This window comes from Amia ocellicauda, chromosome 7 (genome assembly GCF_036373705.1).
Source record: "Amia ocellicauda isolate fAmiCal2 chromosome 7, fAmiCal2.hap1, whole genome shotgun sequence".
In the NCBI taxonomy this organism is placed as follows: Eukaryota; Metazoa; Chordata; class Actinopteri; order Amiiformes; family Amiidae; genus Amia; species Amia ocellicauda.
In genome coordinates this window covers 32,328,483-32,457,562 of record NC_089856.1, presented here as the reverse complement: position 1 = coordinate 32,457,562, position 129,080 = coordinate 32,328,483, and the positions used below count along the sequence as shown (strand labels likewise).

Here is a 129,080-nt window from a genome sequence, read left to right as displayed (position 1 = left end):
AAAAAAAATGGCAGCCAGTAGTCATTTTTAAATGTGATTTTAAATCTCCCCATTTTATAAATGACTACATTGCCATTTCATGTATGGTATCTGCAGAGGACCACTAGTCATGTGAGGTGAATCCCTGGGTAAACCAAATCTTCTGAAAAAGGAAACTGAATATGTGTTGTGGTTAAGGGCTCACATGATGTGACCGCACCACACATACCAACAGAGAGACTGGGGGAAAAGGCTTTTAAAACGTGTCGATATGCTGTGTTTGGTGTTTTCTGAGGTTTGGTACTCAAAAGCAGATAGCAGATACATTGCAAGCCTTAATGGACCTTAATAACTCTTGATTGACTCTTACATTTTAAAAAAATATTTAAAAATTCACTCCTTTTGGACAATCTTCAGAGAATGGAACAAATGTAACATTTATTTTGTGCTATAGAAGCTAACTGTACTGTTTATGTCATGGCTTTTATTCTATTAATTTGATTCATTTGACATCTCCACCAAAAACACATTACAAATTAAACTATTAATAGATGCTACTTCGGACACCATTTGAGCTGTTTCACCATATATGATAGATTCCTCTAATCTGGGAAACCTTTAATTATAATGTTTTAACTTCTTTCTCCATTAAGTCAACCATTACTTCAATATTGTGCACCTTAACATCTGTCTGTTCAACAAGCCGTGTGGCAATTTTTAAAGCCTTGCTCACGGATGTCTCAACGACAACACCAGCATATTTTTCATATGCACCTTTTCCACTATGGCTTAAACTTCAGTTTCATCACGATATGATTCATAATGTGCATATCTCCCATGTTGAATAAATCGGTCATCTGTAGACAGAATGTGAGGTTTGCACAACATCAGAGATCTTCCTTACAAAAGGCATCTCTATCACATTTAATACACCCTGTAGTGGTTGACATTTCCAGTAAAAGGGTCAATTTAAAAATAATCTTAGTCATCTTAGTTATAATTGATCACAACCACAAACTATTTCAGTATAACACTGAGTTGTCATCAGCAGCATCATAGTTTCAGTTTACTAATTCATCATAATTCCCAGTGTGAATTCATGTGGGGCTGTCAAAATTCCAAAGCAAAGTGCTTATTTCTTCTAACTTATAAATATCTGAGACCATTCTAATAATATAGTAGATATTATAGCAGCTCCTTTGACAATATAGTTAAGTTAGGTTAGTAATGGCAGTTACATATTTTTTACCAGTAAACCATCATAACCATACATTTGTGATTATTTTTATAATATCAATAGGAGCAATTCCCAATATAATTTTTAATATATATATATATATATATATTTTTTTTTTTTTGTATTATTATTTTTTATTATTTTTTTCCAAATCATATTGGGAATTTGTCCTCATGAAAACATGATGATATATATATATATATATATATATATATATATATATATATATATATATATCATATTTTTTTAATTGCATCTAATATTTTCCTTGCAGCATTGTCATCTACATTAATGGACATTCACTGCTTTTTCAAATAAACATTCATCCTTAATTATAGATGATATAATTCCATCCTTATTCTGCAAAACCAAAACCTTGTGATGACTGCTGTGCAATCCACTCAATATAAGCATTATCATCTATAGTTTCACAGAAATGTAAACCAAATTTGAACTTTCTGAAGGCCATCTCTAAATCCAAAGAGGCTCCCTTTGTAGCATTATATACAGCTTTAACTTGAGCAGATATGCAAAGCATTGGCTTTGTTACCTCATGAGATTGTAGTACCAAGTTTTGCACAATATTCCAAGATACAATACTTCAAAAGTTACCATAGTAATATTACTCCACTTGATTTTGTGTTGCCTGTCTAAAATTAGCTTTTTGGTGATCTTATTTTCCAGTATACAACAAGTTTTCACATACCCACATATAATTACAATGAGACATTGCCTTTCGTTTCCCACATTGCTTTCTATTAACCATTTCAATCATACATCCAAACAGCACAGTTCTTTAAGTCCAGTAGTCCATGGGAAAACATTTCACACTGTCCATCCAGAGTCAGTGATGAAAAGGACAGATAATTAAATGCCCATTCTGACACCAGACTCAGTTGTGCTTGGGTTTAAAGGAGGTTGGAGGTACATGATTATTTGTGCTTTATTTTCCTGTATTTTGACTTGCTGTATTATCCAATTTCAATGTAATGAGTTTTCCTTTTACAGATTTATTCTGGTCTTTCTCCAATTTTCCTGAATACAGGAAATGATGTTATTTTCAGCACCCATGAGAACTTAATCATTAATGCTCTATCCATCTTATTCCTGTGAATGGAGAAGAGAAGACAACATTAATTTTTAAAGTTCATTCACATTCTCATTATTTCAGAATTATTTTTAATGTATTTTATTTGTATGTTTTAGGATCAATATTCTTGTATCCATAGACACTAAACAGGGCCGTGTCCATTTAGGTGGCAGTGACCTTATTTCACCTTCTAATATACTTGCTCTACATGTCTTCTTTCTATCCATTTAACTGTTTTACTCAGCTCTTTTAGCCATTATCTTAATTTGTTTGTGTTTTTCACTTATCGTAGCATTTCTGTTCTATTATTCATTTTTCTGTAATCTCATTCACATGTCCCAAATACACTCACCTAAAGGATTATTAGGAACACCTGTTCAATTTCTCATTAATGCAATTATCTAACCAACCAATCACATGGCAGTTGCTTCAATGCATTTAGGGGTGTGGTCCTGGTCAAGACAATCTCCTGAACTCCAAACTGAATGTCTGAATGGGAAAGAAAGGTGATTTAAGCAATTTTGAGCGTGGCATGGTTGTTGGTGCCAGACGGGCCGGTCTGAGTATTTCACAATCTGCTCAGTTACTGGGATTTTCACGCACAACCATTTCTAGGGTTTACAAAGAATGGTGTGAAAAGGGAAAAACATCCAGTATGCGGCAGTCCTGTGGGCGAAAATGCCTTGTTGATGCTAGAGGTCAGAGGAGAATGGGCCGACTGATTCAAGCTGATAGAAGAGCAACTTTGACTGAAATAACCACTCGTTACAACCGAGGTATGCAGCAAAGCATTTGTGAAGCCACAGCACGTACAACCTTGAGGCGGATGGGCTACAACAGCAGAAGACCCCACCGGGTACCACTCATCTCCACTACAAATAGGAAAAAGAGGCTACAATTTGCACAAGCTCACCAAAATTGGACAGTTGAAGACTGGAAAAATGTTGCCTGGTCTGATGAGTCTTGATTTCTGTTGAGACATTCAGATGGTAGAGTCAGAATTTGGCGTAAACAGAATGAGAACATGGATCCATCATGCCTTGTTACCACTGTGCAGGCTGGTGGTGGTGGTGTAATGGTGTGGGGGATGTTTTCTTGGCACACTTTAGGCCCCTTAGTGCCAATTGGGCATCGTTTAAATGCCACGGCCTACCTGAGCATTGTTTCTGACCATGTCCATCCCTTTATGACCACCATGTACCCATCCTCTGATGGCTACTTCCAGCAGGATAATGCACCATGTCACAAAGGTCGAATCATTTCAAATTGGTTTCTTGAACATGACAATGAGTTCACTGTACTAAACTGGCCCCCACAGTCACCAGATCTCAACCCAATAGAGCATCTTTGGGATGTGGTGGAACGGGAGCTTCGTGCCCTGGATGTGCATCCCGCAAATCTCCATCAACTGCAAGATGCTATCCTATCAATATGGGCCAACATTTCTAAAGAATGCTTTCAGCACCTTGTTGAATCAATGCCACGTAGAATTAAGGCAGTTCTGAAGGCGAAAGGGGGTCAAACACAGTATTAGTATGGTGTTCCTAATAATCCTTTAGGTGAGTGTATATGTGGTTGCCGTATAAAATGTGATTAATTTCCACAATTATATAGGAGACAAATCATCCATACTACTCCATAGCTTATGGCCAAAACTGTTTTACTACTTCAGTTGGATTTATCAAACTATAGTTTGGCGGATATTACACACAATATAATTTTAATTCTGCCTTAATACAATTGTTTATTTTTACACTTAATTAATTAACTATTTATCTGGCTGAATTCACAAATCTATACGTTAAATGTAATATAATATGTTACATAGTCTAACTGTACTAATCATTATATTTCTTTCTCTGTGGAATCTATACTGTATTATTTTACCATCATGTATAGTTTTTCCTTCCATTATAATTTAACATTCCTACAGACATGTTTTAATTGCTTCAAGATATCATGGTGCTTTTCACATGGTCTACGTCATCTATCTTGCTTCTCCTCTAATCTAATTTAATATTAATATACCATATTTAGTTCAGATTGCATCCACATGGATTAGTCAATTACTTGGATTGAACCAGGGATTATACTTTAATACAGTTACATAAGAAAACCTAAAAAAACTGTTTTTATATTGAATCAGTTTTAAATGAATCGAGGATTAAATATTTCTTAAACCAAGATTCATATATAATCATATTGCACCACTGGTTTTAACCCAGGCTTAAATGTGAAATGTGAATTAATTTTAAATTGCTTTGAAGTTTTTTACCAGTAACAAGTGCTTCTCAAAGGTTGAAAAAGGTGTGGATCTGGTTAGTTATCAATTTTATTTAATTTGATTGTTCCAGTGTTTTTGTTTATAATTTTATTTACTCTGACATCAGAAATAACAATTGCTGCTATAAGAGAATAGATTTATCATGAAGAGTTCTACTAAGTTTACTGGTAACTTTATCAGAATATACAACTATTACAATAATCATTAAACTATTCATTAAAATAACTTTTGTAAACCATAAATAGAATCAGCATTAATTTAGGGAGCAAAGTGTTAGCAATGCTATCTCAATGTAGTGCCATAAAATACAATACAAATAACACCATTGACAGCTATATTGTTTAAATAATGAATGTACTTTATGTAACATTATAGTGCAATATTAACATTTATTATCATGTTTAAATAAGTAATATGGAAGTCCAAAAATGGTTGGTTAATCATAAATCTAGGATTAGTATCTTAATCCAAGATTTAGTAATCCTGGTTTAGCTTTTTGTGGAGTAATGCAACTGTGATTAAAAACAATCTTGGGTTAACTAATTCTAGGTTAGCCCTAAACCAAGATTGCATTAATCCATGTTGGTGTAATCGGCCCTTATTCTACGTTTCTAAGGCATCCTTTAAAGGATGTTTCTTCATTACTTACAATTCTTTAAAAATATATTTTTATTTATTTTATCTATTATTATTACTATTACTTATTTCAAGAGTTTTTAATATTATGGTGTAGATTTATATTCAGTGCCAGCCTGGCATATAGGTGGTCTAGGCGGTGGCCTAGGGCCCCAGAATATCAAAAAGTTAAAATAATTTTTAACAAAAAATATGCCGACACCAAGTGACTGAGATGTAATACATCTAACAGCTTTGAATTCCACGCTGTGGAACTCACCTCTCCCTCTCACCTCTTCCTTCTAGTTCTCAACCGTCCTCCTGGTGCACTCACCTCCTTCTTGGACGAACTTGACTTTCTTCTCTCCTCCCTCCCCTCGCTATCCTCACCTACCATGCTCCTGGGAGACTTCAACATCCACCTCTCTAACCCCTCCCACTCTTCCGGATTTCTTCCCCTCCTTCACTCCCTTAACTTCTCTCTCTCCGTGTCTCCCACCACTCACAGGGCAGGTCACCAGCTAGACCTCACCTTCTCTAGAGGCTGATCCCCTTCAACACTCTCCGTGTCACCCACGGACATCTCAGACCACCACTTAATCTTGTTCTCCCTTTCCCTCCCCTCCCCTCTCTCCCCACTTCACCCACTCCCTCTGTTACCTTCCGCTGTAATCTCTGCTCCGTCTCCCCCTCCACCCTGCCCTCCACTGCTCTCAATCTCTTACCTTCCATTGATTGCTTTTCCCATCTGTCTGTTAACTGTGCTACCTCCTCTTTGTTCTCCTCCCTCACCTCCTCCCTTGACTCTCTCTGTCCTCTCACGTCTTGTCCAGCCCATCCCTCCCCTCCTCCTCCTTCCATTCTCCGCTCAACGTGTGCGCCGCTACAGAAGTGGAAGAGGTCCAAACTCCCAGCTGCCCTTGAACTCTACCGCTCTCTACTGTCCACATTGTCCTCCTCACTCACCTCGCCAAGAAGTCTTACTTCTAATAACTTTTTTAATCCACTGTCAACAACCCCCGCAAACTCTACTCCACCTTCTCCTCCCTCTTCGCCCCTCCTCCCCCTCCTCCTCCTTCCTCTCTCTGTTGATGTTTTTGCCTCCCTCTTCTCCTCCAAGACATACGCAAGCTCTTCAACAGTCCCGTCTCTTTTCCAATGCCGCCCAAGTCTCCCACCCATCAAACTTCCTTTTCTTCTCACCTCTCTCGGACTCTGAACTCTCAGGTCACAAACCTAAAATGTGTGCGCTGGACCCTCTCCCTACTTGCATCCTCCAAGTAACTACTTGATCTACTCCCCTTCATCTCCTCCCTCTTCTCTGGCTGTTTCCCCTCCGCATTTAAACAAGCTGCTGTCATCCCACTCCTCAAGAAACCTACCCTTGACCCACCTCTCCTCAGAAGTACCAACCCGTCTCCATATTCCCCTTCCTTTCAAAGACCCTCAAGTCCACCACCAGCTCTCTAAATTTCTCTCCCATCACTCCCTTCACGATCCTCTGCAATTCGGCTTCTGCACAGTTCACTCCACTGAGACGGTTCTCCTGGGAGTCACTGACTCCCTCAGCTGTGCTCGGGCACCTCCCTCTCCTCGGTCCTCATCCTCCTTAATCTCTCTGCAGCATTTGACACAGTCGATCACTCCATCCTCCTCTCCTGCCTCGCTGACCTTGGAATCTCTGGGACTGCTCTCACTTGGTTCTCCTCCTACCTCAACGACAGGACCTATTAAGTGACATGGCAAGGTTCCTCATCCACCCCCCAACCTCTCCTCACAGGCGTACCCCAAGGCTCCGTCCTGGGCCCGCTCCTGTTCTCTCTCTACACTCGCTCCCTGGGCCCCCTCATCGCATCCCATGGTTTTCTCTTACAATTTTTACACAGATGATGCCCAGATCTTCCTGTCTTTCCCTCATCTGACTCTCTCATCCCCTCTCACATCTCTTCCTGCTTGTCTGCTATCTCTGCCTGGATGCACTCGTACCACCTCAAGCTCAACCTCTCCAAATCGGATCTCCTCTTTTTCCCCCACTCTTCCTCACCTTCTGCCGATCTCTCCATCTCAATCCCCTTGGAAACTACGACACTATCTCCCTCTTCTGCAGCTAAAAACCTAGGAGTCACCCTTGATCTTGTGCTGGGTGTAGGAGAGCACATCACCACGCTGACACGCACCTTCTTAAGCAACATACGCTGAATCTGACCCTTCCTCACCAACTACTGCTAGTGCAGTCAATGGTCCTCTCCCTCCTGGACGGCCTGCCTGCAAGTACTACCCACCCACTCCAGCTCATCCAGAACTCTGCGGCTCGTCTGGTATTCTCCCTGCCCCAATTCGCACACGCTACCCCACTGCTCCGCTCTCTCCACTGGCTCCCGATACCGGCACGCATTCAGTTCAAGACATTGACCTTCACCTACCGCTGTCTCAACCACACTGCACCAAGATACCTTCAGACACTCGTCTCTCCATACATCCCCTCCAGACCACTGCGCTCCTCCAGTGCCAGAAGACTAACACTACCTCCTCTCCAGAGCCACTCCTTTTCATCCCTGACCCCTAAGTGGTGGAATGATTTTCCCACTGAAGTCAAAACAGCAGAGTCTCTGACCTCCTTCTGGTGATTACTCTTTTCAGACTATACTTGTAATTTAGTCTTTCCATTCTCCTGCAAGATTGCACTGATACAATGTTTTGTCATACTCTTGTCTTTGCATTATTAGCACTTGTATTGTTTATTTTGATTTCCCGTATGCTCCCTCTCCCTTAGTTCTTAATTTTGACTTAACATCTTGTCTGCACTTATCAGCTTTTACAATCTAGGATGTAAGACCTTATATATTGCTTACTGTATCTCCTATACACTTGTGTAAATTCTAAATTTGTAAAATGTATTATGCCTGAACTGCACTGTATTATTGTATTGTACTGTATTACTGCACTTTGTATCACTCTGATATTTTGTAAGTCACCCTGGACAAGGGAGTCTACTAAGAAAGAAATAATTATAATAATAATAATAATAATAATAATATATAATAATAATAATAATATATAATAATAATAGTAATAATAATATATAATAATATATAATAATAATAATAATAATAGCACAAGCTGCCTAAAAACAGAGGTGAACTTGAACTTCAGGTGATGGATATTGCCTCAATCAAGGTGTGTCCAGTTTTGAGACCATAACATTTCACTTTTGGCATTTACCCATTACAACATTCACAATTATTCACAAGTTTTTATGAGGATGTTTTTTTTCTTCAACATATTCAATTTGGTGCAATATTGAAACTGTTACTGTTACTATTATTGTTATTGTTAATTTCAATTTGTATTTACTATTTAATGTAATGTTATAATTCTGTAATTTTGTGTTACTTTCTTTCTTAGTCTTTTTGTGGGCTATGCGAAAAACAAAAACAGAAAACCATACAAAATCCAAAGTAAACTCAGATACCAGATTTTTTGGGGGGCGTGTTTTGTTGACCCTGCAGTGTCTCAAAATATCCAGATTGATTAATACTTATGTATTTATTTCTTATTTCTTCTTTACTTATTATTTATTAAGTTTCAATTGCCATGAGGGACTTAGGACTTCTTGTGTCTCCTTCAACTGTCCGATTGCACTTTTGTCACTTAATCTGGCCTCAGTGTAGAGTCGTTTGCCCATTTAACAGCTCAACAGACAACAATGATCAGTTGAATTTGTGATTTACTCCTTACTCCTTTATCTTCATGACTTGTGGGGTTTTATTTATTTATTATTCTTTCCCTGCAGTGCTTCAAGGCCTTGGCTTTAGTCACAGTGTTTCATGACCCCTGTATCCTTTTCCTCTCAGTGCTTCAAGGGCTTGCATAGGCTTGCACGAGAGGGACTGTGCTTATTAACTTATTAGGGACTGTGGTTATTCTCTTATTTATTACACACTTTTCCTTTCACTGTGGTTAGTGAACTTTTGTCCAGTTGCACTGTGGTTAGCAGACTGTTAGCTGGGTTTTAATCAATTCCACAAACACACACTACTAATCGGCCCCCAGAAAGCCCCACATACTCTTAACCTTCTGTAATAGGGTGGTCAAATAAACACTTACCCCTTTGGTCTGTGGGATTTCCAGGGGTTTCCAATGGTGCCAAGGAGATCCTATTAATGATGTCAACTGACGAGTCAATTCAGAAATCAGGACAGGTTGTCTGTGTTGAGGATTAATTCTTTAATTCAAGTTCAGATCTTGCAAAGGGTATTATAGTGAATACCACATCATGTAACAGAGGCTGGGGAGTCACTTCTACTCATAAATGGAGTTTTAGCTTTTTATGTACATCAGAAACACACACATGGCCATTTTTAAGGTTACAGTCTGAAAACAGGAACCGTTGGATTAGTCTGCAAACTAGAGTTGAAAACAGGAAACATTGCGGTCGACTCCAGATAGGCAACACACCGATACTCTGGACATCAGATATACACATTGGACAATGCTAAATATCAGCTACACAAACTGCAAAGCCTTATTAATTATTCATGGGGTTCTTCAGTCACGCATGTTGCACGTGTCAGTTTGTTGGCCATGCAAATGCTTTGGCTCACATCATTTGGTTTTCACCGAAGCATCTTGGGTTTATCTAAATGAAGGTGTGTATTTTCGATGACAATGCATTTGAGTTTTCAGCACAGGTGTTTGAGGATTGGTGTCAGAAACAAATTAGCTTATTAGATGGTCTGATGAGTTTTAACAGTGGTAAGGTTAAACTCCCTCTTGGCACCTCTCCCACAGAGGCCCAAGCTTTATATATACATATTAATGGATAACAGATATGTATGTTGGGGTGTACAATTAGCTCTGGAAGAGATGTTGATCATTTTCTAGCTCAGTAGTTTAAAATGCACAGTATATAACAAGTACTGTAAGAGAAGACAGAATTCTCACATAATCGAAGATACTAACAAACCATGTGCAGTAAAGATGTCAGCTGGTGCTCCCAAACAACTAGGTCAGTGTGGGGTTTATTTACTCAGAAATAAATCAACCAGGAAGGCCCATCCAGACTTATCCGCTTCCTGAAGGGAAAAGGGAACTACCCTGTAGGTCTGTGGGATGCTGGGTCACACATTCTGTCTAGGATATATAGTGAGTTAATGTAGACTACTGAACTACACTTCTCCTATGCCTTTTCATTTCTTCCTTAAACCAGATTTATATATTTTTATACAATTCACTTTTTTTATTTACAGTACTCAAATCGTATGTAAATCAGCATCACTTTACTTTGATGAGGAAGGCAGCCAGTCTGGGTTGGTTGTATCAACATTTTAATGTTAAATTCATTTCAAAGATGCCGTGCGTGATGAGGAACAGTCTGTTACCTCCATTACGCTGAAAGAAAGACAGCACTACAGTAATTCAGATTAATAAAAGGGGTTTATTGTTTTCTATGTATCAGCTAAAAGATCAATGATGTTCACAATTTTACATGTACATTGGTACTTTAACACCATTAATATACCACTTGGAGAGAACAAGAGCAGTTCCCTCTTTCCATTTGCACTTACGATACACAGTCTATGGTTTATGAGGCAAGAGTTAAGAGTTAAAGCCTAGAGTCCAGCTGGAATTTGGTGAAGACTCTGAACCTCTCTGGACAGGGAACAGAAACCAGATGACCCAAGCAATCTCTACTGCAATTGACGGTTACCATGGTGAAAAGAACAAATGGGAGATCCCATGAGAGTGACGAGGTGGAAGTTTTGGTATCTTGTCAAAACACATCGACACGAAACTTACTGAAACTCAGCAAAATCTTGGAAGGAAACACAGCTGGCAGACTATACTTCGTCTCCACAGGATGTCCCATCGTGACCACAAGTCAAATCTGCCCCACAAACTGTGCTTCAAAACAAAGTTGTGTTAGGTAGCACTGTCTAGTTCTGCTACACCAAATTAGTATTGGATGACTTTTTTGTAATAAATACATTATACACTGTTTATACAATCTGCCCATAAAACACAAAAAAGTATATGTAATGACTGCAATTTCATACATTGTGAAGGTGCCGTAGAAGCTTATTAGCATGAGAGTTCCTGCTGTATCTTACTATAAGGACATGTGCTCAGTTATTGCTTACAGTGCTATTAGTGAAAGCAATTACATACTATAAATGATGTATGCAAAATACATTCCTGTGAGAGTTAATGACATACTGTAACACTCAAGGTGCTTTTATGAGTATCTGTCTAAGGCTGAGCTCTTATTGGTTAATCTGTGCTTTCCAGTTTGTTTTGTACATATTTTTTAATACAGCAACCTGAACCATCAGAATAGAAAATAAGGAAATGGGAAAATAATAGGTGATCTCTACATGCATGTAAGGCACGTGTACATATTGGATGGGTGGAAAAAATTATTCAACAATTCTGGTCATCACTTGCTTTAAACAAATTATTTAATGTAAACTGCGTTCTTCTAATGCGCCGATAGAGATGAAATGCATTGATTTTTAAAAATCCCTAAATAAAAGGTTTCACAAAATGTCAATTTCTACACCTTCAAATAAAAGCCTAATGGCTCGAATGAAGTGAAGGTGTGCATCTCTGAGCCTTAAAAACCATATTAGACTGTGGTGTCCTTAGGAGGAGAAGTTTCCATAATGGTTTCTTTCAGTGGCTTCAATCTTGGTACAGCAGCTCACTATAACTGACATTAAGGAACGTGGTCAGATGACCAGACTCATGTGAAAATAAATATCTTTGCCCTCACACTGTAAATAAAAATCCTGAGAACACAAGCGCACCTCCAGCATTTGTGTTCTTCAGCTAAAAACAACATGGATGATTGAATGATCCAATGGGAACACTTCATCCAAAGTTTAGCTAGCTAAAGGATAAGCATTATCATCAATGTTATTTTTTTCTAAGACATAGGTACCAAATAAGGAAAGGTATAGCATTAATGCATTGTTTTCAGTTAGTGTAATACCCCCTTTACAACCCTCTCATCAGCAGAACTAAAATCCAAAAGGCTCCTCGTAAATCCAAGCTAGCTACGACATATTTAGAAAAAGCATTTTAAAAGCAATAACTAACAGTAGTTTGTGGAATCCACATTTTAAATGAAAACAAAAGTATTGCATAAAGAGTCATAAAGAGCCCTAGCAAATAAAGAGAAAGCAAGCTTCTTCTGTCAGTTTAAATTTTCTGTCAGTTTATATTCTGCATGGTAGAAGCAAGATAATCTGTACCCGTGTCTTGGTTTCTATTTCTTTCATTTTTTTTTTTAACATAGCCACAGAAAAGGACTCTAAACAAAACTAAGCATATTAATAATTGAAAGAAACTGTAAAAACAAGAGCTTTTCACTGGCATTGTAAAATAAAATATACCAAAAGCAACGTATGGCAGTTTCTCAAGATGGTACTTCCAACATTTTTGTTTCTATATATTACACAAAATTCATGATAGCAGCTTAAAAAAAGGCACCACTTAAAAACAACAAATGACACAAATACTCCAAATGATGTATACAATTATTTTGATACTGCATGTAACACTCTCTCTCAGAATTAAAGCTGTAACGCTGAGCAGAGTTATATCTAGTGCAATTCACATATTCAATGCCTCAGGCACTGGTAAACTCCCTAACTTTTAGCACAGGGTGTACATTTCTTATCTGAGCCGTATTGTGTATTTAGTCATGGAATACAGAGATTTAAAGATAGCTGCTAAGACAAGGACAGACAAATTGTGTTGAGACCATTTTCAATAAAGTAAAGGTTTTATATATAAAGGTTAAGGAAATTAAAATCAATGCTTCCTTGTCATTCCCAATCAACCCTCATGGGGAAAAAGAAAAAAAGAAAAGAAAACAAGAACATACATCCTTCCTGACACCTTTCCCAGAATCTGTAAATTTGATGCATGCAATGGTGAACTAATATAGAGTACATCAATTCAGAATTAAAATCTGTGGTAGGTGACTTTTAGGAAAACACAAATCAGTTGAATTTAACAATATGAAGAAAACCACCATCTACAATAAGAGAAACTTTGATGTGACACTTGAAGCCTCTGGTGAGGCTGTCGGTGAGATGAAACAGTAGAGAACGTAAACATTTGGAATGTCTTCACTTTGGTTTGCCTGGTTTAATGATGTAACCGGTAATACGGTGACTACCGAATACATAAATGTATCATGAGGTAAACTTAATTCAATCTAATATTGTTTTCTGAATAAATTCTCTACACATGGCTTCCAAAATGCCTTGGGTTGAATGTACCCTGTTCAACATAAGTCTCTTTTTCCAGTTCATAAAAGCACTAAACTGTATAGGGGTATCAAACTATGGAGGAAAAAAAAAAAAAAAGATAAAACGTACAATTCCTTGACCATTTCACTGATGCTACAACACAGTCAAATGTGGCAAGGTCCTATAGTTTCTTGAAAAACAGTCTGCATTAGTACAACACGAACCAGAGTTTTAAAATGAAATTCAATTATATTAAAAATCGAATTGAGAAAAATAAATTATTAAGAGTAAACAACACAGTTACCCGTCTGTGTATTTAAAACAAACAAAAAAAAACACTTTAAAATATAAGGGTGTAGCGTCCATTGCTGGCTGCTTTTACATGTGGTTTGCTTTGTTGCCGTGACCAACACAGCCTTAACACAATCATGACTGTCTTATGAAGTGGCCTGTGGGGGTCGCTTTATCACTGCGCTGTACTTCATTGGAGCTCCATCGGACTTCAGGACCACCTCCACCAAAGTGAAAATGGATATCTCCTGAATGGGAGGAGACAACAGTTACAGATGGGATCAATACTGCACTATACTTTCTGGCGAGGTGTAAGCTACGAGTGTTTGAGTAAGACTTCTGTGAAGGGTATGAAGTGGACACTGAAAAATGTTGTTGTTGCTTGGATCACAAGAGAGAGACTCTTATAGTCACAAAACAGAGCAAGGAAACAGAAGGGCAAAGGGAGTTCATTTAATTACATTCATTTAAAGAACTGCCTGATAGGCTCCAACTGATCCTTCAACAGAGCAGTGACACAGATGTGGAAATGTGAAACGCTCCAAATAACAATGAGGGACTTCAATAATCCGAAACTAGTCATCAAAACCATGTGGTTGTAAAATGAATTTCTAGAGACGGAAGGCCTGTGGAGGCGGAGACTGTGACGTTTCCATACCTGTTGACATGGAGATTCCCCTGGGCACTCCGGTCCCCAGACCAGCGTCAGCTCTGGCTTCTTGCCCACCTTGCGGTACTGGAAGTCCTGGAGTCCTTCCAGAGCCTGAGGAGGAAACAATCGATTCGACAGGTCAGTATGCAGGCATCCCTTGAGCTTCAGTTTCCAATCCCTAATTAACAAAAAGGGCAACTGTTTGCTTTCGCTCGTGTGACCCTGTAATGTTTTGTATGTGTGTGTAGATATGTACGCATGTGAAGATGCACCGAAAGCATAAGTGACAACTGTTTCTCATAAGTGTCTCCCAGTCAGGTTTTTTTTTTTTTTTTCCATCTTTTATGACACTTGATAGCACAGGAGCATCAGGGTCAGCTGGGTGTGAAACACAAGTCCAACTTGCACGGTGAACAAAGTCCCCCTGCTCTGTTGGCTATTATGGAACTACAAATATGATTCATGAGATATTAAGACATCATTAACCTCCAAGATCTGAAAGTATATACATACTGCATTAAAACTTTAAAGCTCTCATGATGAACAACTGAAGAACAGTTCTTGTAAAAACAAACCGTTTAAGTCTCATTAAACTCAAATTATGATGAGCATTATATAATGGCAGAAGAAGTGTGCGTATCTCAGCCACTTTAATAATTCTATAGACAAATATATCAGACATTGTTCCAGAACGTGAATATATATTTATACATTTAATTTTCCAACTGGGGACAAAAAAAAAAAAAAACAATCTTTAATTCAGTGTTTAATGAGGGACTTGATCTGAACACTATAACAATTCTGTACATATGTGTGAGAATTTCAAGGCATGGATTACTATTAAAAAGTAAACTAAGAATGAAAAATGAAAAATAGAGTTGATTTGAATTGTTTGCAAAGACTGAATGATTTAAAGAGAAGGACATTTCTTTAGTGAAACAGCATCGACATTACTTGATAAAAAACAAAACCTAAAAACATTCTGAAGTGGTAATTAAGCAAGGACAGAAAAGTATAGATTTTATTTGAAGGATCTGCATACTGTACTGTATACAGAATGGCAAAACTGCTCTGTTTCTTAACCTTTAATGAACCTTAGTTAAAGTTCTTAGTGGAAATGTAATTTAAAATACACAATTAAACAATAATAAATAAAATGTTGAGCTTTAAATAATTTGAACTCAATTATCGAGCTATTTCGCAGTTACACAGTGATACTCACATTGCAGTAGATGCGTTTCTGTACTCCATATCTCAACACAAGCACATCGAACGCACGGTCAAGAACGCCCATCACCATTGCCTCAGACTCCAGAGGCCCAGACTCCTAAAGGTATTGAAGAGGTGCAACACAGTTTCACTGAACACACGTTCCATCAAGCCTTAGGAGCTACACTTGACTTCAATGTGCCAGTACTTGGAAGAAAAATATTCAAAGATTTCCTGTGTTTGGTGTCCCAGTATAATACATGGAAAACTTTACAGACAACAAATCTGAGGACATTGCTTTGTAAAGGCAAAAATTCAAAACTTCAGACAAATTTATGTTGTAAGTCACCCTGGATAAGGGTGTCTGCCAAGAAATAAAATAATTATTATTATTTCCATCCATAAGTGACAGTGAAATAAGGATTCCCAAGGACAACTGCACAAAAAAGGAGTTATGTTATCTAACTGCACTGTACTGTATTTTTGCACTTTGTATTGCACTTATATTTTGTAAGTCGCCCTGGATAAGGACATCTGATAATAGATAAATAAATAAATAAATAATAAATGTAATTATCCAATGTGAAATGCGAACTTTATGCATGGAGACACAAAAGACACGTAATTAAAACTATCCTCATAAAACACCGGTCACATGAAATTAAAGGTTTAAATCAAATTGATATTTATAAATGCTTTCGTAATTATTAATCATTGTAATAAAAAGCTCAAGAAAGAGGGTATCATAGGATTTAGAAATAACCTATGTGATGTCTACAGTCTTTGGAGACTTTGACCGAAGGCAGATAAAAAGGCTAATGGGTAGAACACCTTTCTTGTCCATTTCTACTTATTAAAATGATGAGCAGCTGAAAACAATGACAGGACAAAAATAATGGCTTAACTTCTATTGCTAAGCAGAAGTGGTCAAAACCCTGTCCTGCATCTCTGCTTCACTTTCCATCCTTTGAATCATTACGTCATCTTGTTTCCTGTCTGCCTTTTCTTCCGTCTCTCCTGCTGCCATGTTGAGTTCTGTTGTGAGCCTCTTCCCTGGTCTGTGGTCTGACCCATCAACTTTTCCAGCCCCAGAGTCCTCCAATAACTAAAACTTGTCTTCATACCTCTCCCAAATGCAGCAGGACATATTAACAAGCATAAATGTTCTCCTTTGTGGGTCACATTAGTGAAATTTCAGTTGACAACAGACTGTTGTCAAAACAGGAATGGAAAGATTTATTTTTGGCAGCTCAAAATCTAATTTAGGATTTGTACAGAAAATCTTAAATGTACTGAATTCAACATACATAATGGCTAGCTTATATATACAGACCTGGGCGAAAGTATTGGTACCCTTGCATTTTATTCAAATAACGCACCATTCGCTCTGAAAAGTGTTGAAATTAAAAGATCTTTTGACATCCATACATGGATGTGTTTGGTTTGCAGTGGAACAAAATAAAACTATGAAAATAACTGAATTCTTGCTTATTCTATAAAGAAATTCTAAAATGGCCTGGACAATATTATTGATACTCTTTAGAAGTGATATGAAATAATTGTATTGTAGTGATACCTCAAGCAGACCTCTCTCTTTTAATTAGTATCACAAGTGTCTTCAACCGCATTATCACACATTCAGCCAGTTTAAATGGAGAGAAGTACCCCCTCTGCTGTTTTGTGTCACTGTGTGTATCACACTGAACATGGAAAAGAGAAGGAAAACCAGAGAGTTGTCTGAGGAGGTTAGAAGGTAATAGCCAAGCATGGTCCTACAAGACCATCTCTGAAGAGCCTGATGTTCCTGTGAGCACTGTTGCCAATATTATTTAAGAATAAGACATTTAAGGCCCATGAGAGTGTAGCCAACATCCCTGGACGTGGCCGCAAGAGGAAAATTGACCCAAGAATGAAGAGAAGGATTATTCGAATGGTGGAGAGAGAACCAAGGAAAACCTCAAAACAGATCCAAGCCAATGTTCAAGCTCAAGGTGCAACAGTTTCAAGTCGCACCATCCGTCTCTGTCTGAATGAAAATGGGCTCCATGGTAGAAGACCACTCTCTAAGAGAAACACAAAATAGCCTGACTGGAGTTTGCCAAAATGCATGTAGACAAGCCACAGTCCTTCTGGGAGAATGTCCTTTGAACAGACGAAACAAAAGTAGAGCATTTTGGTAAATCACTACAACTCCATGTTTACAGGAAAAAATCTATTCTATGAGTCCATGATCTAAATCCCATTGAACATCTGTGGAAAGAGTTGTAACTCGTTGGGAAAAGGCACCCATCAAACCTGAGAGAACTGGAGTGGTTTGCTCAAGAAGAGTGGGCCAAACTACCAGTCGAGAAGTATAGAAATCTCATTCAGAGCTACAGACAGCGCTTGATTGGAGTTATTGTCTCTAAAGGCTGTTAAACTAATTAGGTTAAGGGTCCCAGTATTTTTGTCTGTGCCATTTTAATTTGTTTTACTATTTAAAGTAATATGTTACATCATAAATCAAAAGCAAAGTTTCTGTTCTACTGACTGTGAAATAAAGAATGGTGGATACCAAATACATTTGTCAATTTCTACTTCAGAGAAAATTGTGAGTTTTTTTTTTGTGGAAGGGTACCAATACTTTCAGCCACATCTGTAGCTGATTTGACAATATTGTTAACAATTGTGAAGGAAAAAAAACAAAACTTGTTAGTCTAGACATTGAATAAAGGATTGGAAGATATATGTGTTCATTGCAGCATGTTGCTGTGGTAACAGAGTGAATACAGTCCTTTTATATGTGCACTATGATAACTCATTACCTTCACAAAGGCAGCGAAGAAGAGATCTGAACTCAGCTCCTGAACGCGTTTGGAGGCCATCTTCTTGTCGTTGCAATGTGAAGCCTGTTTCTGAACATCGTCCTCGGTCAGACGCAAGCGAGAGCCACAGCCTGCAACAAGATTACAGCAGTTCAGAAAGTATGAAAGGAAAACCCCCATTGAAACCCCATTGGGTACTACTGAAGGAGCAGGACAGAAGCTCTTTATTTTTTTATCACTTTATAAACTGAATCCTCACAAAAACTCAAACCTGCAATTATTCAAGTAACTAGTTAATAATATCAACAATGCTTGACACATGTACTTAATGTGCATGCTTATCTAAACAGTGTTACTTCATTAACAATGTAAGATTAATGTGGGAGTCCAGTTATGGGGTTTGAAAACAATATGTGTCTCACATACGCTGAGATGTTGACCCTGCTGTTCTTTTCTCTTCTAAATTTTTGAAATGATTAGAAACCGATGAAGGACATTTTGGTTATGTTGCTAAATGCTGCCCCCTTGTGGTGTTCAGCGTGCAGCATGACTTCACAATGACTTGTATCAAGTTTCATGCTAACAAAAGCAGGGAAATAGGCCTGGAAATTGAATCAAGCGGTTTAAATCGATAAGTGGAAGCCTTTGTAGTGTAAATATAAGGATAATGGCACTTGCTTTCCTATCTGAAAGCAGGTCTCTGTTATAAAATGTGGTTTTTACAAGGTGTCCTTAAAATCTAAACTCTGATGGATAAATTAACCAAAAATAAAAGTATTGAATGACTTATTCCTTGACAATGACAGACATTTGCACACCCTCTATCAGAGCTTTTCCCTGGAGGCAGGAGAGAGTATCCTCATTTCACCTACCTAGAGAAGCAGCCAGCAGCCGGTGCACAATGATGTCAGCGTAGCGCCTGATGGGGGAAGTGAAGTGGGTGTAAAATGGCACATTCAGGGCATAGTGTCGGAACAGGGGCTCCTCTTGCAGAACTCCAGTGCAGAAATACACCGCCATCTGCAAAACCATTGACACCACTCCGTCATTTAAGGCTTGATCTGAGCAGAATTTACGTGAGTAAATGCAAGATTTTGATAATGAACTTCAAATAAATAGCCTTTTATTTTAAGAGTACTGTATGAGGACAAAATTACCGCCATGCCCCGTAAAAAATGAATGCAGTAAAATTGTTAAAACTACAAATATACAAATGCAGTACGTGTACTACTCTTCACTAGGGATGGGGATCGTTCATTTTTATTGATATTGATACCATTTTCGAGATTGCTTAACGATCCGAGTCTTTATCGATACCACTATCGATACTTTTCTATTATTTGGTGGAAAGACGAGACAACGATAAATTCTTAACAGAACTGTTATTCCTATTATTGCAAAAACTTTGATTCTTTAATTTCTGATTTCAACATAACGTATAACTATGAGAACAGTAAAATAATATATCAGCAGCAAAATGTCCAACACGTTTTTTCCAACAACAAATAAAATAAATATACATCAATAAAATAAATATTACACAACAAAAAGAAAAACGAATCGACAGCTCTTCTTGAGAGCTCTTCACACACTGTGCTCTTACATTATTTTTCCCGTTCGCGCACGTATCTAATTTTAGGGGCATATGCGAGTGAAATAGTTGCACTGTAGAGCCCTGAATCGGCTTATTATTGTCAACGATGGAGACTTGCTACGAAGGTGAGGTGCACTCACCATGCATACCTGCGGTGGAGGAGGATGACTGTCCTGCAATGACAGCCGGAGTTGGCACCGTTGCGACTCGAAGACAGTCGAAGGTTCTGCATTTTCCCTTTAACTGATGCACAACGTTCAGGTGCTTAATCATTGCTGTAGTGTCCCCCCCTTGCAAGAAATTACCTGCGACCATAAATTACATGTTGCTTCCTCCTTATCTTTGGCTTTATTAAAATGTAGCCAAGCCTTTGACCGCTTAGTATGTTCAGCCATCCTAGCAAGCAACGAAATCAGAAATGAAGGGAATTGGGGCGTGACACAATTAAATTCTTCTTCATTTAGTTTAAAGGCGGTTGGCAGGCAATTCAATTGAATTTAGTAATTTTATTAGACAATCGATGCATGTTTGTGCACCAGTGATTTGATTTAAATGACACGACTCTTGTCTCTCTAGACATAAGTTAACGTTACATTATATTACCCACTAGTCTCGATAGCAGTATCGATAAGCTCGGACCTTATTGATATTCGGGTTTTGAGAAATTTGGAACCGGGTCCGTAGTAGAACCGGGTCTCGATCCCCATCCCTACTCTTCACCCTGTAAAACATACAATTCTGGAAAAAATTAAGAGACCACTGCAAAAATATCAGTTTCTCTGGTTTTACTATTTATAGGTATGTGTTTGGGTAAAATGATAATTCTTGTTTTATTCTATAAACTACTGACAACATTTCTCCAAATTCCAAATAAAAATATGAATGGAATGGAATGACTGCCATACATGTAGAGATGCTGATTTATGAAAAATTTGCAGTGGTCGCTTAAGTTTTTCCAGAGCTATATCTTTGCCTATAAATGCACATTGTATAGGAAGTGGTGATAATTCACAAGATTCAGGTATATGACAGATCCCTCGTTCCAATATATCAGATTATCCTCAAGAAAGCAAAGATATATCGGCACTAAGTCTATCAGCTTCACTTCAGAGCCTCTCCTAAAGCAGAATGGCCCCCGGGATTGTGCAGGCAGGAACAGGCAACTCTGCAGTAGTAGGCAAGTGCCCTAAGAAAATTCTCAAGAAATCTGAAGATAATCACCCTTCAAAAACCTTAACCATGTTGCTGATGGCATCAATAAACCTGTGTTTCAGGTCCAAAGCCAAACTCTTTTCCTGCGAAATAGGCAGTGAAAATGCATTTCAAACACAGGAATTACCTTGGATAACGTTGGAAACTCATTTGATTAATTTAAGTCCAGGTGCATGTTTAAATCATTCATTTGACATAACAGTATGTATTCACACAGGAGGGAGAAAACTTGGTACATCTTGACAGGTACATCATTTTTCTGTATTCTCATGAAATATAGACAGAAACGTGTAGTTTGCTTCAGGTTTTGTTGTTTTGTTCAGCCCATTGGTTTTGATTTCCCATATGGGCTGTCGCAAAATCCTAGACAAATTAGCCACTTTACTGAGACAACGAGACCATCAACAATATGACTGGTATTGGAACCAAGCCAAATCTGATTTATCATTCACATTCGAAAGCCATGAACCATATGTAGAAATCTAGCAGGTACCTTATTACTGACAACAAAATGTTAAAACAAGTGGGAGGGGTTGGGTCTTCAATTAATTGTTATTAATTCTGCGTTTATTTTAAATTAACTTTTATGTTGGGTGTAGGAAAAAAACAGAGTTGCAGAGTAAAAAAGCATATACTTCAAGCAGTTTGACAGTATATTTTTTATATTTAATTGTATGCATTTGTATTAAGTTATTCACTGTTATTAACTAGTGAATAACCACATTTATTTAATTATTCTTGATATCATGTATGAAAAGCATGTTTTTTTCTTTAATTACTATTTGAGAAGCATAAAGTCTGCTCAAAATTTGTAAAATGGAAGCAATCCATTTTTAAAAAGCTGGCTCTGTGTTCTTTACCTGAAAATGAATTTACAATTAAAAACATTCTACATGCCAAAGCATTAAAGGCTTCTCTCTTCATCTTGCAACTAATTATGAAGTGTGCAACTTTCGATCTGCGATACAATGCTGTTTAAGTATCTGACCTCCTTCATTCTAAAAATAATTACATTTTCTGGACCAGCCAATGTCGAGCACTTGAACTACTGGTACTTTCGTAGTGTTTTATTTGAATAGAGATCCTTAAATACATCAGTTTTACATTCTTAACTGCTAAGCACATTGTCTTCCAAGAAGAAAAACCCAAACTGGTTTGCAATTTCTAGGAAGTGGAAAAAGATGAGGACAAAGCCTTTTATGCCCATAACCACAAATAAAACAGTTTAAAGAAGCATGAGAAGCTCAGAATACACTATTAATTTCAAATACACAACAGTAATAGCACACCAAATTCTATCCATTTGTTACCAATTCAGACGTGCTGTCTGGGATTTCAGTTCTTCCTTCTGCTTCCCAAAAATAGTCCACAAATGAGTGACTGATCTCCAGGATAAATATTACATTAGAGCAGTTTAATCTTGACATTGAAGATTGAGGAAGATTGATTTTCAGGTAAAATAATAAATACAATTTAAAAAACTCACATTGGTATCTGCATGAAAGTATGGTAGGCTCTTCTTTGAACTTGCTGCATCACCCTGATGTATGTTTTGTGCAACCTATTATTATGATGATGATTTTTGAATGCCTAGGATAATATAACTTGTTTTGATAAACTTTTGAGGTTTGAGGGTTTGTTAGACAAACTGGGTGGCTTTTGAAAGAAAATAGGAAACGGATATACACAAGAAAAAAACGAAAAACCAAGCAGCCCCTTTCTAACCTGCATTGGCCGAGAGCACATGTTTGTGAGGACCTCTTTCCTAGCAGTGGAGTATTGGTCAGTACCCAGAGTTTCATTCAAGCTCCTCTGTAAAGAGAATAAAGAAATATTATACATACATACACACACACACACACACACTATATATATATATATATATATATATATATATATATATATATATATATATATATATAACATATCAATTATCATAGTCTAAGTATCACAATGCATAGGATATTACACTTTAAGCTTTAACTGCCAGTTAACTAGTTATTATCCAGTATTAACTAGTTATTAACTACTGAACACATCTAGCAATACCATATGTTGTTATGACTGTTGACTATGACTAAGAAACATAGAGTAATGTATAGTTTTGTAAATGTGTAGCATTTAAATCCACCATGTTCACTGGCATTCGGAGCAAGTATCTGTGCACAAGACCCAGTCCTGATACCCACGTTCAACGTGCCGGCAGAGGAAAAGTCCAGCTTCAGTCCCATTTGGTCACAGAACTCCAGAAGGTCGTCCACCATCTTGGTCTGAGGTGGGGGGTGGCGGCGCAGCAGGGCCTGCTCTGGGAAGGCACGGTAGATCTGGTGAGCGGTGGCCATGTTGGCCAGCAGCATGAACTCCTCCACAAGCCTGAGGAAAAGCACGCACGCTTAATTAATGAATCTGTCAGTTTTGTCTGTCTCCTTGAATAAGGAGATCATTGTTGAAAAGAACTCTAAATCTTATATGAAGGAGAAATTAACCAAATGTTGATGTCAAACTGCAGGTAAACCCAAAGGTTTGCTTCATCTGTGACTTAATCTCTGATAGAGGAGAAACTCTGTGCTGGCCTGGATTTTCACTCAAGCTCCAGCAGGTGGCAGAGTAGCATTTCCTGAGTGGTTTGTGAAAGAAAAAATATACATACAGCAAGAGCTGTATAAGATCTATTGAATGCTAAACTTACTTAATGTGCTGACCAAAATCTGTAGAAAACCACCAATTAAACATGCAACATTACTGACAACAAAACTAATGGGAGATATTGTTAGATTAATATTTTTCACAGAATTAAAAAAGCATATACTTCAAGCAGATTGACAATGGTTTTTTTTTTATTATTACATTTTATGTTCAGAGGGAAATTATTTTATTGTTGATTCAATGAAATAGTGAATGGCAAGTCAGTCACCTAAAGTAACAAAATATGAAACCTTTTGAAATGTAGTGCAAATTGTTGGCTTAGTAACAGCCCCCTTCATGATCACAAGCTCCTGCAAGTTAAGGAGAGATTTGATTCAAATTGTAATTTAATCTTTTAAATAAATGTTGCAGTATATGATACTTTATTTTAATTTGGTTAAGAATCTTTCTTCAGAAGAACTTCCTGCAGATGCCTCATACTGTTTTATCTGTATACCTGTTTTGTTTTCAAGCTTGCATGAATTGGTCAATGTGGTATTTTTCAACATTAAAATCAGTCAGTCAAGTATCAGAAAATAGTCTGATGTTTTCAGGGACCAGATATTTCCTACTTCATATGCTGTCCTGAGAAATCACACGAAGTCAGAGAAAAGCCCGTTTGCAACCAGTTAGTTGGCCTCAAACACAGCTCACTCAAATCCCCTACACAATTGTTGTTTTCTTCTTTTTCTTTTCCCATTACCCACTAAAAGGGCACACAACTACTTCTAATGAACCTCAGTTCAATTACAGTGGTTGTAAGCGAGATATCAGACTCAATTACAAGACAAACATCTTGGTTTTCAATTGGGTAATTTAGCCAAGCAAGCCCTTTGTGCTGACAAATTGAATTGAGCCCTTCAGACCTATTTGCCTTGATGAATACAGCTGAAGACGCAGATCTGGATATACTCCATTAATGAACATTGCAGAACGCAAGGTGAAGTTCTTATTTTTATGATCTCTCGGCTGGAGGCAGGAATACGGAGCTGCTGCTTAACCCAATCCAATTTTACTTTTCACCTCCTCTCTGGGTGTAATGACCAGAGGCTCACCAGGAGCTCTCCTCTAGCAACACTGCTAATGTCTGAGAGCTGCAATGTTTCGTTAGTGGAAAGAGGCAAAACAGGGCATTAGTAGTCTCATTCTTTTTCTACTCAGAACTATTATGTACGCTCCGTGGCTTTTATGGGGCTGGGAAACACAGGCTATTATTTTATTACCATGCAGGTAAGTGAGAAGTGCAATTCCTGAGACTGTCAGTGATATTACACTCAGTTTCTTAGGCAGGATAATGGGGAAAACCTAAAAGATTACTCTAGGCAAACCTGTTTTTATGGATAGGAAAACATACGGAAAAATAAATAGTTATTTTTAAATGGCCTGTCTCCAACTTTGCAAATATTAAATAGGCAAAAAGTTGTTGTTGATCTTTCCACAACTTCCAAGTTCAGCAACCACATAAAGGTCTGTAATCTTACAGGTGCTTCTGAGTAGTTTTCTCGGGCAATAAATGTGCAACAGGTGCCAACGGACAACTTTTGTATGGGTGTTAATTTACACCTCCAATTTCCTCTTGCCATTCTATGCTCAGAGTAATGTTTGTTGATAAACTACAAAAGCCTAGAAGAGCTTACCAAAAATAATTATTACCACTTGCAACAATACAATAATGCTCAAAAAAGAGAGCAGTAATTTGTTAATTGTTTGGAGTTTTTCTTTTTTATTATACACAATGCCATATTTTCTATTGTACTGGATGATTTTCTAATCACATCCAAAGGGGATTTAAATGACTCTGTGGAGCACTGTTTTATCTCAGTCTGACAGAAGCTTGAGTAAACTCTGGTTTCATACAGAATGGATTTCTGCAAATTAATTCTGAATACAAAACAATGGCAACACACATGTTTAAGTGAGGAAAAGGCTGGTTAAATCTGTATTAATTCTGCATAATTATTGGCCTTGCATATTCCCAGTATAAAAAAAATGACAATCCCTGTTAATAGAGTGAAAAAGAGAACCATGTTAGATTTTACCACAGCAACACTGAAAATAGTGGAATATTTCCTCAATTATAGTCCCATAGGGAAGTGCACACATTTTTTCCTGTTTTCTTATTTCTTTGTGGTTGGTAATTGCAAGTAAATGCTTTTACTACCCTTTTGGGTCATGTACAGTGTATTGTCATTTTTCATTCATAACTTCAAACACTATATATTGACCACATAAAGGACATACAGTCACACATTGCCTTTTGTTTAAAAAAAAGTGTAAAATGTAAAATTGACCATTGTTTGCTTCAAGTTTATTTTTTTTTAACCTTACTAGATCCCTTAGGTTCTGTATGAATATGAAATGACATATATACAGATACCAATCTATACTTTTACTGCTGATATTAACACAATGAAACTGCAGTAAAAACACACACATATGTATAGGCAATAGCTCACAGTATGACATTACAACTTCAAACAATTAAACACATGCATAATTGTGTTCCTTGTGAAGCAATGACTATAACAAAATGTCACGGAGAAAATGAAGAGAGAAGGGTTATGTGCAAAGATCCACAGCACTATCAAGAGGTCAAAACTGTCTATGGTCCACAGTGGCAATAGAAGAGCAGTACTTGGAACTTCAGGGCAGTTTCTGAGGAGTTGCTTGGTACTTCATAACAGAAACACTGGTCACTGGAAAACTGAATCAGAAATTGGTTACATGAGCCTAGATTCTAAGCCAGATGGGTGTTCATTTCCCCATTAAAGCCACAGAAGGGACGAGAGCGGTGTGCTGTCCATGCAGCTGGGACATTACGCAGTGGAGCCATGTTTTCTTCATTGATGAGTCACAGTGCGGTGACTCATAACCCATACATGCAAGGAAACCCCTGAAAAAATTATTGGTTTTGAGCGGTCTCTGAAAGACGCACTTAAGGTGGCAAGTGGACAGAATAATAATGGATTATTACACTAATGTCCAAGCTTTGAGCAATGGCATTGTAAGGGTCCTGACACACATGAACTCTATACTTCTATCTGTCATCCCCACCAGTGAATCTGCTGTCCAAGCTGTGTTTTACTGCGCGATTGGATGACACTATTTGCCCTCAGCCATTACAGGCTGATTGAGGCCTTCCTGGGAGATGAAGGAATCTCCCGGCTCAGACTCTTCTATTCTCTATATATGTGTGAGCTATACTTGCAAAAAAACATACTAATCCAAGCAGCTTAGTCTTGGAACAAGTCTGCAGCTGGTGAGCACCCTGATAAGAGATCACAAAAATCCACATAAGACCATATCAACTCATTGTAAGGTGGATCTGTACCACGAAGTAGGGTTATAATATATTGGGAATTATCCCTTTACACCCTGTTGTTCAGAAAGTAGAAGTTACATTGTCTCTTAATTTCCTTGATTGTTTTAATGTTGGAAACTCAAGCATTATTCAAAGGTTTTTTTTTTTTGTTTTTCCCCCTTCCACACAGATCGCCCTTTGATTTTTCTGATGTGTGCATTTGATGTTCAAATACATATGCAAATTATACAAATGCCCTCACGAAGCTTAAATGGTATATAATGCTTGTATAATGTAAAAAGCATCACTGGAGCTACGTGCGGTTTGTCATGGAAATCTGTATTTTTATTCATGCTGCATTGCCTACATACTTAAGTCTGCAATTACTAGTTTTACCAAACAAAACCAGCCAGTTTATTTTAATTACTCTGCTGCGATTAAGCATTGTTCTTTTGAATTCATTAGTTGCAGTTTGAATTCTATTACATATGTAGGTTGAGAAGATGATAATGGAAGAGTTTGGTCAGGTTGCCTTGATAGACATTTACCTCTAACCCACTGAGTAACAAAGGGTTAGTTTTTTTTTTTTTTCTCTAGTGAGGTGCAGTTCAGGGGATGCAAAGCAATAAGTGGTATAGGATTAAACATGCCATTAATTTACACTCATTCTGTTATTCACAGGGCTCTTTCAAGGGAGTGCTCAATGGAGAAGTCTATGCGTCTCAATTCCAAGAACATTTTACCCGATTGAGGAATCCATGACTGTGATTCGCCCTACATCAGTTTCAGAGGTTGCAGATTTGGAGTCTCTGAATGTAAATATCACATTTCTTTAAGTTGTTACAATACATTGGGCATTAAGCGAGATGCTAAAAATAAACTACATAGAACATGCTCCGGTTTAAAAGTGTAATACATATTAAACATGCTGAGGTGACAAATGCATAATGCAAATTACGACATTCAGGCAGAAGTTGTTTGAAAGACATCAAAGTAGGTAAAAGCTTTTGACATTTGGAAAGGATACTTGTCCTGCTGTTCAAGCCCTTTTCAGTAAATATTTGCCAGGGGATGGATCAAAACATCACCATAAATTGGAAAATGCTTGCATTAAATCAAACTAGCATTATTCCCCTTCGAATCCCCTAGTTAACCATCTCATGTGAGATTTTCAGCTTCAGAATTAAAAAAAGATAAAAGATAAAAGGCATTAAGCACTATATCCTGCAAGCAAAAGGCTTTGAAAATGAGATAACTAAATAGTTTCAACATGGAACACCTGGTAATCACATCATTTAAGACAAACATCTTGCACTGGATGTGAGATAGGTTGCCAGTGAAGAGACCAAATTAGAGTCGCCGCTTATGAGAAGAGGAACACACAAGGAAAGCAGCAGACATTTTTACAAAGTTGGACAAAGGCAGGTTGCTGCAGTGGTGAGGCCAGCCAGAAGAGACTGGCCTATAAACAATTAAAAAAGGAGGTTCCTAGCTCAGAAGGCATTGTCAGGTAACAATTTCTAATTAGATTGGTAGTTATGTATTTACTGATAAAAAAATAAAATAAAAAAAAATGCCAGCAAATTAATACAGATTTGGAAGCTGTAGAAATGTATATAGTTACATTGTACCAGAATCAATGGAAAAGTGCTACACCACCAGTTGGGAGCTCAAAAACATATTGTTTATATCTTACATTCATTAAATGAAATGCATATTTTTATTGCTACCTTTTCTGCATTGTTGGTGCTAGCAGTAAGATTGGTTGTATAACACAGAAGTATGAGAGCCAGACTGAATTAACTGGTGGGCCACATAAAGATGAACAGAATAGACAGTTACATAATTGGGGAAAAAAATGGAAACTTTCTCCATCTCATAATGTGATATCTTTGTTCCAATCTGTCAAGCTGTTTGAAGTAATATAATTTGGAGTAGACTGAACACAAAGGCAAACCTCTGTAGACAGCTATGTTGTATCTCTATATTTTAAGCAATACCTGTCAAAAAATAAATAAATAAACAAAAGGCAATCTCGCTTTCTAGGCTAATAGAAAAATTAATACTTTTTAAACCTAAGGCTAATTTATCCAAACCTTTGTTTAAACAATCATACAAGGATACAGCATGCTGAGAGCTGAATTTCAAGATTTATTAAAGAACAGCTCTTCGGAAAAAAGCAAATGTAAAGGGTGCACAGAATTGGTGTCCTGCATGCGTGCACATTGAAAACACAAAACGCACTGCTCCATCGGATAAAGGAAAGCAGGGTTTCTGCGGTGCGTATGGGAATGCCTCTGTCTGGTGCAGCAGGTCACTCCGCAGGCCCGTTTATCTGGGCTGTGTTGGTCTGCTGTTGCCAGTGTTTTGTTAACACGTGATTGATCTGTGTTCGAAATTTGTCATGGCCCGGTGGTGGAGCCTGGGGTCCGTGGACAGGCCCTCCCAATTAGATGGGACTTGGGGACAAAAATACAGCGTCTTTCTTTCCCTGGGAAAGTTCGAAGAGGCCAACAAAGCCACACTATTCAATATTGACTTGTCACTTCATTGGTTAAACACTGCCTGCATTGAACTGCACACAGTGTAGACCCGGAGACAAGGAGGCAAAAGTTTTTGTGTGGCTGCCAACTGCCTGCTTCATTCAGCATGCTTGAGGAGGACAACTCAGTACAAGCAGAAGTCTTGTTTGTGACACCTTTTTCTGTCCTGTACATTATTTTTATTTCATTCTAATTTAGTTTTTAAAGAATTTGTATTCTATATCTATTTACCATAATGCATTTCACAACTTCAGGCGTACAAACCATTCAATTGGACTTGGGCTGCCAAACCTCTGCCAGAAAGATAAATACCCAGCAGTCTATGGCACTGTTGCTACCTTAAATCAAATTTGGTTGTTTTCCAGCATTTACAGGTTATTTTGGAAAGCTGTCTAAAGAAATACATGTGGTGTAATTCATCAAATGACACATCCACCAATAGGAATATTAAAAAGAATGTCATTTTGGATTGCAACCCAACTACAAAGCAAGCAATCATATTATTTGTTCATGTGTGAAAAGGAGTGATTGGTTTACCTTATTTACATGAACAACTCATTTTACCATCTCAAAACTAGCACACACTATGCCCAAAACCCAGGAGTAGCATCACATCACACATTATAATCATCCTTGTTCTTCCAGTGCCCTGGCAGGCACTGTCCACATACCTGCGGTTTCTGTCCTGTCAAAGACACTATCTATGTTTGAATGGGGAACTCGCTCTCTTCTTTCTCCAAATTGTAAACTGTGCCCACTTCCTTTGAACTTCATACCATGTAGCTAACTACTCTCTGAAGTACGTAAAAACCAGGGTTGCAAAATATCAGAAAGAATAGCTGGTGGTATTTGAAATTGTGTTTGATTGTTTTCTCTATTGTGTCCTGTCGTTCATTGCAGTCCACTAGCCTTTTCCCTGCTGGGCCAGCATTATGAAAGCAGCCAACACCTCACGTCTGTCGGGCCAACGTGGAGAGTCACCACTATATCACACCAGCCTGTAACTCAAAGCTACATACCTGCCCAGCCTGAGGTTTGCACTTTAGGTTTCCAAGAGACTTTTATAACTGTGATAAACTGAAGTATCTCCTCCCCACAGGAATTAAAATACACTCAATACTTCTTCATTTCTGTCAAACAAAAACTTGACCTGAGATTCCAGTATAACTGCAAAGACTCACTGTTTCAAACCACTAATATCATAAGTGTTTAATTTAGGCACTAAACTATACAGAGAGCATGGCATAAATTACTGAAAACAATATCCATATTTGCCATATGATCACATTTGTGAAATAGGGGTTATTGTGTCAGCTAATAATTGCGATTCTCCGTACTATACATCTCCATTTAACTGCACAATGATTTTGCAGACACACTCAGATGGATGTGAAGCTGTTGCTCCAGCACTGCACTGCGTCTGGTCAGAATGGAAGTGAAAGTTTACATAAAACATGTTCACGTGGACCAAGAATTGGCACACCCAGAACCTTTGCGGTCAAGGTCAAGAGAAAGCTCCCAGCTCGCAATGCAGGCGTGTATTCAGTTTAAGACACACCCGCCAGCAGGGATGAGAACACTGCGTGTGACTTCCCCCAAACAGGATATTACATCACAAAGCTGGTGTAGAATTAAAAGCCAGGCTTGGCTTAACTTGGGAGAGGACCACTTTGTTTTACCTTTCAGCTGGGATGGGCTTGCAAAGTAGAAAAATAAACCACAACAAACTGATACAAATGATTAACATTGAGATTCAAGGTGTTGCTCTAGCTTGGTCTTCCATTGTTGAATCCAACACCTTTGACCTCGAGGATGGCTTGGAAACACATGGACTGATTCAGTAAAATGTGCGTTGCCAGGTGCTTCCGGAAAGTCACTTAACGTGCAGTTAACTAGGTCAAAGTTTGTTTCTATATATTTTATTGACTTATTACTAGGCTCTTCAGTATTGTCTTGAAATTCAGAGCAGTACAAAATATGTATTTCCATTTGTATAAAATTACTATTCTTTTTTATACAAAGTCAGGTCAAACATTAGGTATGAATATTTATTATTTTCTAGTATGAAGTAAGAAAGGTCTTTTCAAAAGAAAACAGAAGGGAACACTGTTTTTTACAGTTGTAGAAGTTTAACAAATGTGATGTGGAGCTTAGACTGCAAGGTCTAGTTAAGTTTTTAGATCATTTATAAAAAAATATATTTTATTTTTTTATTAACTGGTGTGAACACACAACCCTAAATGATGTGGTTTGTTTTTCCTCATATATATCTGGGCAAATGCAGGCAAGTCATTAAGTTTCTCATTAAGAATGTTTTGTGAGACTGAAATAAATGCGTCAGAGGCATCAACCTGATTGGAAGCCGTGTAGCCAGCAATAGGGCTTTACAGGAGAAAAATTAATTAAAAGAACTTTGAAGTCAAACTAAATACTAAAAGTGCAAACTTTCCAATATTATAAACAATTGTAAAAATAACTACGAATGATGGGAAACGTGGCCAACTATTGTGCACAAATCTTGTGCAAAACAGTCTGTGAGGTACCCTAGGGAGTAGTGAATCCTTGTGCATCAGAGGATTTCACAAAAACACACTCCTTGAGACTCCTTGAGTCAGACATTGCGGAGGTCTATTTGAAAGTAATAATGCAGGTATTAGCCAATACCCAAAGGGAGAACTATCACCCTAAAGAATTCAAAACTAACCTGGCATTGCATTTGCACTTTTTAGTGCCAGGTGTTTTTGGTCTAGAAATACACACCAAAGTGAATGAAAATCCCCCCCTCCCATAAAAACCCCAAAGTTGTCTACAATGTCATTCCTCTAACCTTGAAGACTTAAGAGTTGAAATGGGCTCTGGCTTCCATTCTCTGGGAGAGTGCTGGTGCTGAAGAACAGCACCTGTGAACATTAGGAGTTTATTGCCAAAAGCAAGACATGTCATCAAGACACTACAGGAGCTCCCTAGGTTTATAAATTAAGGCTTGAGCGCCCACCATGGCCAGCAGTTCTCACAGTACAACTCGGCACTGTCCATTTACTGTGCTCTACTGCAGCATTCTTGACAGAAATGGAAATAAAACTGTCATCGAGATAAAACAGGAGGAAAAGGTCTTTCATTTTTCAATTTTGTTCCATTAAAGCAAGTGTTCTGCAGTATCCTCTTTTCTACAGTACGGCAAATGAAGAGATAATCTTTCACAACAGTGAACTTAAACCTGCAGCTATCTATACACTTTACAATGAGCCATCCACTGCCTTGACATTCTGAGGCCCTGACCTCAGATTTTATCATTTTACATTAAACAACAAATACATAAACATTTGCCAGTTAAATCTACAACTGCTCTCCCCCCCTGAACTGCTGACATTTGATTTACATAGTCATAAAACTAAATTACTTACAGGCTAGAACTATTCAAGGGATAAATAGAACAGGGATAGGTAACTTAAAAACATTACACTAATATCAATCAAAACATTAACCATGATGCAACGTATCAGTGCTGAACTGTAATACTGGGAGGTAATGAAAAATGGGATAAAGGTATTAAAACACTTGCAATTCCACACTTCATTTCAGCATAGCATAGAACTGGAAACTTGAGGATATTTGTTCCATTGTTAAAAGAGCCCCCTGCTAATTTCCTTTTAAAATGATATAGCCATGAGTTTTAAGAACTATTTAGTAAGAAAATGTACATAGCTTTTAAAACTGCATTTTTTTTTCTCCTGGAAGCACATTTATTGGTGTGAAACTGTGGTCAGATTTGAATTAATACAACCAAGAGATTGTTAATTAATGTTTTAAATAATATTAATTTTAAAACTAAAACATATTCATGACTGAGTGTACAATTAACTTTCAGGGGCTGCAGCACCTTTTGTCCTATTGATCTGATTAGCATTTTTTCACTAAAAGATTTTGCTTTGCCAGCAGGTAAAAAAACAACAACAAACAAAAAAAAAAAAAAAAAACTTTTATTTTTTCCAAGAGCCCATACTGTTCATGAAAACAACTGCAGATTTCACATTTCCAAGTTTACTGCCAACAACAAAGGGTTTCCACTGCTGCCCTGGGAAACTAAATCATTATTTCTGCATTAGTGATATGAGCACACGAACAATTTTCTAAATGTTTGTGGTTTTGGAAAGGCCTTTTTCATTCATTTATGTTTTTATTCTTCTCTGAAATATCTGGAGTAAAGCATGCTTGTTTGCTTTTGTGTTGAATACTAAACTGTCTCAAAGATAAACCTGGAACGTTTTGCAGTGAATGGAAAAGTGAAATGGAGAGTTCTCTCTTCTGGAGGGAATAAGAACAAGAGAACTTGAAGCCAGTGGTCTTACATTAGCCTTGAGGTGAAAAAAGTAAAAATCACCAGGCTCCACATAATTTGGAGCAATTGGTATCCTTTGCCGGCAGCCTTGAGGTTAGGCGCATTGGTTTGGAAGAGTAAAGAAAGTAAGCTACCTCTTCAACCTCAATTTGAGGACTCCCAACTAGGCAGAGAAGAAGCAAGATAGTTTTAGGTAGGTGGCAGTACTTCTCTGATTTCTGTGATGGTTGATCTCTGTGGCTACATAGAGAATTTTGTGCTGCAGCACATAATATCAAGGTGACATTGTCCTGCCTGTATAAAACATGCCACCTACAATATAACTTTCTTGGAAGAAAAGACAGACACACACACACTTTCTCTTAATGGCATAAGTCTTACATCAGCATTTTCTAGTATAATTCAGAGACGGTGACAAGGACAGTGTCCCTGCTATCTGACAGATAACATTGCTAAACTGAACTCATTAGGATTTCACTTTGTAATTATAGCTCTCCATTACAAAATTGCCTGTCATGACTGAGGACTGGGCAAATCTGCTCATTAACAGCTGGAAGATCTAACTGCAAGCCATAAATTTCATCATGCAGAGCAAAACTCAACATCGTCTGACCTTTTTTTAAATTTTCCTAGACACGAGTGCTCCTACTTCATACTTCTGTATATTAAGACTAATATCGCCACATCTTGTCGACATTCCACGATTTACAAATATTATAATGAAAGTAATAATGTACTTAAGAATCCAACTGGTAGATAATTTGCTCAGGTAACCGTTTCTCATCTGATGGCAATATCATCGGCACTGTCAGATTCTTAAAATAGCATCTATTCTACTTGTTTAGTTGAAAATTGTTAATGGAGCTGCTCCAGACTTCTTTTGTGTCTTTTTATGGGATAATTTTAGATTTCCAAAACAATCCAAGTTATAAAATCTGCAGATTCTCCTCTAATGCACTCGCTCTGCATTCCTTGATGTTTACAAGGTTATAGCTTCGGTGTTGGAAAGGCTACCGCAACGCGGCTAGGCTTAATAAATCGCACAAACCTCAAACAACACAAGTCCTCTCGATTTACAATGTTCCTATACCAAAATACGAACTTACATGTGCAGATGTTGGCGTCTATGAAAAGGGAGAGGGGGAGGAGTTTTGGGAATTGGAGTGTAAAGGGTTAAAAGAACATAACATGTAAATTTAGAAACCCACTTCAACCATAGTTCAACAACACAGAATCCAAATACAAATTAAATTATTAAAAGTGTACAAATTGTGGGTAGTTCTTGACATTGTGTTGGGAATATCTTCTGCCATGCACACATTAACATCAAGAGCTTGCAGCCTTGTGGCCATCATGTCCCCCACAGGGGAAACCCTGGAAAGTAAAGGGAATTCTGAATTCTCATTTCCTGAACTCTGGGAATCCCAACATAGTGGAATATAATCAAGAAGCTGCCTGTAACACATAACACCCAGAGTACCTGGTGTGCTTATATCATAAGAGCAAATGTTAAGCAACTACATTGCCTCTATTTTTAGGGCCAAATTGGGCTCTGCATCAAGACCTGCAACAAAAATAACTCCATAAAGTTTTACTAGGAAAGTTTAATACCTATGGGGCTCTCGTGTGGTCTTAGTTTCATTAAAGGCCTCATTTTCCACTTGAACACTGGAAATTATTTCCATGGCAACGGCTTTGAAGCTCCCGATGCTTTTCTGAAGGCCAGTCCTCAGCTCAGTCATGCCCCAGCTGGCTGCTCTACCTTATGGATTATTGAGCCAAGATGGATAACTGCACCTTCAAAACATTGAGGTTGTATGCAGTATTGACTGCCATACCATCGAAGAGTCACGAGATTGAAAAGTAAACTTTTGCTGAGTTGCAATGTTCTCTCGGTCATGTTTATCTTGCAAAAAAAAAAAAAAAAAAAGTCATGTGTGTTCTTTTGATAGTTTGTGGGTTCAATATTCTAAAGAATAAATTAGAACAGCCACTAGCTTAGATACATTCTCCATTTTTACAATATACGATGAACACATAAGCTTAAAAAGGTAAAGGAATATCAGGTTTGGGGCACCTAGCCACTTGTTCATCACTTGCTGCTTATGACATTGTGGTCAATAGTATACAGAAGAACTGAAAACAATATTCTGTACACTGCTTTACCTATAAACTGTAATCAATGTCTGGAGTAATTAAAACGAGTGTCATAAATGTTCCTGTGAGTTATTTCTCCACAGGGGATCAAATGACTGAAGCAGAAGCAGACTGAAACACACATAACCCTCGAGTTTTCAAAGGACCCCAAAAAAATAATACAGATAAATAAATTAAAACATTGCCTTGCCTATCGCATCAAGTGACAATACCCACATCATTTTCTAATCTGGGAAGTGAAGTGGCAGACGTGACAAGACAAAAATGCTATTTCTGGAGTGATGAAACGAGAACATCATTGCTCCTGTGATCACTTTATTAATAACACGTTCCTGCAGTTGTGTCACCAGATTTTAGCTGTGATACAACCGAGGGAAAAGAAAAGACCACAGAAAATGTGTTTCAGCGCTTGCATCCTGAACAGTAAGGAAGCAACTTGAGCAAGGATGAAGAATGTTTTGATTTTGTTTCCTAGTGATATTCAATTTTCCTTTCTTGTTTAGTTTCATTCATCATCTCACTGATCAAGAACCAGACTATCTTAAGCCTGAAATGTATCTGCCAGTTCTCTTCGAACAATATTCCTGTGCAGGTAATAAAAAAAAAAAAAAATCCATGCTCAAAATAAAATCCAATAGAATAAATAATTGTGTGTGTGTGAATTATATAAATAAATCTCAAAAGTAACCATGTGCTTTACTTGGCAAAGACAAGAGGATTAAGATTAATAGTTTTGGAATAAAATCTGTTGATATGAATTTAAGTGTGGGGAGCAAACATCAAAAGATACCGTTGTGTGTGCTAGGAAAAATAATGTATTGAACTATTAAATGAAGACAAAGTAGAGATGGGACAAAATTCAACCTCTCTTCAAGGCAATTGTCAGATTAAAAATAACTGAAAGGATTAATTCGCAATGAACCTTTTCCACCAGATTCTGCACTACTCAGAAAACTGCTTGCCCGTGGGAGTGATCCAGTGTGCAGATAGCCAACAAACACAATGAAGAAGAAAAACATTTTATATATATATTATTACCCAAGGATGAACCAGATGCTATTTTGACCAAAAGAGAATTACCACAACTGAAACGCTGGCCATGAGCCGATGTAAGGCGCTTAATGGGAAGAAACCAAACCAAATTTCAATTTCAGTTATTATTGGATATACTCGAGCAGTTTTCAAAGATAGCTATACTGATTGCCAAAACAATACACTTTCAACATGTCTTAAGATTTATAATCAGAAATCACTTAAAACTAAAAGAATCATAATGATTCAATGTGTTAGATGAAGAAAAAAATTCTTACATTAATTGTTTGTCAGAATGTTTTCCTCCTTACTAATCAATACTGATTAAGCAACAGTCTGAATTAGATAACTGCTCTGCTCATTTTTAAGTAAGTTAATATCTTTGCTGATCAAGGCTGCAGTTGGACTTAATAGTATAGGCTGAGACATGAATCAGCTAAGTGCTTATAATGAGGATCATTAAATCTTGTTCACTTGTTGATCAAACTAAATGCTGACAACACACAATCAGGAAAAGTGAACTTGCACAATCTTTACTGGTATGATGAAACACATCTCAAATCACAGCACAGAAAATGCCAGGGGCTGATGGGAGGGGGGGGGGCGGCTGTTGTGTACTACAACTCCCCTTCCAACTCATTACAACTCAATTGGCAATTTACCTGTTAATTTTAACAATGTTGTGCTGGTGACAAAAGAAAAGAAAAATAAATACATAAATACATAAATAAATACATAAATAAATAAATAAATAAATGCATTTCTGGGAGAAGTAGCTTGAAACATTTTTCAGTATCACCTGAGACATCCTACTTTTAGTACTCTGGCTCATGTCCACCCCTGATTAACCCAGATCATCATGACGAGGCGAGCCCTTTTCTGAAAAGACACTAATCATCTGCGCCATGAGCGTGATGTAACAGTCTGTACAATTGCATGGGTTTGAGAGCTTGGCTCAAAGGGGACATTTACTGCAAATCTCCTTTTAACAGCTCTATCAGAGATTGGTGGAAAAAGGTAATTATAAAAAAAAAAAAAAAAAAAAAATTACAGCAAACTATTTTATTTGGTTCCAGGCCAGGTGTTTCTAATGAGCCTAGTTTACTTAATGGTGACAGCCCAACCTGGTGGTAACAGCATTTTAAATTAAAAGCCTGACAACAGGCAGTGAGCCCACTTGCAAATTCTCCTTCAGTATAAGAGACACAGAATAAATAGAGAGACTATCCTCAGATATGTACAGGAGAGTAGGAATTCCATTGTGAAAGTAGTGTTGGGGCCAGAGAATGCATGACAGAAAATAACTGAAATAATAGTTACAATTAGCAGATTTTCATAATCTACGTCTAGAAGTCCTTTATTAATAGAAGATTTGTATTGGATTACATTTAAATTCCATTAAAATACATAGTCTTCAAAATAATTAAGGAAAATGTTTTTCAATATTTATGACTTTAGCCTTATGCTTTTAGGTATACGTTCATATTCAAATTAGAGCCATCTCCTTGTGGTATTTGGGTGAAGCAGGAGAAAAATAAATATCCTCAGTTATTCATAGAGAAGAAAAGGGTGCCATGGGAATACACTCTTATTGCCCTTATACATTGGTTTAATTGACTTTGACTAAAATTCTGAAGTTCAAATACCAGTAAATCCATAACAGTCTGTGTCGAACTGAAAGCTCGCATAAAACTAAGCGATTCTCTCAATTTCACTGTAAGCTTAAACTCTGGCCCCAGTAGTGAAAATATCTGTTGCAGTATCAAATCCCCGCAAAATACTCTTATATAAAGGCAAATCTATGTTTCAGACATTCCAAGCTTCACAATATATTTATTCGAATACCTATGATCTGTGGATTGCTAAAGCACCCTTCATTATGTAAAAAGATTAAAATAGACACTCAATGCATTTCAGGTTTAGCAGAGCAATTTGGCTGCTGATTTAACAAAGTGATATTTAGGTTTAAGTACTTACTTGTTGCTGTCCCTGTACTGATAGATATAACAGCCTTGAGGCATTCCGCTCTCTTTATCCAATGTAAAAGACAGTTTCAACTGGAAAACAGATGGGAGAGAGGGTTAATAATATCAATTCATCAAAGCAATACATATAACAGGAAATAAGCTAGTATACATCGACATCATTCCAAGCTGTCTACAACACATACAGGAAAATATACACCAATCAGCCATAACATTATGACCACTGAAGTGAATAACACTGATAATCTCGTTATCATGGCACCTGTCAGTGGGTGGGATCTATTAGGCAGCAAGTGAACATTTTGCCCTCAAAGTTGATGTGTTAGAAGCAGGAAAAATGGGCAAGAATAAGGATCTGAGCGACTTTGACAAGGGCCAAATTGTGATGGCTAGACGACTGGGTCAGTGCATCTCCAAAACTGCAGCTCTTGTGGGGTGTTCCCAGTCTGCAGTGGTCAGTACCTATCAAAAGTGGTTCAAGGAAGGAAAAGCAGTGAACCGGTGACGGGGTCATGGGCGGCCAAGGCTCATTGATGCACGTGGGGAGCGAAAGCTGGCCCGTGTGGTGCGATCCAACAGACGAGCTACTGTAGCTGAAATTGCTGAGCCCATGCTGACCCCTGTCCACTGCCGAAAGCGCCTACAATGGGCACGTGAGCATCAGAACTGGACCACGGAGCAATGGAAGAAGGTGGCCTGGTCTGATGAATCACGAGTTCAAGGTGTTAATTTCCCCAGATCTCAATCCAATCGAGCATCTGTGGGATGTGCTGGCCAAACAAGTCCGATCCATGGAGGCCCCACCTCGCAACTTACAGAACTTGAAAGATCTGCTAACGTCTTGGTGCCAGATACCACAGCACACCTTCAGAGGTCTAGTGGAGTCCATGCCTCGACGGGTCAGGGCTGTTTGGCGGCAAAAGGGGGACCTACATAATATTAGGCATGTGGTCATAATGTTATGGCTGATCGGTGTATATTGGTATCGAGCAGTTTTCCATTAATGCTGTTAAAAAAATAATAATAATAATCATAAGATAAATAGCGGTAAAAAAAATGCTTTACTTTACAATGATCTCTAAACATTTAGAGTCTAAATCAGAATACAGTACATTGAACTGCCTAAAGCACAATTCAATTCTATGTTCCTCAAGCCATGCTTTTCCTATAGAAACAAGTGATTGTTGACATTGTAGTCAGGATGCAAAAATGGTCCACCAGTGCTCTGTCAGAAGAAAATACATTTGTAGAAGAAAATGAAATAAAAACAAATGCCGGAGTACATATTTTCCAAATTCCTTTAAATAAGGAATGTGCGTTATGACAGATGCAAGTTTTCGGATAAAATCGTATTTATTAATTTGTAAGCTAGCGATTACTTTGAACATACTGAAAATTGATATGTATCTGTTGATCCTGGCAGTCAAAAACTAGGAGACTATTGAAAACTGCTTCCTTGCCAACTATTTACATAACATTCCATACATAATTGTTTAGTTATAACACATAACTGTACAACATGGGGATAGGTGTTGTTAATTGTTATTCAAAATAATACATTTAGCAGGGTAAGAGCACAACAATATTAAACCCCATTCACACTGAAACCATTGCCAGCATTTTGTTGCAACGTGACTGTTTGAATGTAGCAGGAAAATGATTGCCGGCAAATTCAGCGACAAGTCCTTGGTGGAGGTTGAAAATAATATAGTAGGAGCAATTCTGTTATGTACCAATAGATAATACAAAATATATTATCTTATGTGTTACCCCCCACACTGGGTTCGTTTCAAACTAAATCTTTTCGGTTCGCTTGCTTTGAAACAGTGTGCTCGCTGTTCACTTGCCTTTGCTCAGTTCGTAACTCGAGGGTCATTTTCGTGATTAACTTCCGTGTTTTCTCAAGTGAGCTTGGTTCCTTTTGTATTAATAAAACACCGGATATTTACATTTTGCATGATTAATGCATATAAGAATTGTAGCGTACAATAACAAATACATATGACTACCTTGTATTGTTTACTGTATATTTCCTATACGTGTGTGTATTGCATTATGCTTTGAACTGTACTGTAGTTTTGCACTCTGTATTGCTCTTATTTGTAAGTCGCCCTGGATAAGGGCGTCTGCCAATAAATACATTATAATCATAACGAAGGCAATAAAGTTACTACATGTATGCCTCGGTTCCACTGGCTTAAGCGTCCATGCCATGCCCATGCCTCTTGCTGATTGAAATCAAATACTTATTTCCCTCATTAACATGCAAATCAATTTATAACTTTTTTGAAATTTGTTTTTCTGGATTTTTTTTGTTATTCTGTCTCTCACTGTTAAAATACACCTACCATTAAAATGATAGACTGATCATTTCTTTGTCAGTGGGCAAACGTAGAAAATCAGCAGGGGATCAAATACTTTTTTCCCCTCACTGTAAAGACACTGTATGCAGTTATACAGAACACAACAATAGGCTACTATATTTGTGAATATTATAATCAGCGTTGTGCTGCCGAATGGGGATTGTTTTGCCTATATAGAAATACACAATAACAGTAGTGTGACGTCTCCTAAATATCCATCTTGGAGTATTTTACTGCTACTGCCATATCTTTAAACGGGGAAATGATCGCACTTGTACAAACACGTCCAGAGTGTGGGTCCGTGTCTGCTCTTCAGGTCCTCAGGCTTCTGTAGCATCTTGTCCCAATGGCCAAAGCGCTCTTGCCTGGCCCAACCCCACCTCCTCCACCACCAGAGCCCCGTCCAAGACACTTGGGTGCTCCAAATTATATCAGTTGGCTACTCCCTACAATTTCAAACACGTCCACACCCCTACGAGGTGCGGTGTGGACACGAGTGAGGGACCCGTTGCAGTGTGTGGCGCTTCAAGTCGATATCGCCGCTCTCCTGGAGAAGCGAGCAATCTGCAAAGTGCCCCCGCCGGGGCAGCACAAAGGATTCTATTCTCCTTACTTCCTTGTGCCCAAGAAAGATGGCGGTTTGCGCCCCATCTTGGAACTCAAGGTGTTGCGCTTCAAGATGCTCAACCTGCGCACCATGTCCCAGGCCATCAAGCCTGGCAAGTCGTTCACCATGGTGGATCTGAAAGATGTGTACTTTCACATCCCCATTGTGCAGATGCACGGTAAGTTTCTCCGCTTCGCCTTCGAGGGCCGAGCATTCAAGTTTGCTGTTCTCACCTTTGACCTGTTGGTAACGCCAAGCACTTTTTCCTAGAGTTCCGTTGCCATGCTCGCCACACTGGTGCCAGAGTTGCCTCAATACACCCATGTTTCTGCCTCTTCCAACTGAGAGTTCATGTCAGGGTATCCCTTTGCCAGAGGCTGCTGGGCCTCCTAGCGGCTACATCACAGACCCTCCCCCTCGGCCTCCTCCAGTTGAGGCCGCTGCAGTGGTGGTTCAAGATGCACCCTCACTGCAATCGAGCACGCCGAGTCACAGTCACTCCGGCAAGCTGGAAGGCACTCCAATGGTGGCGGAGCCCTCACAATTGGACCCTTGGTGTGCCCCTGGGGCCAGTCTACCACCGAGCAGTCATGACGACAGACGCCTCCAAACAAGGTTGGGAAGCAGTCTGCGACGGACGTGGAGTCCGAGGCAGGTGGTCGGAGCCTGCATGGGCCCTCCATATCAACGTCCTAAAGTTACAAGCAATACTCCTTGGACTGTCTCATTTCCTGCCAGTCCTGTGGGACAGATATGTGCTGGTTCGGACGGACAACACAGCGGTGGTTGCCTATATCAACAGGCAAGGGGGTCTCCGGTCTAACAGACTGTACTGTACGGTTCCGCTCCATTAGAGCAGTTCACCTCCCAGGCCTGTCCAACATGGCGGTGGACCTCCTCTCTTGGGAATGGCGGAATGGCGCCTTCACCTGCTTGTGATACAGCAACTGTGGAGCCGGTTTGACAGGGCGGACGTTGATCTCTTCGCCTCTATGGTTCTCCGTCCGAGACTGCTCAGGAACCCTAGGGATCAACTCCCTAGCCCTTTACGCGTTGCCCTCTTTCCCCCTTCTCCCAGTGGTGCTGGAGAGGGTCAAGAGAGAATGAGCAACAGTTCTGCTGATAGCCCCACAGACCTGAACACCCTCCACGGAGATCCTAGGCAGCTACCAGTGAGAGGGGATTTGTTGTCCCAGTTGCAGGGCACGCTTTGGCACCCCAATCTGGGCCTCCTCCAGCTCTGGGCCTGGCCCCTGAAATGGAGCAATTGATTGCCTGGGGTCTGTCAGATGCAGTAATAGCCACTATTCAGTCAGCGAGAGCTCCCTGAATAGTGGCTAGGTCGCAGTATTCCTTCTGCTGGCGGACGTTTAGCACCTGGTGCCAAGACGGCAGTCAAGAACCAATGAATTGCCCCATTGGTGTCATATTACAATTTCTACAGGAGCTGTTGGACCAGGGTGTATCTAATGGCCATCTCCGCATGTCATGTCCAGATTGATGGCGAGCCCCCCGGGTCTCATTTCCTGGCTGTGCAGTTTCTAAAGGGAGCTCAACAGCTGCATCCTCCTTGCACCCCTTCACTACCCACATGGCGTGCTGGATGCACTTTTCCAAGCCCAATTTGAGCTACTGAACTCAGCTGAGCTGAAGCTAGTGTCATTTAAGACTGTGTTTTTGCTGACAATCACCTACGCAAAATGCGTGAGTGAGATACACGCCCTGTCCGTACACCCATCGTGTGTCCATTTTGTGGGAGATGGCTCCAGGGTCATGCTACGGCCTACCCATGCGTTCCTCCTGAAAGTGCTGTCTCCATTCCATGTCAACAGGCCTATCGAGTTGATTGTTTTTCATCCTCCTCCCTTAGCTTCAGAGCATGAGAGTTGGCTTCACATGCTCTGCCCTGTGCGGGCCCTCAGATGCTATTTGGAACGCACTAAGGACATTCGGCGCTCGGACCAATTGTTTGTGTCTTATGGAGCACGGACACAGGGTCAGGCGCTTTCAAAGCAGCGCCTCTTGCATTGGATTGTAGACACCATTACCATGGCCTACGAGTCCACTGGGACCCCAGGACCTGAACACCTGGTGGCCCACTTGACTCAAGGCATTGCCACATTGTGGGCCCTTTTTCAAGATGCCGCCTTGGCAGACATTTGTGTGGCTGCAGCTTGGGCCTTGCCGCTTACATTTGACGGTTCTACAGGTTGGACATGACAGGACCGGTCCCTTCCATTGGGAACCCGGTGTTGGCTGCAGTCGAGCCCCAGTAGCCTACGGGCTCTGGCTCCTGTCTTTCCTCTTCCAGTCTGCCCCTGTTAAGTGCATCCTGATGGAACTATTTGAACCGCGTCTTCCCTTCCACTATGCCTTCCAGTCGAGCACCCACGCAGGCTGCTCCTGGACTTGCTGACAGCCCTGTCGATCTGTTCCCAGGGTCTGTCATATGGCCTCCAGGTATGTTGCCTTACGAGGCCGTTCTGTATATAGTTCGTTCATTATGCATTGTGTTGCGGTGGTGCATGCGTCTGGCCTGTACCCCGCTTTGTATATATAATATGTGTTGGACAGCAGGTCTGTGGCCCGCTCTGGCTGTGTGCCATAGAGCACGAGTCCATTGCTGCTCCCTTATCAGCTCGTTGACTCCTCCCTTACAATGGTTTTGTTATACTGTAACTCCTTCCATTTGGGCAGTGCTTCTGATTTGAAAGATAAGGTTATCTGAAAAAGGAAGCACTGCCCAAGGGTTCCAAGGTCACACGGGAGTCCTGCTCCCTACAAAAGAGGACGAAACTGCACTGACGTTACATTTTATAGAACAGGAAGTGGGAAGGGACCTTTTCTGAGTGACGGGCGCAGAGGCTAATGGCAGCTTTGATAGTGACGTTTTGATCGGGTTCCTTCGGAATTGCGCAGAAACCCCTCCCCCTTGGGCAGTGCTTCAATTTTCAGATAACTGGGGTTGCATTCGCAACCTATCGTTTACTTGCCATCCAAATGATTGCTGTTATGTAGATGCATATGTCGTTCTCCAATCCTTACTGCATTGTTTATAGTGGTCGTCTACTGTGTTTTTCAGGAAATGGTTGTGGTACTATAGAACATGGATCGAATCGTAGAGATGTTAACGTCAGGAATTATTTAATGGATCGATAGCGTTCTTCCGTTTGTAAATGAGACAATCTGAATATGTACCTGTTGGTATGTTTAATTATCTAATTAAAACTACCCCATTTTACCTGTCCTTAAATGTAACCGTTAAGAGGCGGTTGAGTTATTCATCTCTATTTAACACACATACAAGTTTTCAGAGAAATTGACATTTCAGTTAAATGGAGGCCTGAGTGCCACCTCCCACATTGCCCTCACCGACTGCACTTACAGTTCCCTTTTGCCTTCCAGATGTCTATAATGGTGGCTTTCTACAGAGCTGATACTGATATAGCCTCCATAAAGACCACAATGTGTTTTCACTTTCAGTATCGGCAGGTTATTATCCACAATTTCTCTCTCTTTGGAGGGAATGTCAGCCTTCATAAAAAAGCCCTTCTGAGGAAAGGATCAGAAAAGCATGGATTTATTTTTTATTTTTTATTATCATTATTCTTTTCCCTCCTAAAGGCTACTTGTGACATGCCAAAAATATGGTCCAAATGCTTGAAGGTGAAACATCTTGGCTCAGGACACAGAATTAGGCTTAGATCTTTCTAATTCCTCTGTATAAATCTATATAAGTATATGTCTTTGTTTTTTGCGAGAGTGTAAGCAGTGACTCACTGTGCTTGCTGGATAGATCTCTGCTCAGTCCTACATTTCGCCTCAAGACTCAAGCTGCCAGGGCAATTAGCAAACCACTCCTTGCAAGAAAATACACAAGGAATCATATTCTGTTTACATTTATCAAATAAACTTCATTGTATTGCTCGTTACACACCTTGTAAAGGTAACATTTTTCAAAAGAGTGCATTTCTATTTTTGGCAGTTTTTTTTTGGAAAAGGGGCAGTCACTTTGAACCCGACAATGCATATAAAACATCTCTATGAAAATACAATGCTCTATAAAACTATTAAAATAGTAAATACATTTACCAGTTTTCATTGACATGTTTTTGAATACATCACACTATGACAAGCAATGGAACTAAATTGTATTTTCAAAGGTAATGCCAATGAGGTGAGAAATTGAGGGTAATGTGTGAAATTGTAACTGTTAAAGGAGCAGGACTATAGGATTACAATGCACAATACACACAATTGAAATACTTTCCTAAAGTGCAATTCAATATTATATTAAGCCTCCAGTTTTGTTACTTTAGAATATTTGTGTCAAGCATTTTATTTACTGGTGTTTCAGAGATCGCAATACCTTGATCTGTCTTCAGTGATACTTGCAGTGTTTACCAGTAGCATGACATTACCAGACATTAAACACTGACCTGAATAATACTCTTCCGGAGTTCTAATAAGTTGCTGTGAAATTTAAAAGTTTAGAAACACGGATCACCAATTTTGGAAAATGCAAATGAGACCTGTCTCTTTTGAAGATGTATTACCTCTTCCTCTTCCCATGGGCGCATCAACTCCAAACTGGTTAAAAGCACGAAAGGACATGAGTTGATCAGGAAGTGACTTATCTTAAAATCTTTGGTTTAATCTTGTATTATATTCCTTCATTTTACCAAATGTATTATATTTTGGGGAGAACAACTACTTGCATGATAATTTCCTGGGATGAGGAGACACCATTAAAAGGAAGTAATTTAAATGTAAGATTAACTGTTTTTTTAACCACTGTGTTTGGCATTTAGGTGTGGGAAAAAAGTAGGTAAAGAGTTCCCAGAATTTCTCCACAAAAAAGGCTAAAAATTAATTTCACAACACGTCACCAGAATGACAATCATTTTCACAACCTACAACAATCACAAACACAGCCAATGCAAATATCTGCCAGCTTGAATTACCAACAATACTTTGTGAGTAACTGCTGAAAATATTTAAATAGACGGGAAATGTAGTGCCTGACATAAAACCTACCTCTGGAAACAGTTTTTACTGCATTTATTCTGTATCAATTAACTAAAGAGCAAAATACTGGTTGCAGGGAAAAATAATATCCAGTTTCACTTGATGAGCATGCCATAAAACTTTATCTGTGGAACTTTGTAAGGGTAAGGTATTTATTTATTGAAAAAAACAAAGCCGCAAATGACAGAACAAATAAATCAATATTCTACGACCAACTTAAACAGCCAACGAGCAAGAAATTCTAGAAATTAAACGCACAACAAAAACAACTGAAACTGACACCAAGATGTTCAAAGAGCTCTAAAGGTGAAATATATTAAAAACAAAACTAATTCTACCCTAACAAACACCTGGAGAAAGTAACATAAGAGGAGCTGTTAATTTTTGATTAGCCTGGCACTTTCTCTTGCATTAAGGCTAAAGGTTAGATATCTAGTCCTTCCTTTCAATTAGTTAATTCAAACTTTAAAACGGAAACAGAAATTATGAAGAGGTGCTCACACAATCATTATTAAATATCCAATAAAATATTGTACAATCAATGTAGTTGAACAGACATTAGGATGTGTCTAAGTCTCAAGTTTAATCAGAATATCACAAAGAAATACAAATACAAATAAAACAAGACCTTCTTGCAGATTTTAATGTAAAACATAAATTGTATTGTTATGATTATGAAATGTCTTCCTCAGCTCCTATGAAGCCACAGTCAGCTATTGTGCAGTGACAAGGGAGGCCACCCAACATTACGAGAAACTTTAGCTCTGACGTTTTCCACAGTCAAATCCGTGCGGAATCTAGCGCAGTGAAGGGTGTTAAGCGGAGTGATTAAATTAGCTGTTGCATGAATACATCACAATGCGCTACATCACTCAGCCAAGGAACAAAAACAAATGCCAACGGTAGAAGCTAAAGCTGGAGAGGGTGACCCCTGATATGATTAGCCATAGAAATGCACAGCACGATCCGAAAAGTCACAGCTCCATTATCCGAAGCCTGCAGTCGTCTTTGGTCTGTAAGAGTTACTGGGAACCCATCGACCAGGGAGCTACGACCAATAAAACAGGGTGCCAAAAACCATAGAAAATTAGACAAAAATGGCTATTCAAAGCTGCTCTTAACTTTCTGAAAGTGGCATTGTTTGTGCTTTTTTCGTGGCACCAGCAGGGGTAGTCTCCAGAATGGCTCAATTTGACGGCTAGGTCAGATCACGTGCCACTTCAAGCAACTGAAGAACTGAGAGGAAAATAAAAAAGCCAAGCAGAAAATGGTACTCTTGAGTTGCTTGCTTTACTTTGAAGTCTTAGAAAGCCACCTCATCGATCATTAATTTAAAGTTTTTTTTCTTTTCTTCTCTTTCTTTTAAAAGGACTAAACGTTCCTACTTTCTTTGCAGCCCCAATGAATCTGTTACAAGTCCCCCCCAAAAAACAAATTAAATCAAAACAGCCTGCATACCCTCCATCTCCCTCAGCTCAAAACACTTAAAAAAAAAAAAAAAAAAAAAAAAAAAAAAAAAAAAATCTGGAATGAAACAAGAAAATAAATTAGAACTTTCTAGAAAAGGCAACTGTAGCTGAAACCTGAACATGTATATAAAAACTGTCAAGAGTGCAGCAAGTAAAATTAGTTACATTTTCAAAAGCTTCTGTACATATCATATAAGATTTCCCAAAATAAAAAATATGGCCCTCTCAAGCTAGTCAATGAAAGTACAATGTCAACTTGCCATTTTAAAAATGTCCATCCAAAAACAGATTGAAAGTTTAATGAGGTTAAAGTTTAGTCCTTGAATAACGTAATGCATCTATGCTAGCAATGGCTGGAAAATTCCATTTTTATATTTCATTATCATTTTTATGATGTGTGTGAATGATTTACAAAAAACAGTAAATCAGGGTTATGATGGTGAATAGACCTCAGCATAAGGGCTTTTATCCTCACTAGAATGTCTGGAATGCAATCAGGTCTTAGCTCTGTCAAAATCCTTGGTTTTGTGCAACATAACCTATTTAAAAAATGGTTTCTCCCACCCCCAATCTGAAACATCAGTTTTTGTAGAAATCGTCTGAATCATTGACCTACTTTAAAATTATTAATTGCTAAATTATTCAAATGTCAATAGCTTAAAATTACTTCAGGTTTCTAAAGAGAAAAAAAAGGTATGACTCATGCACTTGATGCAAATTTTCAAACTAAAATTAAAATTAAACCTACAGCCTTGTAATGCTGGCAAAGCTACAGTTACTGGATCCTTTATCACAGTCAAACATGGCCTATTGCATGCCACGCTTCATAATAAAGGCATACACTCCTACTGACAGATCACGCTGAGAATTGAGGTGACGTATCATGAAATGTTTGACAAGGTTCTTCAGATCACACAAACATACTGTGAATCACAAAACGGATGAAGTTGTCATTAATCTGAGGGTCTGAGGAACCCTATGCAAATCTGCCCATTTTGGAAACAAATTCTCTATATATGTACAGACACACACACACACAAATCTACAGTTTTATGGTTTCTTGGTCAAGAAAACCATCTTTGTGAAAAGGAGTGGTTTTGGGGGTGTAAACTGAAGGTTCCTTTAGAGATGCCAATTACAACAAAGCATTGATCCACAGTGCAATCTGATCTGAAACACTGGAAATTTCCGCACATGTTCACATGTTATTTCTTAATTTTTATTATTTTTTAATAACTATCTATATATAATTTTGTGGTGTGGTTCCCCTAAAGCTTTGCTTACTTTTATGTTTAAAACTAAAATTATATTGTAATAAAAAAGAAAGAAGAAATAAAACGGTAGGTGGGTTTGCTGTAGAAGTTGCTAACCAGTTTGGCAAGGGACTCCTTGCACCAGGTTCTTTAACAGTCCTACTACTACCAGCACCACTATTACTACTGCTACCGGTACTGCAACTACTACTACTAAATTATAGTACAATTATAAATCCAGATACTATATTCCAAACATGGTTTATATTGTACATTGCATATATGAAGCCTTATTTATTTTGCCAGCTATAATGTCTAGAGGTTTCAAGCCTTTGATGATCAATAAAAGCAAAACAAAACTTGTTTGTAGATCTTTAGACAAAGTTGGGGTTTTCTGTGAATTTAATTCTGCCTGCTCTTTTACTTTGTTTCTACTGCTGAAAGCCTATATTACTTTAGTATGAAATTGAGGCCAGCCAAAGGTCACAAACAGCTGTGGAAAAAATTAAGAGACCACTCCAAGTTCAGAAATCAATGTTTGTTACATTCAAAATCAAGCAACTATGTATGACACACTTTATCATACATAGAGGAGGGTCATTAAAGCTCAAAGTTTCAGAGTGTTTTGACTTGCAATGATATACACACAGTTTTAAGGTCTACCCAATTTGCTACATGTCCTTTATGAGATTAAAATTCACACATACACAATCAAATACGACATTTCAACATTTATGTTCTTAGGGATTAAATTGTATGTTTTTTATGGTTTAGTTTCTTGTAGCATTACATGGTTTGGACAGTTCACTGCCTTTGTTTTAATAGAAAAACTCACACCATGTTTATTGAGTTGCTGAAAGCCTAAAAGAAGCCACATGGCCCCTGGAGGGCTTCCCATTTGTAAGTAATTCAGCTAGCCTGCTCGATTGTGATGAGGAACTGCACGGTTTTACTAATCTGATGTGCTCTCGAAGAAACCGTTACTTAAACATTGGAAGGCAACATCATGTCAGCATTTTACATAAGCATATAAATACCCCAAAATCAATGTTTTGGTGCCATTCTTGCTTAGGGTAATTTATCATTAATGTGGTGATTCATTAGTCAAAGTATAATTATTCACAAAAGCAAATTAATTAATTGGCTACTCAAAAGGGTTGTAGTCAGATTGAGAACTCGGTAAAAGGCCACATAAGAGTATTTTTATCTGGCCTCCTACGTCAGCTGCATACACAATGAATTCAGGGGGAGTCTTAAGCTTTGGCGCAGATAAATATAAATGGGAACTATGTGTTTAAGGCTGAGTTCTGGCATGGCTGGCTTTCTCTGTGTTTTCCAAAAGAGGCCTGGGATGGATTATTATCTTATAATTGGAGGATATATATACAGGGTAGCCTTTGGAACACGCACTGCAACTTCAGAACAATTCCTGTCCCCATTTCTGCACTCGGGTGGCCCTTCAGCATGTGACCAGACTCCAAAAGTACAATTTGACCATAGGGGATGAGGGCTGACGAGGCTTTTCTCTTACATTGTGATCTGAATACATTTACACAACCAAATGCTAGTTCATCACAGACAATGGAGAATACTGCAATTACAACTGACAAGCGCTGCTAAGGAATTCTCCATCTGGGAGCCTGGGTACACGTACCTGGAATGGATTCCGTCAAGCTAGTTTGTTCTGCTGTACTAGTACTGGCATTAATAATTCAGATGCTGGGTTACGCCGATTGACAAAATGCAACAAGTCACCTGAAATTACAGATACCTTAGCTCAGTATCAATTTCCATGCATTTAATTTAAAGCATTATTCCTTGAAACCGGTGTAAAGATCTCTCCAAGTGTCAAGAGCCTAACATGTTGTGAAAAGTTTACAATTATGCCAATCTGTGGTTGAAAAAGGGGGGCAGGGGAGCAGGATATGACAAACACCTACAACTTTCACTTACAACTTCCATTGGTAAAAATTACACAACAAAAGGAACAGAATGAAGGCCTGCACTGAAAAAGTAATAGAAAACAGGCTATTTCATATACTTAGACCACAGCTTGACTAGGGCTGGAACTGTATATCTTTCTTAAATATTAACTGACTAATAAACAAAAATGCTGATATTAAAGTAATCTGACAAGCCTAAACATTACTTTCCATGTATATGTAGGAAAACATAATGGCCAGCCTAGTAGAAGTAAACAACATACTTTTTTTTTTTTCACGTTACCTATGAGTATTGCAGTATTTTAAAGACATGAAAATATAAATGTTGTCAATACTATCAATATACCTTTAGAGTACGTAATTAGCTATTATTTAACTATCAAACATTAACACCAATTATGTTTTTACGTGACAAAGCCAAGCAAGTCGTAAAAGGAGGCTACATGCATATGCTAAGAACAGACACTAAGCCACTAAGAGCAAAACATTTGGATAAGAGTGAAAAAAAGGAGCTGGCACTGAAGCATGGGTCTCTACACTCAGCTAAACATGTATGACCACGGTTCTGATATCTGAAGGGTTATAAACATGCACATTGTCAATAAAAAGGTCTTTACCATGGTGATGCTATACAGACAAATGCACACATATGCGTAAAACTTCAGAGCAGTTTACATTTTTGAAGAACAACTGTTTATCATGATATATCACTTAACACTGAGAAAGCATTGAAGTAGATATTGAAATCTGCACATTTTTTTCTCCATCCAAAACCATAATACATTTTTGTACTTTAAATAAATAAAAAAAACAATAGGATGGATTGGTTTTGGTTTTCTTCTAACAAAATTTCAAAAATGTATAAATTAATGTAAATAATATAATTAGCTGTAAATTAACACACAGCAGCTTTCAACTTTTTTCCCTGTAGACATACATTATATTATATATCATACATTGGCTACATTAGCCAATAATCCACAAGTACGCATAAAAAGACAAGTTACAACAAACACAGGAAACTGATGTAAAAATGTGGGAAGACATGGATTTGAATATCAAAGAATACATTGCTTCATCAACAAGACTCTGAGGAACAACAAAGCAGATTAACTAGTGAAATAAAAAAGAACTGTACCCCTGCTTTAATTTACCCCCATACACACACAAAATAAAAACACATTACTTTGTTTAATGAAATTTCCCATTTATTTATTTAATCCTAATTAATTAAGGGCTCTAATATTTTCTTTTTTGTTTAATCCCCAGCACTATAAAATGAGATTCAATTGCTGCATTTGGTTTAGAGAACAAGCTTCATACTTTGAAGTCCAACTTTACCCTTTTGTCTATTCGAATTCAAACACATAATGGCAGGCTATGAACATCAATGTTAAGTAATTGCAAACAGAGGAACAAACAATGCTGCAAAGGAATGGACAATGCTCTTTTAGGACACACACGGGTATGCAATAAATACAGACACAATTTATTGGAAAACCTAATCTCTGCTGCAATTGCATAATACATCACTGCAACTGCATATAATTAAACCCCATTTGGAAATTAATGATAGGCTTAATGTTGATAAAAAGTGACTTGTCATTAATGGGGATTATTTTAGATTGAGGAGTTAGGGTTTTAATAATCAGTTTCAAACATCAAGCTAAAAAAAAAAACCAACAGGATTCTTTGTTTAAATTCTGATCATTGATAACAGGTTTGCTTCTGTCTTTGTGATTTGTTGTGTTGTGTAAATGTTGCGACATCCTTAATCCTTTAATTTTTTCTTAAACTTTTGTTTTAGTTGTATAAATAACATTAAAAAAAATATCAAAATATAATATCCAGCTCTGAACCCCCCAAGTCTTTTCCCCCCAGTAGCCACAGCTCTCTTAGAGCTTCTATATCAAAATGAAAGCAAATTTCAGACCAACAATATTTCAAGCCATTTCGAGTGGTGAACATTTTGAGCAGTGTTTTCACCAGTTCATTAGTGAGTTATGGATACAGCAGAAAATAAGCACAATAAGCCTAATTTAATTTGTCAATAATCAGGAAACCACAGTACAACAGCCAGATAATTGCATTTTGAAAACGATTCTCCCCAAAGAGTGGAATAACAGGGCTATACCTTTCCATCTGCTCTCTGATGCAATTACATTTAATTTTAAAAGTATAATCTACTATTGTTCATGTGAAATTAAACTACAATTCTGGCAGAGTGGCATAAACCATACTGTAATCACTGAAATAGCTTCACCATCAATAAAGCAAAAGCACAGACAGACACAGACACACACACCTAGATATACAAATAATGTTACACAAACAGTTAATCATTGATGTCAATTATACTCGGTGATGTCAGGATAATCCCTGACATCATGGCTCATGCCACTTCATATTACATGAACAAACAAGTTGCAAACCTATAAGAAGAGCACAGTGTAATACATTTACATCAGAAACACACTCATAATAAATAAAATGTAACCTTATGACCTTAACCACTACTTTAATCTGTATCCCTAATTCAAATGTAGGCTGGCACTGCCAAATGCTCAAATTTTCATTTTCTTTTTTTTCATTTTCAGTTCATATAGGGATAACAATTATTTTGCCTAATACCTACATAATATTTAGAGTATGTATTCTTAACTGTGATGTATCGCATAAATTATATGATAATTCAGAAGATTACCACAAACAAGTTTTGTGTAATGTGTTTGAACAAAACCTTTCAAATCTGATTGTCATTTCACAAACAAAACACAATCCAGAGGGGGCAATCAATGCACAATTGTGCCCATAATCACAAGCACCTGGGGGAGTGAAATAAAAACAAACAACAATGGGGGAAAAAATGGTAATCAAAGAATAAACTTTCAAGAGAACGGGCAAATTGCCAGTTAGATAGCCACCCATCAAGAGAGAAAATCTGAAACAGGAATACATATGCATTTCTCCAAGCAAGATGAACCACACATGAAATTGCTCTTTCAACCTCTAATTTGTTCACATCGATAGTGTATGTAGCAGGGTTCAGTAAAATCTATGATAGTCATGCTTGAGTGATGCATGTTTTTCAGCTTGAGATTTCTGCTGACTAGAAGACTACAGAAAGGACAAAGTCAAAATCACTTTCACCTTTGTACAGATTCAGAATGATTCTGTGATGTGCATTGCAATAAAACGCCTGAAAAAAAACAAAAAAACAATCTACGGTCACCCTAGTACCTGTAAAAGGTACAAAAAAAAAAGATACTCAAAGTTACAAAGTAAAGTTCTATACGTGCAGTCCATGTGTTTTGGGCTATAATGTGGCAACAGGCCAACAATGATTTCATAGTAATTGGCTTGAAAACAAACACACTCTCGAGTTACCGATAAAAGTGAAATCTTGATTTAACACTACAGAAGAGATAAGTGCCTTTCAATTTTAAAACTACGTGCTTTATCCAGCATCTCCTGTTGCCCACTTACATCACAACCAGTGAGCTCATTGAGCATTTCAGCAATCAATGCACAATAAAAATATGATTCACTGATGCCAAGAAAATTATATTTAAAAAAAAATTATAATTAAAAAAAAAACCACCATTGTCATTTAAAATCACCTATTGCTCCATTCACCATCAAAAAGCAAAGGTTTCCCTCAGACATGCAATTTAGTTTCCTCCTCCCTGCAGTATAAAGGAGATTGAACTGAGCTGTCATATATATGGCATATACCCTAGGTACCTAAATTAAAGTGCATTTGCTGTGTGAATGACAAGTCAGCTGCACTGGGACACTGTTACAGCTTCCGGAGCTAGGATTTACTTCAAGTCAAAAATACATATTTCAATGTTGTGTTTACACTATTTATTTACATATCTTACAATCCATCGATGATAAGAATAAAATGTTCACTTATTTGAAAATAATTTCCTGTAACTAATGTATCCTAACAATTCATAGATAATCAAGTAAAATCAATAAATTATTATATTTTCATAAACATACTAAAACGTGGCCTGGTTAGCTTGCGACAGATGAACTTTGGATCTCACATAATGTTGTCACACAGTGCATGATCATTCTGATTCATCATCTTATTCCTGTTCCTCTGCACGTTTTAGATAACCCTTGGAATTTGTTCTAGACAGAGCAGAGACGTCAGGTGAGCTGAGAGAGATGATAATTGAGTGATCTCATTCAGCTTACTGTGTCAATGTGGATAAAGGTCTAATATTAATCTGAAATTCCAACTGATCGATACACATCAACAGAAGCTTTAGGTTGAAGCTTGATCCTTCTGTTTCTCCTGTAGCTGCTAAAGTGATCCTGTGCCTAAATGGTGACGTGTACATACACTGTGGGGAGAGATAAACAACAGTAATGATATACAACCCCAATAACGAAAAAGTTGGGACAGCATGGAAAATACAAAAAAAAGTAATCTGAAAATTCAATTCACCCTGTACTATATTGAAAACACATTATTAACACATTATTTGATGTTTTACTTTGTGAATTTAATTTATTTTTGAAAATATACACTCATTTCAAATCTGATGATTGCAACACACTCCAATAAAGTTGGGACAGTCGACAGTTTACCACTGTGTAACATCACCTTTTCTCTTAACACTTATTAAGCGTTTGGGCACTGAAGACAACAGTTGGTTAAGTTTAGCAAGCAGAATTTTCCCCCATTCGTCCATTATGCATTTCTTCAGCTGTGGAACTGTACGGGGCCTTCGTTGCCTTATTTTGCACTTCATAATGCGCCACACATTCTCAATTGGAGATGGGTCAGGACTGCAGGTTTTTTTTTAAATACAAGTCAAAGTACATTTACAAATCACTCCTCTTTGTTCTTATTAGCATTTTCCATACTGTCCCAACTTTTTCAGAATTGGGGTTGTAAATCCTTAGAATGACACAACTCCAGACATCTCAAATCAGACACTTTAAAATGGCATCACTTGTTCAGTATTGAACAAGCTTTGGCAGTGTGAGCTGCAGCATCATATCCGTTGGACATCATAATGATGTCTGTGAACTTGACCTAACTGTGATGCAATGCAATGAATCACCTTAGTAATTCCTGAATACAACTCAATACCCGCAGCAACAAACAGCTCAAAAAGCAACAGAACTATCAAAATGTGTATAGAACTCACCATTAAGGTAATGTCTAATTGTAGTAACTGCATTTTCTCCATACTCTAATAAATATTATGTCCTGTCCTCAACATAAAGTCTTTGTTTTGTGTGTGGGCAGATGTCCTAAAAATATGTTGCACTGTGTCTTCTCTTCATTGTTTCTCATAATTATGTTTTAATGTATTTAATGCCAATGCTAAGACATGATTATGTTACAAGAACAAGCTGTTTTTGCTCAGCCTATTGTATTGCGAGTTGCTAACATTCTGGAATTTCATTTCAGTAGGAAAATAAATTAAAATCCTATAACTTGTGTCTGTAAGGGCCAACAATGGCCATTGATGAAATAACTTGAAGGACAAAAGTAACATCCCTAGCTCCCCGAGTTCTGTTATCGACTCCGAGATGCGTGTCACCGTTTGCGTGTTTCGATGTCAGCAAGACAATTTCGGAGCATCGCTGACATCAGCAGCATGGGGAGGTCATTAACGCAGCCTGACTTCTTTCAAAGACAAAGCTGGTGGATAACAGCATGGCCAAAAGACAAAACTGTACCCTTTTACTTATTTTTTTATTTTCATTTCCTAACTGGAAAGCTCTGGTATAGATGTGTTGCTACTGTCAATTAAAAAAACATTACTTTTGTGCCAGTTCAAACACTTAATAAGTATATGTTCAAACCAAGAGTTTACATGGCATTTCTGTTCGTGGACAGAATCTCTTCCACACTATGAAACATCAGTACCCTTTGTTTCTGAGCGCTCCCAGTGTAAATTGTAAAAGGGGATAAGAAAGCTTTGTCTTTAACTTCCGTTTTGAACAATAACTTCTCAAGCACAACTTTTAAATTTGTGTTCTAGAAGCAGTTTAAGGCCATGTCCTTGTGGTGATTTTACCCAATTGATGTTATATGAAAGCTTTGAGCGATGCACCGGATTTATAATATCAGGTCAACATCATTCATTCCATCTCATCTGAGATCTGTGGCCTTGTAAAGGTTAATTGCACTTGCTAATTGCTCGCTCTCTAACTCACGATTGCCTTCCTCAAGAGTGCGTCATACAAAGGCTGAATAAAAAGCCTTTTTCAACTACCTTAGCAATAGCATTTAACTTCAGAAGGGCACCGAGATTTCTAAACACTTTGTAAAGCACCAGTTTTCAACAAAGTGATTTGTTTGTCTTATATACGCAATATGTTACTCTGCCTGCCAGGATTTTTCAGGCTGAAATCACAGTCTAAACAGGAGTTTATTTATACAAACAATAAGAGCAAAGCTCTGCTACAGGGAATGCTTTCTTCTGATACTTTTAGGTATAGTCAATTGCCTGCATGTAGTAATTATGGTTCATGTTAATATTAATACCTGCTGATTTTTTTACTTTAAATCTACTCCAAATTGTGTTTGTATGTGAAAACTAATCTATGCAGAATTAATTTTGAAATTTGTTATGTAAAAGTTCTAGAGTGGGAAACTAACATACAATATACTTCAGTCTAAAAAAAAAAACTGATATTATGCCTTCTATTGTAATATACTTTCAACTTTGTCATGGAATGTTTAATGTATTAACTTGATATATATGTACTGAAAATACATGATAAGCACACATTCTGTGTTACTTTAAGCAGTTAAAGCTGCCTCCAGAGAGATATACCTCAGTCCCAGATAAGACACGACAAAGAAAACTCCTACGAAGCAACACGCCTGGCTAAGACAGAACTGTCTGGAGGCAGCTGTAATGCTGAGGGGCCTTTTAAACAATTCAATTAAAACACATTTTACAGAACAGATCCATGCTATCAACAGCAACATGCATGGATACATTTCAATAGAGGCAAGCCCCTTCAACTTCCTCTGAAAGACAAGAGAGCAGGAGTGTGTGTGTGTGTGCGTGTGTGTGCGTGCATGCGTGTGTGGACGGGGGGTAGGTACATTCACAGCTACGTTCTCATAATTAGCTATTAAAATCAGCTAATTTAGAAGAAAATGTTTTTAACTTTTTCCTCAGAGAGAAAGCACACATATTTTCAGTATTATCTAATATATTTTATGAACCGTGATACTACATTGCCTGTTCCATTTTATGGTCGAACAACAGGCTGAACTCCAACCCTAGCCGTCATCCAAATTTCCACCTAGAACCTTACAAATCTATACCCGAATCAGTCATGTCAGTAGAAAAACAACCAAAACCTTGACAAAATCAAGAGATTTAGTTACTGGCGACCCTAACCCTAGTTATATATAACCCTAATTAGATTACTAACATTAATTTTGGTTTAGAATTATTATTATTATTATTTCTTAGCAGATGCCCTTGTTCAGGGCGACTTACAAAATGTAACCAATAGATAATTCCTCCTTTGTTCCTACCCCTACATGTTGTGAAATCATAGCTGAATTTCCTTCACATTGAGGTGCAGTGTATATTCTGTCCATCTAATATACCCGAGTGTCCGTACAATCCTACACCCAATGGAAAACTATATATAATTAAGTGCTTTACTGGGACACGTGAGTACTACTCCTGGGACTGACCTGGTCTAGTCGCAGAGCTCCACCCTCAAAGCGTTGGCTGCGCAGGCTCCTGGCAATGCGATGCAGGTTGAGCACGGCCTGGTGGATCTCAGCCAAAGAGTGCTCTGGGGAGAAGGGGGGCAGCTCCGCCTCTGACAGCAACTTCTCCGGAGCGGCTATCATACTTTGAGCATGGTCGTAGCTCAGCTTCACACAGGAACGGATCACCGAACGACCAAACCACTCATCCAGGATCTGGGGAACAGATACAGAATAATAATTAAAAAAAAAAAGTTACAGCAGCAACTATATAATAATGTACTGGCCATCTTATAAATATTAAGCCTTAAGCTCATATAGAAAAAGACATCTTGGTATCAAAATCTGTCCGTTTCAGGTTTTTCGCAAACAGTAATGTATTTTTAAAAAGCTATTTCACATTTTCGTACTGTAAGTTTAAAGGTAAGCAATTCAAATAAAATAAATTTAGAATCCCACGTTTATCTTGAGGCATAACAACATTTTACAGAGGATAACATTGGAGAGAGATGCTAACATGTGAAGCATATGATCCACTTCTAAAACAAGGTTAAAAAAAGGTTTCGGTGCAATACTAAACCAATGGAATCAGAAATGAACAAGACTTTCCCAGGGGTTTTAGGAACAGGATGTTAATGGCAGTGTTAGCCTATTATTCCTTAATATTTTAAAACAAGATCAAGGAAATGATTTTAGACATGAAAAGCTCAGAGACAAAGCATATAATATTACTGTTCTTGTGTTTGCGCATCTGGATTACAGGGGTGGTGTGTAATGTATCCTTTTATGCACACCTACAGTATTGCATATGTTGGCAGCAACATCTAACACGTCATCAGATAATTTATTCCACATTAATTCAACTTGATGGGCAAAAACATCATTGATCATGGGAAAGTCAGGCACTTTTACATATAAGCTGTATTAGTGGGTCTGGAAAGCAAACACCTTTAATATCAAAGATGTCTTATCGGACTATTTGAAGAGCTAATTATATGAAGGACTTAACAGTTTTAGAACAGAACAATCCAAGCTGGGTATCTAGGTGAATAGATGAACTTTCTTATTCTAATCTCTCAATTCAGTTGGGATTGAAGCATTACTAAATTAGTAAAAATAAAGACCTAGATCACATTCCTTTTGCCAAACTCTACCGGATACATCATCTCAGAGTTACACTGTTGGAAAACCTTTCGGACAGATAGCCAAGTACTTAACATTGAGTAAATCTGATTTAAGTGGTACATTTTATTAGTTTCCTTCAAGAGTTTTTTTTTTTTTTTGGTTCTAAAATCATTTGGTGTCCATAATCCTCTTTAATTTTAAAATGGAGATTTCAGTACAACAAAAAATTAAAAAAATTCAACCAACTGTTTATTTTTTTAGTTTTATTTTAGTGTGGTAATGATAAGATTGTTCTTAAAATCTTAGAGGATAAGCACACAGGTCCATCTTCTATCCTGAAAAATCTCTCTCTACTCAATGGCAAACTAACCGAAAACTGATAAGGAATTATACTTTCAACTGCAGTCTTCTATAGTGTGCTACTTGGCGATAGCCTTTTAGTCCTCCATAGACTGCACTGATGTACCGACACCCCTAAGAAACAGAAGTGCCTGCTTTGCTCTTCATTCGTAATACACCTAATCCAGTTCTTTGATACTTTAAATCCAAATTGGAGTGTATAAATATACATTTTTTAAAATAATTTAAAAATAAAAAGGAAGCAGAACACAACCTGGAACAATAATGCTTGAGACAAGGCCAAGGAGGAGCCAAGGAAAGAGAATATTTTTCTAGAGTTTTTGCAGGAGTCAAAGAGAGCCACGCAGAAAAAGCATGGACATTACCCAAACCTCTGGCGACTACAGCCAGTCTCAGAGTCAGAATAATGTCAGTTTGATGGATTGGCCTGCATGGTCACTGGATTGAAACCCTGCTTGATCTGGCAATCATGGTAAAAACCAAAGGTTAAGATCCAGCTGCCAACTAAGCAGCATTACCTTTATGATCAAGGAATATGCAGGGCTGAACAATGGTCAAGGTGTGAACAGTGAACAACAAACCACAAATACAACTCTCACATCTACTAGAACTATTTTTTTTTCTCTCCTACAGTATATTTAGAGTTCATGTTATTATCATAAAGCACGGCATATATATATAAAAAAGAAAACGTGATCTGAACTAAGCTGATGTACTATTTCATGAATCGCAATTCAATGTTATTGTTTTGTTTTAAAGGGCTTAATCCAGGACAAAGGAAATGTTACAAACAGAATAAGGAAGCATAGAAGCTATGTCATAATACAGAAAGACATAATGACATCTGTCAGGGGATTAAACTTGTCCACAAAATAAATGTCACTGTTGATTATAGAGAATAAAAGGAAAATAGAGGGCAAAGCGGAAGCAGGTCTGTGAAGGAAAGGGAGGGGGTGGGATAGTCTCAGATTGTCTACATATGACCTTGAGAGTCAATCTTGGGTCCCCAGCACTGTCATCTTAATGGGTGAAAACAAACAAAGATAGGTGGTGACGCACAAGAGCTCATCAGGAGCCCAGGAAGGAGTCACGACCCGCAGCCTAAACCAATCACTGCCACTACAACGTGGGGCCTGTCTGCAGGATGATAAGCTCAGATGCCAAAAGAGAAGCATTTAATCACGGTGAGTATGGCATGTTTAAACTGAAGATTGATGATCAAATTTTCTTTTAGTTAGTTGGGATTGACATACCAATAATAATTTTCCCTTTTAGACAATTTGTATTGGAGAGGCTCCCCTCACAATTTGCCATGGGCTAAAATAATAAAATGTAGGATGGCATTGTAACTAAGGGATACTTCAAAAGGGTCCTTAGCCCTTCACCATCAAGGCAGGATATTGGAAGCTCAATTTGAGGAATTCCACTGAATTATATGAGCTTGGTTCAATATCAATTCAGAAAAACAGGATAACAGCTGATGGACAACTTACTTTTAAGGTTTAATAATTGTGCATGTAAGACATCAGACAATTAGATAAGAGGAAAAAGTATTCTCTTACCAGTTGATTGCTCAAGACATTGAATATCAAATTCCATAAGATAAACAAGAATGCAAAATGTTTTCAAAATCAATTTTTGTAAATAAATGTAGTTATGTATGTGTATATGGTTTCTAGGCTAATCACACACACTAAAGACTTTGGCTTTATTCCCGATTCTACACAAGTTTTAGTGGAGAAATACAGGGTTCAAAGTTCTGGCCTCTGACCCCACAAAATCATTTTTAAGACTTTCCTAAAAAATAAAAAAAGTCAAACAAAATGATGCTGCTAACTTAATCAGATGTCAAGCACTGCTTCTCAACAAAATAGAGGAAAAAAAAATATTGAATTGTACTATAAAGACTACAGTTCATTTTAATTTCTGTATCTCAAGAGCATTTCTCAGTCCACCTGCAAAACATGAACCTTTCAACTACAGATGTGATCAGAAATCTAAAGGAGTTTTTTTTTTTCTTGTCATGCCATTCCCAGTCATTCCATATTAAACTTCTAGAATGCTGTTACTGGATACAGAGATTTTGAATTTCCAGGATTGCTTCACTTTAGTATTTCCTTGTAATGTGAATCATGCACACCTCTTGTCCACCGCATTCCATTTGCTTTGTAATATCTGATCTTATGAAAGATGCCAGTAAAAATGAAATGTAACCCTGCTCACTTCCCTCAAAGAAAAGCTCCTCAGCTGCCTCTCCTATAAGCTCCACCTGTGACATACTTCTGGACAGAGCATCTGTGCTGCCATGAGATATAATGCGGATGTCAGCTCACGCAACCGCTACAGTCCTTAATTGCACCATCTCCACAAACGCCATCACTGTGACTTCCAGGCAAATTAAGTATACACAAAATGCCCACTTGTATAATTAAACACCTCAATCTCCCTGCAAGATTTAAAATACATTCAATTCATGTTAGATTCTACACTGAAACCCTACGTAGGTTTAAAAACACAAAACAAAGTGAAAAATCTGACAGAACTACTGTAGAAAACAAAATGTCACGTATTGTGTTGAACCAAAGAACAAGTTATAGTTTTCCAGTCGTTTTATTTTCTCTGATAAATAAATTCAGAAAAGGGGGGGTAATTAATACTGTCTACATACATTCTAGAGGAATGACCCTGAAGTAGCGTGTGTGTGTCCAATACTTTAGAAACAGTGGCGGTACATACCTTTCCCTGAGGGGTGAGTTTCCAGATGACCGAGAAGGTGAGTCTGTCGGTCATGGGGTTCAAACTGCACAGCTCCTCGCATAGTAGGCGTGGCAGCATGGGAATCACCTGCGCACACACACACAATGCACACATCAGATGGCCAACAGCAACATTACCTCACTTCAGAGATCCTGGCAAAAATTATTATAACTGAGGAAGGGCAAAGTTGAAATGTACTAAAGCAGATTCCCAAAATGTCCTGATTATCTGAAGTGATCACATTTGATTTGAAATAATGAAATGTATGAAATTAAAGCTTGAGGTATTAGAATACTTTGCTTATTCAGTTGTTAAGATTATTGGGCCAAGAACGTGTGGAAAACCTTTTCTGAAAGAATCCCAGGGAAGAGGTTTAATTTTAGTCCTGGCACACTGAAATTTAGCAATTGGGGGGACCCTAACAAATTAAACAGAACCAACTGCAATTTAAAATAGGAAAGTCAAGTTAAAAAGACTTCAAATGTACTCTGTAGACCAATGCTTCTTAGCACTAGGTCATACACAGTTCACATTGGTATATTTAAGCAGGAGGTCTAGACGTTTTGTAAGATAAACCAATATTATTGGTTAAATTTAAACTGACAAAATTTTTTAAAAAATACTGAAGTGAAAAGACTGAATGTACAAGTGTTAAATGATATTGTATTGTATTAAATTTTTCACTTATGCAGAATTAATTGTTTAACTACATTTACTGCATGAGAGAAGGGAAAATGTCAAATAGGCTACACTCTCTCAATCACAAAAGTATCAGTACAAACACTCTCCAAAAGTATAGATAGGAAAAGCAAGCAAGCTTTTTTGTTTTCCTTTTATTTCTGGTCTTTTTGGGGCACTGAAGGACAGTGATTTAAAAGTATTCCAGTCGTCATTACATTCCAGGGTGACGCAATAGTCCTTTTATCTGAGCGGGTCTTTTCTCTCTCTCTTTTCTTATGACTCCCTATCTGAACTGCTGCCCATTTTTCAGGAGATTCACGTTTTGGTTTCCGCTGGTGAAGAGAACAGACGATAATGAGAAAGTGTCAAAGGCCAACGATATCCCCCTAGCGCCACAGATTAACTCAATCATTAGCTAGTACAAGAGCACAAAGGACTGACAGAAGGCTGCTCCCAACTGCAGCGATACAGGCCAGGCGATAGGCTGGAAGGCAAGTGGGTGGCGATGGGAGGATTGAGTTTTTCTGTAAGGCATTTCCAACCTGCCTGATTACCAATATATTTCTAAACAATTAATTTCCTGCACTATGGTACTCACATAAGAACCAGTCTTATAAATAATTGTTATATTAATCTAATCACCTTGGTGTTTGGGGTGGTAGAAAGGGTAGAAATTACTAGATTCTCCAGTGTTTTCTGTCGGGTGTAGATTCAGATGTGGTTAGGAGGACAAATAAAATACAATTCAAATTTAAAAAATTAAAAATAAATTAAAAACAGAACAGGACATTAGGCGCATTTAAACTGCCATTTCTGATCCGGATCAAATGCGTCGGTAGCATTTGATCAGGATCAGAAATGGCAGTGTAAACACTCAGCGAACGGATCAAATGCACCTCTCAGGGAGATGGTACAGATCCAGATCAAATGCATCGGTAGCATTTGATCATGGCAGTGTAAATGCCCAACCGGCTCACGTTCCGGCATGCACTGTGGCTGCGTTTGTTTCTGAGACAAGGGGGCAGACAAACAGCCTTCGCTTCAGTGGCACAGATAAGAGCACACTTCCCTACTGCCCATATTATAAATAAAATATTGTTAAAACTAACACTAAAAGGCTTGTTATTTTATATTACCAAAAACATATAATAATTGTATTTTTATTTTCAATGCTTCAGTTGCGAAAAAATATGCAATCATAGTGAGAAATAAAATGTATAGTCTAAAAGACTTATTTAATATATACATATCATTAAGTTTGGTCTGATGTGCTAATGCAGTGGCATTTAAAGGCAGGCGGCAGACATGCAGCAGTGGGGAAGATAAGAGACCCTTCTCTACTTCCCTTATTACAAATAAAATATTGTTAAAACTAACATTAAATGGTTTGTTACTTTATCTTAGCAAAAAAAAAAAGAATTGTATTTTAATTTAAAATGCTTTGGCTGCGATAAGTAATTTATTTTATGTTTGCAAAAAATGTTTGTATATGTATTTAAAATATTCAAGAATGTTTATGCAAGTAAATTCTTAGAATAATTTGAAACAAGATAATATGTCAATTTTTGGAATAGCAGTGTTCTAAAGGACTAATTTAATATATGCATATAATGAAGTTTGGACTTGCGAAGACCCCTGTGGTGGCTGAAAGTTGATCCTGATCAATGGCAGTGTAAACGCAACACCACTGATCGTGATCAAATGTTACGATGCATTTGATCTGGATCAGAAATGGCAGTGTAAATGCGCCTATTGAAAGACTAGTCCCAACAAGAAGGTTGCTCCATTAGGTGTACAGTTTCAAGTTGTCAGTACTTAGCTGATGACGGATCTCTTTGTTGGTAGTTGATGGAATTATTCCAATACTATAATGTGTATTGAACGGATTACCTCTGGTTATTCCTGTCGGGTAAGGCAATTAGGTTCAGGGAAACTGTCCTTTATTCAGGATTAATCTGTGATGCTTTGCATCCCCTACTAAAGAATCTTAGTGATTTACTATCATTAACACTAAAAATGTATCAAGGACAAATTCATGAAACAGATTTAAAACAAAAACAAACAAAAAACAGATCTAGGTCCATAAGGTCCATAAATATTTGGACAATGACACAATTGTCATAATGTTGGCTCTATAAGCCACAATGGATTTCAAAGGAAACAAATCAAGACTTGCTTTAAATGTAGACTTTCATCTTTAAGTTGAGTGTAGTTACATCCAAATTGGGTGAACGGTGTAGGAATTATACCAATATGAAAATGATCAACTTGTACCAGAATGATGAGAAGAGAAGAGTATGGAGAAGGGAAGGAACTGCTCATGATCCCAAGCATACCACCTCATCTGTGAAGCATGTTATGGCATGGACATGTATGGCTGCCAAGGGAACTGGTTCCCTTGCATTTATTGATGCTGTGACTGCTGACAAAAGCAGCAGGATGAATTCTGAAGTGTTTAGGGCTATATTATCTGCTCAGATTCAGCCAAATGCTTCAAAACTCATTGGATGGCGCTTCACTGTGCAGATGGACAATGACCCGAAGCATACTGCGAAAGCTACCCAAGACATTTTTAAGGCGAAAAAGTGGAATCTTCTGCAATGGCCAAGTCAACCACTTGACCTGACTCCTACTGAGCAAGCATTTCACTTGCTGAAAGCAAGACTGAAGGCAAAATGCCCCAAGAACAAGCAGGAACTAAAGACAGCTGCAGTGCAGGCCTGGCAGAGCATCACCTGGGAAGAAACCCAGTATCTGGTGATGTCTATGGGTTCCAGACTCCAGGCAGTCATTCAATGCAAAGGATTTGCGACCAAGTATTGAAACTCAAAATTTAATTCATGATTATGTTAATTTATCCAATTACATTTGAGCCACTGAAATTGGGGGGACCACATATAAAAATGGGTGTAATTGCTACACCGTTAACCCTATTTGGATGTAACTACCCTCAAATTAAAGATGAAAGTCTACACGTAAAGCACATCGATTGTTTCCTTTCAAATCCATTGTGGTGACATACAGAGCCAAAATGACCACAATTGTGTCACTGTCCAAATATTTATGGAGCTAACTGTATATAAGTGGTATAACATCAATGGATTGTTCTTGTTTTGTATGTTGTAAATGAAAGTGAGGTCACCATGGAATTATAGAGTTTACAGTAAGCAATATATCTCCCTAATATATGGTTCCATGAAAATAAAGAAATGAAATTATATGAGATCACCTGTTTGGATAACATTGCAATTATGGAAGGCTTAATCCTGTGGGTTAAAAATAAAATGCCACGGAATTTACTTATCATCCAAAGTTTTAACAGTGTACCAGTAACTAAGGTAAAGAGTTCATTAAACAGACATTTCTGACATGAAGTTTGGCGCTGGGGCATTTACAAAATTAACTGAACCATCATGTGATCAAGGAGCTGTGTGGGTTCTGTGAGGCAATGTCAGAGGAAAAGAAGAAAACAACAGTGGACTGTCAGCTGCTGTCACAAACATTTAAGAGGCGTGTTAGTTGTAACAACTCTCTCAGTCACCCTCAATGGCTACCATTACAATCCAGTCACGGTTCTGAATGTCTCAATCACTCCATGGGGATGATAAGAGACAGAAAGTGCTGTAATTTACTGTCCTGCTTCAGCTGCACAATTAAAAAGTAACTCTCTATCCCACGTCACCTGTCAAATCCTCAATCTTCATATGTCTGCTAGTGTTGAACTCAATCACGGCTTGATTCTGCCGATTGAGTGTGGCACTGACTTAATTAATGATCAAATTCAATTATATACTTTTCAAATTTTAACTACCGTATTGTTAACAGGTACACTCAGAGAACAAATTCCAGAGTTCATGATAAGCAATAGGGATGTTTAGTATTGTGTAAACTGGCAAAGAGGCGAATATTTATTATGGGTAGATCAGTTCTGAGAAATAAAGTTACTAAATTGACCGTATCTTGGTTTTAAGCAAATACTAAAACCAATGTAATGTAAACTATTACACAAACCACACAGACATGTCATAAATAATACAATATTATGTGCTGAAGAGTTTAAACAGACACCTTTTGCACAAGGTAGACACTTGTAGCTCGTCTGCTAGCAACCAAATCCAATGATTTCCCTTCTTCCACAAAATAACTGACATCAGCGATATGAACTCCAACTTCAAAGTTTCCTGAGTAGAAAAGGAAAGGGGAGGAAATTAAAATACAAGTGCAAGACTCCCGTCTCATATTGCAATAGAATACCAGGGTGTTCCAGGCAGTGTTACATTGCTGAGTTTAGTCATATTGCATATTGCATGTGAATGTTTCACATTTTAAGGAGAAGGAAAGAGTAGGAAAATAACCATTTATACTTAAATTATCTTTCATATCTGCATTTCATTTCTAATGTAAGGACATTTTTAATTGTGTTGCATATTAAAATAAGATTTAGTATACAGCTTATGGACTACTTTAAATCAGCATGTCTTCTTTTGGTGATTGGTTTTTCAGAATGAAGAACACATAACTGCTCTTCATTGTGTATTTAGTAACCTGTGGGTTACTTTTGAAAAGATATTGATTATACATACAGACAATACAATACACCAAGTGAATCACATCAAAGAACAGCTTGGTAACAAGTTTAAAACTCAATCCAACATTTATATATGAAAAGTTCTTGAAAAGTGCAAATTCTTGTGCGTTAATATCTTCAAAAATGTAAATTAAACAAACTAAAGACACTGATACTGTAATTTGCCATTTCATTGTGGAAAAATTTAGCAATTAATTATTCTTGATAATGTTAAATAACGTTTACGTTTGTGAAACCTAAAACCTAGCTGTTTTCTTACTGAACTTCCCTTACTGTTATGCAATTAGCTCTTGGAATATCAGTGCTTACATTAAATCTAAACAAACATGGCGAGGATTTCCCCCGAACAAAAATTAAAAGGCTGACTACCAGGAATGTACACCTTACATTCCAACACTCGCAGATTATACTCCGTCAGGATTTAGAAGTTTAATCACAGCTGTGTGATGATTTTGCTTGATCTTATTAAGGTTGTAAAAGCAATTTGATTACACATACACACTCATACATGTATATATAGTTAAGACTGAATCAGTGGAGGAAAAACTGATACATTGTGCAGACCCCATAAATGCTGGGCTTGTGACTTTCCATGGGACCACCTAAAAAGCTGCTCAATAAACCCAGCATGCACAGTGTAAAGTCTCAGAGTAACATGAAGAGCATATACATATATTGGGCTTCTTTCCCTTGCATCTCAACATAATCAATTCCCTTAGAGGCCCCAGGCTACTGATATTGGGAAGGACAATTCAAACATATCCTGTATTACACATGCGAGCTAGATACAGTCAATGCCATATACAAGTCTTTGTTTACACTGTACGGATGGTTCATCTAGAGGGAGCATTGGGCTCTCAGAAAGAAAGATCCAAAACTAACATCTTGAAATGAACAGCAAGGATTACTACAAAAATAGACGACTGCATTAAAATAAACCCAGCTGATTTTACATTCACAGAAATATTAGTTCATCTGTAACCTTTTTTTTTCTGAATGAAAAATAAAATGTAAACACTGGGCTTGGTCTGTATTATTTCTTTCATGAATGACTAGGGTAACATTTCCTTCCTTTGCAAAGATCAAAGCCTGATTCCATATGCTGTACATATGATACTGAATACACCTAGGAAATGCTTTAAATACATTTGATGAGCAGGACTTCAGTAGAACAATAGCCTAACATGGAAGTCATTATGTGCTGTGCAGTACACCACTATGCATGAACATTTTCCTATAATGTTTTATTGGGCAGACGTTTTTTTTCTGTGGTTATTGTGAAAGAAACAAAGAAAGAGTTCCCTTTCAAATAACATCAACCAGGAAAGCTCATTCTGTTCTGCAGATTCACAAGATTTGAAGTAATCAACATAGAGTAAGGCAAAATGCCATTGATAAACAACAAACCCATTAAATTGATTAAACTGGCAGCAACAGCACATAACAATATTATCTAGCATAGCTTCTTACATGCTGCTGCAGATATTAATTTGTATTTAAAAGTTTTGTGGGGGGTTTTCTTGTGTATTATTTTGTACAAACAGATCTCAGTTGGCAGGTCAGACTTCTTAACAGCAGCCTTCAACACCACATCAGTCTTGCCCAGATGAGAAATAGGACCGTTTGTTAAGCTCTCCTTAATTACATGGATTAAACAGTCTAATATTGGAAAAGAACAGTTCATTCATGTTCATCTTAAAAAAGACTAAATAAAATTCTCATTTTTCCCCCCAAGCTAAAGAAAGTTAGGAACCCAGACAATGACCGAAATGGAAGGGTATCGTATAGCTTGCTGTCTGCATTCTTAATGAGCCTATTCTGTTTTTATGTTGCCGAGATACAGATAAACTGCAAGATTTAAAAGCTACAAGTCAATGGAAATATGCTGACAAGCCAAATCATTTTTATACCAAAACATGATAAATCAAGACATGTATAAGTACAAATCTAGAATATATATAACAAATGCCACAGTCACACAACAATTAAGCTAGACTCCAAGGAGTTGACAATGTCAACTGAAGCCACCTGCCAACAGCTGCCAAAGTGTGCTTATTTATGGTAGCTGGAAGTAATCACATCCATTATCAATATTATCTTGTTACTGCTGAACAGTAATTCAGCCTAGAGAACTGAGCTAAGGCAGGTGGTGTGTATATTTTTGAGTGTCACTCTATAGAAACCAATTATAGTTTTTCTCTAGACAGAAAGCAAAACAGATCCACTGCATCACAGTGGGTATGACATTCATCAATATACCAGTGGTCTGTGTGTGCAAAAAGCTAAATTTTCGTCATATCTGACCAAAAAACATGGTCCCAATTAGCTTTGGCTGATATCGATGAATAATAAAAACATATTTGATACAAAGATTCTTCGTAATATAAATATGTACTGTAATAGTAAGTATTCTCTTGGGTTCTGTGAAAAGAGAATCCCAAATAATTTCTAATTTTTACCAAAAGCCCTGCAAGATAACTCAAAGAGATTCAAAATAATACATGTAATTGGGAGTTTATTGTATTTACAACATGAGCAAATCATTCTGCATCAAAAAGGTATTCACTGTGCAAAAGAAAGAAGCCTGCTGAGATATGCCTGTTTTCCTCCCTGTCTTGAACACTGCTGAAGCAGGGAGAATAGGGTGCTGCATTACCTATCACTGCATCACCTGCACTCTGAGCTGTAAAACTTCACTCAGCACCCCTCGCCTTCACTGTCACTCAACTACAGTAAGGTAGGACAGGAAGCACGAATGCTACATAAAGCTGCCTCACGGACTTCAGAACTGTCCAAACACTAAGGTGTTCAAAAGCTTCTCCAAGTTTGAGTCAATTGTTAAACCTGTCAGACAGGGACGTCTCTTCAGATTTAAACTAATTACCAACTCAATTAATGCTGACTCTGTTATGGTTACAGCATGGCTAAAACTTTAAATGACTTAATGTTAAAATCATTAGTGCTGAACCGATACGTAACACTCTGTAACTTTCACTCAGAAAGATTCCAGGTGCTCCCTTTAAAGCTATACAGTATACAGGCTTTTTCCTGTTATTTAATTTCTTTCATGTTGCATTATCCTATTATGTGTGTTGTGTAGGATTCTGTTATGGTTTCAGCTTAGATTCCAAGATGAGTAACTAATCCTACAAAAATAGCTTCTCAAGGAGAATTATGAGGAAATATGGAAGGTACACAATTTAGTCTTGTATTTCCTGAAATTGTATTAAGACGTATCTTTTCAATATATATTTTTGTCTGGATTTAGAAACAGAATAAAGATCAGATAAGCACAGAAAACAACCATTGCATGAAAATAATAAGTAAATCATTCAACACCAGCATTATCAGTGTAGCAGCTTTTAAATTTGTACGACTTAATGAAGTTGCATGTGTTGTATCAGTTTATGATTTTCCCAAGAGAGCACCTGTATGTATTTACTGAGGTGTGTGTTAAGCAGTTTGACTGCATGCATTTCTTTACATCTTTTTTTTTTTTTTCTAGATGGTGTATGCATTTAAGAACTAACCGAGTTATCAACGTGGAGAATGCTTTCCTTAAATCGGTTTTACGACAATTGATACGAATTTAAAACTAAAAATGAACCCATTGAAAACGCTACAGTTGGTTCCATCTTTCCAGTGAGCGTGTTCCGATGGTGCCTGTCATCTGGTAACGTGTCAAAACTCTCGGTACGAACCAAACACTCTGCACCCCCCATGGCAGGGTGTATTACATCACCCTGACTTGGGGGGTGCTGACTCACACTGACATCATGGCGTTTGCGCCCGCCTGATCGCAATCATCTCTCTTTGTTCCACCTGATTGTGTTCTTCTCCAATTGAGCCCATCTGATCGTAATCATCTGTATCAGTACCAGCTGATTCTGTTGTTCACCAATTGTGTCCACCTGACTATAATCATCTGATCAGTTCCATCTGATCATATCAATCTCTATTTGTTCCCCCTGATGTTAATCACCTGTTTATGCAAGCATTCAATTTCCTTATTTTTGTGCTGGCATCACTGTAACAACACAACTTTGGATTTCAACAGCACTACAATTTAGGTCAAGTAAAATAAAGAGGATTATTAGAATAAAACAAATCAACATAAGATGCATATAATAAGGGCTAATTGAGAATAGAAAAAAGATTTCATACCTTTCAAAATATATAGAAATACAATGAAGGGCCAAAGTGACCGACACTATTTGTTTTTAATTTTATTTAAATTACATTAACTAAAAATACCAACGCCAAAAGATCCCGAGGTCTATCTATACTGGCTCTTTGTTGTCATTTGGGTTTCTAGACATTTTCTAGTGATGGGCTTGCAGGTTATTAATGATACTTCTATAACAAGCTGGAGTCCTTTTTTCTTACTGTTACTACAGTTTTACATCCCCCACCCCCCAACCAAACACACACAACTTTTTAATGTTATGATTTTAATTAATGCGGCATGTTAGATAGCAAACTGAATTCGCCTGTGCTCACGAAAGGAAATGTTCCTCTGCCCTAAACCCATGCTGCTGGGCAGAAGTTTCCAGTGCAAGCTTCCCAAGAGTGAAAATGAGCTACAGTTAAGGGTAGGGCTTCTAACTCAAACCACTCTATTGTGGCATCCCTAACTAGAATGAGGAATTGCTTTGGCACAGGAAAATACCTACTTCAATTATACAGAGCCATTTGCTTTAAAGATACATTTTATTTTCATTTAGTTTTATTTTATATTTGGCAACAAATTACAGAGACACTCGATCAGCTTTCACTCTTCTTTTCACACATACAGTTATATCAGGGAGGGGAAGTAAGGGAAGGGATGCAGGAAACAGGAGTGAATACAATAAAGACAATACCATGTTTGTGAAAGGTTAAGAAATCCGATCATATAATTGATTATTGATAGCTATGCATACATAATGCAACCATATATACAATGTTCAGATAAACTGTTCACCAGCTTAAAGATTCCGTTTTTATCTGAGACTTCTTGTATTTTTTCCCCACACTTACCACACTACCAGCAAATAACTATTCATGTGTTTTTAACAAATTATTAACTTCAAGCAAGTAAACCTTGGATCAAAGGGGAAAGCCCTATTAATAAAAGTAGCATACCATCTGGGAGTGGTTTGCAAGACAAGGCATCATCCAGATCTCTGGCGGTGGCTGGGTCAATGGTGAATATACATTCTTTCCTACATCAAGAACAAAAAACAAAATAGTGTTAAATATTACTATAAGATCACTGGGAAACACCCTCATAAACAAATTCCTAAAGGTATCACGATGGAAAAACACAAAAGCCTCCCTTTTCATCTAGATTAAAGGTTCCCCTAACTCCTTATTAAGACTGCATCCAGAAACATATACTTTTACAGGTATAATGGTTCCGACTTAGCCAACATGAAATGCAATGGGGAAAAAAGTGCCTCTACTCACTTCAAATACTTGGGTAAATTAATTGTAGCATATTATTGCCAGCTTGCTTATGCTGTTGCCAAATAAGAAAATAAGTTTCACTTACTGGATGGTACACCTTAAACATTGCTACACACCTCATCAGTTCAATCTTGGATGCCTAAATGCAAAATCTCAAAACTCATGATCAAAAAGGTGATTTATTAACCATCCAATCTAAAATTCTGTCACTATGTTAATCTCCTAACTTTGTGAAGGAAGTGAAATGTAGACATAAAGGGCATAGGATCTGAAAACGCTGGTGTCGGTTCTTTTTCCACTGATGTCCCGAGTCCTGGAAGCGAGACTGGAGTCAGCTGTTCAGCGAGATAAAACACCAAAGGCCAATTAATGTGTTTAAACCTGGATCTTATAAACCATTCTAAAAGGAACCAGCAACCACTACAAAGTGTTAGATATAAGCCACTGCTCACAAATGTAGGCCTAGTGAATCAGAAACTGTTCTGCTTTTCTACTATAAAAGGCTTACACAAATGCATAGTTCCTTGTCAATGAACTATCCAGAATGATCACTAATAATAATAATCATAATTGAGATACTTAAATAGTATGGACAGTCCTAATTCTTTGGGGAGAACAGAATTATAATTTTCATACAAAACCAGTTTACACCACTTCTAAATAAATGAAAGATTTATTTACATACAGCATGTAGTATCTCATGAGAAGGGTGTAAATAAAATAATTATATGCATAAAAAAGGGAATGATGCATTAGTTATAATTATTAATATTATCCTGTTCATGAAAGAGTTGAAAAAATAGCCAAATATATCAAGTCAAAATTAAAAAGAGGCATTAAAAACTAGTATGTATGGTGTTTATAAAATATGTTTTTCTGTTTGTTTACAGCTTGTTATTACCCCCGTATCATTATTTTATTAACAAAAAGAAAATGTGGCAGTTCTGTAACATGAGGAAACTGTCAAAAATTCTTCTTTATAATGAAAAATAGTTTAAGACAAGCCATACATCAGAGGAAAACACTGGGTACTTTAACAAACTTCAAAAACACTTCACATAACACCTGGCCCCCATTTCAATTTCTCATATTGTAGTTAATTATCTTTTTTTATTCAATTTTCTGTGTCAGGACTGTACATTTTGTCAAAAGGATGCATCATTAAACTGAATAGAAGTGACAGCCGCGAGCACTGAGTAGGTGTATCTCTCTCTGCCACCCTGTTCATTTCAAAGAGGGAGATTTATCAAGTGCACAAAGTTAATTTCATTAGAGAGAAACTCTCATTAAACAGGAATCAGGGATTTTCATCCTACTTTAAACATTAATACCTGAATTAACATTGCACTTTTGCTTGTGTTCACTATAATCCTCACTAATTAGAGAAAATCCTACAAGGCAGCTACTACAGTTAGGTCCATAAATATTTCAACAGTGACCCAATTGTCATAATTTTGGCTCTGTACACCACCAAAATGGATTTGAAAGGAAACAAGATGTACTTTAAGTGTAGACTTTCATCTGAAGTGAGGGTAGTTACATCCAAATTGGGTGAATGGTGTAGGAATTGCACCCATTTTTATATGTTGTTCACCCATTGTAGGGGCTCAAAAGTAATTGGACAAACTAACATAATCATGAATTAAATTGTGAGTTTCAATACTTGGTTGCAAATCCTTTGCAGACTGACTGCTTGAAGTCAGACATCACCAGATGCTGGGTTTCTTTCCTGGTTATGCTCTGCCAGGCCTGTAATGCAGCTGTTCCTGCTTGTTCTTGGGGCATTTTGCCTTCAGGTTTGCCAAACCAATCAGAGAGATGGCAAAAACATTAGGTATGGCCAAATCAACTATTTGGTACATTCTCAAAAAAGAAAGATCGCACTGGTGAGCTCAGGAGCACCAAAAGGCCCGGAAGACCACGGAAGACAACTGTGATTCCCTGGTGAAGAAAAACCCTTCACAACAGTTGGCCAGATCAAGAACACCTCCAGGAGGAAGGCGTATCTGTGTCAAAGTCAACAATCAAGAGAAGACTTCACCAGAGAAAATACAACCACAAAGTTAACCACAAGATGTAAACAGGAAACCAGAAGACCAGATTAGATTTTGCCAAAAAACATCTGAAGAACCCTGTACAGTTCTGGAACAACATCCTATGGACAGATGAGACAAAGATCAACTTGGACCAGAATGATGGGAAAAGAAGAGTATGGAGAAGGGAAGGAACTGCTCATGATCCCAAGCATACCACTTCATCTGTGAAGCATGTTATGGCATGGACATGTATGGCTGCCAAGGGAACTGGTTCCCTTCTATTTATTGATGCTGTGACTGCTGACAAAAGCAGCAGGATGAATTCTGAAGTGTTTAGGGCTATATTATCTGCTCAGATTCAGCCAAATCCTTCAAAACTCATTGGATGGCACTTCACTGTGCAGATGGACAATGACCCGAAGCATACTGCGAAAGCTACCCTAGATTTTCAAGGCGAAAAAGTGGAATCTTCTACAATGGCCAAGTCAACCACCTGACCTGAATCCAACTGAGCATGCATTTCACTTGCTGAAGGTAAAACTGGAGGCAAAATGCCCCCTAGAACAAGCAGGAACTAAAGACAGCTGCAGTGCAGGCCTGGCAGAGCATCACCAGGGAAGAAACCCAGCATCTGGTGATGTCTATGGTTCCAGACTCCAGGCAGCCACTGAATGCAAAGGATTTGCAACCAAGTATTGAAATTCACAATTTAATTAATGATTATGTTAGTTTGTCCAAATACTTTTGAGCCCCTAAAATTGGGGGAAACACATATAAAAATGGGTGTAATTCCTACACCATTCACCCAATTTGGATGTAACTACCCTCAAATTAAGGATGAAAGTCTACATTTAATGCACATCTTTAATTCTTTGCTTTCAAATCCATTTTGGTGCCGTACAGAGCCAAAATGATGACAATTGTGTCACTGTCCAAATATGTATAGACCTAACTGTATGCCAGTTGCCCTTGAATTTGTTTCAGTTGCCATGCTGTATGCAAGTTTGAAATGTTAATAGCAGGGAAAAAGGGGCTTCCTCTGTTCAAATGAAACACTCTCTCATTAATTCTAAAATAATCATTACTAATATCACCGATTACCAAGATTTAGTAACTGAATTCACTATCCATTTAAACAACAAAATTAAACAAAGGGAAACTTGTGTTGCCCAGCTCTTAATGCTGTTTTGAAGAAAGAGTAAAAAAAATTTCAGTGTCATAATTTTATAAAGCTTTTGCTTTTATACAGGAGGGAAAAAAACAATAACCATCAAGGGGCTCATTTTTCTACATATGATGCTTACTCTATTTATAGTTGTTTTCATTGTTTTAAGACATCATTCCTTGCTTTCTCCCTCAAATGCACACAGATCTGTTTTTTCCATGTATATTGCTCACATTTCCTACCCATTTTATTGTTACCCTTTATAACCTAACTATTTGTCTTCTCCAATTAAAAACAGATTTATATCCAACAAACTCTTTGGATGCCATTAGCTAATTGCAATAAAGTTGCTACTAATCTCAGATGTGTTATTGTAAACCTATTTTTGTTGATAACTGGTTTCAATTAAAAGTGAAAGACTTCACACTAAGGAAAATTTGCTATTTGGCAATTCCATGTACATAATAGGTGTAAGTGTAGATAATGTAGGCTACATAATATTTATTTAATGCTGATAGCCAATGACTAAACACATAGGACTACAACTCAACCAAAAGGGTTCTCAAAAATGTTTAGAATGGGTACGGTATACTACAAAAAATCCCTCCAGAAACCCATTCCAAACTTGTATATAAATATGATCCAACATAAAATGTAACATAACTGGAAATTTAACTAAGAATTTGATTTGTATTTGTAAACTGTTTCATTACAAATCTATTAAAGGGTGAATCATTATTTCCTAAATGCTATTTTTTAAGGATACTCAACATGCAGTAGTTAAATGTAGGACAGAACATTTATTAAAGAACAGTTAACACTCGCTTCAAATTACTTTTCCTTCTATGCATTTCAACATCACAAAAACACCATTTAAATCTGTTAAATGAATGCGATCGAAAGCAAGTTGGATTGTGCTGCATGTGTGAGGCACGAGGACTCCAGCGTCTACATTTCTTTATACTGATGACAGGATAAAAGAATCAATTTATTATAAATAGAATAACAAGCAATTAAACACACACACACACATATATATTGCAAAAAAGTTAAAAGGATCATTAACATAAAACATGCTGGTTTATTTCTTCACTTAGAATTTATTTAGAATTATTGATTTCAGAAAATAAATAAAAAATCTGAGTAGGCCTATATATTGTTAAAAAGTGTTCCTAGTCACACCACACTATGACACCATGTGCATGGTCTCACCCTTAGTTTTAAAATGAAAAAATAATTAAAAAACACAAGACATACAGATGCAAAGAGTTGTCAAGTTATTTAAATGGAGGTAACTTGCTTGTTTCAGTGTTATGGTAACCCCCCCACCCGCCAACAGAAAAAATTCCAACCTTATCAATTTTGGATCTATCAAATAAAATCGAAAAGAGCTTTTATTCCAATGCAAATTTCAAACCCTTACACAAACAATTGGTGACTCCTGCCTGGCTTGTACTGACACTATTGTGTGAAACATAAACACTCCTAAGCAGATACTGTTCACAGGAAAAAAGGAATCCCCCTCCAAAGAAATTCAAATAAATAACATGCAGGGGACACACCACACATGGACAGATTTATAAATAACTAAAATGAACATTTAACACTCAGCAAAGCATGGCTTTTGTCTCTCACTCTATGCTATGATTAGCAAATAGAAAAGCAAAGTGCCTGCATGCCCCAACATAAGTACTTCCATACAGCAAAACAAGGATGCTCTTATTTTCAACATGAGACATGGAAATCCCCCGTGTGAAGTGATCCATGGCTGTGAAAATAAGCAGAGTTTAGTGAAATAAGGAAATAAAAGAGTAAGCTTAAACACTTTAGAAGTGGGGAAATGGAGACAAGATTGAAGATTTAAAAAAAAAAATTGAGATTAAAATAAAACAATTAAAAAACGAAGATTAATCTGAACACTGAAAATGGCTGTTATAAAGCACCTACAACTATGTCCTGCAATTCCCTTCCCTGCCCCTCACAACAAAGTGAACTATATATCAAGGTGAGAAAATGGTGCAAATAAATTTCAGACACTCAAAGAGAAACTTTGAAACTCAAATACTGAATCAATCTTCTATGCACCAAAAAAGAAGCACCGCTTTCCCACCAGTTTTATGTAGGTCACATATGTTCTGTAGAAATCTTCACCTGAAGAGCTGGGGTTTAGATGCCACCCCCACTTAAAACTATGCATATACATATGCATACAAGTTGTACACATTGAGTAGCATTAAATATCGGGCATGTCTCGAGCTTTGCAAACAAAGCACCGATTTGCTAAAAAACAGGGCTTATAACTAGTTTGAAACTACTTGTGTTAAGCATCTTTAAACCTTGGAGCATAATAAGTGAAACATGAATTAATAAGAGAAGATTTGTGTTTATCGAACTGTTTTTGGGAAATTGTCTTCTTAGAATATGAATGTCCATTCAACTTTTTTGCAGGCAACAATTCAATAGGAACTTATGCTTATATATTTGGGAGAAGACCAACACAAAAGTTCCATGCCTTTTAAAAAGTGTCTGTTTTTCCCCCTTGGATTTATTGAATGTGCAGCATGTATTGTCATCAATAAAATTCCACAACCAACAGTTTGCCTATCTTGCAAGCTTTTATTGGTTATATGCACACTAACCACCCCATATACACTCACCTAAAGGATTATTAGGAACACCATAATAATACTGTGTTTGACCCCCTTTCGCCTTCAGAACTGCCTTAATTCTACGTGGCATTGATTCAACAAGGTGCTGAAAGCATTCTTTAGAAATGTTGGCCCATATTGATAGGATAGCATCTTGCAGTTGATGGAGATTTGTGGGATGCACATCCAGGGCACAAAGCTCCCGTTCCACCACATCCCAAAGATGCTCTATTGGGTTGAGATCTGGTGACTGTGGGGGCCAGTTTAGTACAGTGAACTCATTGTCATGTTCAAGAAACCAATTTGAAATGATTCCACCTTTGTGACATGGTGCATTATCCTGCTGGAAGTAGCCATCAGAGGATGGGTACATGGTGGTCATAAAGGGATGGACATGGTCAGAAACAATGCTCAGGTAGGCCGTGGCATTTAAACGATGCCCAATTGGCACTAAGGGGCCTAAAGTGTGCCAAGAAAACATCCCCCACACCATTACACCACCACCACCAGCCTGCACAGTGGTAACAAGGCATGATGGATCCATGTTCTCATTCTGTTTACGCCAAATTCTGACTCTACCATCTGAATGTCTCAACAGAAATCGAGACTCATCAGACCAGGCAACATTTTTCCAGTCTTCAACTGTCCAATTTTGGTGAGCTTGTGCAAATTGTAGCCTCTTTTTCCTATTTGTAGTGGAGATGAGTGGTACCCGGTGGGGTCTTCTGCTGTTGTAGCCCATCCGCCTCAAGGTTGTACGTGTTGTGGCTTCACAAATGCTTTGCTGCATACCTCGGTTGTAACGAGTGCTTATTTCAGTCAAAGTTGCTCTTCTATCAGCTTGAATCAGTCGGCCCATTCTCCTCTGACCTCTAGCATCAACAAGGCATTTTCGCCCACAGGACTGCCGCATACTGGATGTTTTTCCCTTTTCACACCATTCTTTGTAAACCCTAGAAATGGTTGTGCGTGAAAATCCCAGTAACTGAGCAGATTGTGAAATACTCAGACCGGCCCGTCTGGCACCAACAACCATGCCACGCTCAAAATTGCTTAAATCACCTTTCTTTCCCATTCAGACATTCAGTTTGGAGTTCAGGAGATTGTCTTGACCAGGACCACACCCCTAAATGCATTGAAGCAACTGCCATGTGATTGGTTGGTTAGATAATTGCATTAATGAGAAATTGAACAGGTGTTCCTAATAATCCTTTAGGTGAGTGTATTTGCTATAAGCAAATGCTAATGTGCACCTAAATTCTGAACTTACAGGAATCTGGGAATCATGATGATATGCTGTTCTGTAACACCTGCAAATATGTGTTTTATTGAACAAAGATAATTGTAATTGTTATCTGTACAATTTGGCAAAACCCCAAATTGTACAGATAACAATAGCAATTATCTTTGTGCTCCTCAGGGAGCATACAATTCAGAACAGTGACACATTTTGAAGGACTGAGTACTATTATTAATTAACCATCTAGTACAAACATTAATAGATTATATGAAAGAAGTTTATATATATAACTAAACGTCCAATTTTTTCATAACCATATTATCCAAACAAACTTTATCAGGTACATAGATAGTGAACCTTTAAAAATAGAACAGGAACAAAGCCTGATAGCGATATTAAAGACACCGACAGACAGTATTTGGAAGCGACATTCTGACCACAGGTAATTTCTCATAGAGCACTGCTATCTCAGTAATACAGTGCACAATAAAATAAACGCAGTTTACAAGGTCACTGGCAGTTTCACTGATATTCTCTCCGTCTCGATTAGCATTTCAAAAACTGGGAGAAAATTCCAGGCCCGGGTTTTTGGAGTTTAAAATGTATAAACCCGGTGTCCCCGGTCTTGATGACAGATTATTTCATAGGCATATAAATAGGAAAAATAAGCAATATGAACATAAAAATAAGTAAGTAAAAAACAATAAGCTGACTCTAAACTTTTCCAATGGCGCTCCTCAAACAGCGTGCGCGTCACCTCACCCTGTCACACACTGTTGGGCACATCAAACATATTAGTTGACTGCACTACTGAAATCTTAGTTTTTCCCCTTATTTTATTTATTAAACTAGAACGCCTAACCATATCAACAAGGTAATACTAAATATGTAAAATAATAAATGCCTTTTTTGTGCCTATGTGGAGCTGAAATTAAACACAAACTCATTTATCCATCCATCCATCCTCGAAACCGCTTATCCTGCCGAGGGTGGCAGGGAAGCCGGAGCCGATCCCGGCAGGCATAGGGGCAAGGCAGGAATACACCCAGGACGGGACGCCAATACTGCATTATTATTATTATTATTATTATTATTTATTTATTCACAGTTATTATGTATTGATCATTTGTATAAACTGAACCGACCTTGTAGAGCCCAAAGCTGTTTGGATACGTTTTGCATTTGGCCGATTGGCCGTTTACTTATAAGAAGTAGAACCTAACCGAGCTTGGATCGGAACATTTTTCTTGAACTCCTCGTATTTTGCAATAATGCTCAATTATATTGTAGCTTTTGCAGACATTCCCGCTTCAATCTCCTCACCGAATGAGAAAATACACGAAAGTACAAGAGTTCGCTGTTGCGCTGTGCACACAAATGTGAGTTTGTTTGTTTTCTTCGTCAACCCCGGTTTTATACCCATGCCAGACCCGGGCTTGCAGGGTTGAGAAATCGTGCGGGTTGCCCAGGTTTTAGGTGCCCTGGGTCCCTGGGCTGGAAATACTACTGTCGATATGTATATGTAATATTAGCGCTATGCCGAAACAACGATTTAATCTAGGATTGCGATTCTATTTTTCACAATATTGTTTCAATACTTTGACCACTTGAATCTATATTTATTTATTGTAATGCCGGTAATATGTGAGAAATAAAAAGGATTGCGGTTGAATTAACACGAATGCAGTACTAACCACAATCATATAACAGTAATCAGGGGAGCCGTTTGAAGTCTAAGTAAATTCTGTCTCGTCATTTTCACAATCTAACAAAATCATAACCAGCAAACAGAAAATACAGCAATAAACGTTATTTCAGGGTGACAGAAACAAAGACAGACAGATCACTAGGCTCATCTGTTCTTTTTGTGTATTGCATACGCAGCACTTTTTCTCTTCAGTAATTGTTTCCTCTGCGGATACATAAATAAGTACATAAATATATGTAACAGTTCTAATTTAATGAAAAGAAGAATTATCCAGACATGGTATTGATGAGACAGGTGTACATTATCCTATTACAAAGTACTGAACACTGTCCACGTAGTAAAGTAGTAGTACATAAAAAATGTACTAAACAAAAATCACAATCATTTATTAAAATGACATGTCAACACATGACATATTTATACAGAAAGACTGGATGATATACAGATCCATCTGTTGTTGGTTTGGATGTTATATAATTTATATTGTTTATATAATTGATATATATTATAAGTGAAGTTTCCATTCTTCCAAGTCTCTTCAGTCTTATCCTAACCCGTCTTTACGGAGACTTAATTTGCCAAAAACAAAAGCCCTTCTTCTTGTTGAAAATAAATCACAATTTTATGTCTTCACTAACATATTCACTGAAATCCAATGCTTTTGAATGAAATATATAAAACATGTAGACATAATTGTTGGTCACAAATATTAAATTATATGTTAGGCTACAGTCGACTCCTTTTAAATCCATATCAGATAGCTGCATCCTCAGTTTTATTGCATAGCAAGAAGTTGGTCCCATTTTAAAATGCGTAGTTGTTAATGGAAACATGTTTCGGTTAAACGCATATTGACATAATGCATAATTGGGATTAGTGAACAAAAAGTTGCATGGTCCCGCTGACAATTTCACAATGGATTTAAACCTGATAATTGCTTATGCTGTCCACTGCAGTTCAGACTGTTTTCAGACTTAATAGAAGAAAAAAATTATAGAAAACGAATTAGCTAAAATTAGTCCTTTTAAATATAGCCTAATATTATTTGAGGTTTTCAATATCACTTCAGTAAGTATCGTAATTCAATCGTGACATATTGAATCATTACATGGTTATCACAATATATATTGTATCGCAAGGTACCCACCCCTAAATAATATATATAGGTGAAGTATGTAACAAGCATTAGATAGTCAAAAACAATATGGAATTATTGCTCACCTATATGAAGCAAAGAGGACATTGTATTATAGTCTTAACAATAATATTAAGGATTTGGTATGGCCCACCTTAAATCTTTCCTCCTGCGGATCGCTTCAGGAGGTATGGTCCAGGGAAGGGACTGGGGAAGGCAGTGCAGCACCTCATCAGAGAAATCTGAGAAATCCACGTCGTACTCTGTCAGGATGCCTTCGGTCTCTGGCTCAATTTCACCTGCCTGGCCCAAGCTCTTTGCCAATCGCCTAAAAAATTTTAATAGATGAAAAAGACCAAAAAAAAAATTAATAAAATACACTCACCTAAAGGATTATTAGGAACACCATACTAATACTGTGTTTGACCCCCTTTCGCCTTCAGAACTGCCTTAATTCTACGTGGCATTGATTCAACAAGGTGCTGAAAGCATTCTTTAGAAATGTTGGCCCATATTGATAGGATAGCATCTTGCAGTTGATGGAGATTTGTGGGATGCACATCCAGGGCACGAAGCTCCCGTTCCACCACATCCCAAAGATGCTCTATTGGGTTGAGATCTGGTGACTGTGGGGGCCAGTTTAGTACAGTGAACTCATTGTCATGTTCAAGAAACCAATTTGAAATGATTCCACCTTTGTGACATGGTGCATTATCCTGCTGGAAGTAGCCATCAGAGGATGGGTACATGGTGGTCATAAAGGGATGGACATGGTCAGAAACAATGCTCAGGTAGGCCGTGGCATTTAAACGATGCCCAATTGGCACTTAGGGGCCTAAAGTGTGCCAAGAAAACATCCCCCACACCATTACACCACCACCACCAGCCTGCACAGTGGTAACAAGGCATGATGGATCCATGTTCTCATTCTGTTTACGCCAAATTCTGACTCTACCATCTGAATGTCTCAACAGAAATCGAGACTCATCAGACCAGGCAACATTTTTCCAGTCTTCAACTGTCCAATTTTGGTGAGCTTGTGCAAATTGTACACTCTTTTTCCTATTTGTAGTGGAGATGAGTGGTACCCGGTGGGGTCTTCTGCTGTTGTAGCCCATCCGCCTCAAGGTTGTACGTGTTGTGGCTTCACAAATGCTTTGCTGCATACCTCGGTTGTAACGAGTGGTTATTTCAGTCAAAGTTGCTCTTCTATCAGCTTGAATCAGTCGGCCCATTCTCCTCTGACCTCTAGCATCAACAAGGCATTTTCGCCCACAGGACTGCCGCATACTGGATGTTTTTCCCTTTTCAAACCATTCTTTGTAAACCCTAGAAATGGTTGTGCGTGAAAATCCCAGTAACTGAGCAGGCCCGTCTGGCACCAACAACCATGCCACGCTCAAAATTGCTTAAATCACCTTTCTTTCCCATTCAGACATTCAGTTTGGAGTTCAGGAGATTGTCTTGACCAGGACCACACCCCTAAATGCATTGAAGCAACTGCCATGTGATTGGTTGGTTAGATAATTGCATTAATGAGAAATTGAACAGGTGTTCCTAATAATCCTTTAGGTGATTGTAGATGTCAACTGTAAATTTCATCCTTAGACAGGGACAATCCATGAGAGACCATTATGCAAATCAACAGAAAGTTAGGGGAACAAAATGTAACACTAAATTAATTTTAATATGTAAGGATGAATACTCAGCTAGTGTACCGTGTAAGTTACTTTTACTATATATGTAAAATATGAAAGAGAAAAAAAAAAGTGAAACCAGGCCATGTGCAGACAGGGTATGGGTATTAAGCCTAGTGAAGTTTAACTGATGTGTTTCAAATCCTGAAATGCCCTTTAGCCATCAATGCCAAGTGCTTATTGAGGCTCTGAGCACATCCTAGAAACAGAGGGTCCATGAGGGAATCAAGTGAAGGCACATTCAGGGCTAAAGATGAAGATCCTTACATCTTGAGTGCTGGGGGTATGGAAAAAATTACACAGCGATGTTATAGACACAGATTTTTCAGCAGCTTCTGAAAATTGGCCTGATGGAAGTTCTTGGATCAAGTAACATCTACTAACCAGACAAGCACAATGGGCTGAATAGCCTCCTCTTGCCTGCTTGCCTGCAAACTTTGCTAATGCACTTCAAATAAAAATCTCCTTTTATGGATAAGCATACATTTTAAATGATTCATTATGATACCCAACATTCACTCAACGTGCTTCATTGGGAAATCTCCATGAATCAGTGTGAGTTTTCCCAACAGGTTTAATTCCAGGTTCCCCACAAATAATTTGTTGTTGATGTTTTCTAGGTAAGTGGCTTAACGTGCAGCTTTCTTGAGTTTGTCAGTTAGGTCACATCCTTTGAGAAATTAAATGCAGGCTTATATTTTCTCTCTTGGAAGCATTGATGTTCCTAGCCAAAAGCAAGCTGATAAACAAAGCAGATTTAAAGTGAAAGGCTCTTCTTTTTCCAATTGCAACAACACCTCTTGCTATAACAGCTTTGATGAGTGCTTGTGTCATTTGAAAACCTTGAAGGCTTTCAAATGACAAATTCTATTGTATTTTTTATATTATATATTTTGTATTTATTAATAAGGTCTGCATTAATTCACTGGTGTATGAATGTGAAATTAAAATAATGCCCTTGCAGATGCATAAGGACCGTTCATTTGAATTTTTATGTAAGTTCTCAGATCAGCACCTGTTTAAACTGACTCACACTGTGTTAAAAAGTATTAAGAGTCACAAATTCCCTTTTTACGATTTCCAAGTTAGCATCAAAAAGACATAGCAATTTGCCTTAATTGCATAGTAATTATCACTTTTTAGTTTCCAACAGCTACAGCACATTTCTACTCACAAAGAAGATTGACATATCATTTTGAGATTCTAATTATACTAAGCACTCAATACATGAAATTAGAAACAATGTATCTAAATTGCCTAATTTAATTGAAGCTGTTGATATTACATGTAAACACCCCTTTGAAGAGGAATTAAAGCTTGATTGTTACATTTGCTTTTAATGTTTCAATCTTCAGGAACTCAGGAGAAAATTATTTGAATGTATTTCAGGGGGAAGCATTTAAACCTGTAATGGTATTGTAATGTTATTTTACATATATAATGTAGATGTTTTATCATATCTACTAAGGTTATTGAGTTTTACAAATGATCACCAAAAACAGCTTTATAAAAATCACCATTTACAGCTTGCTTCCAGATCTTTGGCTGGGCACCTGCATGGGGCTGGGGTAGGAAGATTGTATGAAAAAGCAATAAGATCGGAGCTAGCTACATTGTTAACGCTTCATTGTTTTGTTGATTTATTTATGTAGCATTTCAACCATATTTAAAACCTAGTCAACTCCTAAAATGAGAGCACTGAACCCAAACACATTTTTTAAATTTACAAAATCACACACATTTAAAATTGACTAAATTGCAGAAGCACTGAAAGAATTATGGGACTTAAACTACTAGGAAATAATGGTTGTACATCAGAAGCCCAGAATGTGTTCACTATTGTTGATTTCATGAATGGGCATGCTTTCTTCCCCACTCCTCCTTGACATAAAAAACATCCCTTCATTAATGAGGCTTATCTTGCAAAGTCATACATCAAACAGTCTAAACCAGCTATCAGAACAGGAACATGTTGCCTACACCCACCCTTCAGCAAAGTTGCTGTCGTCGTGCCAGTTAGTAATCCGGCAGATGAAGAGGATGTTGGCGAAGTCGGCAGGGCGTGTCGTAAAGTCTTGAGGGCAGTCGGCCAGTGGCACATTCACCCGTGGGACCCTGTGGTCCACAGGGGAGAACATGGCAAAGTCTTTCTCTGGCAAGTGCTTAATGAAGCCTGTCACTGCACGAGAATGCTTCTTTTCCACAATGTACACCACCTGAAACAAGGATTAATCAATTCTGTAAGTTTGTTCCTCCATTTGTTAATTAATTCATGGCATTACCTGTAACTAAAATGTATATCTTTGGTCAAATGTTATACACTCAACCCTACCATCTTGTAGTTTTATTCATCCTGCCTACAAGATTTGCATCAATATCGTCTCATCTGTTTAAAATAAATTGTCTAAGTTTTGGGTTCCACAATGAAACTAATAACCATTTAGTTTACTTCATCAATGCAAAGCTGAGACTTAAACATAAATGGTTTACCTGAGCATGATAAACATATACAGCCACATACATGTTTCTGTAAAAAGCAATTCTAATTGACAGAAAACAAATGGGTTTATTATTTTCAATGACATAGCTTTATTTTCAGCCAGAATATATATATATTTTTTCCTTCATATATTTACAACTGTGCAGTTGTAGAATGTGGATACCAATACCAGTTAAATGCATAGATAAACAATGGTATAACACAAAGTAAGCATGTTCTGGGTGTTTCAAGTCCAATTATGAAAAACTAAAAAGTCTACCAGGCTGATACGTCAAAGAATATAGAGTTCAGTTACTTGACATGCAATCACACTCACATTCCTGTTGCTTGTTCAGTACAAGCAGCTTGTTTATTATTTCAGTGCTAATGGAACAAGGTTGGAACTGCTGGGTACAGTAGGCACAAGGCAGCGCACTTGTAAAGTGCCAGGACTAAAACTGTTAAATATGTTTGAAAATAATATGAACTTTAATAGAGCATTATATACATTCCATTAGCATTTTATATATATATTATTAAAATGCTGAGATTTTCCTCAATCTTATATGATCTTAAAACATTATATTTTTTCAGAAACATATCTGACCTCTTCTGACTACAGTACATATACATTTTTTTTTTATTAATGTCTTCGACCATCGATTACATAAGGAATAATAAAGTGTGTTTTTTGTAAATTATCAACAATAAGGAGTGCATGAGTATTGGTAAATTACTTCATATACCTTCACAATAAATCATACATGGCTTAATTGTTACATGAGTTTCATCAAGAGTCTAGCGTTGAATGCTATCTCCTTCTCCTATCTACCATTTAGTAAAATATCAGAAACTATCAGTGAAAAACATCAATTTCATTGTAAACTGACACTAGGTCTTGATTTTCATGGAAGAATGTGTTTATTGGAACTTTTTGTTAGGTTGGTTGTTTGTTTATTCGAAACTTCTTTTGTTTTAAGTTTTCTTTTGCACAAAAGTTATCCAGATGGACTATGAAGAGTTATGCAACACTCTGGCAAGAAAGAGCTTCTAGTCATACTCCCAACTCTTCAGAACAAGAGCGAATACATCCCCCTGATCTGCCCAATTTCTGCTCAGGATATAAAGAGCCTTTTTCATAAAAGGTGCCAAAAGACTGAAATGATGTATTGGATCAACATGTTTTCAGTTATTGTGTGTATATTTTTATACACCACAGGTTTCTCCCGTAAGAAAACAAGAGTTAAAGAACAGAGACCCAAGCTCTACATTTCATCAGTTATACACGTCATTTTGGCAATAAACACTGAACTGCAGATTTAAACAATATTAAATAAAAAAAAGTGGTTAGCTTAAAGGTTTGTTTGAGAAAATGCAGTACAGCAAAGTCTAAACACTGTTTGTACAATCTGTCCCAAAAAACTGCTGTCAAGAAAACTGATATTTCAGCCTTGAGGACCACTGGATTGTCAAGGATTTGCACTATTTATGACACTCAATATGTGAAAATATTAGAATAATCTATGATCTATCAGCAGGTTATTGCTGAAGAATATGATCCAAAACATCTTAATATGTTTGGTGCAGTGCAAAATGCAAAAAAATAAAAAAAGTATTGCATCTAGAGAAACTCAACTATAAACACCGTGATTATGTGAGCACTAGATTGTTAAATACTTAGTTTAACGCATTACAGTAGGCAGGTGTTACGCAAAGGTAAAAGGTAAAGGTAAAAGCTAAACCAATCTCTATACATTGCTGGTCTAGTGTTGGAGATGATATATGAAAACTGGAAAGGCCTCCTGTGGTCTCTAGTTATTGCCTTATAATTACTCTGCTAACCCTATAATGGTTTTCACTTTTATTCCCTTCCGCTCTACTGTAATTGCCCCTAACACAGCATACACGGCAAAATGAAAACATATTGAACCTTTGGGAGCAGATAAAAAGCACAGAGACTGTTTCTCCCGCCAAGTTATCAATGCTCAACCAGAAGCAAACAATACAGAGCCAAATGCCAGAGCTGAACAGGTTTTTAGCTAATCATTACAAGCAAGCAATTTTGTTTATAATCATTTTTTATCTCAAGGAACAAAAGCCGCTTAGTCACAGAGCAAGGAGGTCTAGTTACGATAAAAATAAGGGAAAAGAGTGGGAATAGCCTGCTGCAGATTTTCTTTTCTTTTTTTTACGGTAATCTGTTAAGACCTATGTTAAAGTAGTGACTGCTTGGTTCTCCTCATTGAAAATACAGAAACATCAAGAGTGTATGGAAGTAATTAATTCGCTTTCCTTTAAAAAATATAATGCTTACCTTTCCAGTCCTTTGAAGAAACTTATCAGCAAGAGTTTGAGGGTCAGCTAAACTGCCGATCTTATCTTGCTTTGAACCTGGGGTTTCACTGTTTTTCAGAGAAGTGGTGCCTGGATAAATAAATGAATACATAAAAAAATAAAAACATGATTAGCTTTTTAAGAGTATATTTATTTAATACAATTTTAGACAGAATGCATTTTGAATTTAAATATCTATAATGCTAATGTGCATTAACCAGATATACGCCAGTTCCTTCAGTCTTTTAATACATGAGCCTTTTACACTTGTGTAAAGATGACTGATGAGGACCTGAAAGCTAGTGTGCCATTTCACCATCATGAACATGTGAGGATCTGTCACATGGAGGTCAGAGAATTGCTTGACAAACATTTAGCCTATGTATTTTACAATTCAAATGCTACCAATACATTTCCCACAACCTTTACTTCTATTTGGAATAGTTAGGAGCTTCTCTGCAACATTCACATGCCCAGAATTAAATCAAATGTGTATCTTCTCATCTTGGTCCTCAGCCAGGAGGACTTGCTGAGCTACTTAATCCTGTAGCACTGAGCTGAAACAAAGATCCCTGTGATGGGACTCACTGTGCGTTTTGCATTCATTCAAACTCAACCAACTTTACCATTAACAGTACTGAAGAGAAGGTAAGACTTGGCCATCCTTCTAATCTGCAAAGTCCAAAACAGTTGGTTCCCTTTACACATTATGCAATATATACATTTAAATTAATCTTCCATTTGTGTTTGACATTCCAAAGTAGTGAGTACGAAATGGAGAAAGGAACTGAAAACTTTCAATACGTGTGTGTGTGTGTGTGTGTGTGTGTGTGTGGCAGTAATATAAAACCATTGCATACATTTCTCTATGGTCAAAACTCAGATTTTAACAATACTTTGGTTATGACAATAAAATCATATTTAAATGAATAATTCAGTTTCGCTGTGCTCTGCCTTTCCAGTAAGAGCTAATTTGTCTTATTATATTGCTCTAATCTAATTAGAAAGATTTCATTTTCATATTTTTAGAAACCCTTGGCAAATCTTTAATTCTTTCTAAATGCAAGCCTCCAGTCTCTATTTGCAGATGCGTCTCAAATGATTGTTATCAGACGTCTTTCTGAAATAACCATCTATAAAAGGCTTTACTCACATATCAAAAACAGTGGAGAAAATGGTATTCTTGGAAAGTCATGATAGCACATGCTATTAAGACACAAGAGGATATGCTACATTAAATGAAAAGTGAGTCTGGCACAATAGAAAGAAATCCAAATTGCGGTAGGCAACGAGACTCATTTAAAAGGGGAACTCAGAGGAGCTAAAGAGGTACCAGACATGATACTGTTGAAAGAGATTAAATACGCATGAATTTGTATTTTTCAGCACTAAAGTTTATTGTATTTAACTTTAAACATTTGCGGAGGCATGTAAATCATAGTAGCCCATTAATAACTAAATTTTCCGTTGTGTGTGAAACTCTGCTGGCTGAACGATAGCGTAGGCCTACATCTGACTGACTTCTTTGCACTTTGCCAAATCCCAGTCGACATCTTCGACTATATCCTACTTATTTCAACAGAGGCACCCCATGACATCCTGCCGTTGTGGTGAAGATAAGACTTCAAAGAAGAAAAGTTCCATAATTCAGAAGAGCTAGGAAACTCCCAGGACACAGGGCGGTGAGCAAATAACCTTTATCAAGACTCCCTGGGTCTTATTTCGTGTGAATGTTGGTATAATGCAGGTGTGCATCCCCAGTTACATGGCCTTCTTTTCATCTTTCCAATCCCAAAGTGCTTATTCTTACTCATGCGGTATCCAAATCATAACATTACAGTTACAAAAAAGAATACACGACTTCAAAACCAAGTTTAACTTAATTCTGATTCAAATACATTTTGTTATTAACTCCATATAAGTTACAAGGGCAAGAAGAGAGAAGAAAAAAAAGCAGTAATAAATATCAGGCATTGTTTATTATCGCCAACTTTTTCAGATTCGTTTCATTTCAAGGAAAATAATTTCCCAAGGCTGAATGTGAAGATATCAGATCAGGAAGTGTACACACAAGCTTCAGTTAACAATGCGTCATGAATGGACGGAGAATTTGTATTTGCTTCCGCACCTCTTCCTCGTCTTCAGCTGTAACACGTGTTCTCAGAATTGCTTTTACAGGAGTGGCAAGAGTACAAGGCCATTGGTCATCTTGTAGATATCCAATGTTACATTTCTCTCCTATGATCTACACACAAGGCTCCCACAACAATGGAATTATAATAGAGGATACAGTCCTGTCGCTTTCTGCAATAGGATACAGTGCCATTCCCAATAATTTACAAATAAAATTAACTAAATGGGTGTAAATATAACCATTTTCACACAATGTTAGTATATAACGTAATACAGATAAGTAAATCATTGAAGACCAACACATTATCATGCTAAACAAAATGTTTGTATTCTGGGAACCTTGATGAATTGTACAGGTAACTTGAGGTCTGCTATATGGAATAATGATAGTGAGCAGAATATCTAGGCTAAATTTATCTACTGTAAGCAACTGAAATGAAATATCCCAAGAGTATCTTAATAATTGTAACAGTCCTGTTGAAACTGTATCTTATGAGAATATTGAGCTAGAGGAATCAATTAAGCCTTTTATTAACTGCAAACATAAATTTAAAAACACAGACAAAAATGTGTCCAAAAAATGTACACCGCAGAAACAGGATTATTTTGTTTTCTTTTCCAATTCCTGGAAGTGGATTTTTGGAATAGTTTATATTCTACTTTTAAAAAAAAGTATATATATATATATATATATATATATATATATATATAAAGGATGTCTGATCTTCACAAATATACAAACCTATTATCCCCTTACACATTTGAAATTGCACAGTGACCCTCTGGAAAGCTATTCATTCTTTAAATAGTGTACCTAGCACTAGTTGTTTAAGATGATTGGCTTCATTTTGCTTACAGCTGCTCTGATTCCTGCCATTTCCAAGTAGGAAATCACCACCTATTAGCTTATAATGGGCTATAGCACAGTTCTCAGTTTCTTTATACAAGGATTTCAATTACAGTCATTAATTCCTGGTTTATTTTTCTGTGGATTTTAGGAGTTCCGGGGCTCTGACCCTTCTTCGTGTTATTTTTCTAAGCTCTCACTCATATGCATTACTATGCTCTATATGTATACACTAAAACAATACACTGAATATGGAATTTTCTTTAACCCCATTAACCCTTCAGTGTCATCACATGACACCAGACAGCCCCAACACTGTTACACCAAAGCCTAGGGGGGAAAATATGTTGAAATTTGAAATGACCATGTCATCCCATACAAACTGATGGTAGAACAGGAGATTAGTCACTCAGTCTGTTCCACCCTCATGGAATATACTCCTCCCTAAACAGCAGCTGCGATACACTCACAATGGAGTACCATGGACTATAGATAGGGTGGCTCCTAATAAAACAGACATGTCCTGAAAGTGTCTGGTGCCTTATTCTTAAACTTATTATTTATTTATTTTTTGAGGAAAACTACTTAAGAGCATTCCATAGACTGCGACGACAGATCAATTTTTCCAACATGTTAAGAACAAAAGCTTCCTTTCAAAAACACAATTCGTTGACAATCGCTTCCTCTACACGCATTGGTTCCTACATGCTGTGTGAAATTCTTCCATGAAAGACACTCCAAACCAGTGATAGTTCCCATCCTTTTAGCTCAGTAGTGGTTAAGAGGTCAATTTACTGTGCTGCTCAGAGGTTTAAAACACCACAGTCTCTTCATTGTTATTTCACTCACACCCTTGACTTTTAATTATCTTAATATCCCCCGATATCTATGCCCAAAAGAAAAAAATATTCCACTAACATGATGACACCAAAATTAAAATACAATTGAAAAATCACCAGATTCAATTTCAAGGGTTGAAAAAATATATATAATTTAAATAAAATATGAATTTGACCGTGATCTTAATAAAAGGTTATAGTAGGGTTAGTGAATTTCCAAAATCTCTAAGATGGTCATTAGTGGCACTGCAAACAATCTCTCGCAGTAGGAAAAACCTTTAGATTTCTACACAAGCAAACACAAAATTGCAGGGTAATACCAAATCACTTTCCTTGCCTCACATATATCCTGAAAGTTGTAAATTATATATACACACACATACATACTGAGCGAAGCTGGATCCTATGAAATAAATCAACATGCAGTTTAAATAAAAGCAGCAAAATAACAGTGCATTTGTTAGATGGTTTGTTTTTAGTTCAAATTTGAGTTTAACGGTCACTGTATATATCCAACTGTATAAAAGTGTGTTAAAAAATTCTAGGTGAACAACAATAATTTTCATTCGAAGAAAATAAGATTTAACTTTTACAGCACAAGGTGAAAAGTGAATCTTACTCCACTTTAAATCTCAAATCTTAAATTTCATTATTCGTGGTAGGGCATAGCAGGCAGCAATGGAACATTTCAGTATTTGTAATTACTGAATGATGAAGGAATTTTAAAACAGATGCTAATTGAAACCTGGCAAGCTAGATGTTTAAAGAAACTCAATCATTTTTCTTGGACTTGCAAGCATTTCAGAATCTGTCAAACAGTTATACCTTGTGTAGGCAGGTTTATTTGAATGCACCTGTTTAAAAAACAACCAAAAAAGAAAAAGAACAAAAGGTTTCATTTTCCAAGAGTATTATTAAATCCAGACTTTTTTGGGGGGAGGTGAATTAAAATAAATGCAGAGAGTTGTCAGGTTAACTAATACAAACAGATTATTTTTGGAATACCACTAAATATCACACTCAAGAGGGCCTTAAGTCAGACTTGGCCTGGGAGCAGACATGAATTGTTAATCTGGCACTTGCAATACAATCACTTCTTTCATCTGCTGCTTTCCCTCAATTGTTTCATGTTCTAAATCAGAGTCGACACTTTGGGATCAGTTTCAATATTATGCTGTGCCTGTCACTAGCTATTAATTAATCAGCTACACCAAAGCTATGTGGAGATTTCTAGGTATTCCAGTTCTAACACATCCACTGCAAAATCTGCTGTAAAATAAAAAACATACATTTTTAAATACATTAAAAAAAATACACATACCCAATAATATTTCTCTGACCAAACTGCAGTCAGATTGCCTAACCTTTGCAACTCTACTTGCCAGACATTTCATTTTGTTCAACTGAAGGCAAGCTGCCTCACGGCTTCATTGCACTGGACTAGGGATGTAAGGTAGTTCCTTTAAACTAGAAATAAAAACCTGGCAAACGTGAGGTCAGACGGCTCAATTTTCCTCAGTATGGCAGTCCAAATTCCTGGACTTTTTTTAACCTAGGGATGGGCACAGTTAATCGAATGTTCCAATAACTGAACGGAATGTATTAATTTGCGTGTATAACAAAACGGGCATTTGCATTAAAAAGATGTTAATGAAAAAAAGTAAAGGTTTTAAAAAAATATTGTCAATGGCAATTATTCACCATTTCAAATGCATTCATATATATACACACACAAATTTTAATATTTTATATAGAGCAATGAGATGGGCTACTCTGATGACATTCAGGGCTGCTGGTAATGACGCTACAGGATGAAACTTAGTGTAACATGTAAAGGAAGACTTTGCACTCCCCAATTATCATTATTTAATTGCACTGTTGTACTGAAAATTACATAGACATGTTTTATATTGTAGACAAATTGTTATAATGCAATGCTTTCATGGCAAATGAAGAATAGACTAATTGTTCTGTTTTTTCCTGATGATAATCATGTTATTTTTCCCCTCCCTCGTGTTCAATAAATTGATCAAACATATATATACATACACACACACACACACATATTGCCTAGAGGGAAAGAATAAGAATCTCTTAAATGTTTATCTTTGGAAAGGTTGTCATAAGGGAGTAATAAAAGGAAGTGTAGGTCAAGATCATATCTGACAAGGGTGAACTCATTGTATTTTGTGAAATACTGCATCAAGAAACACCGAGATGAAAGTACAGGGTTGCCTTTTCCTGTACTTCTCAGCCACTGCGTCACTGTCCGGACTTGTAAAACAAGGAACAAAGAGGTCGCAAAAACACAGCCCCGGAAAGTGTGTGATATCAAGGAGTAGTGTCTGCATGCAGACACTGAGCAATACTGAATAAGTATGAAGTAAGCCTACCTGCCTCACCAACGCATGCACACATGTACACACACTCACACAGCAAATTAGCACTTCTGTTCAAAAGCTTTTGTTCTTATAATGTCACTGCTACATTACTGTAACAACTTGTAAATGAGCCACACAGATGAGTAACTGTTAGTCAGTACTTGGTAGGAAATGAGAAAATGCACAAACACTGTTTTGACAGGTGTCACCCATGTTTCCCCTTGCCAATAAAGTATTGTACATTTCAAGAACAATATACTTGTAAAGTACAACTGCAATATATCAACTGCAATATCTGTACAAGTATTTTATGCAAAAATTTGTACTTAAATCCTAGGAAAGCATAACAAAAGCTGCTGACAGTTGGAAGTGCAGGATAAACCCCTTAAGATGGGAGATGGCCAGTTTGAACCCAGTTTTTCTTCAACAGTGTGTTATGGGAGAGCAGAAGAGACTTGTGAGAACTTGATCTATCACTATTGAAACATTGGGGAATGTTAGCCATTAGATCTTTAAACTGGAAGTGTTTCAACTATGATAGAATACAAATTACCCTTTAAAAGGAATTCTCTGTATCTGAGACACATACAGTACTGTGCAAAAGTTTTAGGCAGGTGTGAAAAAATGCTGTAAGTAAGAATGCTTTCAAAAATAGACATGTTAATAGATTATATTAATAAATTAACTAAATGTAAAGTGAGTGAACAGAAGAAAAATCTAAATCAAATCCATATTTGGTGTGACCACCCTTTGCCTTCAAAACAGCATCAATTCTTCTAGTTACAATTGCACACAGTGTTTGAAGGAACTTTCAAGTCAGGGATTTTGTAGGCACATAGTCATGTGTATGATTAAACAATTATACCAAACAGGTGCTAATGATCATCAATTCAATATGTAGGTTGAAACACAACCATTCACTGAAACAGAACCAGCTGTGTAGGAGGAATAAAACTGGGTGAGGAATAAAACTGGGTGAGGAACAGCCAAACTCAGCTAACAAGGTGAGGTTGCTGAAGACCATGGCAAGACTGAGCACAGCAACAAGACACAGGGTAGTTATACTGCATCAGCAAGGTCTCTCCCAGGCAGAAATTTCAAGGCAGACAGGGGTTTCCAGATGTGCTGTCAAAGCTCTTTTGAAGAAGCACAAAGAAACGGGCAACATTGAGGACCGTAGATGCAGTGGTCGGCCAAGGAAACTTACTGCAGCAGATGAAAGACACATCATGCTTACTTCCCTTCGCAATCGGAAGATGTCCAGCAGTGCCATCAGCTCAGAATTGGCAGAAAACAGTGGGACCCTGGTACACCCATCTACTGTCCGAAGAAGTCTGGTCAGAAGTGGCATTCATGGTAGACTTGCGGCAAAAAAGCCATACCTCCGACGTGGAAACAAGGCCAAGCGACTCAACTATGAATGAAAACACAGGACCTGGGGTACAGAAAAATGGCAGCAGGTGCTCTGCACTGATGAGTTACAATTTGAAATATTTGGCTGTAGCAGAAGGCAGTTTGTTCGCTGAAGGGTTGGAGAGCGGTACACGAATGAGTGTCTGCAGGCAACAGTGAAGCATGGTGGAGGTTCCCTGAAAGTTTGGGGTTGCATTTCTGCAAATGGAGTTGGGGATTTGGTCAGAATGAATGGCATCCTCAATGCTGGGAAGTACAGCCAGATACTTATCCATTATGCAATACTATCAGGAGGCATCTGACTGGCCCCACATTTATTCTGCAGCATGACAATGACCCCACTTTACACACTTCAGTGTATAGAAGAACAAGGAGTCCTGGAAGTGATGGTATGGCCCCCACAGAGCCCTGATCTCAACATCATCGAGTCTGTCTGGGATTACATGAAGAGAAAGAAGCAACTGAGGCTGCCTAAATCCACAGAAGAACTGTGGTTAGTTCTCCAAGATGTTTGGGCCAACCTACCTGCCGAGTTCCCTCAAAAACTGTGTGCAAGTACTGTACTTCACAGTGCAAGGGAATGCAGCTGAAAGTGGGAGTGTAAAATATTAACGCAAGCTATGTGCCTCTTTTGTCCGCCTGCAAACAAAAATCCAGAATTGAATGCTCAAATACCAGATCTGTCAACTATGAAATGAAAACCTGCCTGCAGATAACATTGATAGTAGATGTTTCAATGGTTATATAGTAAAGCATCTTGGTATCCTTATTATGATGAAATGCTGAATATAAATCTAGATCATTAATTTAATCCAAAACAATATATAGTTATTATAGGGGTTTAAAACTTGTATACAATTAAATAAAAAATATAAAAATAAAAGATAGACATCTCACCTGCAACACTTAGGTTCACACTTTCCATCCTGTTGATGAGCAAATCAGAGGCCGATTGCTGGCCATCTCGCTCAGACTCAAACTGCGCCTCCACGATGACATCAGGGCTGCACTCACGCTGGCCAGTGGGATCATCTGGAACTTCGGGCTCGCTCACCTCCTCCACATCATTGTCTGGCTTTATCACCTGCAAGGAAACCCATAGAGAATAGCAATTTGAACAATGAACACTAGTCTTTTGACCCTGTTCAGGAATGGGTTCAAGTCAGGTGACAGTAAAAACAAGCTGTAAAGCTTCACATCACAAAATAGCCGCACAGTTTAAGCTGGGAGTGAATGGCTGGGGATGTACAAGAAAGGAATGAGGTCTAAATCATACTTGTGAAACTAAAAGAGGCCTGTCTTGGTAATTTTTGGTCTCTGTACAAAAAATGTTCTTACTACGTTGCTTTACTTTTTAAGAGCACCGAAGTTAAACATACAAAGTGTTTTTCTCATATATCTCTTAACTTGTCACCCAAAAGACAGCACCAAATCTCAATACAAGACTAACCTCTAATACGCCCATTCAAATTAACAGCCAAGAGAACCAAACAAATTCTTGGAACATTTATAAGCCTTTTCCGATTCATTATTTCTTTAATCTTTTTAACAAGCATATATGATTGCTTCGTGATTAAAAATAAGTCAACATTAAAAAAAAAAAAGTGATTTTTGTGAAAGGTGTTTTAACTAATCTGTACCCGTCAGCTGCATGTATTTAATCTCCCACCGCCCTGTTAACAGGTAAGTGAAATTTCACAATGAGTTTTATCCTTCACTTACTTCAATCAATGCTGTGAGCTTTTCAGCTCTGCTTTAAGATACATTGGCATCTGCCAGATTTGCTTCAGCAGAAACTGCATTTATTGTGAATGGCCCATTAGTTTCTCTCAGTTGTTGAAAATTGCTTTGAAGAAAAAAAAAAATGCTGTGCACCAATTTATAGGATTTCACATGGCTGCAACTTGCAGTTTTGCCAAGTTCTTCATGCTCCTTCAGTAACCGTGGCAACAGCAGATGTAATTCTGGAGTTCCAAATGCTTTCTTTCTCCATCACTAAAGTCCATACAGGAGGTGAACAGAAATACATGAATAACAATAAAAAAGGATAATCTATTATCAAGATGTCATAGCATATTCATGTCATTAGCAACTTCTCAACTTAAATTATATAATGCAGAAAGAGAAGACCTATTATTTCTGCATTTCAACACTGAAATATCACTGTCAAGTACAGAAGACATCCTGCCCTTCCAGAGCTACATTAGTCAGTTACCAAGTAATTGTTTTGTAGTATATAACAAAAAGAAAAAATGGATAAGGATAAGTATACTCTGCAATTATTAAAGGACCAACTTGCATTTAACATTTGTCTAGTGGCTTCAGAGGGATTCTTCAAGATTTGCAAAATCAATGAACTCACCTAAGAACGTAAACGGTGAGTGTGGGGAAGAAAAACCAAAGCTGTTAATTTGAGGGTTACCCCTCATTGAGGTTTAAGTGGCTGTTCCCCAGTGCGGTCTGCCGCTGGTATTTTAACACACTTTTTGAAAGTGGAGAATTGCACACCTGGGACAGAGCGCACACTGCTAAGGAAATGGTCAACCGCCAAAACAAGCAATACAAATTTCCAGTTAATTTGCGTGTCTGCCAAGAGTCTCTTTGCTTCCTTTTTCTTTTATGAAAAGCCCTAATGAACCTTTTCATAATACAGGACAATGTATGGAAGTTCTACCATCCTATTGTCTTAATTTACTTTTGTTACAAAATATCACATTATTTTTACATACAATTACCCACGTATACAGCTGGGCTTTTCCTAGAGCTATCTAGGTAAAGCACCCACAAACCCTCCACTACAGAGTCTAGAGCCCTAACCACTACTCCACATCACTGCAAGTAAGAGTGTTAACATTCTTTTAGTTAATGTCAAACCTTTCAATTTAAATGTCGATACATTTTCTACATAGAAGGCAGCATGCAACCAGAGCATGTGCAAAACCTAGAAAATGCATTTAAAATAGGAAATTCAAGTTATTGCCAACTGAAGCATTCATCAAATCAAAGTATAATACACATGATATATGTCCATATTGACAACTCTTTACAAATTAAGAATATGCAATAGACATTCACCTATTTTTTAAAAAGCTCTTGAATACAACTGGCAGCTTTCATTCTTGGGGTTGGCATGTCTTAATCAATTTATTTCTGCTCAGTTCAGAAAACAAATTTATTCTAGCAGATCACAAAGTTATGGAATACATTTTAAAAATAGTGACGGAATACAACTGTGATCAACTGAACTCCTTATTGAATAAGGCAAGCTGATGCTAAGCAAGACAGTCAGGAAAAAAACTAAACCGTCTAGGAAAAAAGGTCTTACTGATGTTCCATAGTTCACAGGACCTGGATGAATTTTCCCCAAAAACAAACAATAACGTTCCTTCCGGAGGTTGAACTTATTATTTATTCATTTTTACTTTAATCATAAGATGAAGTGTCCTGGGTAGAATACAAAAAACTAAAAGTAGTTGCAATTTCAATACTTAGAGGAAAATAGACCAGACAATATTTTCCTTCTTACTCAATGACTTATCACATTAGATTTTCGCTTTCAATCTGAAGGTGGAAACAAATTAACAAAAGTGACCACAGATGGCTAAATTACTGAACTCAATCTGAGTATCTAATGTCAAACAAGGTATTGTTAATTAGGAAACTCCTTAAGATATTATAAAGTACTGCTACATAGACTTAAGACTCACTATCTGCAACATGATATATCAAGCTTTTTAACTTCTACTAATAATATAGTTAGTTATTTTCAAATGAAGAGGTAAGGACTTTCAAAAGCAAACAAATATATTTAGGCCTAATGTATTTTAGAAAATTTTATTTCTCTGGATTCTGTGTATCAAGAAAAAATAGTTTTTCTAAACAGGTTATGAATTTGAGAATGTCAGTTTAAATATATATCTAGCAGATATGCATTTTTTTTAATGTACATTTTAAAATGCTGACTATGTAGATAACACTTCAGTTAATATGTAACCTGTTAGAATGAATTATAACAGAAGTTCTTAAAAGCCACATCATGAGTAACTGTGGACCAATTTTGAAACAGACATGAAACAGGTACACCTAAAATAATTAAAACCCGGCTGTGGATTTTGTAACAGACAGCAATATGGCAGGTGTGTTATACTGTAAATCAATGAACATTTTTTAAAGTTTATTTTGATTGGATTAAATTAATTTCAAGCACAGACGTCAAAAACGACAATCCTCCAAGGAAAAACTGAAGTGGAGGTTGTCAGCCAAAACTCTTTAAAGAGTTAGCATAGGTCCTCCACTGAAGGCATTTGCAATTTGACGGTAATGTTTTCTATACTAAATAAAGTATTGTGATTCTTGTAATCCCTATAAATTACCTTAAACAAAGACTTCAGTCAATTTAAATGAATATCAATAATAAGAACACCACCACAAAACAATCCAAGTTAAAGTTAACATGACTAAAAGTGGTCAGAGGCCAGAATGTTAGAATACAAATTCAGATCAGGACCTCTTACACTACTGTTTCTGGAGCACATAAAGAACCTAAACTTAGAAAATGTTAAATTGAAATTGACTAAATCTTGAAAGTTAAATACTTTCTTTTATAACAGGATAAAGGCAAATTCCCGTAAGAAAAGGTTAAAAGGTTCCGTTACAGGAAGCTCAAAATATCAAATACAATTAATCAAATCTATGCAGATAAAAGCCAAGGTTATGAATAATGAATCTACAACTGAAACACAATGACTCGGTGACAATCTCAAGGATCTGATAAACCACAGGAAAGAAAGAGAAATGGTGGGAAAGGGTTGGGGTTGGGTGGGGTGTACCCAAGGCAAGTGGTCTCAACATTCTCCACCTTACTTACTATCTCAGCTGTTCCTGCATTGTAATCAATTGTCTGGTAATCCAGTTGGCATGTTTCATGCGTTGACAAGTCTGTTTAATGGCTTGCCAGCATTACCTATCAAGCAGAGTCTGAGAGACAGCAAGAGAACTGTGACAGAACAGTCTTCGGGCCCCAACGTCACCAGCGAACTTGAGACTCTGAAATCTCAATGTCGTATAACCTCAATTCACCTATTTTGAATTAGGGAAATCCAGTTACATCACTGTCATATATACCACAATAGCAATTGCATTTTCTCATGCAATTGCATTTCAAAATTGCATTCTGATTGTGTGGAAACCGATTCCAGAGGAATGCAGTTATTTCATGCCATAGAAACACACTACGTAATTAGGATAGCCTTTTCTACTCAGAGAAAAGGTTCTGCTCAATAAAATGCTCATCGGCTGTCCTTGGAAAACTCGTCAAGATAACTTGCCATCAGCATGTTAGCCACCGTAATTAGCGTAACAGAAGGAAGAAGTCACTTTGTCAAATAAAGTTAATCTGCAGTACTTTAAAACTGCACTGCACTCCTGCTAACCTCTCTCTTCAACAGCTACCGGTGCTCCTAAAGAGAAAGTGTCCACAGAAGTTCAGACAGCAAAACTTGGGAGTTCATTTAAACACATCAAAAATATGAAAGAATAAAATGTTACAGAGTTACACAAAAAAAGTGAGGTGTCCTTAATGTCTGGATTTAAGTGAAAGGTGTGGTATGAAAATACTTGTCACTGCATGGGCTGAAAAACATTTTTGTAAACACAGTCTAAGTGCAGGAACAAAGAAGTTTTGGTAGACCAGAGATATCTATGACTAGCTTTTACAAAACCAATGTATGATGATCTTTTGCACAATGAATGTCTACCTGTGCTAGGAAGTGAAAACACCCAGCTCATTCTTCCTGCTGTGCACAGAGAGAGAACACAAGCAATGGAATTCAAAACACTATTATTCTACAACACTACAACTACTGACATTAATTAACTATTAAATGTGCAATGGCATGCTATTACTTTTCACTAGCTGAACAAAATAACAGAACGGTAATTTCACACAAATTAATCATACCAGCAGTACAAGCCTCATACAAAATAGAGCATTTATGATCACTAGCAAAAAAACAAACAAAACCAAAAAACTTTGACTGATGTCACTTACCCCTGGCCAAGAGGACACTACTCATAGTAGTACTACTCACTACCACATTTCCGGCACACCCATTCCAACATTCAACATTGGGGGAAAAACCTACAGACTAAATCCACTGTTTACAAATCAAGGCTAGGCAACATCCTGTGCGAGAAAGGGGACTTGTTGCATACAATGTTTTGGAGCTTTTCTTCCGAGATTTCATATCCAGAAATACAAAGCCAAAGACATTGCTCACTGGTCACTTGCCAAAAAAAAAAATCTTATGACATAAGGATAGGCAAAACATAACACCTATGAAATGTAATTGCTTAATCATTTGATGCCAAACCCAAATTACCAGACACCTGGCTGTAATGAATGGCATTCTCCATTTTTCAACAGTTCAGTCATTCAGCTCACTGGTGAAAAAAAATTATTGTCACCAGGGGGTTCTGATTTTCATGAGATACCCCCCCCACCTTTGTCTCTCGTTTATTCAGGTAGTTTTGGGGTTTAATGCAAATTCAGAAAAAATATATATTTGGAGGGTTACATTGGTTAAAACCCCCCAGAAATGTACTTCTGTATATCACCTATTATCGCTCACCTGTCTTCCACCCTTCTCACTGCCGACAAATTGGATAAGTGGCAATGGGGCAAAGCACTTAAGATTATAGGCTAAATAGAGTTGTTTCAGGATAGATGTAGGTATGTTGTGTCCTCTGGGGGATAGATATCATGCTGAATGTATAATGGGATGACAAACTAAGAAGGTTTTAATGTTTTCCTCGATTACCATGATCTTTTGTAAGGTTTAGTTGTGGATATGAAAATCTTGTGTCAAGCAGCTCTCAAGTTCTGATTAAACAGTTGATGAAGTTGCTACTCTGTTCTGGGGCATTGAGCATGAAATCTGAGCTGGCAGGATGGGGGTCGAAGGCCAAATCTATTGCGGAAACCACATTTCTCGAAGCTGTCCATCAAGGATGTCCATAATGGAGAACCAACCATATATGGGGATTGTACGGTATATAAACCAACGGGTCGAATGAACTTCCATTCCTTAAATTCAAACCAAGAGCAAAATCTGAGGATTTACTTTCCCATCTTTTGTTTATTTTATTTTATCTTCAAAAGAACACAAGAAATCTTAGGACCAGGAAATGGCAATTAAACAGTCTACTTGCTGTTCTTGGGTGATTTCCTTCACTCAAATTTTTATGCTTAATTCATAAGCACCCCTCTTAAAAAGAATCTAGTTCAACCTTGAACTCCCTTGAATTTTTTGTTTCATTACCCCTCCCAGGTAACATATTCCATATGTGTAGCTGAACTCAAAGGACAATTGTGCACAGTATTCATCAGCTACATTTATATACTGCAAGCCCCATTTGCGCAATGCTCCGTAACAGACTGTCTGCACAGTGGCTGCGGTTTAAGTCATGCTAAACATCATTGAAGTTGATCATTGTACTTTGTAGTAGATTAGCGGCATATGTAATAGTCAAGTGTGCATTGCAGCTGCATGTCTGCCAGTGTAAGAGCAGGTACATGGAAAAGTGCTGAGAAAAAGCAGAAAACAGAAACCAGAAACAAAAAAAGTGATTTTCTTGCAAAAACAGAAGACCACCTGGAAACCAATTAGGAAAAACCAACACGTAAAAACAAAACAACCTAATGTTGCAGAAAGCATGGAATAAGGGATTCAAAAACTCAGCTCAAGCTATAATTCCAAAATCATTTTATAATACATTGCAGGGATGGAATTATACAGCACATACATATTGTTTACATTGTATAACATTCTTCTAGGGCTGGGCGATATGACTTTAAAATAATATCTTTATATTTTTAGAAGTTTGGGCGATACACGATGTCTCTAATTTTCCTCCAATCAAGCTATAAAATAAGACCAAAGACATTCAAACAACAAGTCTTTCTTTAATAATTAAAAATGCAAAACTAACAAATATCACATGCAGGCTATGATGGTAAATATGATTTTTGTTTTACCTGACTTACAAAACTATTATGCCTGTATAAATAATGCGCAAAATAACAAATACTGGCTGTCAAACTAGATTTTGAGGAAAAGGCATGGAATACACTCGAGCCTGCATAATAGACTTCATGAAGCCCACAGAATGCAATATATTACAGCGCATGTGATGTGTGATTGCTATAACTTGTTATGTGATATATATACACTCACCTAAAGGATTATTAGGAACACCATAATAATACTGTGTTTGACCCCCTTTTGCCTTCAGAACTGCCTTAATTCTACGTGGCATTGATTCAACAAGGTGCTGAAAGCATTCTTTAGAAATGTTGGCCCATATTGATAGGATAGCATCTTGCAGTTGATGGAGATTTGCGGGATGCACATCCAGGGCACGAAGCTCCCGTTCCACCACATCCCAAAGATGCTCTATTGGGTTGAGATCTGGTGACTGTGGGGGCCAGTTTAGTACAGTGAACTCATTGTCATCTTCAAGAAACCAATTTGAAATGATTCCACCTTTGTGACATGGTGCATTATCCTGCTGGAAGTAGCCATCAGAGGATGGGTACATGGTGGTCATGAAGGGATGGACATGGTCAGAAACAATGCTCAGGTAGGCCGTGGCATTTAAACGATGCCCAATTGGCACTAAGGGGCCTAAAGTGTGCCAAGAAAACATCCCCCACACCATTACACCACCACCACCAGCCTGCACAGTGGTAACAAGGCATGATGGATCCATATTCTCATTCTGTTTATGCCAAATTCTGACTCTACCATCTGAATGTCTCAACAGAAATCGAGACTCATCAGACCAGGCAACATTTTTCCAGTCTTCAACTGTCCAATTTTGGTGAGCTTGTGCAAATTGTAGCCTCTTTTTCCTATTTGTAGTGGAGATGAGTGGTACCCGGTGGGGTCTTCTGCTGTTGTAGCCCATCCGCCTCAAGGTTGTACGTGTTGTGGCTTCACAAATGCTTTGCTGCATACCTCGGTTGTAACGAGTGGTTATTTCAGTCAAAGTTGCTCTTCTATCAGCTTGAATAGTCGGCCCATTCTCCTCTGACCTCTAGCATCAACAAGGCATTTTCTCCCACAGGACTGCCGCATACTGGATGTTTTTCCCTTTTCACACCATTCTTTGTAAACCCTAGAAATGGTTGTGCGTGAAAATCCCAGTAACTGAGCAGATTGTGAAATACTCAGACCGGCCCGTCTGGCACCAACAACCATGCCACGCTCAAAATTGCTTAAATCACCTTTCTTTCCCATTCAGACATTCAGTTTGGAGTTCAGGAGATTGTCTTGACCAGGACCACACCCCTAAATGCATTGAAGCAACTGCCATGTGATTGGTTGGTTAGATAATTGCATTAATGAGAAATTGAACAGGTGTTCCTAATAATCCTTTAGGTGAGTGTACATATACACAGTATTATTTACTGTCACATAATAACAATAAAACAAGTAATAGTAATCACGCAACACATGCACTGTAAAATGTTACAGATTCAGGTAGATTTACCATAGCCGTGTTTATAGTGGCGCATTAAGTGGAACTGAGGCAGAAGATTAGAAGATTTAGAAGATTTGGTTAGTTCTCCAAGATGTTTGGGATACACTACCTGTCGAGTTCCTTCAAAAACTATGTGGAAGTGTACCTAGCAGAATTGATGCAGTTTTGAAGGCAAATATTGATTTGATGTAGATTTTTCTTCTGTTCACTCACTTTGCATTTAGTTTATTGATAAATATAATCTATTAACACGTCTATTTTTGAAAGCACTTACTTTACAGCATTTTTTTTCAAACCTGCCTAAAACTTTTGCACAGTACTGTATGTATGTATGTATTATATATATATATATATATATATATCCACATTCGCTTATGTTCTTAGTGTGTAATTCAAACATTTAATAGCTGTATTACTTCATTAATTCACTTCCATTGCATTTAATTTTTTTTTAATATAGCTAGTGTAACATTCAAGATCGTAATTCCACGCACCTGTCCCTTTGTAAAATAAACATGCAACTTTATAAGCAGTTGCATCTCCTGATTAAGGACCTCAGAACTACTAATTTACTAACATCAACACAAATTATTCAAGAGTAACACACCACAACACACATTTGCTTCCTCCTCTTGATTCCTGCTACCGCCTTACTTTTATAAATGAAGAAGGAGATTGGTCAAATAAAAAGTTATTGATAAGTGTCTTCTGCAAGTGATTGGCAACAAAGATTGGCAAGCATTTCCTGCAAAGTGATTGGCTGCATAAACACAAATTGTTACTCCTCCCACATTCCATGGTTTCCAGGTCTGCAGCTAAACAATACAACTCAATACTCGCGAAAGAAGCATTTTGAATTTCGCCCAAAAATAATACATCTAGTATATCACAAAAACTCGATATATCGCCCAACCCTAATTTCTGCAACTAAAAATCTAATCTGAATGGGATTTGTATATAAATGTCTAAATGTACTTTTAAATTGCCAAATTCCAACAGCTAAATTATTAATAAGTCTCTGTCATTATTCTAAACTATGAGTGCACTGCAGTGCCAAACTGAGAGACTTGACAATACCATTGTACTACACTGTAATTAAACATTACCTATACCATTTAGAATCCAAGCAATAGCCTAACCCCCACACCTAGACAACACCCACATTTCAAGCTAGGTCCATGATTCGGTTATGTCTGAGGAAAAGCTAATTTAAGCTTATGAAAATCCCATGTTTTCTTGGGGCTCTAACCCTAACCAAACCTAACCTATTTTTATCCTTCATTTAAATGCAAAATTGTGCTACATTATTTAAAATAATACTGTATAATCAAACTTAAATATAACAATTTGTCCATTCCCGTCTTAATCTGAATACCTTATTCTTCTCTTATAATTCTCCCAATTTTATCTCTCTCATCGTATTTTTTGTGTTAAACATCCAAATATGGAATACTGGAATTGTACTTTGATATTTTCCAATGAATTACCAATTTTGCCAGGCTGTCATAAGGCCTCATAAGGTAATTACCTATAACTGTTCATGCAAACATTTTATGTTTGAATACGGAATTAAATTATTATTATTATTATTTTTGCTTAGGTCACAAGTACGTATTTTCATATAGCTAATTGAATGTATTGTTGACAAATCCTGAACACCTTCTTGGTGGTGTAAATTGCCCAGTGTTTTTCTTTACATGTAGAGGTAACATTAAAACTACTTTCTAACCACTTTTCTGTAGTGAGAGCCAATATTTACACCTGTTCCGAGTTCAAGTCTCATCCCCTTGATAATATTTCACAGGATGAACATAATTCAATAACTCTCAGGGGGATTCCTGTCATTTGGCTTTCCATACTTAAAAGCTCTCAGGCCTTATATTTAAGGTGCTGTAACAGAACCAAGGATGAAGCATTTATGAAGTGCCTTTTTGACACAATCTATCCTACAGCACTTCAACATTCAACTCATCGGTTTAACATAAAAAAAAAAAAAATGTTTTGCTTTTTTGCAATTAAAACACTGGAAACATGTAAAAGAAAATGACAGCCTGAGGTATGTTTACACAAGATAAATGTATATATAAAAAAAACTAAATTTTATATATATTTCAAAATAGTTAAATAGGCAGTTATTGTTTTAAAACGCAACAGCCCCGAAAAGGTTTGGCAACTCAGCAGAGTCTTGATTGTGAACAATGATGACTGTGCAGATATAGGATGCCCGCCGGGAAAGTCAATCAGTTGCTGAAGGAAGATCACCCCCAGAGAACAGGGTAGACAGGAAGGAACATGGAGAAGTTACTAAGCTGACAGAACATGGAGAGCCGCCAGGAACACTCTGGTGGACCCTGTCTGACATACACATCGCTGCCAGGCCACACAAGACCAGATTGGTATAAACTTGGGATCACCATTAAAAAGCACACACAAGCCACACAGAACGGAATCCTTACTGCTTGGGGTGTTTGGAAGCTGACAGTTGACAGACACAGGAATGGACTGATTAAGTAACTTATGTAGAGGTGTAGGGCTAATCCTCCAACTGGCTTATAATGATAATGTATTCCAATTTACAGACAGCATGTTTAAAAATTCTGCTGCAGCAGATACCCTACTTAAAACAACTTGATCGCAATGGCCAATATTTAAGTTACAGATTAAATATAGTTGGAAAGCAACATGTTATAGCAATATAGATATAAATTCTTAAATTTACGGAAACAATAGCATTAGAACTTTCATGTACAAACAAAATCCCTGGCACGGTTTTCTCCCATTCATTTCATCAACCTTCTGTGGTAAAAGCTAACATTACCTATAAATTAATATTTTACATGGCTGAACAGTGGCATCAAAGGCATCCAATGAAAAGATATTTAAATAAGTATACCATTGCAAAAGTTGCCGCTTTACCACTGAAAGTACAGCGAAGGATAAGTTCTCTATCAGCCAGAAGTCTTCACTTTTTCTGACCAAATAATACACTTAATTTCATGTTTTGTATACAGTGCTCTAAAACCATGCCATAGATTTTAAATTAGTCAAATCTAAGCACATTACATTACACCTATTACATCTGAAAATGAGTAGGTGAAGGCTTATTGTTTTTCAACTGATAACACATTTAAAAACAAACAAACTCTGCTTTCCTTCCCTGTCGGTATAATGTAATTTAGGATGACAATGGCTCAGGGATTGAAACATAGACAGAAAAATTCCCAGCAGCAGTGCTGTTTTACATGTACATAGACAGGAGCTGCCAGAGGGGCCCCCCTAATCATGACCCAGAGGGAGGAGAGGCTGAAGAGGTACTCAGGGTGTCTAAGTCTCCCTGGCCTTCAAGGTCAAGAGATGCATCATCACAAAATGATTCCCCTACCTTCCACTGGTCCCGCGGGAGGATTTTCACCACCACCACATCCCCATTCAGAGCTCTGTTGCGAGACACAATCCCATCGATAAATATGTCCCGTGTCCCTTCCTGCAGTGGGAGGAGAGAAATATTAAATCACACATTTTACAAGGCTTTTAAAAATGAACCTTTATGGCAATGCCTGGGCAACTTTTAGTGTTCACTGCAGTATATGGTAGTGTATAACCAGCCAGAGGCACACTGAGGACTAATTTCTCTCTGGGATGGCACAGGGGGCCATAGCTGCAGAGTTTATCTTCAGTGTAGTCCTACATTTAATTGGATACAAAAAAGCCAAATACAAGTTGTTAAACTTTCCACCTCTGTCTAGGGTTACTAATTGACTAACAGTTTCTCTAGTACAGAAATAGTAATGCTTATTTAGTGACAATTTAAATCCCTGCATTGACAACTAATGTATTTACAGATACATATATCTGTGTTTATTTGTTACAATCAATGCTTACTGAATTTAAAAACAGAGTACTTGTAATTTAGAAGCATAAAGTCTCTAAAGTGACTGTAAATGCTTCTTCTCCAGCACCCTGAAGGAAATCACAGCGGGCTCATTGAGGTTTGCTGGGTTGAAAAGGAATTCTGGTATCTCAAATTTAATTAATGGCATTGTTGAACTATGCCAAATAATTACACTGCTGAAAGTTTATAATTTTGAGTCTGAAATAACTCAAGAAATGCATGTCTGTGCAATTTCATAAATCATTCATAAAATTCATAAAAGTCTAGACTGAAATGAAGTTTTGGATTTAAAAATAAAAAGTAAAAGCATTATCTTTGCTAATGCTGCTCTAAAGAGCATAGTATAACAATTATACGAGTACAAAATACTAAAATGAATCCGTAAAAAAGTATTCTTCCAAATACATTTCTTTAGGGTGCCTGGTAGAGTGGTTCACCGCTATTAAGAAAGCAACCAAAAATCTATTATATTGGTGAGTTTCTGTTGATATACCACAATATCCACTGATACATGAAATTATAGCCAAGGGGGCAAATCAGGGATTTCATGGGGTCAGTCCTTCATAAAACCTTAGTGTAATACATTCATTACAAGAAAAAAAGGAGAAAGCACGCAACAGACTAATACTATAATATTAGTGGTGTAAGTGTCCTGAAGTTAGGACCTTATGACAAGAGAGAGATTAGTGTCTGGTGGTTATTGGTGCCTTTAGTGATTTCAGAGCCTGATTTTGCATGAAATTAACTGTATTGAACTCTCATAATCCCAGTAACAGGGTTTTAAAAATCAATAGCAGCTTCTCAGGCCAGCAGTCGGCAGCTAATGTAATGACAAATGATGGCAACCGTTTGAAAAGCCCCTCCCTATGTGATGGCTGTCCCATGCCTTGTAAACTGGGGACCCAGAGTTTATTGCTGCCCGCTCACCAGGTCACTGAGAGGTTTCCCTTCCGTTAGTCAAGTATTTATATCTTTGGCAAACCCCAAAAAAGGCACCCTTGAAAGCCAATGTTTTTTATTTCTTTAAATTGTGGTTATCAAGCCCGGAGTGATGGACAGTGCAAGTTATGGTAGAACGAATGCTACTTCTGACTCATGGAATATATGAAAATAAAAAATAAATGATTTATCAAACCACATGAAGTCATCCAAGATTAATTCCACAGCCCGTTAATGAAAAAGACACACTTTCTAAATGCAACGATCAATTCCTGATGGTGACATGAATTTTATGAAAAATTTAAATGCAACAATAACAAAAACAAGGATGGAAAAGCCTACAGCAATTAGCCTACATAACTGAAGAGCAGAGGAAGATTGTGCACAACTGTTATTTTGAATGATTAAATTGTCATATTTCCATAAACCGTTTTTATCTCACATCTCAACCCTGTTAATGTGCAACAAATTTTAAACTCTGCATAGGGGACTCTTTTGTATGGAAAGGTCAAGATTCTTATTTTCTTATAATTAAATGAACTAATGTTTAGGTACATTGAAGGCAAAACGATGTTAAGTTTGTTGAACTTCCCCTTGGGCTGGGCGATATGAGTTAAAAATAATAATAATAAGTTTGGGCGGTACACGATATACATCTCGATATTTATTGTTTTTCTCCAATCAAGCTACAAAATAAGACCAAAGACATTCAATCAACAAGTCTTTCTTTAAATATTAAAAATGCACAAATACCACATGCAAGCTGTCATGGTAAATATATGCAGAATGCAACACATTACAGCACAAGTGTAATATTACTTGTGTTATGTTGCTATGGGATATATAAAATCCGTAATCGCGATAAGCATTTTCAATTTCGCCCAAAATAATACATCGTGTATATCGCAAAAACCCGATGGATCGCCCAGCCCACCTTCCCCTAACTCCAAAAACAAACTTCTTCAGGGTGTGGTGAGATGGAGGAAAAACACAGACATTTTTTACACTGTACATTCTCCCTTTTTACCTTATCTGCTTTACCTCTATACAAACTTTGAGAGAAGCATGAATAGCATTTAAAGTACATTTTGTAATAACACAGAGCAATTTCTACTTTGGTGTATTTCATAATTTAAACATTCTATCTCAGCACATAAAGGAAAAAGATCAAAGGCACCTGGCACAAAGTACATTTGTGAAATGCGCATTCTTTTTCAAAATTCCAGCACATTAGTTTACTTTGACTCATAATTGCATTAAACTATGTAATTAAATGTTACAAGCAATAAGGTTAATGAATCCTTTCTTTTTAACCCTATCCCTCATGGAATCTGACAAAAGTAGAATAATAATAGTATTGCTTTTCACTGGTAAGTCAAGGTTGTAATAACGTACTTTTGAACACCTTCCTTGCAAACAAAGTATATGTAAATTCACATAAAATGTCACTTTTAACTGTTTTTCCACATCCCGTTCTTTGTATGACTGAAAAGTACCAAGTAATCTTTAAATGCAAATGTGTAACAATTAAAAACAAAAGAAAAATACATTTGAGGCTCTATCATCAAACAGGACTACAGTCTTGGAAAAGTCACTGGGACTCTCTACTCAAGGCCACCCATCTGGGTTTTTTTTTCCCTGGTCAGAAAAAAAACATGCATGAAATACTTGTGTATATACTGCTGCAGTTTACAAAAACACCACACAAGCTGGTATATTTAACTTTTCAAGTTGAATTATGTTGAATCTACAAAAGACTGTACAGACTAGTTCCAACCCTGTTTTAGAGAGAGAGAACAAAGTGGCTAAGGGAAGTCCTTACAGCAACAGACCACACTTGTAAACGCCTAATAAACTAGAATCATCAATGCAGTATAAATAATATTGCATAATAAGATACAGGATTTATGAAATGCCTTACTTAGACAATGCCATGAAAGTACATGTATTTAAAGTGTTAAATACATTTGTGAATCATCAAAAAATATATAATGCATAACTTTAAAAGGCAAATACAAAACCTTGATATATAGGCCTATTTAAGAAGCCAAGTGATTGATATGATCAATGTAAGCTGTGCCAGGAAAAACCACAGTGGAATATTAAAGCCCTTGGGAGTCTTCATCATTCAAAGAACTTGAAGTATTGTTCAATGTTAAATAACATTTAAGCTAATGTTTTATTGTTTGGACATGCTGAGAGGTAACCAAGGACAGAACAGAAAGTAATGAGTTTATATTACCCCTACTTTGTTGGTATGATTTACATTTGCATCCACACTGAAGTGTTGGATCTCAGATTAATGTTACCTTTAATGTCGATACATGTTTTGTGGTCTGGAAGTGAACATACAAACCCTATTTTCAGAAAAATACATTTTGAACTTCAAGAGTTACTTCAGTATACGAGTTTGCAGTGGATCCAAAAACAAGTCAGTTAGATCCCACTGGGGTACAATGAGAAGAATAAGAGATGATTCCTTGATACTCCTATCCCACAAGCAAAGCTGCAAACAATACAGACATGAATTGAAAGGCATACTGATGGCTAAAGGGTAATTTAACAATAGTTTATTTCAGAAACATTTCCAAAACACTATATTTCCTCGGTAACAGTATGCTTTGTTGTATATAATATCTCTTTGAATCAATCTGAATGTTATTGCAGGACCATATTATGGTTGAAGCACAGACAAAATACAGGTAAATATGTAGGCAAATATATTTACTTTGAATAATACGTAAAAAACAATTTACATGAGACTCACAGGCCATAAGTAAAGAGCAAATGTAAGACAATCCGATTCTAGTTGCAATAAAAAGAAGCTTTACATTTCTAAGCGATTGCTCGGTAAACGCGGTCTGTTTTTTGGTAAGTTATCATGGCAAATCTGATTGTTCCAGAATTTTTAACTACATCTAAAAAACCTTCTCAAAGCTCAATGAGGGGAAATGACTATGGAAAGTACATCAGTGATGCACATGCCTGAATGCATAACACTTGAACTATTGGACTTGCATAATGCCACACTAATTTGATTCCCCTTTACCATCCGGAGCAATCAACTTCCAAAGCTGTGTAAAAGAAGACTGGCAAAGTCTTTCAATTGGAAAAGTAAGTTAGCATGGCAACTAACAATCTGAGGAGAAACAACAAGGAAGAAGTGAAACTATGGGAAAATGCAGGTGACATAAACTATTCCTTTGACCTGAGTTCATTAAATCTTTGACTTTTTCTTTTAAAGCACTTAATGTTTCCTATGAAAAAATCAGTCACGGGAAGAACAATACAAAACCTAGCATCTCAATGAATAAATCTGATGGAAACTTGTTCCTCATCAGTGCCATGGCCAATTTAACTACTTTTCCATGGGAAGCCTCTGGTACTCCAGATGAAGCTGTGGACCCAGCCAAGAGATCCAGGGTTTGAACCGAGTCCCAAGTCAGCCACTATTAAACTGGTGATCCCAGCGCTGCGGTTAACCTCCCGATGCTTCAGTCCTTCCTACTGTAAAATGGGGTTAAGGCAACAGGCCCTCAGCAGTAAAATCTTCCTCTAATTCTTTCTTTCACATACAGTCTGCAAAATGACTTGAGCATCACAGGGTTACTTGCACACAACGTTACAGAAAGACTAGGGCAATCTTCTGAACACCTGTCTATGACAGTTCAGCTGCTGGGGCCATAGAGAACATAAGAAAGTTTACAAACGAGAGGAGGCCATTCGACCCATCGTGCTCGTTTGGTGTCCATTAATATCTAAGTGATCCAAGGATCCTATCCAGTCTATTTTTAGTGTTCATTCTTTATTACAAAAGTCTGCTACGTCAACGCAACTCTGATTGTTGATAAGGTCATATTTTCTTCTAACCAGGCTGTGTTTAAAGATATGGAATATAGATAGATTTCAGAGAAGACAATCTCTGTCTTAACTATGCAGCTGGTCAAAAGGACCTTTAATAAAGAATAGGAATGTACATCAATCATAATCAGTTGTCGTTCCCCAGCCTTCAAGGTCACAGTAACCAAAATAGGCATGTCATGGGAATCCCTGATTGGTTATGTCAGGAACAGGATTGAAGTCATATTTGAATGAAAACATACTGAAAAAGCATTTCATATAATGCTTAGGCCACAACAAGGCCAATATGAATTACCAAGAAATAAACATGACACACTGCTAAACAACGTTCCTCTATTCATATTAACAATCTTACTGGACACCTGAATTGACTTAATTAAAAAATAAGTTGAGGAACATGTAAGAAGGAGGTTTTTATTGAAGTCCCTGACATTTATAAAGACTATTGGTTTTAATATTTATAACGTGCAATTAGTGTACTGAAATTATAGCCAAGATACCACCAGGTTAATGATATTCCCAGCACATTGTTTAGTTCTTATATACAGAATTTAACAAAAGATTAGATAACCTCCCTTAAACATTATTACAGGTGAAACAATAAATCATAAGTAATAGGACCAAATGTAGTCACTGTAATCAAGGGTTCCAAGTAATTACCAAACATATATTTGAAGTAATATCTGTTAGGTTATCTACAGTCTATCTATCAGTCTATTGAGGGAGGCTTTTTTTAGAGACATTTAAAACAACCAGGCAATATTTCTTTATTAGTATTATTGATTTTACTGTTTCACAGTGTCAGTCTTAAAGAGTGCCAGTTTTGTAGTAGTATATAGTCCTCAACCTAAGATGAACAAAAATAGCTCATTAGTGTGAAATTATGTTTCAACTCCCAATGTCTGCCAATGTGTTTTTGTTACAGTTTCTGAAAACATACCTTTTTTTAAACCACTTTTTAAAAAGCACAGTTTAAGTGCATTGTTTGGGAACTGTCCATTGCTGCAATAGCTTGTAGCAAAACCAAACTAAAAACAGACAAATTTAAAAGCCACTATCATTCTACTGGTATTCCAAACATTGCAGCTGGCATATTCCACTAAAACACCACGAAGAACAGAGAAAAAGAAACCCAATATTTCTCATAAATCTAACTTATTTCATCCTTTATGCAGAGCAGCAAGGTTATCAGTGCAAGTTGGGTGTGCTGCAATAACCAAGCTATCAATGCTCAAGTAATTGCACCAACAGAATATTCCCACCACTATATTAATGTAGAATGTATACAGCCAATTTTAATATCCATTGAAACATCTAAGATTTGCGTTTAAATGGATTAAATAGGATGCAGGGCTACCTTGTGCTCCCATGCTAGCTCTTGAACACCTCAGATACTAATGTGAGCCGAATTCCTCCCATTAGAAAATTAATAAACTGTATATTTTGTAAATATATGATATAATCTAACTTTGACCTCTGTTTGACACTTATCCACATGCTCTGCCTAAGGTAAATGAGGTGACAGTGTGTGACTGTGTGATGCGTGGGTGAAGGAAGTCAGAAAAACAGAAGTAAACAGTGGTGATGTCAGAAAACGTGAAAGCAAACACTTGCAAGTAGAGACAGACCACATTTTAATAGCCGACTCCTTGGATATTTTGGCTTGTCAGGGTTCTTTTTCCCCTTTTTCTTCATGAAACGCACAGGACATTCTTGCAGTAAAACATCTGCACATTCTACATGCCATAAATTAATTAATGCAAATGCTTGACTGCATAGGCCAGACCAGAACTTTAACAAACTGAACCCCAACTTACCTCAGTTTGACGTCAGAAACCTTTTGCTAAACTTGAGGCAGATGTTATAAACAGGGCTGTTTCCTTTTTTTCAGAAACATAACAAGAGAACCCTGCTAGAATTAAACATTACCTGACCAATGTGTAACTTGTCAAACTTTTCATTTGGCTAGTAACAGTTCTGGCCCCTGTGCTGCTATTTCAGGACAGTGTCCCAATTAACATGCGTTACAGTGTTATGCTTTACTGTGATATATTTTCTTTCCGTTAAATGGAAACATGAAAGGTCCTCAGGCAGTTCTCTCACTTTCTTGCAAGCCTACAAGAGTCAATAAAACTATGAGGTATTCCCTTCTGAGACCTTCTGCAATTAGCCTACGTTAGCAATATCATCTGTCTGTGTACTTACAGTAATCGAGGGATTTAATAAACCCATGGAACTTGTGATGACTTGTATTTTCAATTATTGAAGTTTTACATTAAATGTGATGTGGGAGATGGGGATCTTACCTCAAAATATAAGTGTTACATTGCTTTAAAAGTAAAAGGTATATAAAACAGTGTAAGAGAAAATGAGTGAAATACTTACAGGAGAAGGAATGAAGGCTTCATGGTACTTTTTAGGGTTGATTCTTAAGGAGCCCTACAAAAGGACAAAGTTTAATGTAAAATATAATTCACAAAAATACAGTATGAAGGAAAACATATGGTATCATACATATATTCATATAGATTACATTACTTGTTCATCTTGAGTTTCCTGTTTGTATTCAAAGGCACTCCTTGTGGACTATAAACTGTTACCTTATGTAAATAATTCCAAGATCAATGCTAATGTGCAGTAAAGTTTCCATTCATGATGTTTACAACAGTTAAATGAAAATACTTTCAATATTATAGCCCAGGGGAAAAGTTTTGTTGAAACTACTGAAATATTAGTCTCTGTAAATCAATTGCAGTTTAAATAATCCTGTGTTAAGGCTATTTCAAAGTCACAGTGCAGAACTGTACAATGATATGCACCTGCCTCAACTCACTTCCAGTCACTTCAAAGTCAAGATCTGTGTGTACTCAAAAAATAACTAACAAATTGGAACTATGCTAGTATAAGACTTGGGTAAATTGTAACAACACAGAAGACATTTTGAGCAACCATTTCTTGGAGGAAATATTAAGGTAAGGACATCTGCAAACAAACAAACAAATATATATATATATATACATACATACACCAAACAGATTAGATTTATTTTACCTGAATGAGTTCTTGTCTCTTTAACCCTGCAGAAACATCCTGTGCATCCATGTAGGTTTCAAACACTTGTTTCTTCTTGCCTCTGCCTGGTTTGTGCTTATTTTTACCTTTATCAGAGGGAGTCATATTTGGACTACACATTGTGCCTGAAAGTACAAAATAAAACACTAAACCTTAGCTCAAACGGGCCGACTTGGAGACAGCATTTGAAATACAAAATAAGGAATGTAAAGTTAACCGATATACAAAGGAAGTACAGAAGTAGATTGATAAATATCAGGTTAAGAGGACGCTAAGAATGACAGGATTTTTAATATAAACAAATATTAATCCTATATTAACAGAAGCATGAGCCACTGCAGTAGTTATAATGATTTCGGTGCCAATTCCCTGACTTTGAATAAAGAACTGCATTGTCTACTTTATTTTGACTGACATTCAGATGTGTTAGTTTAGAAATACTGGTATATGAAAATGGTTTTCAATTTGGGATGTAGAACAAGCATTTGACAGCAATTTGAAAGATGAACTAGTATGCAGAAAACATGGATGCATATTATCATTGCCAAATTTTAAGTTCTGTAGATTTTTTTAAAGTTCCTTCAAAGCTCTGTTCATAAATGGAAAGTTTGAATTGTACTAGAAGACAGATGTGATTTATATTACTCCTGGCTTACCTGGGGACTGCCCAATAGTTCCCATATCAATGTGTCCTTTTTTGACAGTTGTCCCATCGCAATCTTTGAATCCCGATCCCTCTTGGTTGCCACCTGCATTGCCTTTGGTCACATTTTTCTTCTTTGATTTCTTTTTCTTGTCCTGCTGCTGTTCAAGCCCAGAGCCAGGGCTACTGCTGTGCACTGCAGCAGAAAACTCTTGTCTTGAGCTCAGGAGCATATCCTTGTCCAAGCCTCCCACAAGAACTGCCGTGCAGGGCACTGAAGACAGAATATCGCTGTGATGATGCTTCTGCTGGTTGGAGTTCACCTGTCTCAAGGTCCCCTCACCACCAGACTCAACGTCTCCATCCTGGCTGGTGTTGGTGTCCCTCCTTTTGCCATGGCGCTGCCGAGCTGCCATCCCTTGCGCGACCTTCAAGGTCTCCACAGAGTCTCCGCGCTCGCTCAGCTTCTCCATGTATAAGGACAGACAGCTCTCCGCTTCAGCTCCCTTAGTGGCGGAAGGTGAATATCCATTCGTGCAGAGGCCTCCTTTCATGTCATCTTCCCTCTTCCTTGGAGGAGTATCCTGCCTCTCCAGACTGGTATCACCAGCCAGATTTCCCCCGTTCTCATCCATTTCCAGCTGCTGTTGCTGTGCAAACTGGTTCAGGAAAGAGCGAAACTTGCTGCTGTGATGCTGATTAAGGAGCCTGGAATAGGCATCTTTCTGGGGGGCATTCTGCACTCGCCTGCCCTCTCCAGACTGGTTAATCCCTCTGCCCTGCCTATGATGTTGCATGATGTTTCTGCTTCAACAGGGCATAAAATAATATAATTAATTAAGGTGTTGTTCTTCCACCTCCATAGTCTTCAACACTTACACACCAAGCGTATAAAGGCATATCTACCATTAAATTGAATATTGTTAATGACAGTTTTTTTTTATGTTTGTTTGTTTGTTTTTTAAACATACATAACAGAGTGTCGTTACTGGCAATAACACTTAAAATGGTTATTTGTATTGTAAGAACAGAATGTTGTATATTAAGATTCTGGAAGAGTTTATTTGTTCAGTTATGAATAATACGGCTGATTCGAATTTCTAGATAATTCAATTTAACAAATTACAACTGCTGGGCATTACAATTTCAAACTAACTTAAATTATACTGAACAGATGGTCGACTTATTGGGAGGCGATAAAGTTCTTGGCTTTCTATACAAATTGCTTTGTGAAACTGGGTTTAAGTAAGATTACTTAAAAAAACAAAAGACTTAACAGCTTTATTCTCATGATATATGTTAAGAATGCAATGCATCTCATTTTTTTCCAACATAAAACGTGTCAGTTTGCTTGATGACTTAAAAATAAACGACTAGGGCTTTATTATCTAAACTACCTACCTAGATAGATAGATAGATAGATCACATGCACATTCAAACACACAACGGTGTCTTTTGTTTCCCCACACGCAATATCTATTCACTTTAATACAGGACAATCTGAAACAATACATCAAAATCATATATCGAGTCTAAAATGTATGCTTTAGCTAACCGTGTAATAATATGAAATGTAACACAAACCAGCTACTTTGTACCGGTAAGAAATGAACAAGCACTCAAGTGTGGTGCCTGAACCAAAGCCAGACACTGCAGCGTTTAAAAGAAAATGCTCGATACATCAGCTGTCCGATGCAATAAAGGACATAAAGATATGCGTACATGTGTTTATACTTACCCGATGCGGTGTTTTCAACAGTATACTAGCACTGACTACAGTCTGCAATATAAGTTGAACAACAAATTTTGGTTCCGGGTCACAGTTCATTTAATTGAACCGCAATGGTTTCTGGGAGCAGGCTTGCACATGGCATTTCTAAATGAAAAGAAAGCAGCATCTTTTGTTACACTACAACTTAATGCAAGAACAAAAAACAAACAAACATGCATAAATACATACAAAAGCACATTAGGATGACTATAGCTGGACGTGATCCGTTTCAATCCTACTCTATAACATGATTGATTTAATGTAGGAATAAGAACAGTCTTTTTTTGTGTTTACCTTCCCGTGTAGAAATTACTCTTTTTTTTTTTTTTTTTAGTTCCTTAAATGATAAAGAGTAACATATCTTTAAAATGTCATTTTCTGCAACTGTTACAATTGCAAATACCCAAAGTTATCCAATAATATATAAACATACACACACATAAATACATCTGTGTTACATAACTTCAAACAAAATAATTGATAAAGAATGAAATTGTCAGGATGTTGGGTGTATTATATTATACATTTGTATTATTAACAATAATAATTTAAAGTTTGGATATCTATTGGCAGGTTACTACTGAAAGAAATATACCTATACATAACTTGACAATAGCAGTTTTGGGTGAATCACTGGATTCAGATCAGAGTGTGACTAGTATTTCCCTTCGAAGACAACATGGTTACAATTAATTGTGCTTCTTTTTTGGGGGTTGGGTAAGAAAAGCATTTTGGTTTGTTTTGTTTTGTTTTGGTTGGGTTGGTTTGTTGTTTATATTTCTTTTTAAACATTTTTTCTTTGTATAATTCTGTCCTTTAATAATGTCATGCATTATTTGTCCATTATTTTTTTTAAAAGCTATGGCATGGTTTCCTTTTTCTGGAATAGCTGATAGTCACAAAAAGCTTTACATGTAATCTTCCAGGGAGTTCAGAGAGACACTGAGGAGGTGTGCAGGAGTGGGTGGTATGCAGTGCTTATACTAATTCAGTCTTTTTATGTTTTTTTCTTCTCTATCAATCATTGCAGTCTGTTCTTGTTTACAAATTAATCAATATGTTGTGATTAATCCTGCTTCAAATTGTTACTGTGAAATAGGCTGCTGGTTATACATATTACATTTTTTATAGCCCACGGAAACATAATTGCACAGTTCAAACAAAATTATGTGAGTCACAATCCATATTTCCTTTATGGCTTTATAATGGTTGATTTAATAAAATGTGTGTTCATATATACCTCATTTGGGAATTTGGAAGTGTCTGCAATTAATTGGCACACCTTATATTTGTTGTCATTTATTTATTTTATTTAATCATAAACAAGACATGAAAATAATATTGGCTGATACAAAGTATGTATAATGTTCAGTTTATTGCAATTGCAAGCATATGTTAAAAAAAAAGTGTAGTGGTATGAAACTGTTGATTTATTTAATCATTTCTATGTAACACCATACAAACATGTCAAAATGCATATACTGATGACTCGAGCAAGAAACATAAACTAAGAGGCCTGGTTTATCCAGCACATTTCATAGCATATACACGCAAATCATTTTAGTGAAGGAACAAAACTGCTTTCTGAAAAACAAGCTTAGTAATTGGCAAATAAAATACATTTAAAACTAAAACATTTCTGGTGAATTTAGTTTTCCCATTTCCCAGTGTTCACATAGAGCTGCTGTTTGCCTTAAATCTTAATAAATCCAGTTTATTGTCCTTTTATGCAGTATAAATATGTTTTAATACTGGATAGCTTGTACAGTGATGCCATGCAATAACTTTTCATCTCTAAAGACTGGAACTCAAATCCATATGAAATAAGTTCTGTGGCAATAAAGTATTTTTATGAATGGGAAATGTAATGATTAACCCTTTAATTCCATTTAGCCGCTGTTGTCTTAGGAGTGAAATTAATTAACAATGCCATCTGTGGTTATGGAATTGTAGTTTAGGAAGATGTGAGCTATTACATCACTTTATAAAAGTAGCACTTTTTCAGACATTACAGCAAACATTTTTATTGGTTCTTTGACCAAGTGAGACTTCACTGAAAAAAAAGGTTTTACATTACATGATGTCTTCCTAATTTTAAATTGGTATCTCACTGCTTTCAGTGACACTGTTAATTTCTATTTTATGAAACTCGGCTTTAGACACCCTGTATGCATTATAACTTTACAGCAACTGGTAAAGCTAATCTGGCTGATTCATACATATGTGGGTTAATGTAATCAGTATTTGCCGTTGAGCTGGAGGTTTTTGTTTGCTCCAGGACAAACCTCCTGCGATTGCAAACCTTATTATTTTACCTTTGGGGAAATTTAAATCTCACAAAAACAAGTCCAGATTTTCAAAGAAGAGGAACGTGGATGTGTAATGAGATAATCAAAGAGAGAAAGTGTCTACACCATATTTTTGTGTAAACTAAAGATATATCAAACCTTTTTTTGTAGCTTCCTTATAATCTTTCACAAACCGTTTTAATTCTATGTTTCATTCTGTTTTGTTGTCATATGAACTTATACAACCCATAAACCTTACAACATGTTTTATAGTCTCAGAAAAGATTGAAAATTGAATGTGGAAGATTTATTTTCAACCCATTTGGGGATTAAAACAACACAAAGATATGTGTGTTAATGTTGTGATATTTTAATATCACGACAGATATTAAAAAGGCTTCTATTATTTAGTAAGATAATAATGTCACTGCTTATCATTTGAATATGTTCTTTAAGGTCAGACCATTACATAAATCCATCAGCTTGCCTATAATATTATTTATTTCAGGTTTCAATCTGCAGCTGTATGTTAAAGACATTAGCAGTGGAAATGGTACAACTTAATAGAGAATGTTAGTAATTTGTCACATGTACTGTTAAAGTTATTACTAAAGAACCCAACTCTGGCCACAATTAAATTAAAAACAGATTGCAGTCTCTCTGATCTAGATCATGAATTATTTATTTAAAAAAAATCTATACAATAGATGTTTCCTTTAAATGTCCAAAACAATGTAATTTATTAGGTTTGAATTTCTTCCTGGCATTTTCTCTCTTAATAATGCATATTTAAGTAAATAAAGAATAAAGAATACAAATGCAGGTCATCATTGTAACTGATCTCAATTCTGAATAGAATTATATGTAACTAATAGATATACAAAAGCAATTTCACATCTTGATAATTTTCTAACAATAATTTGCATATCAGTTGTATTTATTGTGATGAATATGTATTCAAATTCTTGATTAAATTTAACTAAAGGTTGATTTAGCAAGAAAATGCAGGTGTACACTTATTGTTCAATACAAATCAAAAAGAAAATTATATAACCATCAATATTCGATATATCAACAGCATATCTGTCTAAAATAGTGACATATATTTCGTAATACACAAATTTCACTTGTATTCACACCAATCAGCAGTCAATATTTTGCAGGTCCTCCTTCGGCTTTGATTACACTGAGGAGGCACGTTTTGTAGTCTATAATAGGTTCATCAGCTTCTCACGTGGGATATTCAAATACTCTTCCATGCAAAACATCTCTCCAGCTCTTCCAGGTGGTTGACCTGTGTGTGTGGACCACTCTTTTCAGCTCACACCCCTAACTGAATGCACTTCAATGGGGCATTCAACTGAATCGAGGATTGGAGATTGCGATGGCAAATCAATAATGTTACTTTTGTACTCTCTTTACCTTTTGATCATGGACTTGGATGTGTGCTTCAAATTGTTATTGTGCAGGGATGTCCATGTGCGGTCAGAGTGTACCAGATTTATTGGCAAAATAATCCTATTCTGGAATCCATCCGTCCCTCAATCCTATAGCTATGTTTCACATATAAACACAGAGGGCTGTCAGGGATGTCCCTAATTTAGTGCAGGACACTGTGGACTCCCCAGTCACCAGAAAACAACCTGACTGAACCCTTACATCAGACCTTCCACCTCTCCCGCTTCTGTCCATGTTTGGAGATGTGAAGCTGAATGATCCCATATGCGAATCACTTCAGAGCTGCTTTCAAAAATGCAATAAAACACAGCATAATAAAGTTGTTATTTATAGGACTGTAATGGACTTGTAGTTAGTATTGCACTATCCCAAGGAGTGGGAACACAATATTTGTGTTAAAGCTTCAGAGACACCAGGCAGAGTAAGATCGAGCAGCTTCTCTACCAGCACCATTAATGTGACATCCTGATGTAAACCATTAGGTTTTTTTCTGTGTTTCCACCACATGAAGGCTGAAAAGCATATTAAAAATTATGTATATAACATTTTGTGGTATGGGCTTCAAAACTCTCTATATTCTTTATGATGTCACTAGGAAAAATCTGTAACATCATTAAACGAGTTAAATAAAAAAAGGGAAAAGAAAAAGAAAAAAAAGTTGTTATCCAACACTTGCGGCATTACAAAAATGTGTCCCTTGGTTGTAAAAAACAAGAAAATATAAATCCTATATTAAAATACATGACATGAGGTAATCACTCGGCCAGCACTCAGAGTAACACATGAAGCTCACTTCTTGGCTGTGAGGCTCACTGACAGATCTGTCCTGAGAAACTGTATGCTAACCCTGTTCTCACACCAATACTTGACTATGAGTGTGATTTTCCAATGAAAACTGCTGAAATAGGTAACCCTCCATCATTCACAGGAAAACTGAAAGTGGGCTCAGCCTGCCCTTGTGTGGGAAAGACAAACATCCCTCCTGCACTGAGCGCTGAAGCATTCTCGTCTTCTGCACTGCAAAGGATGATGGGACATGTAGTTGCATGTGCCCTGCATTTCTAATCTAAGTTTAATTGAATCTGTCTTTTATTAATTAAAAACACATTCATTCACTATATAATGTCTTTTTATTGGATTTCAGTGTTGCCTTTACTGAGACAAATAAAATAGCATGCAGACATTTAGTTTTTCATAGTTGTATGTTCCTTAGTTTTGAGATTGTTCTTACAGTTAATTAATTCATCAATAAATCTGCTCTAACCACATTGAAATGCATACAATAAACAGATCCACAGTCCTTTGTAGTGCTCAAATGCTCTTTACAATTATTAAAACATATTATTTGAAAAGTATTCTGTTCATTCATTTTTAATTTCATTTACATTTTTCAATAAAATACACTGAATTTATTTTTAAAACATCTTTGCAATGGACATTTTTAATATTTGTATATTTTTTTAGCTTTCACATTCACATTCTACATGACAAAAGGTTTCCCACACCCTGTTAATCATTTACTGCCTAGAAAAGCATGGCAAGCAACACGTATTATATGCCTCATGTCAGCTCTTCATGTTTAAGTTTATACATGTGTAAGTTTGCACAGCCTGTGTAATGAATGAGAAAGCAATTATGGCGTAACACTTACTATCAATGAAGATAAAAGTGAAAATGAACAATGAGAAAGCTTATGCATTTTAAACAAACATTGCACAAGTCACATTACACTGATCAATTAATGGATTTTTTTTTTTTTTTACATTCAATCTTCTTTCATGGCAAGCTTACGGATATACTTCACACAACTGTCAACAGATATTTCTAAAGTAAATTATTACATTATTATGAATCAGTTATTCAGAGGCAAAATAATAAAAACAAATAAAACTTTGAGTGTCTATACATTCACAAGTGTACTGTAAGCGTATTTTTCAGCAGTGTCTGTAAAAATACAGTCAAACTGCAGGCTGATCAGTTATCTATTAAAGGAAAACTTCCTTTAGATTAAAATTCAGCTTTCAAAAGCACCTCCTTCTGGAATCCTGTTTAGGTTCCATGTCCATTACAATGAATTAATGATGGATTAAGATGTAGTTAACATTTTTTTTTAAATAAACTATGTTGATTAAAATATGAAACTATTACCCATTTGTTTTCAGGTATAAACCCTAACAAGGAGAAGTTACAGGTAAACAGGCTTTTTATGAATGGCTTTCCATCACAGATAACTTGTTGTTGGGTCTGCAGTCCACAGTTTACTGGAGCTGAATATAGATGGTCTGGTAAGATATAGCTGCAATGGCGAATCCTTCAGACAAGGACTCGCACATCCTTGGGCACTTTGTACTCTTTGTACACTTTGCACAGACTGCTGGTGTCTGACAGATGTTGCATTTAGCTTGTGTCTGAAGTACACTGACCGGCATTACCACAGCATTGTGTTGAAACAATGATGTCTAAAATTATCATTGTTCCCCTATATTGCCAGCTTTCAGTATATACAAAGGGGTGTGTATTTCAACAATTTCAAATCAAGTCAGATTTGTTGTTGTTCTTGTCATTTACACTGTGCAAGGCTAGATGCCAAACCTGCTTCATCTCTGTAAATCTCACCATGCCAGGAGAACTGAAGCCAGTTACCAATTTATATTTATCAGGCCTCACCAACACGTCTTCTGGCTTGTAAAAACGGGAATACAGGGTTCAGTGTAGGTGTAATCTTACAGTTTTCTCACTGACCAATCCACAAGAATCCGAATCCAAGTCAGGTAAAGAGCATCATTTACATTGGTCCAATTAATCTCTTTAATACAGGAAACTCTTCTTTCACCATATGGAGTGACAGAGTAATCTCACCGGGGGTTATCCATGCCACATCATTTTGGAGAGGTTATGTAGGCTTGTAGTGATTAGTTTCCTCTTTTACCTGTCTGAAAAGTACAGGGTTACCTA

At 37.2% G+C, this 129,080-nt stretch overlaps 1 protein-coding gene across 2 annotated transcripts; it reads right to left on the bottom strand.

The window, feature by feature from the left end:
- Positions 1 to 10,622: 10,622 nt before the first annotated feature.
- Positions 10,623 to 122,425, bottom strand: dis3l2 (DIS3 like 3'-5' exoribonuclease 2). 2 transcript variants are annotated; one of them, XM_066709231.1, is made up of 21 exons: positions 122,347 to 122,425; positions 120,622 to 121,415; positions 119,945 to 120,090; positions 119,279 to 119,332; positions 111,584 to 111,685; positions 99,556 to 99,742; positions 91,026 to 91,135; positions 88,219 to 88,448; positions 84,690 to 84,863; positions 74,280 to 74,359; positions 68,636 to 68,748; positions 63,866 to 63,973; positions 59,627 to 59,860; positions 39,260 to 39,339; positions 23,415 to 23,598; positions 22,951 to 23,037; positions 19,292 to 19,439; positions 18,420 to 18,550; positions 15,629 to 15,733; positions 14,413 to 14,517; positions 10,623 to 14,002 (listed from the first exon to the last, which is right to left on the bottom strand). In XM_066709231.1, exons 2-21 carry the CDS (start codon positions 121,403 to 121,405, stop codon positions 13,901 to 13,903), a joined length of 3,264 nt encoding a protein of 1,087 aa, XP_066565328.1. In that variant the 5' UTR covers positions 121,406 to 121,415; positions 122,347 to 122,425; the 3' UTR covers positions 10,623 to 13,900. The 2 variants fall into 2 exon arrangements, with proteins under 2 accessions (XP_066565328.1, XP_066565327.1); XM_066709230.1 differs by having other exon boundaries at positions 120,622 to 121,412; positions 122,347 to 122,424.
- Positions 122,426 to 129,080: the final 6,655 nt, after the last annotated feature.

Coding starts and splice junctions, on each gene's coding strand:
- dis3l2 (XM_066709231.1), bottom strand. CDS start 121,405: ATGCAACATCATAGGCAGGGCAGAGGGATTAACCAGTCTGGAGAGGGC. Junction 120,091..120,621: donor AACTATTGGGCAGTCCCCAG/GTAAGCCAGGAG, acceptor TTGTACTTTCAG/GCACAATGTGTAGTCCAAAT. Junction 18,551..19,291: donor GCTGCTGGCTGCTTCTCTAG/GTAGGTGAAATG, acceptor ATCTTGTTGCAG/GCTGTGGCTCTCGCTTGCGT.